The sequence below is a fragment of the Silene latifolia genome, chromosome 11 (assembly GCF_048544455.1).
Source record: "Silene latifolia isolate original U9 population chromosome 11, ASM4854445v1, whole genome shotgun sequence".
NCBI lineage: Eukaryota > Viridiplantae > Streptophyta > Magnoliopsida > Caryophyllales > Caryophyllaceae > Silene > Silene latifolia.
Genome location: NC_133536.1, coordinates 121,172,446 through 121,316,624, shown reverse-complemented (window position 1 = coordinate 121,316,624; position 144,179 = coordinate 121,172,446). Strand labels below are relative to the sequence as shown.

General features: G+C 38.4%; 5 protein-coding genes across 5 annotated transcripts; 3 read left to right on the top strand and 2 right to left on the bottom strand.

The window, feature by feature from the left end:
- Positions 1-15,738: 15,738 nt before the first annotated feature.
- On the top strand, positions 15,739-16,443 carry LOC141613893 (uncharacterized). The gene has a single exon (XM_074432635.1). It carries the CDS (start codon positions 15,739-15,741, stop codon positions 16,441-16,443), a length of 705 nt encoding a protein of 234 aa, XP_074288736.1.
- Positions 16,444-38,426: 21,983 nt separating this feature from the next.
- Positions 38,427-39,290, top strand: LOC141613892 (uncharacterized). Its single transcript, XM_074432634.1, has one exon. It carries the CDS (start codon positions 38,427-38,429, stop codon positions 39,288-39,290), a length of 864 nt encoding a protein of 287 aa, XP_074288735.1.
- A 1,277-nt stretch (positions 39,291-40,567) lies between these two features.
- Positions 40,568-91,882, bottom strand: LOC141615057 (protein MOTHER of FT and TFL1). The gene is made up of 4 exons (XM_074433633.1): positions 91,688-91,882; positions 90,731-90,792; positions 90,041-90,081; positions 40,568-40,791 (listed from the first exon to the last, which is right to left on the bottom strand). Exons 1-4 carry the CDS (start codon positions 91,880-91,882, stop codon positions 40,568-40,570), a joined length of 522 nt encoding a protein of 173 aa, XP_074289734.1.
- A 12,217-nt stretch (positions 91,883-104,099) lies between these two features.
- LOC141611883 (mRNA-decapping enzyme subunit 2) lies at positions 104,100-111,727 on the top strand. Its single transcript, XM_074430533.1, has 8 exons — positions 104,100-104,348; positions 104,695-104,846; positions 104,941-105,068; positions 105,710-105,805; positions 106,426-106,578; positions 108,468-108,571; positions 109,084-109,151; positions 111,365-111,727. Exons 1-8 carry the CDS (start codon positions 104,269-104,271, stop codon positions 111,547-111,549), a joined length of 966 nt encoding a protein of 321 aa, XP_074286634.1. The 5' UTR covers positions 104,100-104,268; the 3' UTR covers positions 111,550-111,727.
- A 30,499-nt stretch (positions 111,728-142,226) lies between these two features.
- LOC141613890 (uncharacterized) lies at positions 142,227-142,802 on the bottom strand. Its single transcript, XM_074432632.1, has one exon. It carries the CDS (start codon positions 142,800-142,802, stop codon positions 142,227-142,229), a length of 576 nt encoding a protein of 191 aa, XP_074288733.1.
- Positions 142,803-144,179: the final 1,377 nt, after the last annotated feature.

The following is a 144,179-nucleotide window of genomic DNA, read 5'->3' as shown; positions in this document are numbered from 1 at the left end:
AAATTATCCCTCACGTATTCTTAATATGAGATTTAATTATGATATTAAATCATGTGATCGCACTATTGTTGATGTGACATTTTCCAACACCCTAAACCTACCCTCTCAAAAAACCGGTCCCCTTAAGATAAAATGGACTTCCATTTTTTTTTTTTTTTTTTTTTGGGGGGGGGAAGGTTAAGTATATATTAATCAAAAAATCAGAATTTACATCAATAATGTATCACTTACAAAAAAAACATCAAGAAAAGAATAGAGCAAAACTTAAAGATAATTGAGAAGCCACGCTCTATCTCTACTCCTTAATGGCTGACTATTATGTTTCAAAAAACGTGACTTGATATCAACAACAATCCTCAGGATCACAAACTCAGGCCTCCAAATGCTACCATCCACCCTAGCTTCATTTCTGATGCGCCAAATCCAGTAAATCAGTGCAACACAGCAGGCACCTATAATCCTCCTCTGCAATTTTGTCATTCTGCTATCTGAGAACCAGGAAACCAAATGAAGGAAATTTGTCAAAATGTAATATTATAGGTCATGTGACATGTAACATATCATTAGACATTTTAATGCATATTTAAGAAATTAAATATCATTTTAAATCAAATAAATTACATTTAACAAATTAACAAGTAATTCACAATTACATGTATATAAAATGAGTCACGTTAAATCTAGTTAATATAATCTACAATCTTTTGTAATTATGATTAACTAATTGTTCTTATCTCAATTGTTTCATAAACATTAATCAATTTTAGTAATATAACATTTTAGTTACAAAATTGAATCTTATTTAATCACATTATAATAAGGTATATAATTCTCACTCACTGATAAAATTTGTTCAATTTAAGGATTTAATTAATTTGTATCAATATACAATTAATTAACTTTTTAATTAAGGGAATTGTCCTATAAGTGTGACCTTAAGAAATCAACTGATCACCACCGTCAAACGACAGTAACGTCAAACTCTACTCAGCCAATCGTAACCGATAAATGTTGATCAATTGACTATATAATTAAATCATCCCCTATATATTCCTATTATGAGATTTAATAACGTGATCGCACTATTGTTGAGGACACTTACTCCAACAATCTCCCACTTGTCCGATACAAATGTGCTCACTAATTCTCTTGTTCTATTACATCTCCCACTCAATGCAAGGTGTCTTGTAGGTCGTACTTGCATTTGATCATATCTTGAGTGGTTTCCTTGATCTGGAGAGCAACTGTTTCGACCGGAATTATCTACCGTAGATACCTTCCGAGCGTGGCCACGCATTTTCATGTCACTACTTGGTCGGGCTATTTTATCATGTGTATTGTCGTTGTCACTGCCAACCAAAACAATATTTATAACTTCACAAAATACTCTTAGTAAAGAGGTAAGTAAAGGTCGGATCCCAAGGGACGGGTATCGATTTAGGATTTCAATTGCAAGTAGCTATGTCTTAGGGTGTCACAAATTTGGTGGAGATGAGATGTAATCTAAACTAATCAACAAGATGAATGTAAATTAACGAAAACAAGGTAAAGCAATTAAAGGAGTTTGTAAACAATTGATTAAAGGCACTAGGGTGTCATGGGTTCATAGGGGATTCATGGAAATAGATCATACAAACATGTTCTCAATTAGAAGCAAGCACTTATTGTTGTGATGGGATCGAGTTAGTGTATATCTTATAATCCCTAGGAAGATTTAGGTCCCGGAGCCGAGTCGTCTAGACTGTCTAACACCTACAAGTCGACTTAGTCTCCTCCTATTCAACTCTATGCATTGTCTAACAAGGCTCGAGTTGGTTTATGTCTTACAAGCCTCATTGAAAAGATAAGAGATGGGTAAAAAATACAAGGTTTCATAGTCTAGCATTTCATCAAACATAACATGTGCATAGGTTGAAATCACAACAAGCAAGCAAATTAATTATGAGAACATATTAGATTAAGCATAGATCAATCCCCATGTTTGTTTTCCCTAATTCCCCATTAACCGTAGCTAAAGGACTACTCACTCATGATCAAGTTTAGCATGCTAATAAGGTTGTCAATCATAGTAACAAAGCAAAACATGATGAATAAATGATATGATTAACAATAATTAAACAAGGGAAAAAGAGATTATACCTACTTGAGATGATCCAAATAATAAAGCAAATAATAATAGAAGTAAATTTGATGATTGATGAAAGGTTGTCAATCCTCCAATAAACCCAAATAATCTTCTAATTACCCAACTAAACTAAGAACAATTGAGAGATTAAGAAATGATTAAGATGTCATTAATATTGAAATGTGTATTACAACTTTAATTAAGACTAAATTGAGAGAATGATTATGATAAGATGATAATTAGATTGTATAATGGGGTATTAATACTAAAATTAAGTACAAGTATTAGGGTTACTAATGGCTTAAATGACGATTAAGACCCTAAAAAAAATCTTAACAATCTTGCTAATCCCGAGGGACATGCGCGGATCATGCTGCAACTCCCACCAGAATCCACGCGTCCTCGCCTGAGGCACGGCTGGTCCTGTAAGAAGATCCGCTTGGATTGTCTAGGAGACGCTCGGATCCTTCCTATGGGATGCTTGTCCTGAGCTCAGGCCGCTCGAATCGTGGCACATGGTTCTCCTCTTGTTTGGCTCCTTAACAATCCGCGGGGACCGTGTTGGGGATGCACGAATCTTTTCATCATTGCCCATTTTACTTTATTTATTTGCTTAGGCTTCTAGTGTCGGTCTCGTCTTTGATGCTTGGTCGTTAGATGTGGTCTATTTAGCTCCATTTTGCCTCATAAATGCAAGGTTAGCGATCCTCTCCTACTAAGGACACAAAACCTCAAAGAATATGCAAAATGGGAAACTAAAGATAAGTAATGACCCTAATATATGCTACAAAGCATGGGAACGAGGTTAATTCGGGGACTAAATGTGCTCAAATATGAGTCACATCACTAGTCCTCGAGTGGCCCTGAGATTTAGTTAACCCTGACAAGGGGGTGGACAATTCCTATCTCACTATTCCCTTCGAATATATGGTAGTCATAGAGCAAAAATCAGAAAACCTATATATGGTAGTCGTAGAGCAAAAAATCAAAGTCAATAAGAAAACTGTGCCACCATGGGCGAACAGTCTCTAGTCAAAGAATCGACTAAAAAAGAATACTAGCTCTCGCCACGACCAGGCTATATAAAAATTACAAGAACTCTATAAGCGGTCACTGTCCGACAGAGTATCTCTTACAGTCTGCCTATGTGATCGACTAGTCATCCCTTATAACTCTATGTCAATTGAACTTGCTATCAATCGACTCACACTCTAGTCACTTGGAGACGTCACCTCATATAAGTAACTATGGGCCAATACTATGTTAATCCAGTTCACTTTAATAAGGTTCAAACCTGTCTCAACAACCTATTTGGATATAACAAAGTAATAAAAGAGTTTTAGAATAAAACTCAAACGATAAATACGATTATTACATTTGAACAATCAATACAATATTATTGCTTCATATCTCATAATCTTAAGAATATAAAATCCATGTTACTTCATGGCTGTTTGGTCAAACCTGCAATAAAAACTTGGTTAGAGGATATACTATATAATTCACTCATCCCAACTTCATAAATTGCAATTTCCTTCCTTCAATGTAATCTCTTACATGTCTAGACTTGAATCTAGGCTTGGGCTCTTTTGCTCGAAAGATGTTCCCACTGTTATCATATAACTTGTGATATGATCCTTGGTGGAGGGATCTACTTATAGCCGTTTTGAAAACCACCTTATCATTATCACAATGTACTCATATTCCGTTTGTAGAATTTGTAATGGTTGACTTTTCAATGATTTTCTAGCTATTTGCACAAGATCAGCCTGAGATTTCAAATCATCTATATAAGCTTGAAAACCCGAGTTTTGTAACCTTCAACACAACTCGTTGTCTCATCCAATCATAAGAAATAATCCTTAGTCCTTCTTGAGAACTCAAGGACGTACTGAGCGGCTATCCAATGACCCTCACTTGGATTGACACGTTATTGACCTGTCATGCTCAAGGCGCACAAGTCATAGGGGGTGTGCAAATCATGACATATAGAGTCGATCCAATGGCGGAAACATTGGGAATCGAATTTTAAGCATTTCAACATCTTCGGGCTCAGTGGGTGACTGCGACTTACTCAAAGTAATCCCACTACCCACTGGAATGAATCCCCTCTTGGATTTATCCATGCTGAAACGGTGTCTTGACTTATTGCCAATATCCTTTTGGATCTATCTCTATAGATACGTATACCAAGGATGCACTGTGCCTCTCCTAAGTCTTTCATCTGAAAATGTTTTCCCAACCACCCCTTTATAGAGGTGAGCATCGGTACATCATTCCCAATGAGTAGTATGTCATCTACATACATGACAAGCAAGACAACATTGCTCCCACTAAACTTCATGTATAAACATGGTTCCTCGATAATTCAAGTAAAACCATTCTCATATTATCACATGAATAGGAAAATATCTTTATTACAATCCTTTGATGCTTGCTTAAGACCACACATGGATCTCTTAAGTACGCTTGCATGCCATGTTAGGATTCTTAGATCTATATCTTAGGTTTGTGTCACATACATATCCTTCTCTAAATACCCATTTAGAAAAATGATTTAATATCATTTACCATGCTTCATCAAAATGAAACGCGGCAACTACTAACATGTTTTGGCTTGGATAATATCATCATGTTCATCCATGCATTTCTTGTACCTTAAGGCTCTTATTTACTTTGAAGTGACCATCACCTAAAAGCATAGATTCAAAATTGGATTTTAATGCTTTAGGCTTCTTTGCAAAAATGTCGATTTGGGATTACATGTAATGACCACTTAATAGGTAATAGTTACATCATTACATTCTAAAAGTAACATATTAACTATAAGATGTGGATGACTTTTAGAAAATTTCCTCGTGTCACCTTATAACATGTGATTTTGTAGCGATTTACTCCGACTCTATCTTTTAGAAATACGTCTATCTCTATATAAATGATAGCCATATGAGATACAAACACTTTGTTGTTATTAATCGTGGAGTAATAAAATGCACATGTAATCTTCAAGTGACCTATAAGACAAGTTTGTTTAGACTTGAGTGTTAGCTTATTAATAGACTTGCTCTTTAAATAAGCTAAGCAAATAGGAGTAGAATCCATGTCATTGACAAACTAGGGACTTTTCCCTTCCATAATTCAAATGGAGTCTTAAAAGTGGTTTTAGTATGGGCTTTCCAAATGTGAGTTCGCTAACTCGATTCGACTCATAATAGATTGATCTTATAAATGTAGTGGCTTAGAGTCACAATCCTTAAGTGTGAATCAAATTCACAACTTAGACATACACCATATTGAACAAATCATTATATTTCAATGTTTTTGAGTCGATTTGCTTTATGTTTTAGATATTATAATAAAGAAAGAACGTCTTAGAACTTGAAATGCCATAAACCAAAATGACTTGGGTTGAAAACCAAGCCATTTAAAACAAAGTACAATATTTGTTCGGAAAGCAAATAAAGAAATTTCCACGTCTAACATGGAAACAAAATAAAGTTCTTACACAATGTCTAAACATAAGACTATTATGAAGACAAATTTAAAAGAAAATGCCAAGCTAATTCCATAGGTCTCCTACTATGTGGCGGCTACTCTAGCTCCCAAGTTGAAGATCCTCTTCAAGGTTGCTTAGCTTCTTCATTCTTCTCATGCCCTAAATTTAATAAGAAAGGTGAGAACCATAACTCGTATCATAATACACAGTTGAGGTGGAAAACAAATAATATAAATAACATAAACTTTGGAAGAATTATTACCTACTGGAGTCACACGTCCAGCTTTGATGTCTCCCAAGTATTTGGGGCAATTGCGCTTCTAATGGCCCGTACCATTAAAATAATGGCACTTATCCTCGGAAGTGGCTCCCTTATTGGGTTTGGGTGATCTATTCTCAATAGCTTTCCTTTTGCCATTGTAGGGAGTTGGCTTCTTGCCTTTATTGGCACCCTTTTTAAACTTTCCCTTACTCTTAGTGTTGATGTTGAGCACATCCTTTCTAGTACTCACATTGAGACCCATATCTCTCTCGGCTTCCACAAGTATTTTGTGAAACTCATGGAGATCGGTTTTCAAGTTTTGCATGTTATAGTTTACCCTAAACTGAACATAGCCTTTGATATGGCTCAAGGAATGGAGTACTCGGTCAATAACTAGTTGTTCGAGGATCTATACCCCTTGCAACTTGAGAGTCTCAACATGCTCAATCATTTTGAGCACATGAGTGCTCACCTTTTGTCCTTCTTTGATGTTGAGCTTAAAGAATTGAGAGCCGCTTCATATTGCAAGATTCTAGGTGCTTGTGAAAACATGGTCACAAGCTTAGTATAGATCTCATAGGCGGTGCTCATCTTTATGGCACTCCTTTGAAGATCGGCTTCCATGTAGAAGATCAATACATTATTGATCGCGGCCTATTCCTTTTGTTAGGCCTTATAGACCTCCCTCGCGGCATTTGATGACCTAGCTTAGGAGTAGGGGGAGAAGGTTCGGTAAGGAAATGAAGTTTGTCATCACCATCCGCGGCTAAGCGAAGTTGCCCATCCCAATCGGCAAAATTAGAACCATTCTTTTCGAGTTTGCATCGATCTGTGAAGGACCGAAGCCATGAAACGGTAGTGAGAGGTGGTGCGGATGAGCTAGAAGTTGCCATTGAAATAAATCAAATTGACTACAAAATATGAGATGAAGGAAAAAGTTAACATTTATCGTAAATAAGCCTTGTAAACATTTTAGTCAAGTTTAGCATTTATATAATGACCTTCACCCAATTATATAAACGATTCCAAGACCCAAATTCATATTAACCCGATTGTGAGCCTACGGGCTCTTTACATCCTTACTAATATAATTTGGTGGGTTAACTCATTTAACCGATTCTACACTTAGAACTCTCGGTCGATGAAATTACACTAAGTTCATGTTTAGCCCGGACCTATTGAGACAACGGTACCGCTAATACTTCCGTTGAGATCAACCAAATTTCGAAATGTAATAACATTTTATTAACCCACCTACCCAACGTAAAAAGAAAGCACCCCGGTATAGTAAAATACTGTAATACCCACCCTTTTAAAGACCCGTTGACCAGCGTTGACTGACCTTGGGAGCGGGAATAGTTCTTAGAAGTGCGTGCCAAAGCCATCTTGGGTTACGAGTTATGAGTGGTACTCGATCGAGTAGCGTGGTTACTCGATCGAGTAGGGGGTCACTCGATCGAGTATGTGGGGTACTCGATCGAGTATCGAGTTTTCAGCGAGGGTTTTTAATCGCGTTTTGTTAAATCCGCAAACCATTTCCGCCTCATTCCTCCTAGCCTTCAGTCGCCTCTTTCCCTTCCCTTCACCATAAAACCTCCATGGAAGCCTTTTGAAGGTCCTTGTGCCTTAGGAGAGCATAGTTTGAGTCGGGTAGCGGTCTTTTGCCGGATTTCTCTTTATAGGTATGTCGTCATCATCATCCTTGTCTTTGTCTTTACGATTAGGGTTTGCTTGGTAGTAATAGATGTTGTATTGTGGTTATAGGCTTTGCTTGGTTGCTGGATATGTTGTATGTTGGCATGGATTGGTTGCGGTTGCTTAAAGGTAGGTTCGCCTACTCAGTTTCTGTAGATGGTCTAGTGTGTCGGTTGTTGTGGTTGTATTGTGGTTGTTGTGTGTTGTTGATTCATTCAGACGGTTGTTGTTGTTGTATTGTAATTGTGACGGTTTGTCTCTGGTTCTCGAGATGCGTTCTCGGCTGAGTGGAGTCACTTGCGGGAGTGGCTTCACGCCCTAGTTTCGCCCTTCGTGGAACCCGCCACGGAAGGGGATGTGCACATTAATGGGACAGGGTTATCGCTCGGTATGATGAGCGGGGATTTGGTGGGTATGGCTGCGGTCCCCCACTGGCAGGGCTGGTCTAGTGGACAGTCGGTGACGGAGATTGATCGGTGTGGGTTGCTTGTGTGTGGCTGGTTGTGTTACATTGTATTGTTAGTTGTTGTTGGCTTTGCTGTGTTTTATCTCAGTACTGACCTTGTGTGGTTGTCTTCTTGTTTTATGTGTCTGCCGTGATCCCTTATGGTGAGCAGTCTGTCTTAGCAGGGGTTGATGTCGTTGATAGCTGGAGTCCGGGCAGGGATGAGTCTTCACGAGATTTGACTGTTTTAGCAAGTAGTCTTTGAGTTGTATCTTTTATATCATCAGTTGGTTTAAAACACGTGTAATATAACATAATAGTTCTTTTATCGACGTTTGATTATTGTTGTCCTCGGGTAACCGAGATGGTAATACCCTTATATGCTAAGGAAGGCCTAGTTAAGGCTCCTCTGGATATGGGGGTGTTACAAAGTGGTATCAGAGCGACGATTTTGGAACCTGTAACAAATGAACTTAATGAACGTAGTGAGTGTAATAAAATGAACCCGGTGTATGCATCATGGGAGCCCCGCTGATGCTAGATTTTGGGTGAGTAGGCGCCCTCATTTCAAAATCTTGGCCCCATGATACTTAAGCCAGTCACATGGTATGGGAATGTGGAGTCCATGTGTATATGTATGATGTGTATGTTAATAGTGTCGGAGTTATCTGAGGTCGAGTCTTTGCTAACATAGAGATGGGTATAATGGTTGCGTTTGGATGCCGCTTAGTGAAGTTTTGGCTTGATTAACGAGCTTGTATGATGAGTCCGGGATACGTGACAAAGGTTTATTTGATAGAAATGCGTGAAATGTAAAACTGTATGCCGTAATATAAAAGTGATTATGTTGGAGTTTGCTTCTAGTGGTTGGTAATGGTAATACTATGCGAGTTTATAAGTCCTACGGTAGCCATAGTGTAATAGTTATAAGAATTGTTGAGTTATATTATGAAATATGGCATGTAGTAATGCGTATATGCCTTGTTTATTGGTTGAAATTTTTCCGCTGCGTGACAAACGATTTATGTAAGATGATTTGCTTATGACTGAATTTGGAACATGATAGATTAATCTGTTATGAAGGAGTATGTATTTATATGATATGTGAAAGAATGAATTAATGATAATTATATGTTTCAAGTTGAAGTGAACACGAGTTTGGTAGTAATGTTGTAAAATTAGTTTAAGTGTAGTATGATGACGCGATTATGTTTAGGAATGACTCGGTAGCAGGTAAACCGAGTTGGGTAATTTATGTAGCGTAATGTGACATACACCTTGTTCGTAGAGACGATACGTTATGCTAGAGTAATAATGGTAATGCGTAAACAAGCATGATAACTAGTGACGAATCCGAACTTAGTTTGGAATCGACATGTGATATTGTTTTTGCAGGAATCTTCAAGTTACTTCGTATTTCGGACCGAGTACTTAGCTATACTTGACCGAGTGCGAGTGCTTACTAGACCGAGTAAACCTCACTCGATCTCGTTAGGAACCTATGACGTCGGGATGTGGAAAATTCCTACAGATACTCGACGAAATAGCTCCTACTCGATCGAGTAGGGTGGTACTCGATCGAGTACCCTAGGCACTCGATCGAGTAGGCTATAGTACAGAGCCACTTACGGGTTTCTTAAAACCCCTATTCTTTCCCTTATTCCTCTCATTCCTCCTTCCTATTTAGAACCCTAATCCTAAATTTCCTCTCAAAAGCTTCCTCATCTCGTGTGTTAGTGGTGATTCTTGGGGTTGTTTTCTTTGTTCAATTTCGTTCCTTTACTTTACTACTCAATCAAGGTATGATTTCTTCCTTATTTGCATGTTCTTATGCCTTAAATATGTTGAGGATGAGTGTATAACCTGAAAATTTCGGTTCATATGATCAATTTGTTGCTTTTAATTGTTGTAATATGATTCACATGCCTTCTTTCCTTGATTGTTGGTGATTAATTGCTGTAAAATAGACTAGAAATTGCCAAATTGAAACCGAAATTTCTAGGGTTTACAAAAATCGAAATTGAATTTTGATTGTTTTACAATGATTAGATGATAGAATTGAGTACTATATATTGTTTATATCATGTTGAAGAGTGAATTTTGATGATTATCACCTTAAAAAGTTGCCTTAAAACTCCGTCTTAAAAGTGCCCCAAGTGGAAATTCGTTTGTTATATCTGAAAATTGGGGTTGTATATGACTGTTTAAGTAAAGGTTGAACTTCAATATGATTGTAGTGGTGTTAATTCATGAAGAATATGACAAAATAATTACAGCTGTAGAGACCGTCTGACAAGTTTAACTGAGTTATTCGTTTCTAATATTGAAGGTGATGATAATATGTCCTAAGTTACTTTTCCATGAACTTGTACAAATGCCTCACATGTTATTAGGAGTGTGTATGGAGTGACCTTAGAATCATGCTAGGATGTTGGAATTTGTTGGGCATGTGTATTCATCATGATAAACTTTTCACAACTAGTAAACATGAGTAGCTATAAACCGAATGTGCTTATCAAATTGGGAAATTACTGGTGAAAATGTGTACTTAGTTTTGCATCCAAGTTCAATTGAGTGAATTGTATGCTTTACATGTTTATACAAGTTTGTTTAAATCATATGCCGAAAAAGATGTCGAGACCGAACGTAGGGACCCGTCAGAGTAAACGGGGGAGGGTGACACAGCCTGAGATTGGGGAGGGGAGTTGACCCGTGGTACCCGCGGTTCCGGAATACCCTTCTGTTGTGTTTGTAGATTTCAAACAGAGAGAGCGTTTTGTAGTTTTGCAAAAACGCAAAATGAGGCCGACGAGGTGTATAGATACTACACTTTTGGAGGAGTTGGGAATAGAGACGGATGTCTGTCACATATTCAAGACTTTGGGTTTTACGGGGTTGTATAGGCTGAGGAAACACTCCTACCCTTTTCTCACCTTGGAGTTTATTAGCTCTTTTATCTATGACCCAGCTGCCCAGACCGTTGAGTTTCGGTTGATGAACACCAGTTTCTTGCTTTCTATGGACCAATTTGCTTCTCACCTTGGGTTGGCCAAGCCTCCCAAGGACTCCATCACTGATATCCCTGCTGAGTGCGGTATCTGCCGCCTAATGCCTTGTCTGACCGGAAAACCAGCTCCCACCTCAAGTAACATGCTGATTAATGATGTTCAGCATGTCACATTGAGGATCTTTCTTCGTTCCCTCTCGAACCTCCTTTATGATCGACCGGATATCAGTAAACTGAACAACCATGAGGTGTTAATTCTGATGTCTTACTTGAACCCGGAGCGGGCCAGGAAAGTGGTCTTTAATGCTCCTTCCATCGTCTGTGCTGGCCTTGACTTGATGGCTACTGCCTCTTCCTGGTACTTGAGTTGTGGCGCTATCGCCAATCGGTCAGCTGAAAAGCTAACCTCCTTTGAGGCTTCTCCGGAGTAGGTGCCTCTGGCTACCCCAGTGCCTGTGGACCGTGACTACTGTCTCGACCTGAAGTGGTTGAGAACTTTGGCTGACGGTAGCCTAGCTTGGAGGATATGGGGCGTGAGTTGGATGGGGATTCCGGCTCCTGAGCACCTTCCACCTACCGAGCCGTTAGAGCCGGTGGTGACAGCTGTTGACTCCGACGAGGAGGAGGAGGAGGATGACGTGCCCCGTCAGTTGCAGACCTACCTCATCGATGACGCAATCCTAGAGGTGATGCCCGAGCCAAAGAAGGGGGAGAACACGGCGGTCAGGGAGAAGAGACCCAGGTTAGGGAGAGGACCCCGCCGAGTGAGGGAGAGGACCTCAGAGTCTAGGCCACGGCCGGTAGCGCCACAGCAGCTGCAGCAGCATCCTTTCCCGTGCTACCCTTACCTCGACACCCCGGAGACACGATCTAGCTACTTGGCAGAGAGAGTGTCATCTACTTTGACACTCAGGAATATGTATGAGATGGCGTACACTCAGGGGATAGGGACCGAGGAACCGCATCCGGTTTGGTGCAGTGGTGTTGGGGACTATAGTGGGGTCTTCCACTCTTACGGAGTGGATCAGTCAGCTTGGGGGACGCCTCAGTCCTTTCCCTACGGTGGTTTGACCCCATGGCATGTAGGCCCGGGAGTGGGAGCGGGAGTGGAGGCAGGCATCGGGTCATCCGGAGCGGGCACCTCGGGAGGTGATGGTGGAGGAGATGAGTTAATGGTTGAGCAGCAGCAGCAGGAGCAGTGATGCTCCTAGTTCTATCTTTGTTTATGGTCGTTGGTATTAGATGTTGGTAGTGTTGTTAGATATTGGTAGTTGTTTTTGTTGAAACTTTGATCATGGACTTGTATTGTTGGCCATAAGGCCGGATTTGTTAGTTAACATTGTTGCAGGATTGATTTTGGGGGTCGGGAAGTCATCCCGACTCACTTTTATGCGATGATTATGTATATACTTGGGTTTATGCCAAGTTTTCCAAAGGCATTTGACCTGTAGGTACTCGACAGAGTACCCCCATACTCGATCGAGTAGCTACAAGTATGGCAGAGTTGATGCATTCTGATCTCGGGCTACTCGATCGAGTAGCCAAGACACTCTATCGAGTAGCATGGCACTCGATCGAGTACCCTTACATACTCGATCGAGTAGCACTGTTACAGGAAATTTTCGAAAATTAAAAGTGTTTAATTGTTTTATACTTACATGTTTGATGTTTAGCATGGTTCGTAATGCTTAGTAACACCTTTGAACCGTTAATTTCATATGTTAGAAGTCGTGCTTGAGTTTTATATACATTTTCGTCACAAATAGTGAAGTGGTGATGGTTTCTTGTTGCTTTGATATTAAACCCGCCATATTACGATCTATTCATCGGAGTTACATCTTTTCATACGCTTGTGCATACGATATTAACGTGCTTTATCGACGGCGGCTAGTTATTCCGGTGGTTTGTATATGATTTCTAATTTAACGAGTATAGGTTAGTGAGTAATGTCCATAATAAATAATATGGTTATAATTTATGTTATGATACAAGTAATAGGTAATATGTGTGGTAATTTTGGTGGTGAACTTCGGGGACGAAGTTCCTTTTAGAGGGGAAGAGTAATGTCGCAAAATAAAAAGGCTAATTTTGACGTTATGTTGTTATTCATTTATAATGTTTTGTTGTTTAATTACAAAATTTTCTAGTACTTTGATCACATTGCTTATATGAAGTGTAAGTGGTTACTTTAGTTCATTGAAGTGAATGTGATAGTATGTCATAAATAGATAGTTGTGGTGCAATGTGTCGTAATAGAATCGCGTTGTTGAGTAACATGGTGGTATTAGTTATGAGATATGTTTCGGGTCGATAGTTGTTACCATATGATGGGTGATCGTCGTTTGTGCTGGTTCGTATTGCGAGATTGATGTTTTATATATGATAGTTTGTAAGGGTGGATGTATACATATAGAGCGACAATTGATAATGATGATGTCTATGTGATAGCTGTAAGAGTCGATATGAACAGAGCGTTAGATAATGATGATTTGATGACATGGGGGATGGCGTTTCAGGGAAGTAGGTAATTTGTGTCGAAAGAATAGTGATGTCGTGTCTTCTCGTGTCTTGTGCGTTGAGTTAGGTGAGTTGAACTTCGAGGATGAAGTTCTTTTTAAGGGGGGAAGACTGTAATACCCGCCCTTTTAGAGACCCGTTGACCAGCGTTGACTGACCTTGGGAGCGGGAATAGTTCTTAGAAGTGCATGCCAAAGCCATCTTGGGTTACGAGTTATGAGTGGTACTCGATAGAGTAGAGGCTACTCGATCGAGTAGCGTGGTCACTCGATCGAGTAGGGGGTCACTCGATCGAGTATGTGGGGTACTCGATCGAGTATCGAGTTTTCAGCGAGGGTTTTTAATCGCGTTTTGTTAAATCCGCAAACCATTTCCGCCTCATTCCTCCTAGCCTTCAGTCGCCTCTTTCCCTTCCCTTCACCATAAAACCTCCATGGAAGCCTTTTGAAGGTCCTTGTGCCTTAGGAGAGCATAGTTTGAGTCGGGTAGCAGTCTTTTGCAGGATTTCTCTTTATAGGTATGTCGTCATCATCATCCTTGTCTTTGTCTTTACGATTAGGGTTTGCTTGGTAGTAATAGATGTTGTATTGTGGTTATAGGCTTTGCTTGGTTGCTGGATATGTCGTATGTTGGCATGGATTGGTTGCGGTTGCTTAAAGGTAGGTTCGCCTACTCAGTTTCTGTAGATGGTCTAGTGTGTCGGTTGTTGTGTGTTTTTGATTCATTCAGACGGTTGTTGTTGTATTGTGATTGTGACTGTTTGTCTCTGGTTCTCGAGATGCGTTCTCGGGTGAGTGGAGTCACTTGCGGGAGTGGCTTCACGCCCTAGTTTCGCCCTTCGTGAAACCCGCCACGGAAGGGGATGTGCACATTAATGGGACAGGGTTATCGCTCGGTATGATGAGCGGGGATTTGGTGGGTATGGCTGCGGTCCCCCACTGGCAGGGCTGGTCCAGTGGACAGTCGGTGACGGAGATTGATCGGTGTGGGTTGCTTGTGTGTAGCTGGTTGTGTTACATTGTATTGCTAGTTGTTGTTGGCTTTGCTGTGTTTTATCTCAGTACTGACCGTGTGTGGTTGTCTTCTTGTTTTATGTGTCTGCCGTGATCCCTTATGGTGAGCAGTCTGTCTTAGCAGGTGTTGATGTCGTTGATAGCTGGAGTCCGGGCAGGGATGAGTCTTCACGAGATTTGATAGTTTTAGCAAGTAGTCTTTGAGTTGTATCTTTTATATCATCAGTTGGTTTAAAACACGTGTAATATAAAATAATAGTTCTTTTATCGACGTTTGATTATTGCTGTTCTCGGGTAACCGAGATGGTAATGCCCTTATATGCTAAGGAAGGCCTAGTTAAGGCTCCTCTGGATATGGGGGTGTTACAAATACCGTATTGCACCCCTAATGAAATTGGGATTCATGGGTTCCTACTATTTGGTAAGGCTAAGTCTCAATATTATAAAATGTGAGAGGTTTTGTCAATTTATTATCTATCTCTTTTAAGTGAACTAAATTATGTGATCTATCGATAATTATAATTGACAAGGTCGAGAACTCGATATAAAAGGATATGCATGTGATGTTATGGCGATTTGGCAAGCATGCAAACATATAAAAAATAAAACATGCAAAATAAAACAAATTCCTAGTATGGCATTTCGTAGAATAGAAAATCTAATAATCTATTATAATTAGGAAACCAACTCCTTTGGTCCCTTGAACTTTATGTGACACGCCTCCCAAGGAAACACCGTCTTGATCGGAACTCGGCTCCGTCATTAGGAAACTCCGAAATTCCAAATATAATAATAAAATACATTGCATTTCCTATTATACATTTGTAATAAAAATTTAAATCTATTAAATTACAAAACGGTGATGCGAGATCACATAAAATTACAACCGTATCGATATTCCCTTACATTACGGGAAATACCAATTAAACTAAGGCCATACTAAGATAAATTACATGATTCAAAATTACATAAATTAAAATGACATTCATCTATAAAAATATGCAACAATATAAATATATGTATTCAACATGCAAAATGAATGTGTCAAATCGCCCTACTATATGGTATCGAACATTCCTCAGTTTTATGGAAATGCGTGACTTTTAACTTATTAAAATCACAAAATAATTACTTGCAGTGCTGGGACTGTTTGGACTAAATGGATGCATTCATATATCATGCATTCATATATCATTAGGGATGCAGACATCTGGACTATTCAGCCCCTTGTGACTTCTTCCTCAATCTGGAAGCGTTTAACTAAGCTTCGTGACCAGCTCATCCAACTTATGGGCGTGCATCAGGCTAAGCTTATGCATGATAATGGCTCTCCTCCTGCCAGATTGAGGACTGTCTATCAAATTTTCAGAGGTATCACTCCTAAGCTATACTGGACTAAAGCCATCATGGATCCTGTCAATGTGCCAAGGCATAGGGTTATTATCCTCCTTGCCATGCAAAATTGCCTCTCAACAACTGATAACCTCTGTAAAAGAGGTTTTCACATAGTCAGTCATTGTGTTTTATGCTTCAAGGCTGAGGAAAGTACACAACACCTCTTCTTTGCTTGTGAGTACTCTTCTTGTGTTCTTCAGGCTTTGTTTACTTGGCAAGGGTTCACAAGACGCCATTTGAGTCTAAATCATGAGCTTAGAAGATTGGCTCAGGTCACTGGGAAAAATTTACGCAAGAAATGGGCCAAATGTACTTTGGCTGCGGTGGTTTACAATTTATGGGCTGAGCGAAATGCACGAATTTTTCAGGATACTTCTCGTTCTTCTGATCAATTTATTTATATGATTAAAAATGTAATCCGAGTTCGTGTCTTAGCGTATATGAATGACCTCACTAATGAGGCTGCTAGTATTAGTCTTGCCTTGTAAATTCGCCTTAATAGAGGGGTCCTGTCCTCTAGTGGGTGTTTCTTTGTAAGTCCTATTTCTTTCTATTAATGAAAGATCTCACTTCTTGCAAAAAAAAAATCACAAAATAATACTTAAATCAAATTTAAGTCCAAGTTAATTACCCTAACTGTTTTTAGGACTCAAAATTAGTCTACACTAATAAGTTGACAATAATTCAACTTGTTTTTATATTATTGCTCATATTTAACCCTAATTATCATAACTTTTATGAAATAATTCCAAATTTAATTACAATAATCTATAAATTTGAAATTTAAATTTTTGAACATTCTGAAATATTCCCATGACCTTCATAATGTCAAAAATTTTGGTTAAAAATTTGAATTAATTTAGAGAAAAATATAGTTGTGATTTATCGGTTTTATCGAATAAAATACCTAAAGCATACGAAAATTAATCTAATCAAGTTTCCAACTTCATATCGGATATGTAGGGTATAAATGTAACTTAAAATAATTTTCTCATGTCATGAAATTCATTTTAGCTATTTTTAGCTTATGTAATCTCGATTTATTCCATTTTAACCATTAAAATCATAAATCATGCAAAATTAATCACATTAACTTTAAATTTTACATACAATAATTAAAATATGCATGTGAGATCATATTAAAATTTTGTGGCCAGTTTCAAAGTCTAACTAATTTTAGTTAATAAACAACCATTTTACTCATTAAAATGTTATTATTATTCAATAAATTATAAAAGTGAGCAATAAAATTCCATAAATCATCTAAAATAACCTAAAACATTTTAGGAATAGAATTTATACATGCATTTAAAAATTTGTGTATATACTATATTGACACAAATTTTACGGTTTTTATTTTAGTCATCTAATAACTCGTAAAAACCTATAAAATGATTTGCATGCATCAACAAAGCTCTGATACCACTTGTTAGGTTCTTTAACCTTTAATTAGACTCTTTTAATTATTCTCTAAATTACTTGTTAATTTAGACCCACAAGATCTAGTGCATGCAATAAAAAAATAAATAGAAATAAGGAGAAAATGGATATATCCTAACATTATGGTAAACGGTTTTAGGGCACAAGGAAGGACTCCTTCCTATCCTTGTTCTTGAGCTTAAAAAATAGGATGATTTCCAAACTTCAAGTACATAAGTTGCTCCTTTTGATTGCACCCAAGACAATACCCTTAATACTAATAATATTATTAACTAGATAATATTATTAGGAACCTTAAAATTAGATCTAATATTAATCTATTTTACTACACTAGTAAGGATTATAAATATTAGATTATAAAACTATTTTGCACACTATTTTTTTGTGAAAGAGAGAGGGAGAAGGTTTGTGCATGAGCATAAGTCAAATAATAAGAGAACTTATTCTCTTATTAAAGGGGAGGGGGGTGGTCGGTTAGGATGGCATGGGGAAGGGAATTGTTTTTCCTTCTTGTCTTACCAAAAACCATAGGCTAGGTTTAGTGGAGATAGGTGTAATGATTATGTTTAACCATTAAAATAATCAACTACACAACCCTAAACCTACCCTCTCAAAAAACCGGTCCCCTTAAGATAAAATGGACTTCCATTTTATTTTTGTAATTTGTCAAAATGTAATATTGTAGGTCATGTGACATGTAAAATGTCATTAGACATTTTAATGCATATTTAACAAATTAAATATAATTTTAAATCAAATAAATTGCATTTAACAAATTAACAAGTAATTCACAGTTACATGTATATAAAATGGGCCACATTAAGTCTAGTTAATATAATCTACAACCTTTTGTAATTATGATTAACTTATTGTTCTTATCTCAATTGTTTCATAAACATTAAACAATTTTAGTAATATAACCTTTTAATTACTAAATTGAATCTTATTTAATCACATTACAATAAGATATATAATTCTCACTCACTGATAAAATTTGTTCAATTTAAGGATTTAATTAATCTGTATCAATATACATATAATTAACTTTTCAATTAAGGGAATTGTCCTATAGGTGTGACCTTAAGGGATCAACTGATCACCACCGTCAAATAACAGTAACGTCAAACTCTAGTCAGCCAATCGTTACCGATAAATGTTGATCAAGTGACTATATAATTAAATCATCCCTTATGTATTCGTATTATGAGATTTAGTAATGTGATCGCACTTTTGTTGAGGACACTTACTCCAACATATATTATTATGCAAAGCTAGGTTGATTAGGGGACGAAATGTGTGTAATCATGAGCCACATCAAATATCCCCAAACCGAACCTTTACTCATCCCGAGTAAAGAGGTGACTAGAACTAGATCATTATTTAAACTACCCTAATAATAATATAACAGATGTGAGATAATTAGCGGGTCTCACTCCGCCCCTTCAACTCACAACAAGACATCCATGAGGTAAGATGCCTTCTTGCAAGGCAAGGTGGGGCTTGCCAAAATGGCGATGCATCAATGCATTAAGCATACAAAAACAAGTCAAAGGATGCATCTACAAAAGAATAGCCACTTTCCTCATCTAAGTGGCGGAAATCATCTACAAGGGAAGCAATTTAAGCGTACACACTCCATGATAGATATTAGTTCTCCTAGTTACTAAGTCCAAGAGGATATAAACATGTCACCTCCAAGTTGTGTTAAACTAGGCTACTTTCGTCCACAATCGCTAAATGCTTTTGCCAAGAGCAAATTCCTTATGGTGTTAGATAACAATATAGGATCACGGAATTCCCCCTTTTGCCTAGACAAGAAGAAGGGTCGTCCCCTCTTCACCATGAAACAAAAGTAGGATTATCAATGGATAAAGTGATTAAGATGGTTTTGAGTTTCTCGATGGTAGTTTGCTTGTGGGTTATGCCCCCCCCCCCATTTTTGTAACATTTGACATTGGAGAATATTTCTTGTCATATTTATGGTTGGCGTTTTGATGCATGGCAATTTCAATTTTGCATTTTTAAACATTTTTCAATGTAACCCCATTTGTAGCAAGGGTACTTCTATTAAAGCATAGGAGTCTATTTTTTTTTTTTTTGCTCCTCTTTTAATTGACGCAATTTGCAAACATTTGATTTTGATTTGGTACTTGAACTCAATTTGATATTTTGTGCCCATTCCCTTTTTGTTGACAAAATGATGATAGAAGTGCAAGGACGGTTGCATGGCATCAAGGGTCACCTTAGAATAAACGATAGCCAAGGAGTTATCACAACACAAGGCACTCTTGACTAGGCCTTAGACCATGGGACAAAAGATACTAGTATGACACATCCTAGGGTTTCTTGAGAGTATTCTAGCAAACAAAGTCTCAAGGAGAAAAATTATCTACAAGGACCTTATATACACTTGTCAAGCTTCCCAAATAGGCATTTTCACAAATTTTTCTACCATGCAAACTACATGCCATGATGCAACTAACATATATACAACTCCAATGCATATGTTTCTATAAACTAAAATGCCATATAATCTAGATGCAACTCCTAACAACACATAGATACACAAACCGCAACAACAAAATACGCCACATCCTCCTTGACATGTAAGCCAATCCTCCTCATATGAATAATGAAAAGAAATGGAAGGGAAATAGGTATTATAGCGATCATACCAAGCGGTCTTCACATTCCCTTGCTAATGTCTTAAATGAAGTGTCATATCTATGTGAGAAGAGAACAAAAACATAGGTATATACAATTCTACACTACTAAATTAAAGAACATGTTTTTGGTTTTTGAAATTTTCAAATTTTTATGGATTTTGATTTTATGAAATTAAAGAACATATTTTTGAGTTTTTTTTTTCCAAAATTTTTCAAATTTTTATGTATTTTGGAATATAAATTTCCATCGCCCACTTTATTTTGGACATTGTCTTCAATGTACAGGTAGGAGTAGGAATGAAAAAGAAATACATGTTTTTAGATTTTTAAAGTTTTATGGAAATTGAAGTACAAATGCAGTGATATGATATGAATGAATGCATGCTCTAAGTAAATGAAATTTTATATGACATATATATCAAATGAATGCAATCTAAACTACACTATATGATGCATGTTTTCTATTAAGTTAGAAGCTAATTTTAATTAGCTTAGGTCACCTATGATCAAACCTCCCTAAATCGATTTACGTACTATTTCTAGTGTAGAAAGAAATAGGTTTGGTCATTAGTGATTATGCATGAATGCAAGTCTATATGCAACTAACTACATGAATCATGTGAGATATATTATAATGCAAACTAATATAATCATATGATATATATTACATGCAGGCTAATCTAAAATGCAATGCAACTATACATGAGAGATAGGGAAATAAAGGGTTCTTACAATCACGATCTCAATCAAAGCCTCCTTCATCGAGGCTATCATCATCTCCACTCTCTTCTTCTTCTTCTTCTCCTCCTCTTTGATCATCTTCATTCATGCCTTAGTTTGGGAACACAAGGTGTGGTTGCACCCAAGATGGCCTAGGACCATTAGGATCAATGAACCCTTGTTGAGCTGTGTGGTAATATTGAGGGTAAAGGGCCAAATAAATCTTCTTGCCCACGGTGGATCCTAAAATCCATGACTCTCATCATACCCATCAAGATATCAATGCTCGATGGCGGGGTGTTGGAAGAAGGAGAATGTAGGGTCGGCAGACATGAGGATATGGGGTTATCTCCGCATAAGAGGGCCGAACACCATGACGGAATGGAGGAAAGCCAAGGGTTGGACCTTGGGATGGTGATGGTGCATGGGAAGGAGCAGGAGGCGCCTCCTCACGTCTACACTAGTACAAATATAGCATACGACCACGGTAAAAAATTACATAAAGCTACGGTTGTATAATCGTAATAAATCAGGGGGTAGCCTTAAGTGCTGAAGAAAAGGCTACTGTTGTAAACCTTAGCCGCAGCAGGAGCTGGATCAGGGGCTCCCATCCCTAACTCAGCCAGTCAAGAGGTTCACCAGGTCCAGCTTTTAGCTGCCTATTTGGCCAGCTCGAGTAGGCCTCAACTAAGCCAATCAAGAGTCTCATACATCCATGATCAGCCAAGGAAAATCAGAGGAAAAACAGCACGGAAAAAAAAAGCAAGGAATCAGTCACATGTTGCGGACAAGAGCTGATAAAGCATAAAGCAAACTTTCCATTTTTGGTGAGGCAATTGTGGGACTGTCTTGGAAAGACCACTGCTCCTTTTCTCCTCAAAAGCCTGCCGTGGAAAGGATATAAAAGGCCTTGACTTTTCTAGCAGCCAATGCAACAGTAACCTGTGCACAAGGAAACAACTGACAAGGACAGCATCCCATGCTTTATTCAGTCTGGTTTTACCCATTGTTGTTTTAATTTTCACCTAGTAATTTTATCTCCAGCTTGTAATATATTTAAGACAGTTTGTACTCATCTTAGATTGAATCTTAGCCCTTGGATTGTTAGGTTTCGAGCTGTAACTCAAGGACAAGGCCTATATAAGGACATGTGTCTCAGCTGATGATAGCAGATTATTTTTGAATGAATGTTTTTTTGGTTAAATGTGAGGGGTTATATAAATAATAGAAAACCGGACCAAACATTTATACACATCTACTGGTACAAGGACCAGTTACTCTACTCTCACTATCTAAAACTATCTAAGACAACAAACCTGATAATTCTAGATACCATCGAAACAACACCTTAATAGCAAACACTCCCAACTCACTTAATCATTCTCTCCCACCAATCATTATCTTTATCATCTAAAGGGAGATTGGATTTCCTATCGATCCGCTGGCACACCGTCTCTTTGATTTGTTGAAACAATCGCACTGGCCTGATTAAGATTCCTTCAATCTTGCATTTGTTTCGTTGATTCCATATAAAGTACCAACACGCATTGAGGATAACCATCATTACCTTACTCTTCACACTTAATCCCTTCATCTTCCCAACTTTCTGAATCGCATTTGCAGCAGGTATACGAATCCCACACCAATCTTCTATCAATTTCATTATTTGCTTACTATACACACATGAAAAGAAAAGATAGTCTTGAGTTTCGGTGCCATTTTCACAAATACAGCACAAATCGTTGGTGCTGCATCCGATTTTGAATAGCTTTACTCGAGTATTAAGTCCATTGTGCATTCCCATCCAGGTAACCATAGAGTGTTTAGGGACCACCCAATTATGCCAGATCTGTATATGCTACTGCACTTTGGGGTTGTGATATGTAAGCCACTCGTATCCTTGCTTTATGCTATACCCTTTATCATAGGCTAACCAATTACCATTACAATATCCACTTTTCATTTTCTCCTTTATTTTGCAGATGTTTCTCCACGTCCAACTGACATCATCTGGAGGAGTATAATCATTCCAGTCCTGCCCCTTCAAATGCACCTGATGCACCCACTGGACCCATAGCCGATCAGCCTTTCCATAAATCCAGTCCACAAGTTTGGCCACAACAGCTAAGTTCCAGATCATGTTACGAGTCACAAAACACATCTATTCACACTATTTCTCAATATCATATTCAATGCCTATTCAAGCACATTAAATCAATAACACATATACATTCATATTACAATTCACATCACGATTCCCATACTCCTAACTACCTCCGTAGTGTCCAACTTAGACGATAGGCACTAGCTTTGGCATGAGGGCGCCTACCCATCCAAAACCGATCTCCTATTGTACTCACGTCAGGTTCATTTTACTTAGACTCTCCTAAATTCATTTTTGGTTCATTGGTTTTAGGTTCCAAAATTATCGCTCTGATACCACTTTGTAACACCCCAACTATCCGGTCGAGATAATTTGAGCGTTACCATCTCGATTTTCCAAGGTAGTGTTTCAAAACTCCAATCAAGAACATTTTATTAAAGTAATGTTTAATGAATTACATAAACGTAAACAAATGAATAAATAGAATACAACTCGTGACATCTATACTCTTCTAGCCAACTAGACTCGTCTCGTTATATCATCAAGCTCGTCTCGTCTCCCGCGTACTATCCGAACAACCTGAACATAACCTGCTCCCCATATGACCAAAGGATATCATATGAATCGACACAGGCCACCCCAAAAGATAGGTGACAATGCACAGACACACAAATGTCAGTTCCATTAAATATATAAAGTGTGACACGACTCGACTGTGAACATGCAATATGACTGTGATATGAATTAACCATCATCAACAACCACCACCACAGTACCGGGACACGCCCAGACATACCGACAACCAGACTGGTACCGGGACACGCCCAGATATACCGATCATCACACTGGTACCGGGACACGCCCAGACATACCGATAACCACAAACAGGTACCGGGACACGCCCAGACCTACCGGGTCCGGAAGACAATCGGATCCTCTGCCATACGTCGAGTCTCAACCACACGAGTCCCTCCGTAACTCAAGCCATTAATGTGCACATCCCTTTTGGAGTGCGAAGCTCCAAGAGGCGACTTAAGCGCATGATGGTCTCCCAACCGTCTTACGTCTCCATAACAAGTAACCAATCAAACCACTAAGTCCTCCGATAAACAAGACAAGACAAAAAATACGATATACCATATAACATGCCAGTTACCGACTCACTCAATGTAAATGAATGATGAAAGACTCATTTAATAAATAAATGCAACAATGAAACTGAGTAGGATAAACCTACCTCACAGCAAATGCACATAAGCAAACCGTCACACAAGCTAGGCCCGTCTCGTAAAACCGTCTCAGAAAACACATTTCCTAAAATACGATAATAATACATATAAGTATAAATATACTCATCTAATAATACAAATACGTATACAAATACATATAAATATACTAATCCAATACATATTCAAATACATATATTTATACGAATCCAAGTATACCAATACTTATAATTATACGAATTAATACATATACGACTAATTATATACTAATTAAAATAAATAAAACTCGTCTTAATTATTCACTCAAAAACTCGACTCAAACCAAGCCCCCACTGCACCACCTCCGCTACCACCATGGACAACCACCACCGTCCATGGTGGTCCACGGCCAACCCACAACCACGGCAGGAACACACGACAATAACCACGGCAACAACACACGGCAACATACCCGACACCAAAAGAACTTTTACCACCCAAACCACCAACCTTGGCCACCACCAGCCACGGCCGCCCTCGCCAACACCCCTACCTTGACCCCCAAACTTAGTCTGCACCAACCCTCCATGACAACCACCAGGAACGACACGACACTAGCCATAACAACAACAATAATGACGACATAAACAGTCTGTACACCCGTCCTTTAGAATCGATTTCCGACCACCACAGCTACCCTACCCGCCACCCAAGACCACCACTATACTCTCCTCACTACCCTCGATATAACCAACCTAAAACCAACCCAAGACAACCACGAAAGGTGGGTCGAAAATCCGTCTTACGACGGTTGCACAAAACAGCAATAAGCCTATAAATGGCTCGGTCAAACAACCATTTGGGCGGTCAACGGTGGGTACAAGTCGCGGGTGAGTCAACGGTATAAAAATATAACATAAAGGCTAGTATAAGACGATTTACCTTACGATCTCGAGGCGGAGGGACAAAATACAATCTCCCTTTTTCTTCTCTTTTTCTCTCTTCTTTCCTCTCTCTAATTTGATGAAGGATTTTGTGGATTACAAATGGATAGGATTGGTTGGATAGGGTAGTACGTATATATGTATGGTGATAGAATAATACATGTATATACATATAACTTGTTATTATTATTATTATTATTATTATTTGTTATTATAATCATTATTATTCCGTCACAACATAACTCGTGTAATTAAAATATTATTATTTTATAATTATTAAATACGGAGTATTACATAAAGTGAGTACTTAATTCAAAACATCCATATGAATCATCTGAGAGCTATAGTAAAGGAAATTAATATGAAACAAATTTGGTTTCCAAAGCACCCAAACTCTACCTCCTTTATGTCATCTAGTATTAGTAGAAATAGACCAATCAGCATACATACTATTAGAGATTCTATTTAGAAAAGAAGGCTTTACCTTCGTCTCAAGGAGACAAAAATGACCAATCTGATTATGATGTAAGAACCATTTCATATGTTTTTTCTTAGATTGGCTATTAGTCCCCTAATATTTCAGACGTCGGTGTTATGCATTATCCCAGAGGGAGGTAATGCATTACCACATGTACCCACTCCCACCTTAGGGGTTGTATTGTTTAATGCTTCAAGGAAAGTAGGGTTACCAAATTTTGCTAAACATTTGCCTGCCTCAACAAGTTCATGCCTACTGAGTCTTATAACAGGCCTTGCCGGGGTAGCAATTTGTTTATAAGTACCATCCCTACTCCATACCACCTGCATCTTATGAGGAATTTAACAGGAGCAACCACTTTCACTACAAGGGGATTTGTAGCAGTTGTGGTTGTTGGACCAGTGGCTGGAATCCAAACTTTGGCAGGCTGCTTAACTTTAGGAACCCATTTCTTTTGCACAACAGGAGGTTTGGATTTAGCTTTCTTACATTTAAGCCCTTCTTGATCAACCGCACCACACATAGTACAAGTAATGGATTTCCATTCCCAATCCAGCCTAATCTAAGCAATCTCACCTGCCTCATCAATGAATTTCACACAACCAGGCAATTATTTCCCAAAATGAACCTCAATCAATACCCTACCAACCCCAGTCTGGTTTTGTCATCTATGGCCAAATCACAACTTATGAAATATCCTAAGAGATGAGCAATTTTTGGTATACCTTTGCCCCAAAATTTCTCTAACACCCCTAATTTCCGCAATATAATTCTTTAATTTTATTTTCCCATACATCATATTTTATGTTTCCGGGAAAATGTCCGTCTCTTGTCTTTTGGGCTCGTTGGGTTCGAAACAGTGAAGACCTGTTCTTTTCTTCGGTTTCACGTGTGATTTTGAGTATATGGGTGAGTTTTGGGCCTATGTTTGATATAAACCCATGAGCTTTTCTATATATAATAAGGGAAACAAAACCCTTGATTTTCTTTTCTTATATTTCTCACAAAACCCTAAACCTAAATTATCTCCTCTCTTTCTCCCTCGTGCCGCGCGAAATCTTGCCTAGGGTTTCGTGCCGCCCTTTCTTTTCCTTCGTTCTTCATTGTTCTTCGTGCCTAGATCGGTCCTACTTTTTGGATCTATCTATCTTCTTCGCGTGGAAGTTACTCTTGGAGAGGACGTTTATATCGTTGAAGACGATCTTTAGGATTATTTGCATAATAAGATAACTAGGTGTTTCTCTTTTAATTGTATTTATGGCAATTGATGCAATTAATGTGATTTAATGATTGATTTGTATGATTAGTACATGTTTGATTGCTTATTATCATGTTAATTATGTTTTCGCACGCTTGTATATGTTTTAATGCATTAATTATATATCATATGTTAGTTATGCATTAATTATGAGTGTCATAAGCGTATTTAGGGTTTACGAATTAACCCTAATGGTGGCATGATAGGCGGCCAAGAGTGCTCTCCAAAGTTATTGTTAAAGCTAGTATAACCTTGATGATGATTCGAGTGTTATAGCTGAAGTTTGTACAACTTTGGGTTGCTACTCTAGTTATGGTTGTTTGATGTATAACCTTGGAAATATGAGCCAAGGTTACAGCTGAAGCTACTATAACTTTGGATACGAGTTAAAGTTATAGCTGAAACAAATGTAACCCTGAGATTATGGCTGAACTTTTGCCTACCTCAACAAGTTCATGTCTATTGAGTCTTATAACAGGCCTTGCTGGGGGTGCAATTTGTTTATAAGTACCATCTCTACTCCATACCACCTGCATATTATGAGGAATTTCAACAGGAGTAACCACTTCCACTACAAGGGGATTTGTAGCAGTTGTGGTGGTTGGACCAGTGGGTGGAATCCAAACTTTGGCAGGCTGCTTAACTTTAGGAACCCATTTCTTTTGCACAGCAGGAGGTTTGGGTTTAACATTCTTACATTTAAGCCCTTCTTGACCAACCCCACCACACACAGTATAAGCAATGAATTTCCATTCCCTATCCAGCTTAATCTAAATAATCTGACCTGTCTCATCAAGGAGTTTCACACAACCAGACAATTGTTTCCCAAAATGAACCTCAATCAATTCCCTTGCAACCCAGTCTGGTTTTGTCATTTGTGGCCAAATCACAACGTATGAAATTTCCTAAGAGATGAGCAATTTTTGGTATACCTTTGCCCCATAATTTCTGTAACACCCCTAATTTCCGTAATATAATTCTTTAATTTTATTTTCCCATATATCAAATTTTATTTTTCTGGGAAAATATACGTCTCTTGTCTTTTGGGGTCGTTGGGTTCGAAACAGTGAAGACCCGTTCTTTTCTTAGGTTTCACGTGTGATTTGAAGTATATGGGTGAGTTTTCGGCCTAAGTTTGATATAAACCCATGAGCTCTTCTATAAATAAGAAGGGAAACCGAACCCTTGCTTTATTTTCTTATATTTCTCACAAAGCCCTAAACCTGAATTCTCTTCTCTCTTCCTCCCTTGTGCCACGCGAAATCTCGCCTAGGGTTTCGTGCCGCTCTTTCTTTTCCTTCGTTCTTCATCGTTTTTTGTGCCTAGATCGGTCCTACTTTTTGGATCTATCTATATTTTTCTCGTGGAAGTTGATCCTGGAGAGGACGTTTATATCGTTGAAGACGATCTTTAGGATTAGTTCCATAATAAGGTAACTAGGTGTTTCTCTTTTAGTTGTGTTTATGCCAATTGATGTAATTAATGTGATTTAATGATTGATTTGTATGATTAGTACAGGTTTGATTGTTTATTATCATGTTAATTATGTTTTCGCATGCTTGTATATGTTTTAATGCATTAATTATATATCATATGTTGCTTATGTATTAATTACGGGTGTCATAAGCGTATTTAGGTTTACGAATGAACCCTAATGGCGGCATGATAGGCGGCCAAGAGTGCTCTCTAATGTTATAGCTAAAGCTAGTATAACCTTGGTGATGATTCGAGTGTTAAGCTGAAGTTAGTACAACTTTGGGTTGTTACTCTAGTTATGGTTGTTTGAGGTATAAACTTGGAAATATGATTCAAGGTTATAGCTGAAGCTACTCTCACTTTGGATACGAGTTAAAGTTATAGCTAAAATTAATGTAACCCTGAGACTATGGCTGAACTTTTGCCTGCCTCAACAAGTTCCTGCCTGCTGAGTCTTTTAACAGGCCTTACTGGGGGAGCAATTTGTTTAGAAGTACCATCTCTACTCCATACCACCTACATATTATGAGGAATTTCAACTGGAGTAACCACTTCCACTACAAGGGGATTTGTAGCAGTTGTGGTGGTTGGACCAGTGGCTTGAATCCAAACTTTGGCAGGCTGCTTAACTTTAAGAACCCATTTCTTTTGCACAACAGGAGGTTTGGGTTTATCTTTCTTAAATTTAAGCCCTTCTTGCCCAACCCCACCAAACACAGTACAAGTAATAGATTTCCATTCCCAATCCAGCTTAATCTGAACAATCTGACCTCCCTCATCAAGGAGTTTCACACAACTAGACAATTGTTTCCCAAAATAAACCTCAATCAATTCCCTTGCACCGTTTTTCAAAAACAATTTTGAAACAATTCAAGTCGTGTAATAAAAACTCAGCATCTGAATGTTATAGTAGAAGAGTTATAACATTAAGCTCTTTTACTAGTAATGTTATAGCTACAAAGCTATAACTTTACCAATACAAGAAATTCACTCTTAGTTACCATTACGAGATAATCACCTATACTATTCTAATCTTCATAGGAGATTTTCAAGCATAGGCTACTTCATCATCCAAGCTTGATTAATATTTAGACGGACTTCGTCTTCTCATAATACTTGAATGAATCTCAAGTAACTTTGATCTTCAATTGAGGATTGATCACGATATACTTCCATCACAATTCTTCTTTTATTACTTGTAATAAATAAGTTTAATCTAAAAGACTTAAACAAACGATTACGCGCAACGAGTATATAAAATATAAAGCACCTTAACATCATCAAAACATAAACATATATACTATATGGTTTAACATGGGGTATAGTGAGGTTTCTATTGCCAGACATGAAATAGGTAAGAAAATTGACACGGAGTTTCAGGTCCTCTACAACTTGGAATGGAACATCATTTAAGTGCACTCACATCGACTGACATGTGTTGTTCATTTTAAAATGCCTTAAATCAATTCTTGTTGTCATAGGAAAAGGGTAAAGGAAGAGATGTGGATAGAATATGTGGATTGAAAAGTGTACTTTTATTGAAATGAATAATGAATGTATAGACTCGAGAACACACGTGACTCGTGGGATAGCCCCCAGGTTGTCACTAGGAATGGAAATGGACACGAAGAAAGACGTTATGACAAAATTATGGGATAGAAAGCCTAAGACTCGGACTCGGACTCGGACTTTGCCGCGATCTTAGATCGAGACTCGTAATCATCATTGTTATCTTCGGGGAATCTTCTTTCAGCAACTGGTAGCTTGAACGTCCGATCTTGATCGCTGAACGATTTGAGCACCTTGTCCTCGTTGTTTGGGGTACTAGAAGGGTAAAGGCCCAAGAGACCTTTCTGTCTTTGAAGAGTAAGACACCCATGAGGGTCATTCTTTTATCTTAAAAGACCGAGGGTCGATAACGATATCTTGCCGCGATTGAGCATATAGTGGATGGTATATTTGAGTTTGGAACATACTTCAGTGTCATGTCCATTACCCCTATGGAATAGGCAATATTGAGAGTCGTCCCAGAAGCGACCTCTGCTCTCGTACTTAGGGTCTGGGGTTGGACCAATCGGTTGGACTAGTCCTTTAGCAAAGAGTCTTTCAAAGGCAATCGTATAAGGCATGCCTAAATTGTAGAATGACCTTGGAGGCTGAGTTCCTCTTTCTGGTGAAGGTTCTATAAACTTTACGTCAGTCATGCGGATTGTTTGATTATTGGGTATTTGAGAGTCTGTTTTCCTTCTTTTCACCAAATGATTGGTGGGTCGTTCATCTTTTTGATTATCCGCGATGTTGAACTACCTATAAGGTCGCTTAGTTTCTATACCCGAACAAGTTAGGAGCGAGACAGAAATCCTACCATCCCCAACCTCATCTTGTATGACATGCTTGAGTTTATAGCAATCTTCGGTATCATGCCTCCTACCCCCATGGTATTTACAATACGAATTGTCATCCCAAAATTTAGATTTCTTTTCTGGGTCTGGGCTAGGTCCTATTGGTTGAAGAAGACCTAGAGAGAATAATTTGTTTAAGGCTAGGGCATAAGTTATGCCTAGACTTGTGAATGACCTGGGAGAGCTGTTAGATTTCTTTGACGAAGGCTCCATGAGGTTGCCTTTATTAATTTTGATTCCTGGATGAGAAGAACTAGGAATATATTGCTCGCTTATTGCTTTCTTCTTAGGACTGTCAGGTTGAGGGTTTGTCTGGACACTTTTCATCTTGAGAGGTTGGGCATCAAGCTTCTTACCCATTTCAGCAAACTGGTTCTCCATGTTGGAAAGTTGAGAGTTTAGGCTATCAATAGCTCCCTCTATTTTGGAAAATTTATTGTTGAAGGCAATGGAAAGCATGAGCATTCCAATTTGGATATCGTCGTCTTCGAGGACATTGATTTCTTCATCGTCACGAGCATCGAGGAGATGAGAACAGTCTAGGAATGATTCATGGTCATGTTTAGTGATATTAGACCCAAGAGGGTCGATCTTCTTGGATCGCTTGACGGAAGGTGGCACAGGAAGTTTGCCATCCTCGATCATATCCTGAATAATATTCTTTAGACAAAAGCATTCCTCCGTATCGTGTTCCCTACCTCGATGGTACTGACAATTTAAATTGCCTTTCCACCTAGGAAATATCTTCTCAGGGTCTGGGGTTGGACCAATTGAATGAAGCTTTTCCCGGGAAACCAGTCTTTGTAGAGGTACTTCATATGTGGTTCCGAGATCAATGAGTTCCCTTTGAGCTCGTCCCGGCCTTCTGGGTGGCGTTTCCAAGAGGTTGACTCCCTTGTCTTCATTGGCCTTCATAGATGGGTGGGTTGTGTTGAAGCTATGACCTGGCCTTGAGATACGAGAAGATGGTAAAGGTTTCATCATTTCTATCTTGTTTTCCATATTGATGACACGAGCGCTCAAGTCTTCGACGGTGGCCTGAAGCTTAATGACTCTAGTACTTAGTTCTTCGACGGCAACAGATAAACGTTCTTGACCATTTTCATTGGAAATCGCAAAATTCCTACCGGGAAGAAAATGGCGTGCGTTACAACTTGATTTGACATGGGATCATGCATACTAAGGCGACACACAAGGGATATACGAAGGAAAATATATGAGGACGAGACAAGATAACTGGACTCTTGACTTGTGAAATCGCGAAATGTCGTGAGTGACTTCTCGTGTTTGGACTCATGGTGTTTGACTTTGACCTTAGACTCGAGTATTGACTTTGACGGAGTGATATTTACATGGTTGACCTTATTGACGGGATTGATGACACATGTTGATTCTAAGTCGTGTATTTTAAGATAGACTTGACTCGAGGTTCGGGTATGTGTGTCCTGAACGTGTCATTAGAAGAATTCGAGTGACGGATTTTGGAACGACTCGACGTGTTAGCCTCGAGTGTGTGAGTCGAGGTGTGGAAATGTTTAGATCCTAACTGAATTGGGGTAGGGGGTCCAAAATGACGGTGTGACGCCTTAGGACTTGACTTGAATTTGAAAAGACCCAAAATGTAAAGGAAGACGGGCTTAAGACTCGACAGAGTTCCGACTAGGACATAGTCGGTTTGAATTTTGACTCTAACTTAGCCCAATTAAATTTACATATTTACATTTACATGGTTTGAAAATATTTTGGATTAAAATATTTTTTTTTGTTTTTTTTTGGACTTTTTTTTTTTATTATTATTATTTTGATTTTTTTTTAGAATTTACAAAGGATTTTATTTATAGAGAACTTAAAATTAACTTGAACTTTGGAAATGCAATTTTACAGAAAGTGATTTTTGAAAGGAAATGGATTTTACTTTTACAGCAAATTGGACATTATTTAATTTACAAAATGGATTTTTGAAGAGGTTTTTTTTTTTTTTTTTGTTAGAAAATTGAAATTCGGAAATCGGAAAATTCGGCATTATCTGGTTTACCAATGTGATATTTGAAAAGGTTTGAAAATGAATTTTATTTATATTGACATTATTTTGTTTGTAAATGAGGAAAATAGACACGTGACTGATTTGGAAAACACACACATACAAACAGGCATTATAATAGTATGTTAAGTGCATTTAAAGGGTTTTGGCTTAAAAGGTGGGTTGTCATACTAAGCAATCAAACCCTGGTCTGTGGAGAGGTCCGTGCCAAACATGAGTAAGGTCGGTTCCTAGTCCATTCCCTAGAGTAATGAAGGCCCTTGATACAAACATGAGTATGTACCACGGTATGGTTGACGTCAATCGCTATCTATCCTTAGGCCCAGATAATAATTTGGACCGTCCAGACGGGACGATTGGTCGAATGGGTTGGGTTAAGCCTAGGAAGGCCGAATGAAACGACCTAAGAAGGTCGAGTAATGAAAATCGACAACTGTCTCGTATAAACTGTTCCCTAACCTTGTTTAAGTTTCACCCTAGGTAACACATAAGTGTATCATCCCCAGCGGAGTCGCCAAACTGTGGACATGGGCCTACGTCAAAACAAGAAGAGTTCAGAGGCAGAAGCCAACTCAGAACAGGCGCAGCATAAACTGCGTCCTCTGGAAGAGGCGCGTCAGTTTATGCGACTATTCTCGAGTTGGATTCTGACTGTGTAAGTTAGACCCGCAGGTTGTTAATGTTCTTTAGTTATTTAATGTCGATTATTGGTATATAATTCGAGTAGAGAAGTGATTTAACATGTTTATGTACAAAAGACGAATTTTAAAGACTCAATATGAAGAATCGAACCTATAAAATCCGGGTTTGAATAAGATGACGAAAACCCGCGAATATCGAATTATAAGGGATTTAATTCGAAATTTATTGAAAAGGATTTTCTAAAACAAATTAAGAAACTGGAAAAGGTGAAAACTTGAGGAAAATAAGAAATAAGAAGAGAAAAGACCTTTAAACGAAGCAACGAAAAAACACGAGGAAGAAGAAGAGCAACAGCGGCTAAGCAGCCTCTGGAATAGGCGCAGTAAGTGTTGCGACTGTTCCAGAAGGCGCAACAGCTGTTGCGTTTCTTCTCGAAAGTGTCTCTCTGCTGTTTCGTCGAAAAGGGTTTTAAAACATGGTTATGAAAACGGTTTTGAGCATGCTTATGACATAAACTTGTACATTAATTACAATAAAATACATTAAATAAAATTGGGATTTTACACCCTAAGACTTACATGTTAGCGTCACGAGATTTAACTAAATCGGTTTTTAGTGGTAACTCGACTCGATCTATGCAAATATGAAAGTGCCCTTGAAAAAGGATTTAAAATATTGATTAATTGATTGTATAGTGGTCAAATTGGTCGGTCATGCAAACGTGACTGGTACTCAGAATGATCTGAGCTTACGTGGTCGATTGATCAAGCACGTAGGCGTCGAAAGTTTAGACCAAGGTCTAGAATTTAAAGAGAGAATAGAAGGGCGGACACTCGCGTGAAAAATATGAGAGAAGGAAAAGAAAAGCTCATACAAGTCATGGTGGGTGCCTCTTTCCCGTTCCACCAAGCTAAAGAACTTCTTCATTTATCGTCATCCTCTCCTCCAAGATAATCATCTCAATGTGCTCTAGACTCATCACTTCCATAGGAATCCATGAACTCATCTCCTTCACTATTAACCTCCATGGTGTCACCATTGCTTGACCCTTCTCCTTCCCCATTATCGTTGCCATTACCGCTAGCTCCACCATTTCCATGAGTCGAGTTTCGGAAAAGTATATTGGTTTGAGCCCAACAAAGAAGCATTCCCTCTTCATTTATGCGCCCTTGACGGGCCATGTAATGGAAATTGGGGTAAAGAGCATAGTAGGTGTCGACCTTGTCATTATATTGTTGGTGGTGCAAGGCTTGAAGAAGGACCGTAGTGAAATCATCCCTTGGAAGAATGAATGGATTGGGATAATTGTAGGGTTGGTACTGTAATACCCGTCCTTTTAGAGACCCGTTGACCATCGTTGACTGACCTTGGACACCTATCTAGACCTTCGGAAACCTTACGAGTTAATCTTGTGACATTGAGAGCCTTTGAGTTCGTGTTACTCGATCTGGCGGAGGCTACTCGATCGAGTAACTTAGTCACTCGATCGAGTAGAGGCCACTCGATCGAGTAAGTTGTTTACTGGATCGAGTAATGGGAGTTCAGCGGAGAATTATAAATCGTGTTATCGTGAAACCCAAATCATTTCTTTCTCTTTTCTCCTAAACCTAGATGTCGTCATATCATTTCTCTTTCACCTTGAGTCACCCTTGGAGCCTTTGAGGGTGGAGACATCATGGGGATGGGACGCTTGCGTCGTCGCGGTCTTGTCGCCGGAATGCTATGTATAGGTATGTTGTCATCATCATCAACGTCTCCCTTGGTTTCAGTTGTGATTATGATAGTAGTAATAGATGGTTATGCTGGTTGTTATAGGTGTTCATGGTGATTGTTTGTTGTCTTATGGTCGTGCGCGGAATCGCTGCGGTTTGCTAAAGGTAGGTTTTCCTACTCAGTGCTGATGGTTGTCTAGTGTGTCGTTTGTAATAAATAGTTTGTTTTAGTATTGTTGGTGGTGCGGATTGGATATTGTTGTTCATTGTTGTTTGTTTCTCACTGGTTCGCGAGGTGCGCCTTCGGCTGAGTGGAGTCACTTGCGGGAGTAGCTTCACGCCCTTGATTCGCCCTCTGTGGAACCCACCATAGAAGCGGTTGTGCACATTAAAGAACATGGATTATCACTCGGATTGGATGAGTGGGGCTTAGGTGGGAACGGCTGCGGTCCCCCACTGGCGGTGTGGATTACTGGTTGCGATTGGTAATCTGGCAAGACTGGACCTTCGGGCAGTCAGAGGTGTGTGGGTTATTGGAGGAGGTGGTGTATGCGTGTTATTGCATTTATTGTGGCTGCTGCCTTTGTATTGTTCCTTCAGTTACTGACCTTGTGTGGTGTTGTGGTGTTGTCTTCATGTGTTGTGTCTGCCGTGATCCACTATGGTGATCAGTTGGTCTTAGCAGGTTGATGTCGGGATCATAGTTGGATGCTTGGAGGGACGAGTCTACCACGAGTCATGGCAGAGATAGTTTCTCCTAGTTGATAGTTGTACCTTTTATTTTGTTTATATCACTTTTAATTTCATATAACTGTTCTTTTATCGACATTTGATTATTACTGTCCTCGGGCAACCGAGATGGTAACGTCCTTATCTGCTAGGGAAGGTCTTATTAAGGTTTCTTGGTAGATGGGAGTGTTAAAAAGTGGTATCAGAGCGACGATTTTGGAATATGTAACTAATGAGCCCAATGAACGTAGTGAGTCAAATAAAAATAAACCTGGTGTATGTATGTTGGGAGCCCCGGCTGATGCTTGATTTTGGGTGAGAAGGCGCCCTCATTTCAAAATCATGGCCCCAATATGCTTAAGCAAGCCACCGAGTATGGGGATATCGAGTCGGGAATTGTGAACATAGATGTGTATGATGAATAGGTTAGAAATAGTTGAGATGGAGTCTATTGTAATGTCTAATGCGTGCAAGTAGTAACGATGAACTGTGAAGGGTTGTGAATCGTTCGAAGTGTGTGTGTGGACGTGGTAAAGATGGTGAATGTACTAGGAGTTGCATACGAGTATTGGATAATGTTATGGTGATAATGAGTTGTGAGTCTTTACATGCGTTCTAATTAGTATAAGTTGTCATGTAATGCAGTGGAATGTAATGAATGAATGTTGTTGCGTACTCTTGTGACATGGCATAGTTATATTAGATATCTGATTGATGTATTGTTGTGACATGTTCGTAATTTTGAGCATACTTGAGTAGTAAATGATAGCTAATTGCTAGATGGATGCTTAATGTAGTGTAATCATATGTCGGATAACTGAATTTGCATATACGTAAGTAAACGTAGAATAATATGTTGATTGTACATAAGAATAAATTGATGTTATAGTTGAATTGTCTTGCTTAATGTATGATATGGGACGGAAGGATATGTGTAATGTTTGGATGAGATATGTGTGTTACATTTAAGTTAGTATTAATGTATCGTAGTTGGATGGAATAATCAGTGACGAGTTCCAAATATACTTTGGAATCAACACGAGTCGTTGTTTTGCAGGAATCGTTAACCGAACTCGTAACTTTTGAACTCGTTCCAAACCTTACTTGACCGAGTACGAGTGCCTACACGACCGAGTAGACCTTACTCGATCTAGTTGTGGAGTTATTAGATTGAAAACGTTGGAACTGCACTTATTGTTCAAGAGATGGAGGTAAATAGTAGGGTTAGGTTCCTGGAGTCAGCTTGCTCTGAGTTTCTGTTGCAAAAATCCAAGGCCATCTGGGTTGACAAAGGTGATGACAACACGAAGTATTTTTATAGTGTTATTAAGGGAAGGCAGATCAGGAATAAGGTTATTAAGATAGAGGATACTCAAGGGGTTCAGTGTGATGATCCTCGGCAAATTCAGGAAGCTTTCTTGAGGTTTTATATTAATTTGTTGGGTACCTCTGAGAAGGTTCTGAATATTAGTCACAGGGTGGTCAAGATGGGGAAGGTTTGCTCTGCTGGGCATAAACAGTTGCTTTTGAGCCCTGTCACTAATGAAGAAATTAAGAAGGCTATGTTTTCTATTCCTAATCATAAGGCTGCAGGTCCTGATGGTTATTCTAGTGCTTTCTTCAAAGATGCTTGGGATGTTGTGGGGGATTCAGTTTGTCTTGCTATTAAGGATTTTTTCCAGACGGGTAAACTTCTTAAATAATAAAACCATACCCTCATTTCCCTCATTCCTAAGTGTGCAATGCCTCAAAATGTTACTCAATTTCGTCCAATTTCTTGTTGCAATGTTGTTTACAAGTGTATTTCTAAGCTTCTGTGCAATAGATTGTCTGGGGTGTTGCCTGAGTTGATCAGTGATAGTCAAGGAGGCTTTATTAAGGGTAGGAGCATTGTTGAAAACATTCTTATTTGCCAGGACATAGTCAGGTTATACAATAGGAAGCCAGTCTCTTCTAGGTTCTTGATGAAAGTTGATCTGAAGAAAGCATATGATTCAGTCAGCTGGGAATTTTCAGAGGAGATGATGGTTTCTCTAGAGTTCCCTACCCATTTTATCTCCTTGATAATGGAGTGTGTAAGAACTGCAAGTTACTCTTTGGTCCTGAATGGAGATATATTTGGCTTTTTTAATGGTAAGAAAGGGTTAAGACAAGGAGATCCATTGTCTCCCCTCTTGTTTACTATCTCTATGGAGTACTTGAGTAGAGTTTTGGGATATGTTACTGAAAATCTGGGATTCAAATATCACCCTATGTGTGGCAAAATCAAATTGTCACATCTAATGTTTGCAGATGACTTATTTTTATTCAGCAAAGGTGATGTGGGTTCTATCATGGTGCTGCTTAGAGCTTTTGCTACTTTCTCCAGGGCTTCTGGTTTACATATGAGCCCTCCCAAGACTAATGCTTATTTTAATGGGGTGCATGTGGGAGTTAAGGAGGACATATTGATTGCCACTGGAATTCAAGAAGATCAACTCCCATTTAATTACCTAGGAGTGTCTATTACTGCTAGCAGGTTAACTAAAGCTCAAGGCCAAATCCTAGTTGAGAAGATTACTGTAAGAATAGCAAGTTTTTGATCCAGACACCTATCTTATTCTGGGAGGTTGGTACTTGTTAATTCAGTATTGACTTCTTTATATACCTATTGGATGAGCATCTTTGTTATACCTAAGGGTGTGCTGCATAGGTTGAACTCCATCTGTCGAAATTATTTGTGGGATGGTAGTGTTGATCACCTTAGAGTACCTCCTGTCAGTTGGGCAAAGATTTGTTCCCCAAAAAAGGAGGGTGGTCTGGGACTAAGAGATAGCTTTGTGTGGAATGTAGCTGTTATGGGCAAGTTAGTTTGGTGGGTCTTTTTTAATCCTGATAAGCTATGGGTAAAGTGGATCAGCCAGATTTACTTAAAAGGCAGGACTTGGACTGAGTATGTACCCAGTGGTGATGTTAGCTGGGGATGGAGAACAGTTTGTAGAGTTCGTGATAAGCTCAGTTCTGGTTACAGTCATGGACAGTGGTTACTAGATGTTAAGGGTTACACGGTGAAGAGTGGTTATGAGATGCTGAGAGTGAAGTATCAGGCTGTTGATTGGCATAGTATTGTGTGGAAGAAGTGGGCAGTGCCTAAGCATAAATTCATCTGCTGGTTAATTGCCAGAGAAGTGTTGCAGGTAAAAGCTAAGCTCTTTGGTTTGGGTACTGCTGCTGATGAAGATTGTCTGTTATGTGGGTGTGCTGCAGAGACACATATACATTTATTCCAGTGGTGTCCTTATAGCAGAGTCATCCTTTTAGAGATGGCTAGTGTTTGCCATGTAGCTCTTCCATCTAATGATATTCTCAGGTGGATTTGGCTGCAGAAGTGGTCTAAGAATCGAAGGGGTATACTGCTATGTGCATTCATGGCTTGCTTCTATTTTATTTGGTTGCAGAGGAATAGAGCAAGGGTGGAGCATTGTCTGGTCAGGCCTGAAGTTGTTTTTAGGATGGCTAGGAATGTTACTAAAATGTGAATTGGTGCTTTTCAGAACCAACTTGAGATTCATGATAGGCATGGTTAGAAAGTATTGATGTATGTAAATAGAGATATGTCTCTATCAAATGGGTTTGTTTGTAAAACTGTTAGGTTGTAATACCTAAGTTTGTGCTTAATGAAATTTTACATTTCACCAAAAAAAAATTTATCATTGTTGTCCTAATATTGTACAATGGTTTAGATTGTGTTCAATATTGAGATGTGTCATTGTGCATTTGATTTAATGCTAATCATAAGGTGGATTGATAGTTCACTATTTATAATGTACATGTCTTATGTTGATTTTAAAAATGTTGAGTTGTTTTTCTTACTATTGGTTTGCTAAATTTATTATTGCAGATTCAACAATGTTCATTGACGAGATAAAAGATGTTAAAGAGGTGTGGGCTATCAAAAGTTTAGAGAACATGTAATGTTGATTAGTTTATTAACTAAGACGTGTATGTGATTATTTGTACATTTGATGTATATTTTGTTTTAACATCAGCAATACTAAAATTTGTTAGGTCGGATGATACACAAGTTTGTTGGTTGTCATTCGCTTGTATGTGATGTTTGTTCTTTTTGCTATTTGGATTATCAAAAATCTCTACGATATTCCTACCAAAATTTTGGTAGCAATTTTTTTTTTAAATAACTACCTATGGTGGCGGTTCTTCAGCAAACAACCGACGTTATAATTACCTTTAATGGCGGTTCTGTACCAACAACTGCGGTTATAATTACCTTTAATGGCGGCTATGTCAAAACCACCGTCGTTATAAAGAACGTGTTATGGTGCAATGATATTATTGAAATACCTATGGTGGCGGATTTCAAACAATAACCGCCACTATAGATGAGTTATAGTGGTTGTTCTTGTCCAACAACCGTCGTTTTAGATAAGCATATAATGGCGGTTTGGTTTAAAAACTGTCACCGTAGGTAAGCTATAGTGGTGGTTGTACAACCGCCGCAAAGTATAAACAACCCCGTGATATAAGGCGCACCCAAAATCTTTAAAAACCGCCACAAAAAGGTCATTTATGACCGCCGCTATAGGGGGTTTTTCTACTAGTGACGTGCCTTCTTATATTGCGGCTCTGGCCAAGCTCGATTTGTCAGTAATGGTTTAAACCCTTTTTGGTTCTTCCAAAAAAAATATAATAATAATTCAAGCCTTATTCCAATCGTAATACATTATTATTGGTATGTATAGGTTATATATTATACTAAATAAAATCATATCAACTTATGTAATGAAACAAAAGAGGTTTAGCGTTTCTTGTTGGCGGGCTCCTTTTGGGCGTTAAAATAAACGGTGGCAACAGGAAGGCCCAAGCCATGCCTGTTAGCAAACAGACGGGTATTGAAGTTGGCCCGGCTACTTGGCACTTCCATCAAGGATCCTAACAATTGTTTTTGCTCGAACAAAACCAGTATATACCGGTGTATGCCGACCGGTGGCCTTGGCCCTGTATATGCAACCACTTCTTTTCCTGCATGCTCACACACAATGGTTATATATTGTACGATCGGGAACAAAGCAAGGGACGTGATAAACATGAATATTATTTTGCAAGTGTTACACAATCAAGAAAATTATATTATATGGGAATTTCGTTAATCAAGGGACATAATAATATTACAAAATTGGGAAATCCAAATAAAGCTGTGAAAATAATATTTTAATTAATATTTACTACTCTATCTTCATTTTGTTGACAAACAAAAAAAGAATTTTCGGTAGTCGGGATTGGACATAATATTTCCTAGGAATTCTAACATTCCTATAAAATGAAAAGGTATTCGGATTTAGTCGAAATTCTCACATACTAAGGACCTCTTCTACTAGAATTTATTTCAGTTCCTAAGAAGTATTCTTTTAACAATGAGTTTTTACGTCTTTCATGTTGTACCCCTACCTTTTTTTTATTGTACGATGTATCCTTGAACCCTTTACTTTGTCTATATGATTGACCTTTTTCAGCTCTCCCTTCACTCATTATATCTCCAATAACGACCGGTCTTTAACATCAAATCTCACTCATTAACATCATATTATGTTCTTTTATAATAATCATCAGAAACTAACTTTAACCAACCACAAATTAGCTTTAATACTTTTTTCAAAGAAGCATAAAACGATAATGAATGAATTGTGCATTTTTGAAAATGTTAAGTGATTATTAAGCAAGTTGGTGAATAATTAAGCTATTTAATAAGTAGGTGGAGGTGTTAGTGAGTGATTGGTGGCCGAATGAGTGAATTAATCAATCAACTAATGAATTAAGTTAACGAATATGTTATATTATAGATTATACTATAGAGTTCAGGGCTACAACATATAAATTCAAAAAAGAAGGGTACAACTTAAAAAAACTAAAAAAACGCACGAGTACGACATCGAATATCACTTTGTTTTTGCGTTGAAAAAAATGAAGTGAAATAAATAAAATCTTGTTGTTCCTTTATCTCATTCATGTAAATGGAAGTAAAGGGTCCTTCTGCACCAATAATTGTATAAGACAATTTTATACAAATGCTATTTATTAAACGAACAATCACAGAGCTGAGTTGTCGCTCGGTTGAAAGTTGACTTTTCAAAGAGCCCCATTTTTTGTGTGCCCACATTTTGGCAGCATTTTAATTTGCTTGACAAATGAACATTTCCTTACTTCAATATAAAACGCAATTTATACGGAGTAATATACAGAGTTTATAAGTATCATTTATTAAATTAGAAAATTTGAAAATTTGTCTGCTATGAAAGATTACAGCCAAAAATTATCTTTATAAATTAAACTGATACTTAAATAACAAATCAGATTTAGTTATAAGGTAATCATTTAAAAATAATAGTTTTAATTTTAATTGAAAAATATAAATTAAATTACAAATTACTTATTTCAAGTTGAAACGAAAATTATATTAGATCTGTTTATGCGGAAAAAAATAGAAATATGAAAAGAAAAAAAACTCACTTATATTTTTTTCGAGTAAATAAATAGAGAAAACGTATCCATATAAAATAGTACGAGTTAAAGTATTGTCCAATACATCAACCAATTAATACTAGTACTAATAATAATTTTTTTTCCTTGAATAACTAATAATGAATAATAAAAATAAATTGAAAATGAATAAATATTAAGTAAAAAAATTGTAAAAACAGGTTGTATTAGAAAAAAAGTTGAAGAAATTATTAGGATAAAAAAAGTGGCAAGAATAAAAAACTAATTGAAATAAAAGCTTAGTTATTTCATATTAAAAACATAATCGATAATTGAAACTTTGATTTTTCTATTTGAAAATAAAAATAGGTAGAACTCAAACCGTCGAACATTCATGGTCTTTTCGATGGCTTCATCAGATCTGAATTTGAGAAGAGTGAGGTATAAAGTGAAATGGAGCTAAGTCTAGAATAAATTGGGGAATGGCAAGTGTTGGAGTGGAGGACGAAGGCCAAAAGGGAAGTGAATGAGAGGACCGGAGGAGGTTGGATAAAATGAAATTAAGGTAAAATGGGGAATGGCAGGGGTAGATATTTGATAAGACCTTAAAATTATAAGAGGGTAAACTCTTTTTTTTTCCTATTATATCTCCCACTAAATTAGTGAGAGACGATCTCTCATGAGACCTACTGGAAAAAGTTTGGGGTTAATTAAACTGAGCCAATTGTTTCACAAAGTAAGGGTATTAGTTTAAGATTAGGATATAACGCTAAGTTTGAACCGAATTTTATTTATTTGAAATACCGAAACAGCATAAATTATAGATAAATATAATTGTAATGGTATAATTTTAACATTTTTTGAGTAAATATATTTAGTTTGGACTGAAATTAATTTTCATAAGAAATTTAATGATATCATAATTTTAATACTTTTTGAGAAAATATATTTTTGTAAATATTAGACTCAAAGCTTTACCTTGAAAAAGGAAACGTCACATAAAAAACGGGGGGAGTATATAAATATTCATATTTTAATAATTTTTGCACCTTCAATGTTTTATATTCGCATTTAATATAAACTTATCTTTAACACATTGGGTCAAACAAGTTAGGTTGGGTTTCAACCCAAAATTAGTGGGTCGTTTCGAGATTGGCTTAAATGGGTCACGGGTCAAGACTTTCAAATCATAACTTTGGCGGGATAAAACAGGTCATCTCGAGATGAATTTATAACTCCGGTGATATTTTGATAAATAGCTAAGATGTTTTCCGCTTAACTGACATATTATCTGATTATTTATTATCAAATGTGTAAGTATTACCTAACATCCCACGTAACATTATTGATTAATAGTTTTCGCTGTATGTTTTTAAAAGATTATTTATATATATATAGTAACATATAGTAGATGACACATGTCATGTTTGGTAAACAGTGGATTAATATTAGAAGAAGCAGATTTGACTAGCATAATGATTTAGTAGGTTTGACTACCAGATTTATTTAGCAGAATTGTTTTAGAGATGTTTGGTAATTGATAGTTTCAGATTAGCGGATTGTTTAAATCCTTTGTAAAATGACAAATAAGGATATGAATAAATTATTTATTAAATATATAAAAGGAAGGTTAGTAAGAGTATTTTTTTAAGGGGTAAATAAGACAATTTTTTTTCTTTCTATCCGCTAACCCAATATGCTGGTAGAAGCAGCATATTGCAAAATAGCATATTGGATCCTAATATGCTATTTCAATATGTCATTAAACAAACGCTCTAAATAACATATTTGTAAGTCAGACATGCTGAATCTCTCCAATATGCTTAAATTTGGTCATTATGTCATTTACCAGAGCCGTAATTTACCTCTTTATTATATATGTATAAAATAATCAATTAAAGCAATTGTTTTTTGAAAAAACTCAATAATACACATGTAATACTAGGTAGCATCGACACTTCACCTAATCAGTCGTCCCGTGTCCGACACCGACACTTCTCGGACACACGCCGAAACGTGTCGGACACCTATAAAGCCGTGTCTAACTTTCTACATTTATTCAGGCACGTGTCCGACGCGTGTCCATGGTATTTGGGTCGTGTCCGACGCGTGTCCATGACATTTGGACATCATTGAGGGTGAATGATGTTCTTTAAACGAAAAACGAGTTGTCGAAAGAGATTGATTAGAAGAAGCGTTTGGATGGTAAATAAAAATGAGTTATAATCAAGGGCAAATTTTACCTTCATTTATTTAAATTTAACATCAAATAATTTTATAAAAATAAAATCGAATGTTTATAATTATAAAATATATATTTTATTAAATTTAAATAGCGTGTCATGTGTCCTAAATTTTATGGGATGCCGTGTCATGTGTCCGTGTCCGTGTCCGTGTCCGTTTTGGTGCTACATAGATGTAATATCATTCTTTTTTTTTCAAGATGATATGAAATTTTTAAAAGACATATCCATGCAATTTGTTTAAGATTAAAATGGATAAATAGATCTGTTTATGCGAAAAAAATAGAAATATGAAAAGAAAAAAAAAATCACTTATATTTTTTTCGAGTAAATAAATAGAGAAAACGTATCCATATAAAATAGTATGAGTTAAAGTATTGTCCAATACATCAATCAATTAATACTACTACTAATAATAATAATTTTTTTTTTAATAACTAATAATAAATAATAAAAATAAATTGAAAATGAATAAATATTAAGTAAAAAAATTGTAAAAACAGCTTGTATTAAAAAAAAACGTTGAAGAAATTATTAGGATAAAAAAAGTGGCAAGAATAAAAAACTAATTGAAATAAAAGCTTAGTTATTTCATATTAAAAACATAATCGATAATTGAAACTTTGATTTTTCTATTTGGAAATAATAAAAATAGGTAGAACTCAAACCGTCGAACATTCATGGTCTTTTCGATGGCTTCATCAGATATGAATTTGAGAAGAGTGAGGTATAAATTGAAATGGAGCTAAGTCTAGAATAAATTGGGGAATGGCAAGTGTTGGGGTGGAGGACGAAGGCCAAAAGGGAAGTGAATGGGAGGACCGGAGGAGGTTGGATAAAATGAAATTAAGGTAAAATGGGGAATGGCAGGGGTAGATATTTGATAAGACCTTATAATTATAAGAGGGTAAAGTCTAGAATAATTTTTTTTGTTCCTATTATATCTCCCACTAAATTAGTGAGAGACGATCTCTCATGAGACCTACTGGGAAAAGTTTGGGGTTAATTAAATTGAGCCAATTGTTTCACAAAGTGAGGGTATTAGTTTAAGATTAGGGTATAATGCTAAGTTTGAACCGAATTTTATTTATTTGAAATACCTAAATAGTATAAATTATAGATAAATATAATTCTAATGGTATAATTTTAATATTTTTTGAGTAAATATATTTAGTTTGGACTGAAATTATTTTTCATAAGAAATTTAATGATATCATAATTTTAATACTTTTTGAGAAAATATATTTTTATAGAAATTAAAGTCAAAGCTTTACCTTGAAAAAGGAAACGTCACATAAAAAACGCGGTGAGTATATAAATATTCATATTTTAATAATTTTTGTACCTTCAATGTTTTATATTCGCATTTAATATAAACTTATCTTTAACACATTGGCTCGTTTCGAGATTGGCTTAAATGGGTCACGGGTCAAGACTTTAAATCATGACTTTGGCGGGATAAAACAGGTCATCTCGAGATGAATTTATAACTCCGGTGATATTTTGATAGATAGCTAAGATGTTTTCCGTTAACTGACATATTATCTGATTATTTATTATCAAATGTGTAATTATTACCTAACATCCCACGTCACATTATGGATTAATAGTTTTCACTGTATGTTTTTAAAAGATTATTTATATATATAGTAACATATAGTAGATGATATATGCCATTTTTGGTAAACAGTGGATTAATATTAGAAGAAGCATATTTGACTATCATAATGATTTAGTAGGTTTGACTACCAGATTTATTTAGCAGGATTGTTTTAGAGATGTTTGGTAATTGACAGTTCCAGATTAGCAGATTGTTTAAATCCTTTGTAAAATGACAAATAAGTATATGAATAAATTATTTATTAAATATATAAAAGGAAGGTTAGTATGAGTATTTTTTTAAGGGGGTAAATAAGACAATTTTTTTTCTTTCTAATCCGCTAACCCAATATGCAGGTAGGAGCAGCATATTGCAAAATAGCATATTGGATCCTAATATGCTATTTCAATATGTCATTAACCAAACGCTCTAAATAACATATTTGTAAGTCAGACATGCTAAATCTCTCCAATATACTTAAATTTGGCCAATATGCCATTTACAAACCAGAGCCGTAGTTTACCTCTTTATTATATATGTATAAAATAATCAATTAAAACAATTGTTATTTGAAAAAACTCAATAATACACATGTAATACTAGGTAGCATGGACACTTCACCTAATCAGTCGTCCCGTGTCCGACAACGACACTCCTCGGACACACGCCGAAATGTGTCGGACACCTATAAAGACCTGTCTAACTTTCTACATTTATTCAGGCACGTGTCTGACACGTGTCCATGGTATTTGGGCCGTGTCCGACACGTGTAGATGACATTTGGACATCTTTTGGGGTGAATGATGTTCTTTAAACGAAAAACGAGCTGTCGAAAGAGATTGATTAGAAGATGCGTTTGGATGGTAAATAAAAATGAGTTATAATCAAGGGCAAATTTTACCTTCATTTATTTAAATTTAATATCAAATAATTTTATAAAAATAAAATCGAATGTTTATAATTATAAAATATATATTTTATTAAATTTAAATAACGTGTCCTGTGTCCTAAATTTTATGGGATGCCGTGTCATGTGTCCGTGTCGTGTCGTGTCCGTGTCCGTGTCCGTTTTGGTGCTACCTAGATGTAATATCATTCTTTTTTTTTTCAAGATGATATGTAATTTTTAAAAGACATATTCGTGCAATTTGTTTAAGATTAAAATGGATAAATAGATCTGTTTATGCGGAAAAAAATAGAAATATGAAAAGAAAAAAAATCACTTATATTTTTTTCGAGTAAATAAATAGAGTAAATGTATCCATACAAAATAGTACGAGTTAAAGTATTGTCCAATACATCAATCAATTAATTCTACTACTACTAATAATAATTTTTTTCTTGAATAACTAATAATGAATAATAAAAATAAATTGAAAATGAATAAATATTAAGTAAAAAAATTGTAAAAACAGCTTGTATTAAAAAAAAAGTTGAAGAAATTATTAGGATAAAAAAAGTGGCAAGAATAAAAAAAACTAATTGAAATAAAAGCTTAGTTATTTCATATTAAAAACATAATCGATAATTGAAACTTTGATTTTTCTATTTGGAAATAAAAAAATAGGTAGAACTCAAACCGTCGAACATTCATGGTCTTTTCGATGGCTTCATCAGATATGAATTTGAGAAGAGTGAGGTATAAAGTGAAATGGAGCTAAGTCTAGAATAAATTGGGGAATGGCAAGTGTTGGGGTGGAGGACGAAGGCCAAAAGGGAAGTGAATGGGAGGACCGGAGGAGGTTGGATAAAATGAAATTAAGGTAAAATGGGGAATGGTAGGTGTAGATATTTGATAAGACCTTATAATTATAAGAGGGTAAAGTCTAGAATTATTTTTTTTTTCCTATTATATCTCCCACTAAATTAGTGAGAGACGATCTCTCATGAGACCTACTGGGAAAAGTTTAGGGTTAATTAAATTGAACCAATTATTTCACAAAATGAGGGTATTAGTTTAAGATTAGGGTATAATGCTAAATTTGAACTGAATTTTATTTATTTGAAATACCGAAACAGTATAAATTATACATAAATATAATTCTAATGGTATAATTTTAATATTTTCAGAGTAAATATATTTAGTTTGGACTGAAATTATTTTTCATAAGAAATTTAATGATATCATAATTTTAATACTTTTTGAGAAAATATATTTTTATAAATATTGAAGTCAAAGCTTTACCTTGAAAAAGGAAACGTCACATAAAAAACGGGGGGAGTATATAAATATTCATATTTTAATAATTTTTGTACCTTCAATGTTTTATATTCGCATTTAATATAAACTTATTTTTAACACATTGGGTCAAACAAGTTAGGTTGGGTTTCAACCCAAAATTAGTGGGTCGTTTCGAGATTGGCTTAAATGGGTCACGGGCCAAGACTTTCAAATCATGACTTTGGCGGGATAAAACAGGTCATCTCGAGATGAATTTATAACTCCGGTGATATTTTGATAGATAGCTAAGATGTTTTCCGCTTAACTGACATATTATCTGATTATTTATTATCAAATGTGTAAGTATTACCTAACATCCCACGTCACATTATTAATTAATAGTTTTCGCTGTATGTTTTTAAAAGATTATTTATATATATAGTAACATATAGTAGATGATATATGCCATGTTTGGTAAACAGTGGATTAAAATTAGAAGAAACAGATTTGACTATTACAATGATTTAGTAGGTTTGACTACCAGATTTATTTAGCAGAATTGTTTTAGAGATGTTTGGTAATTGACAGTTTCAGATTAGCAGATTGTTTAAATCCTTTGTAAAATGACAAATAAGTATATAAATAAATTATTTATTAAATATATAAAAGGAAGGTTAGTATGAGTATTTTTTTAAGGGGCTAAATAAGACAATTTTTTTTCTTTCTAATCCGCTAACCCAATATGCTGGTAGGAGCAGCATATTGCAAAATAGCATATTGGATCCTAATATGCTATTTCAATATGTCATTAACCAAACGCTCTAAATAACATATTTGTAAGTCAGACATGATAAATCTCTCCAATATGCTTAAATTTGGCCAATATGTTATTACCAGATCCGTAGTTTACCTCTTTATTATATATGTATAAAATAATCAATTAAAACAATTGTTTTTTGAAAAAACTCAATAATACACATATAATACTAGGTAGCATGGACACTTCACCTAATCAGTCGTCCAGTGTCCGACACCGTGTCCGACACCGACACTCCTCGGACACACGCCGAAACGTGTCGGACGCCTATAAAGCCGTGTCTAACTTTCTACATTTATCCAGGCACGTGTCCGACGCGTGTCCATGGTATTTGGGCCGTGTCCGACTCGTGTCCATGACATTTGGACATCATTTAGGGTGAATGATGTTCTTTAAACGAAAAACGAGCTGTCGAAATAGATTGATTAGAAGATGCGTTTGGATGATAAATAAAAATGAGTTATACCCCATTTTACCTTAATTTCATTTTATCCAACCTCCTCCGGTCCTCCCATTCACTTCCCTTTTGGCCTTCGCCCTCCACCCCAACACTTGCCATTCCCCAATTTATTCTAGACTTAGCTCCATTTCACTTTATACCTCACTCTTCTCAAATTCAGATCTGATGAAGCCATCGAAAAGACCATGAATGTTCTTTTTTTTTTGGGAAAATGTAAGTTGTCATTAAGAATAAAATCCAAACATACAATTAGAAGGCATAGTTATTAACTAACTTCCTTCATTACCTTACAAATTACTCATCCAAGTCTTAGTTGTACTATCCTTACAATTTTCCATAAACTTTCTAATTCGAAATCTAATATCTTTCTGAAGAACCCTCAGCAGCTGCTCAGGTCTTATCATCAGGCAGTCCATCCTAGCAACATTCCGAGCATGCCATATATGGTATATCAAACCAGCTATAACACACCCCATAGCCTTCTTCCTGCATAGAGAATGATACCTCTTCCTACACCACCAGAGAATACAGTCCTCCTCAGGTATCACATCCTTACACCATGTAGAAACCAGCTGACAACATTTCCTGCTATACTCACATTTAAAAAAAATATGGGCATGTGATTCAGCCTGTGCAGCACAGAGATAACAGCTGTTTGCAGTGATAATCTGCATCCTCTCCAGACGATCTTGAGTTAACAGTTTCCCATGTCCAGCAACCCAACAAATAAACCCATGTTTGGGAGTCATCCAAGAATTGAGTGCCCACTGATACCAATCAATCAATTTTAGCACCATCAGGTCTCAGCCAAACATAACCAGACCTAATACTGTACTGTACATTGTTCTGTCTTAACAACTCCTTAAAAATACTTTTGATTTGGCAAATTTTCCGCCAAGCCCAGCTGGAATTGGTAGTAGGTTCATAATCAATCCATGGCTTATCTTTAATGTACACAGAATGCACCCACTTAACCCACAGATGGTCAGCCTTATGTTCAATCCACCAAACGTATTTAGCAACAGCTGCCATATTCCAAGAAAGCAAGTGTTTAAGCCCTAATCCCCCTTGTTGCTTAGGTCTACAAATGATATCCCACGCAACCAAGGAAGGATCACAGCTGGTTGAACTCCCTTTCCAGAGGAATGCTCTACAGATGGACTCTATCATTTGAATAACAGCTTTGGGAAGGATAAAAATCCTAGCCCAATAATTATGAAGGGTGCTAAAGACAGCTTTCACAAGAACAAGTCTGCATGCATATGACAGCTGCCTAGCCCCCACCTCTTAATTCTCTCCACCACTTTATCAACAAGACAACTACAGTCCAAGACTGAAAGCCTCTTAGGTGCCACACTCACACCCAAGTATTTAAAAGGAACAGAACCCTTCTTCATACCTGTGGCTCTTGCAATCTCAGAGACCAACCAATCCTCCATACCATTACAGTAAAAATTAGACTTGACTTTGTTAAGCACCAGGCCTGAAGCTTTAGAGAAATAATTAAAAGAATTTATCATCAATTCCACAGAAGCCTTATCTCCCTTGCAAAATAAGTTCAAGTCATCAGCAAAACAGAGGTGAGATAGTCCAATTCTTTTACATAAAGAATGAAATCTAAATCTGGGGAGCTGCTGTGTCACTGCCAATATCCTACTGAAATATTCAAGGCAAAGTGTAAACAGTAAAGGGGAAAGAGGGTCCCCTTGTCTCAACCCCCGCTTACCCTTAAAGAAGCCAAAAGTTTCCCCATTCAGAGCAATGGAAAAAGAAGGAGTAGATATGCATTGCATAATCAGTTTGATCCAAAGCTCAAGAAAACCCAAATAGGTCACCATCTCCTCCATAAAAGACCACTCAATGGAGTCATACGCTTTTTTAAGGTCAAGTTTCATCAACATCCTTGGGGAACAAGTCTTTCTTTTATATAACCTTATGAGGTCTTGACAAATAAGTATGTTCCCTACAATATCCTGGCCCTGAATGAAGGCACTCTGAGACTGACATACAATATCTGGTAAAACCTTGCTCAATCTGGTACATAACACTTTGGACAGGCACTTATAAATGGTATTGCAGCACGCTATAGGTCTGAACTGCTTGACATTATCAGGTAATTCCACCTTAGGCACAAGTGTAATCACAGTGTTATTACATTGTTTTAGGAGCTCACCAGTGTGGAAGACATTCTTAATGGCACTACAAACCTCCTGACCTACTAAGTGCCTACAGTCTTTAAAGAACCGATCTTTGTACCCATCGAGTCCGGGGGCTTTAGTGCCAGGAATAGAGAACATAGCCCTTTTTATCTCCTCAGAAGTAATAGGGGACATAAGCACATTACAATGTTGACTATTTAAGCAACTACCAGCTTGCACTACCCTCTTATTCACCTTAGTGACCTGCTTAGAAGTCCCAAGAAGAGAGATATAGTACTCCTCAAATGCATTTTTAATCTCATCAAACTTAGAACAAAGTTTATCATTCATATCCCTCACCTGATAAACCTTATTTTTGGACCTTCTCTTCCTAATACTAGCATGAAAATATGCTGTATTGTCATCCCCATCTAAAGCCCACTGAATTTTGGCCTTTTCCTGCAAGTATTCATCTCTTACCTGATGCATCCAGACAACTTCCTTAGCACAGGTCTTCTCAGCTTTACACAAGCCATCATTCAGAGGATCCTCACGAAGAAGAGTTTGAAAATGGAGTAAAGCAAGTTTAGTGACATTAGTGAGCTTCTCAATATCACTAAACTGCTCTTTGTGAAGAACTTTCAAACCCCCCCTTAAGGCTTTTTAGCTTAGTAACAATCTGGAACATAGGGGTACCATGCACCTTAGGCTTCCAGTTGCTAGCAACAATCTCTTCAAAATTATGAGCCTTGAACCACATGTTGAAATACTTGAAAGCAGGTTTCCTAATCACAGGAATTTCTTCAAAACTGATTAAACATGGGCAATGGTAAAAAATGCCTTCAGGTAGGAAGTGGGCAAAACTACCAGGGAACTCTGCAAACCACTCATCATTAGAGAAGACCCTATCAATTCTACTATACACCTTGGTACCAACCTCATGCTTATTGGTCCAGGTGAAGACCATGAATGTTCGACGGTTTGAGTTCTACCTATTTTTATTTTCAAATAGAAAAATCAAAGTTTCAATTATCGACTATGTTTTTAATATGAAATAACTAAGCTTTTATTTCAATTAGTTTTTTATTCTTGCCACTTTTTTTATCCTAATAATTTCTTCAACTTTTTTTTAATACAAGCTGTTTTTAAAATTTTTTTACTTAATATTTATTCATTTTCAATTTATTTTTATTATTCATTATTAGTTATTCAAGGAAAAAAAATTATTATTAGTAGTAGTATTAATTGATTGATGTATTGGACAATACTTTAACTCGTACTATTTTATATGGATATGTTTTCTCTATTTATTTACTCGAAAAAAAATATAAGTGATTTTTTTTCTTTTCATATTTCTATTTTTTTCCGCATAAACAGATCTATTTATCCATTTTAATCTTAAACAAATTGCACGGATATGTCTTTTAAAAATTACATATCATCTTGAAAAAAAAAGAATGATATTACATCTAGGTAGCACCAAAACGGACACGGACACGACACGAACACATGACACGTCATCCCATAAAATTTAGGACATAGGACACGTTACTTAAATTTAATAAAATATATATTTTATAATTATAAAAATTCGATTTTATTTTTATAAAATTATTTGATGTTAAATTTAAATAAATGAAGGTAAAATTTGCCCTTGATTATAATTATAAGAGGGTAAAGTCTAGAATAATTTTTTTTTTTGCTATTATATCTCCCACTAAATTAGTGAGAGACGATCTCTCATGAGACCTTTTGGGAAAAGTTTGGGGTTAATTAAATTGAGCCAATTGTTTCACAAAGTGAGTGTATAAGTTTAAGATTAGGGTATAATGCTAAGTTTGAACCGAATTTTATTTATTTGAAATACCGAAACAGTATAAATTATAGATAAATATAATTCTAATGGTATAAATTTAATATTTTCTGAGTAAATATATTTAGTTTGGACTGAAATTAATTTTCGTAAGAAATTTATTGATATCATAATTTTAATACTTTTTGAGAAAATATATTTTTGTAAATATTAAAGTCAAAGCTTTACCTTGAAAAAGGAAACGTCACATAAAAAACGGGGGGAGTATGTAACACCCGTGAATTTCCCATTTTGACATTTAAAATTTATTTAGCCGTTCAATTACCTTAATTTATATTTTTAAATCAATTAATTTAATTAATTCATTTCAAGCACGGTTTTAATGAAAAGAATATTTTAAAGTACGTATTATTAAATTATATCTTTAAGGCATGACTTATATAATAATATATGTATACGTATTTTTGGTCGGATAATAATAATGATAACAATAATAATTTCCCTCTCAATTTCCATCTAGCTATAGACCGTCACATTTCACTTTGTACATGCTTTAATCCGGACCAACCAGAATTTGACAACACGCTCACCTACCCCTTACACCCTACCTCTAAATATCTCCTTACATATAATATTATAATTCATTTATTATTATTATTGTTCCGGGTGTAATCTCGGAGCAGTTTTTGTGACCACGTAAGCTTGTTGAATGACGTCTTTGCTTGACTCTTCCTTTCGCTCTTTTCTGTTTAAGATGAACAAACTGAGGGCTCGGCTTGGTACCGAGCGTACTCACTCCGACGCTCAAGTCAGTAAACTTAAAGAGATTAAGTTGTGTGTTACTTGGCAAAGTATATTGTAGAGAGATAAGGGAGTTTATACCAGATTAATAGTGAGTTTTATGGATGAATTGTGGATTATCCGATCGTTTTCTCAATGAGGATTGAGGAGTATTTATAGACTTTCACCTTTTGTCACGTAGTGGCCAAGTGGCGAGAGCGGTGGAAAGATCTGTTCTACCCTCGGCCGAGGGACCCAGGCCGGGCCGGCAGGCCTGGTTGACTCCATGCCGAGGGGACTTGGATGTGAGTACGCGGATATGCCTCCCGGGCGGCTAGTTGCCTAGCCGAGACCCAAGTGACAGCCGACAGTGCGTTGGTTAGGTCCGTCTAATACGTTGACTTGTCTCTTTTGACTTTGACCTTGCTCAATATGTTGACTCGGTCGTGGGTGCGAAATATGCCCCATCAATTTGCCCCCAGCGTAGTCTCTGCCGTGGTATGGACCTTCGATGAGTGTTGAGCGTATTCTCGCGCAAGTTGAACTTCTTCCCGCTTCTTCTTCCTCGGCTTGGTTCTTCTTAGGCCGTACCATATCCCCCCTCCACATGGATGCGTAATGGACATCCTATGTGGAAAAGAAAGTGGCGCCGCCGAGACCAAGGTTGAGAGTGCCGCTTGTACTTTTGATTGCCCCGGCGTCTTTTCTTTGCTTTGTTGATTAGCTGGCCGTTAGCAAGTAATACCAAGGAGCGTGTTGAAGAAGATTTGTAACTGTATGTCGATTGACATTCCATGGCTGCATGCTTGACACGTGGCTCGGCATTGATTGGTCGATGTTTCATGGGCTTTGCTCTGATTGGTCCGCTTCATAGGCTTTGCTCTATAAATAGAGCAGTGTGCCCCGTTTTTTGGCCATCAAACTTCATTTTCTCAAAAAAAATTTCCCTCTCTTAGTTTTTCGAAGAAACTTCTCTCTAGTCTTCAAAGCGTTACTCGGCGTAGCACTTTTCCAAGGTAAACAAACAAATTTTTCCAACTTTTAATTGTCAAGTTTTTGTTGTCATTATGTCTTCTGCGAATGCTCAACCCGATACCTCTACGCCGGGGGGCGAACCGTCGCATCCTGATGAGCAGGAGCCACTGGCCGTCACCCCGATAGGGTTTGGGGGTCCCAAGTCTCCTTCTCCTGAAATTGATGAGAGATTTTTGGAGGGTATTGATGATGATGATGATGAGGCGACCCCTTCTGTCGTAAAGAGGCCGCTTATTTCGTGGCACGGTGATGCTCGCTCGATCGATCCCGACCGTGCACGACGAACAAGTTCGCCGATTGTTCCGTTCTTCAACTTTTTGAGGATCATTACTCCTTCGGCGAGGGGTATAAAATTGTTATCCCTGAGGAGGGTCAGGCCGTCTGTTGCCCTCCCGAGGGTTGTATCGGCGTATACATCAGACACCTGGAGTATGGGCTCCGGTTTCCTCTGAATGAATACGTTGCTGCCATAATTAAAGCCATGAATGTCGTCGTGGCCCAACTGCATCCGTTGGCTATTAGGACGATTGTTGGTTTTGTATGGTTGTGTCTTTTCAAAGGGGAGGCCCCAACGGTGAACCTCTTTCGCCGGCTTCACCACCTTCGACAGACTGTCCTAGGTGGCACGGGGTGGTATAGCATACTGATCGAGCCGGGTTATATCACCGTATCTAAGCTTACTTCTTGCAAGGACCGGAAGGGGCGGTGGGTATACGTTGAGGTTCCGGAGGACTACTCGCGCCCGGTCCTTTCGAGCCGCGTCATTTGCGGTGTGAGAACCAAGGGGAGCATAACAAATATGTCTCCCGAGTAAGCTTAAGATGGACGCCAAATGCAGGTCTATCTTAATGAGGACGAAACGCAGTAATGAGGCTGTTTGAGGCTGAGAAGGATGGCACGCCGAAGGGATGGATGCCCCGACGCAGATCGTTCTTCGAGGATGAGTCGCTCTGCCACGTCGGCCTCATACCGCCCTCGAACGGGTGAGTAGGGTCGGTGTGAGGCCCACCCTTGCTTTTTATGTTTCGTGTTTGAACCTTGTTTTATTTCTTTTGCTTGACTCTGCTTCGTTTCTTTTGCACCGATTTGGCCCGAATCGCCGCCTCCGTCCTCCGAGGGTTGGGACTTGACGAGAACGGGAGAGTTGTTGAGATTCATCCTAAGGCCGCGCCACGTGATCGCAGACCGGCCCCTCACGAACTTATGGAGCAACAGTTGAAGGCACTGGATGTGGCGGCGGCTCAAGCGCAGATTGCCGGTAACGTGCCGCGCCGGAAACCGGAGGCAACGTCTACGGCGGCAATGGCGTCAGCTTCAGCTCAACCTTCAATCCCCGTGACCCAAAAGGAGCAGGTGGTCATCGTTGATGTTGAAGAGGAGGTCACCGTTGCGGAGGGTCCTCCTCCTTCAAACAAGAGAAAAGAGGCAACGCCTTTCGCCGCCGTTTCACCGATGCTTGGGAAAGAAAAGGGGTCAGTCGGCCCTCCAACCAAGAAGGCCAAGGCTGGTACGGATCTAATCTACGGCTCGGATTTAGCGGGCTCTTTAGGCATTCCTGATGACAGGCTCTCTGAAATGTCAATGAATGTTGACATGGATGCTTTGTCTGAATTTTTTGTAGATAAACCGCCGCCGGCTGCCGGCCCCACTGAACGGCAATTGGAGAAGCGGCCCGTGCAGACGGGCAATCAAAATGTCACCGTCGACTCCTCATCCCTGAAGGTTTCCCCGCTCGGTTGCGGCGGAGGGTGCAAGGTTGTCCAAGAGGTCCGGCGAAGTGGACTGAAATAGCCGGTGCTCACATTATGGAGCAAGAAAAGCTCATGGCTGAGGCAGCTCCTGCGCTCGAACGGCTTAGGCTTGAGCTTGCTGCTTCTAAGGAAGAGGCCGAGAAGGCGAAGAAGGACTTCGTCGCCACCATGGAGAACCTCCTCACTCAGCGAAAGCTTAAGGAGGAAGCTGAGAAGCGGGTCCTAGCCGAGAGAGCCAAGGTTGAGGCTGCGTTGGCTGACGCCGCTAAGCTGCGGGAGGAGAGAGAGAAGCTTCAAGGCGGTTACGATGCTATGGTTGAGCAGAGGGAAAAATGGAAGTCCCTGCATCTAACCGAGGCGAAGGAGCACAGGAACACAAAGGTCATCCTTGCTCAGAGGGAGAAGGACATTGAGACGCTCCAAACTGTCATCATCCCTGACATGTGTGCCCAGTACCGGGACCAGGCTGAAGATGCTACCAGGGATGTAATTAAAGAGCTCTTTCCTGAAGGCCCCTTCCCGTGGAAAGATTTTGACCGGCTTCTTGATGAGAAGGCGGTTGCTGCGGAGGCAAAGGCGGCGGAGAAGGCAAAGGCGGCGAAGGCCGCTGAGGAGGCTGAGGCCAAGGCGGCCCATGCTGAAAAGGTGAAGGCGGCCAGGGAGGAAGCTGAGAGGGCAAAGGCAGGTGAAGCTGCCAAGTCGGCTTCTGGGTCGCCCACTGATGGTGATGCAGCTACTGATGCCGGTGGTGAGCAGAAACAGGCATAGGGAGACGGGCGGTCGTCACCAGATTCACCCGGCCCTTCAGACAGCTTCAGCTGTTCGGGGGCCAACTATTGAGCCTTTCCTCCCTGCCATCCTTTTGGCGCTTCAAGTATTATGTCTGTAACCTTTTGTTGTACTTTTTATTTTTGTTAAACTTTTGGTAGGTTGTGTTTAGGCTATCCCTATGGGGACGGCCGTCGACTTTGTTTTGCCTCATCCTGTAAACATTTTTAATAAAGTTTGTTTATTTTGCCTCCATTAAGTTGTCTTCTTACGTTTCAACATATTGAGTGCTTTTTCGTTTTTACTTCCGGCTTGGCCGAGGCAGTTAGAAGGCGCATCTCAATTGTACTTAAACGTTTAAACATGTTGGCATGTCGGTCGCTTCCTCCACCACCCCCGGTCTTAGCCAAGGTGGTTAGATTTGCGCTTCCCAACCACCGTTGTGAACATGTTAGCGTATCGGTCGTTGTGTCCCCGTCACTCCCGGTTTTGGCCGAGGCAATCGAGGTTACGGCTTCGACAGCGTTCGTATCTGTAGACATATTGATCGCTTCCTCTGCCGGGCCTTCGGTTGGCCGAGGTGGCTAGAATTGCGTCTCAACTGTACTTATACGTTCCTAAGCATGTTGGTCGCTTTCGCGAGTATCAACTGCATTTGGCGTGACTGCCCGGCTTTGGCCGTGGCGTCTTATTCTGGCATGACTATGGAGGGGACAAGTATTTTGATGGAAAACTTGGATTATTCTTCATAAGGTGTAATCATGCGTTGGGGTGTCCACAACGGTCTCGGACACCTCCGCCGTTATATAAAATATTTCCTTAAGTTGTCCGTGTTCCAGTGGCTCATCAAAGGAACACCCTCCATGTCCGTCAGCCGGTATGTCCCCGGCCTCATTTCTTCAACCACCTTGTAGGGTCCTTCCCAGTTGGCCGTCATTTTTCCGTGGACGTTTCCTTTGTTTGTGGCGGCCGACTTTCTTAGGACTAGATTTCCTACTCTTAAGTCCCTTTTGTGGACCCTACGGTTGTAGGCTCTTCTCATCCGGTTTTGATACACTGCCAAGTTGAGCCGTACCGTGTCTCGACTTTCTTCGACCAGGTCTAGGGAGGCTCTCAGGCCTTCCTCATTTTCGACTGGGTCAAAAGTTTGCGTTCGAATGTCGGCACCACCGCTTCAATTGGCAGGACGGCCTCAGACCCATAGACAAGGTGGAATGGACTGTACCCTGTTGCTTCTTTCTCCGTGGTTCTAAGGGACCACAGGACGTCGGGTAGTTCATCGGCCCACCTTCCCTTTAGATCTTCAACCTTCTTTTTCAGCCCGTTTAGGATTGTTTTATTAGCTGCTTCCGCCTGCCCGTTGCTCTGAGGGTGGCAGACGGAGGAATATGCAAATTTGATACCGAGCTCCTCCAACCAGTTCATTACCATGTCGCTCCAAAACTCTCGGCCGTGGTCAAATACCATGACTTAGGGCAACCCAAATCGAGTTATGACGTTCTCCTAAATCACCTTTCTTACGGCCGCCGTGGTCTTGACAGGTACCGCGACAGCCTCGACCCATTTGGTGAAGTAGTCAACGGCGACGATTAGGTACTTCCTTCCTCCGGAGGCCGTCGGAAATGGCCCTAATAAATCCATCCCCCACTGTGCAAATGGTAGGGGGCTAAGTACTGGTTGCAAGTCTCGGGAAGGTGCGTGTATCACCGGAGCATGCATCTGACAATTCTTGCACTTCTTGGTCTTAGCTCGGAATCCTCAAGCATGGTAGGCCGAGAGTAGCCGGCTCGGAGAGCTTTGTGGGCTAGCGTTCTTGCCCCCATGTGATGTCCACAGATGCCTTCGTGAATCTCTGTCAAGATGAGCTCCGCGTCGGGCCGGGCCGACACATTTCAAAAGTGGTCTTATCACGGACCTTCCGTACGCTTCTCCTTCGAACACCAAGTACCTTGCGGCGATCCTCTTTATCTTCTGAGAGAGACTGCGGTCCTCCGGTAACTCTTTTGTTAGTTTGTATTTCATTATCGGAGTCATCTACGTCGTCTCGGCTTCGATGTCGCCCACCATGCCGACGATCTCGGTGATGCTTTTAGCATTCTCGATATCCACCAAAGACGGTTCGACCGACATTCTTGATGCTTGAACCGGCAAGTTTTGAGAGAGCGTCGGCTCGGTTGTTCTCGGACCTGGGGACACATTGTATTTGGAAAGATTTCAATTTCGCAGTGTCAGCTTTGACCCTTTCCAGGTATCTCACCATCCCGTCGTCTCGAGCCTCATACTCTCCTCTGATTTGATTGGTCACTAGGAGTGAATCTGTCTTCAACATAATATGCTCCGCCCCGGCAGCTCTAGCTAACTCGACTCCAGTTATCACCGCCTCATATTCGGATTCGTTGTTTGAGGCCGAGAAGGTAAACTTCAAGGCGTACTCAAACTCGTCCCCGTTAGGGTTGGTGATAAGGATGCCGGCTCCTGAGCTGTTTGCCGTGGAGGACCCGTCGGTGTATACTTCCCACACACCGGAATGTGATTCTTCTTGATAAGTGCACTTGGCCAGGAAGTCTGCAAGTGCTTGCCCCTTTATCGAAGGTCTTGGTTTGTACTGAATGCCGAAGCCGGATAGCTCCACTGCCCATTTGATAAGTCTGCCTGATTTTTCGAATTTTTCTAAGGCTTTCTCTAATGGCTGGTCGGTTAAGACCGTCACGGGATGTGCGTCGAAGTAGGGTTTTAACTTCCTTGCGGCAACGACGACGGCGAAGGCCGCTTTTTGAATCAGTGGGTAATTCCTTTCGGCGGGCGGAGCGGTGTATGGGCGATAAAGTAGATTGGGTGTTGCTTTGCTTGTTTTCTTCTCTCGGCGATTACGGCACTCGACCGTGGCCGAGGTAACTCGCTAAGTATAGGTATAGCGTCTCCCCCGCGTCGGCACAGGGACGGGGTCGGGAGAGTTAGTAGGTGGGCTTTCAGTTGTTTGAAAGCCGCACTCTGTTCCTCCCCCCAGCAAAAGTCTTTATTCCCCTTCAACACTTTGAAGAATGGGGTGCTCTTGTCGGCCGACCGAGAGATGAAGCGGGCGAGAGCCGCCATCCTCCCGGTCAGCATCATAACCTCTTTTCGATTCCTCGGCTCCGGCAGGTCTAGTATTGCTTGGACTTTCTCTGGATTGGCATCAATTCCCCTGGCGCTGACAAGCACGCCGAGGAACTTGCCGGCCCGGACACCGAAGTTGCATTTCATTGGGTTAAGCTTCATCTTATATTTCCTTAGTGAACAAAATGTTTCGCTCAAGTCGGCCTAGTGCTCATTTGTCGGACTTGCTTTTTACAATAGCATCGTCGACGTAAGCCTCGATGTTTCGCCCTTTTTTATCTTGAAACACTTTGTCCACCAGCCTAGTGTAAGTTGCGCCAGCGTTTTTCAAACCGAACGGCATCATTTTATACATGTATGTGCCGTGTATGGTGATGAATGCGCACTTAGGCATGTCTTCCTTGGCCATGAATACCGATGGTATCCCGAGAAGGCGTCTAGCGGCTCGGATAGTGTAGCTTCTTTGTTGCGTCAATTAAACTATCTATTCAAGGCAAGGGATAGCAATCTTTGGGGCATGCTTTATTAAGATTTGTAAAATCAACACACATCCTCTACCCCCCTGATGACTTCTTTACCATTACAACATTTGTTAGCCACTCAGGGTAAGTACAAGGCATGATAAAGCCCGCCTCTAATAGTTTGTCCACCTCGGCCTTGATGGCCTCGTCCTTTTCGGCCGAGGAGTTCCTCATCTTCTGCTTGACAGGGCGAGCGGTGGAGAGTACGTTCAGCTTGTGAACGATCACCTCCCGGCTCACGCCTGGCATCTCGGCGGCTGAGTACGCGAAGACGTCTTTGTTCTTCCTCGGCCAGTCTAGGAGATCGGCTCGAATTTTGGCTCCAGGCCGACACCGACAGTTACGGTGCGCCCTGGGTCAATTTCCACTTCCTCGGTCTGGGCTCCTTCAACCATGCCGACGTTGTTGGTGTTCATCGGATCACCCTCCTGTTGTAAGGATGGGCTCTTCCCTTTCTCTGACTTCTTCGCCACTTTGAGGGATTGCATGTTGCACCCTATGGCAGATATTTGGACATTGACAATTTCGTCTCTTTCGTCCTTTGAGACGAGCTTTTGCGCTTCCCTCCGGTCCGAGACATACATCAATGTCAGGGCCTGGATGGACATCACTGCATCGGTCTCGCTCAAAGTGACTCGGCCTATGAGAACATTGTAGGCAGACGAACCATCAATGACCACGAACTCGGATAAAACATTCTTGGCCGCATCGGCTTGGCCAAACATCATCGGCGATCGATTGACTCCGGGGTACCAGGCCGGCCCGGAGAAGTCAGTATAGCGGGTTGGTGCGGGGCTCAGGTCTTCAATCTTCAGACCGAGATTGAGAAAGCACTCCCTGAACATGATGTTTGTGTAGGCGCCTCTGTCAATCAGGCACCTTTTGACCAAGTGGTTGGCTATGTCTAAGTGGACTACGAGTGGGTCGTTGTGCGGAGCGATGACTCCTTCGTAGTCCTTCTTTCCGATGGTTATATCGGGGACGGTGGAAGCGGGGATCGCTGTTTTGGGCACAAAGTTGATGGCTTGGTATAGCTCGTTCAGGTGCCGTTTGTGCCCATTAGCTGACCTACCGTTCTCGTTTCCTCCGGTTACAACCTGGATCACTCCCATCCTCTGGAATACTGATTCTATTCGCCCCGTCGGAGCTTGTTTCTGGGCCTCCAGCTACATACTTGCTGAGGGCCCCCTTTCGGATCAGCTCCTCGATGGCGTTCCTCAGATGCCGGCAGTTGTCGGTCTTATGGCCGGGTTGGCCGTGGTAGTCGCAGAACTGGCTAAGGTCGCCGTCCCCCCTCGCCTTGGGGGGCCTTGCCCATTTCTGCCCTTCGTTCTTGCTTAGGGCGAAGACTTCGGCCGGTGATTTAACCAGGGGGGTGAGACCGATGTACCGCTTCGGGGTATATGGTCCCGAACTCCCCCCGGCGCCCGCCGAGTTCTGTTTCCTATTAAATCTCTCAGGCCGTGACCTATTCATATCACGGCGTCCTTCGTCTACGTTGTCCCGGCGGCCCCTCCTTTCTGGGTGCCCAGCTTCACTGTGGCCTACCCAGGTCTTGTGATAGTCCTCTACCTTTATGGCTCGGTCGGCCATCTTTCTGGCGGAGTCTAGGTTGAGGTCCTCGCACTTGATGAGCTCATTTTTGAACTCGCCTTTCGGCAGGCCTTTCATCAGTGCGAAGGCCGCCAGTTCGGTGTTCAGCTCACGAATCTGCTGAACCTTAGCGTCGAATCTCTTGACGTAGCTCCGGAGGGACTCGTCCTCCCCGTGTCGGATAGTCAGGAGATCTGATGTCTCCACGGCCATTCGCTTGTTGCAAGCGTATTGGGCTATGAAATTGTCCCTTAGGTCGGCATAACAGTACACCGAGCCATTAGGTAGCCCCTTATACCAACTCTGAGACATGACATGGAGGGTCGTCGGGAAGACTCGGCACCACACCTCATCAGGCTGCTCCCATACCGACATGTACGACTCGAAAGCCTCGGCGTGGTCGGTTGGGTGGCTATCCCCTTTGTATGATAGGGGCGGCAGCTTCAGTTTGGTCGGCACCGGGACTTCGAGGACAAAGGCATTGAGGGGCTGTCTGACCACGTGCCGAATGACACGCGGCGATCGGCTCCTCGCAATCCTAGTCCGGCTTCTCTCCCCGTGGCGGGAAGGGCTTCTTGTTGTCCGACTTTGGAGAGTCGGAATTCTTTCTTCATTTCTTCGGGGGTGGCCTCGTTGTTGCCGCGGCGACGCTGTCCTCCCACGAGTGGGGGAAGGACTTTGGTCTGCCACTGGCAACACGGGCTCCGCCGGCGTCCTTGCATGCCCAGCTCCTTGTATTACTCCGGTCAAGTTGTTCGGAGTTACTTTGTGGGCCCTGGTCACCAGTGGAGGCGCTGTCGTCACCGTCGTCGTGACAGGGGTGACCGGCGTACGCCCATCGTCCAGGAATAGCTTCGGTTTGGTGAATCGACCACATGTCCCATGACAAAGACCCGGCCGGTGGGCGCGGTGTTCCGCTCTCTTGGCATCCCGTACTTTATCGGCTCAGTGATTCGGCCGGTGGGGGACTGCCCGATCTCAGAATTAGGGAACGTGTCGTCCTGGTAGAATTCAGTTTCTACACTCACAAGCTCTGGCTGTTTTAACATTTTCTTAGCTCTTTGAATGGTTTGTTTTGGTTTTGTTTTTATTTTTTTAAGGTAGGTGACCAGCTTTTGGTATGGCTCCCCACAGACGGCGCCAATTGTTCCGGGTGTAATCTCGGAGTAGTTTTTGTGACCACGTAAGCTTGTTGAATGACGTCTTTGCTTGACTCTTCCTTTCGCTCTTTTCTGTTTAAGATGAACAAACTGAGGGCTCGGCTTGGTACCGAACGTACTCACTCCGACGCTCAAGTCAGTAAACTTAAAGAGATTAAGTTGTGTGTTACTTGGCAAAGTATATTGTAGAGAGATAAGGGAGTTTATACCAGATTAATAGTGAGTTTTATGGATGAATTGTGGATTATCCTATCGTTTTCTCAATGAGGATTGAGGAGTATTTATAGACTTTCACCTTTTGTCACGTAGTGGCCAAGTGGCAGAGCAGGTGGAAAGACTGTTCTACCCTCGGCCGAGGGACCCATGGCAGGCCGGCTGGCCTGGTTGACTCCATGCCGAGGGGACTTGGATGTGAGTACGCGGATATGCCTCCCGGCTGGCTAGTTGCCTAGCCGAGACCCAAGTGACAGGCCGACAGGATGCGTCGATTAGGCTGTCTAATACGTTGACTTGCTGTCTTTTGACTTTGACCTTGCTCAATATGTTGACTCGGTCAACGGGTGCAGAATATGCCCCATCAATTATTATTATTATTATTATTATTATTATTATTATTATTATTATTATTATTATTATTATTATTATTATTATATATATTATTATATATGATTATTATTATAAAATGTGTGTGTGTGTGGTTATTATTGTCGTCGTTTTGTTTAAGCGTCCCTACCCCTCCTTTCATTCTTTCTTTCTTCTTCCTGAAAACAAGCACAACAACAGCAGCGAACAACAGAGCTCCGTACCGCCATTTTTACACACCTTCAACCATAGATCCCTCCTTCATTCCTCAACCAAATTCCATGAATTTTGCACTAATAGCTTCCCCATCTCGTTCCCCTTCTTTATATGCAAGAAAGAACCCAACTTTCGTCCAGTTTCATTGCGGCCGTCTTTCAAGGATGCGGTTTTTGGAGCTAATCTCTTCCCTTTTGGGTTTAGAATCACCCTTGGACGGTTCCTTGGACGTTTAAGAGGTCATAACAGGTAACGGTGATAGGTTACTCGACAATAGTCGAAATTTCCGTCTTATGTGTCCTTTTAAACGTTCTTGTTTATTAAAGTTTAAACCTTTATATTGTTTGGCGTTTATATGACGTTTCTCGTCTTGAATGGTGTCTTAACCGGGTAAGGTTTCGGCTTATTTGTGTTCTGTTTTCGTCTTAAAACGGTTCGAATTCGGGGCGACCTTAGGCGTGGGACAGGGCGCACTTGTGCCGTCATTGAGGTGGAAATTAAGGCGGGGTGATTGGTGGTCGGGTAAGGGCTTCTCGTGGCCACTTCAGGCTGTTTGAGTGGTATATGGGAGGTCGTAATGGCCTGGTTCGGGTCAGTAAAACGGAGTACTTTTGGGTAGAAATTGGGTCACTTGTACATATGGGATTATCGTCTTAATTTACGTTTCATTCATACATATAAAACCCGTCTTAAACTTGTCTTGACTTGGTGGAGGTTGCTCGGTTTTGGTGGTTGTTTGGGTAGTCCTTGGGGCTGCCCTGTTTAATATTTATAGGAGCGGTGTTGGAGTTGGAGCGAGCGTGACCACGGCCTGGTTGCTCGGGTTAGACTTTGGGCAGGGAGCATGCTCACAAGTCGTACCTCTACTTTCTTTTCCTCCTTCCCTTTTTGTTTTTATGATTGAATGTACAAGTTGTTTATGTTTGATGCCACCAACCCGTAAAGGGTTATGACTTGTCAAATTGGGCAGGGTTGTTCCTTTAGATTTTGGCCCAGTTTATGAGATGGTGCGGACTTACGATGGTTCTGTTTGCGGTTATTTATATTTTTACTCGTGTTTATATAACACAACTCGTTAATATTTCGTTTACATATTATTCCAATTTGGTTTATTTGACTTTAAAAGTGGGCTCATTATATTCTAGTTATTGGGCTTATCCTAGTCCATTCATTGGATTTCACGTGATTTAATTATTGGGCTCATAAATGGGTCACTTGGACTTGGTCACCTTTTTTCCCGTATATTTCATATAACGTAAATTATTCATTATCACTTATTATACTTTATTTAACCGGCATGTTGATTTATAAAATGAAATATTTAATATAAGACAAGTATAAGTTATCTTTTTTTTTAGGTAAAATGTGAGTATATTAATTATATCAAAAACCAGCCATAATTACAGTAACAAAGTTCGAATCCCAGCTAAGACATTTTAACATATGAATCCTATACTTGCCTGCCAATCAGTGGCTCCATTACTTCCTAGATTACACATTTTGCTACGAATTCTCCTCTAAATTAACTGCTTCAGTTGTTGTGCTACAATGTCAGGTCTCTGAACACACAGCTGTTGTCTCGCATTGTTTCTCTGAAACCAAATGGTATACTAGAATGCTGCTTGAACACACGCAAATGCTTTCCATTGCAGTCTGTTTCTATTTGCAGATATTAATGCAGTAGGATCAGGCATTGGTTTACCAATCCAGTCTACAATTCTATCCTTAACCTTACTAGTGAACCTGCACTCTGCAAAGAGGTGGTCCTTTGTCTCAGGCTGCTCCCCACATAATATGCAGTCATCATTAGGGCACAAACCAATAGCATACAGCTTGGTTCTAAGATTCAGTCCATCTTGCATAATCATCCAAGTATAAGTTATCTTTATTAAATAGTTATTTGTGAAGAGTCATATTCTTGATAAGGCCTTGTATTGTTCTGTTGTGAGAGTCTTGGTCCTATCGGATACTAGGGGTGAGCTATAAGCCCTCTAGTTGCGATATGATCGTCGGGATTGATGTTCCCATCCGTACTCATGGTGAGATGCAAGCCATGTGTATGAATGTGACATTAATGGTCCCGTGTCATATGATGTTTGCATGATCATTCTTACTCCTATTGTGACTCAAGTGTGACGTTTTACATTGTGTGACTACTTGACATTCCTTATTTATCCATTTCGAACCTTTGGTTACGAGTGTGTGCCATGTTTCCGGATTGGGTTATCTTTCCTCTTTCGGACCTTTGGTTACGGGTGTGTGCCATATTTCCGAATTAGGATATCCTTCCGCCTTTCTTCGGACCTTTGGTTACGGGTGTGTGCCATGTTTCCGATTAGTGGTTACTCGACCTTTGGTTACGAGTGTGTGCCATGTTTTGAGTCTTGGATACGATTGGTATATCGTTTGTCGAATCGGGTGACGTCAATCCCGAGAGTCTGGATCCAGGTTTAGACTAGGACCGTATTATGATCGTCGTCCTACCAAGAGGTTGGAGTCTAGATGGTTTGTCTTTTGAGTTCATACTAAGTATATGTCTTACACTTATTGAGTCGGTCAATGTGGGTTGGTCGACTTGGTTATTCAATTTCCTTGATTGCATATTCATTCTCATATATCATGCCTATTCTATTAAGAAAGTATTATGCCTATCTCATCATGATTGTCTATTACAGTCTCTTGTTCTTTATTGTTCATATATGATGCATGATTAACATGTTTGATTAAGTGTTTGTTACTTGCATTTCGACATATTGTGGCTGGGAGAACCTTGAGTTACTCCCCACTGACTGTGGTGTTCATGTTTACATGAATGACAGGTTGTGAAGATGCTTACGTGGGGAAGACGTGTGGGCTAGCGAGAACTAAACCCTTGGACCATAGTTTCTAGTTTAGAAACCCTTTATTGTTTATTCGTGGGATATCTTTTCCCCGCTTTCTAGACTTGGGTTGTAATAACCTAAGTCTGTCTATGATTGTATTTGTTTCCTTTCGTTTTTGGCACCCGCGTGTTATTTTTTTTTACTAGTAATTTAAAAGTTTTTAAACATCTCAATTTTCCGTTGTAACTTAATAGTTATATTTTCCGCTTTATCGCTGGGTGTCACAGTTGGTATCAGAGCCTTTGTTGCTCCCGACGCACACACGTGTACCCCAAACTTAGTTTGAACTTGACCTTGAATAATGAATGAGAGATGGGTAGACTTAAGGACCTAAGGTGGTAGTCTGTATTATGATTGCTCTTTGATAGGTTCTAACATGTTTGTTGATTGTCATTTAATAATTGTTGTGCCCTTGGATCAATGAATGTAAATTTACCATTGTGGTGATCAAGAGTTGGTGTCTATTACTGAGGATTGAAGATTTGTTCAACCTTTGAAGAACGCTTCTACTTCCATGAAGATGTATCTCATTCTTTGTGCACCTTGTCATGTTCTTCACTTCTTAATGCTTATTCCTTCTTCTAAATCCTCTTTTCCTTTTCCTTGTAAGTCACTCTTGTATTCTCTAACTTATCCTTTGTTCCTTGCTTATCCTTCCTTAACGCCTTTTGATGGTACTCTTTCTTTTGAGGAATGTTGACCTTGGTTGGAAAATTTTGACTTTTGAGGAAATTGTTTGTGTTTGACCCTTAAACCTGGTTTTGAGAGGATTTGATGTTGGAAAGACTTAGGTAGCGTCATGAGACATACTTGATGGTTCTTATACCTAGATCCCTGATAAAGTAAGTATTTTTGATTGGTGGATTCTGTGTGTTATGTGTGTTAGGTGTGAGTTGCATTTGTTATTAGGGTTATGAAACTTGGCTTTGTTGTTCATGTTTGAGATACTAGTGCTTAGTACTTGACCTAAGGTGGATGAAATTGAATAGTGGATTTGAGGATATAGAATTGACTAAGTAAGTCGAGTTTTGATTGGCTTCCATAATCACTTTGGACATGAAAGTTTGATAATGTGTATAACCATATGAGAAAATCTAATGGCGGGATTATTAGTTGGCTCTTGAGAGTTTTTGGAGTTGAGGGAGACTTGGTATTGAGAAGTCCTTGTTAACCCTATGGTTTTAGAACCTTTGAGGTTGTGTTTAGTTCTTGAGATGATGGGATGATGTTGTAGATAAGTGGTATGAGGAAATTCTTGGGAACGTGTGATTATAAGTTTTGTTGTTAAGGAAGCTTTCAGAACCGCTTAGAATGATGTTGTCGTTTGAGGTTTGAGTACTTGGTGTTTCCTGGTTGTCTAGTTCCCTTCTTCTGTGATCGTCAGCGTTACCGTTCATACCTCCCTTCCTCGCTTCATCTTGCTCCTCCCTTAAGTTGGATGCTAGTGACCTATAAAAACTCTACCCTTGACATTCTTATTGTTTTGATTTCAATTCTTACCCTATGAAATTCATCATAGCTCTTTTGATTAGTTAAGTTTGGACTCTCTTAGCGTACCTGGTATTTATGTTGTCTAAATCGCTTTTCATTTCATACAACTTCTAAACTTTCATGCTATCATTTTTGATTCGTTGCTAAAAGTTGATGTTACTTTGGCAAAACCTTGCCTATTTTAAAATTTTTGAAAGTGAAAATTTGATTCAATTCCTTACTTGTCCTTGGAATATAAACTTATTTATCATGAATTCAATTGCTAAACCCGAGATTTCTTTAGGTTTTATCCAATTTATGTTAACTTTGATCTATTTATGATAATTTTTGTCAAAGTTTGATGTTATCCTTTCACAACTTGACTCCTTTTTGAGTTTAAAAGTGAAACTTTTATTTCTATTCGAGCTTTTGGCAAAAGAAAATTTGAGTGAATTACCTTTCTCTTTTGATTTTGACGTTGATCGGATGATAGAACTCGTTATTAGAGACGTTTAATAACCTGTTCTACGCTTGTCGGTGAATGATTTTGTTTTGAATTTGTCTTTGTCTTTGACTTGGAAGGTTAGCGTTCTTGTGTGCACGACAAGAGCAATTTCATTCCATGATTGAGACTTATACTTTTGAAAACTCTTCATTAATGTTTTTGAAAGTATTTTGATTTTTGATTTATTCAAATGAATTGCCTTTTGACCTTATCTTTGATTTGGAATGTGATGTCCTTGAATACGTAACGAGAACACTTCCGTTCCTCTGATGAGAATCTGGTTCGTCGGAAAACTTATTTGAAGTTTTGAAAGAAATTTTAATTCTTACGATAAGTGACCTTTTAATGTTTTGGGTTACCGATTTTAAAAGTTCGATTTTATTTTTATAACCTTTCTTTTCTACCTTCAAGTTTCGAGGACGAAACTTTTTAAAAGATGGGGTGATTGTAACACCCGCGAATTTCCCATTTTGACATTTAAAATTTATTTAGCCGTTCAATTACCTAAATTTATATTTTTAAATCATTTAATTTAATTAATTCATTTCAAGTACGATTTTAATGAAAAGAATATTTTAAAGTACGTATTATTAAATTATATCTTTAAGGCATAATTTATATAATAATATATGTATACGTATTTTTGGTCGGATAATAATAATGATAACAATAATAATTTCCGTCTCAATTTCCATCTAGCTATAGACCGTCACATTTCACTTTGTACATGCTTTAATCCGGACCAACCAGAATTTGACAACACGCTCACCTATCCCTTACACCCTACCTCTAAATATCTCCTTACATATAATATTATAATTCATTTATTATTATTATTATTATATATATTATTATATATGATTATTATTATAAAGTGTGTGTGTGGTTATTATTGTCGTCGTTTTGTTTAAGCGTCCCTACCCCTCCTTTCATTCTTTCTTTCTTCTTCCTGAAAACAAGCACAACAACAGCAGCGAACAACAGAGTTCCGTACCGCCATTTTTACGCACCTTCAACCATAGATCCCTCCTTCATTCCTCAACCAAATTCCATGAATTTTGCACTAATAGCTTCCCCATCTCGTTCTCCTTCTTTATATGCAAGAAAGAACCCAACTTTCATCCGGTTTCATTGTGGCCGTCTTTCAAGGATGCGGTTTTTGGAGCTAATCTCTTCCATTTTGGGTTTAGAATCACCCTTGGACGGTTCCTTGGACGTTTAAGAGGTCATAACAGGTAACGGTGATAGGTTACTCGACAATAGTCAAAATTTCCGTCTTATGTGTCCTTTTAAACGTTCTTGTTTATTAAAGTTTAAACCTTTATATTGTTTCGCGTTTGTATGACGTCTCTCGTCTTGAATGGTGTCTTAACCGGGTAAGGTTTCGGCTTATTTGTGTTCTGTTTTCGTCTTAAAACGGTTCGAATTCGGGGCGACCTTAGGCGTGGGACAGGGCGCACTTGTGCCGTCATTGAGGTGGAAGTTAAGGCGGGGTGAATGGTGGTCGGGTAAGGGCTTCTCGTGGCCACTTCAGGCCGTTTGAGTGGTATATGGGAGGTCGTAATGGCCTGGTTTGGGTCAGTAAAACGGAGTACTTTTGGGTAGAAATTGGGTCACTTGTACATATGGGATTATCGTCTTAATTTACGTTTCATTCATACATATAAAACCCGTCTTAAACTTGTCTTCACTTGGTGGAGGTTGCTCGGTTTTGGTGGTTGTTTGGGTGGTCCTTGGGGCTGCCCTGTTTAATATTTATAGGAGCGGTGTTGGAGTTGGAGCGAGCGTGACCACGGCCTGGTTGCTCGGGTTAGACTCGGGGCAGGGAGCATGCTCACAAGTCGTACCTCTACTTTCTTTTCCTCCTTCCCTTTTTGTTTTTATGATTGAATGTACAGGTTGTTTATGTTTGATGCCACCAACCCGTAAAGGGTTATGACTTGTCAAATTGGGCTGGGTTGTTCCTTTAGATTTTGGCCCAGTTTATGAGATGGTGCGGACTTGCGATGGTTCTGTTTGCGGTTATTTATATTTTTACTCGTGTTTATATAACACAACTCGTTAATATTTCGTTTACATATTATTCCAATTTGGTTTATTTGACTTTAAAAGTGGGCTCATTATATTCTAGTTATTGGGCTTATCCTAGTCCATTCATTGGATTTCACGTGATTTAATTATTGGGCTCATAAATGGGTCACTTGGACTTGGTCACCTTTTTTCCCGTATATTTCATATAACGTAAATTATTCATTATCGCTTATTATATTTTATTTAACCGGCATGTTGATTTATAAAATGAAATATTTAATATAAGACAAGTATAAGTTATCTTTATTAAATAGTTATTTGTGAAGAGTCGTATTCTTGATAAGGCCTTGTATTGTTCTGTTGTGAGAGTCTTGGTCCTATCGGATACTAGGGGTGAGCTATAAGCCCTCTAGTTGCGATATGATCGTCGGGATTGATGTTCCCATCCGTACTCATGGTGAGATGCAAGCCATGAGTATGAATGTGACATTAATGGTCCCGTGTCATATGATGTTTGCATGATCATTCTTACTCCTATTGTGACTCAAGTGTGACGTTTTACATTGTGTGACTACTTGACATTCCTTATTTACCCCTTTCGGACCTTTGGTTACGAGTGTGTGCCATGTTTCCGGATTGGGTTATCTTTCCTCTTTCGGACCTTTGGTTACGGGTGTGTGCCATGTTTCCGAATTAGGATATCCTTCCGCCTTTCTTCGGATCTTTGGTTACGGGTGTGTGCCATGTTTCCGATTAGAGGTTACTCGACCTTTGGTTACGAGTGTGTGCCATGTTTCGAGTCTTGGATACGATTGGTATATCGTTTGTCGAATCGGGTGACGTCCATCCCGAGAGTCTGGATCCAGGTTTAGACTAGGACCGTATTATGATCGTCGTCCTACCAAGAGGTTGGAGTCTAGATGGTTTGTCTTGTGAGTTCATACTAAGTATATGTCTTACACTTGTTGAGTCGGTCAATGTGGGTTGGTCGACTTGGTTATTCAATTTCCTTGATTGCATATTCATTCTCATATATCATGCATATTCTATTAAGAAAGTATTATGCCCATCTCATCATGATTGTCTATTACAGTCTCTTGTTCTTTATTGTTCATATATGATGCATGATTAACATGTTTGATTAAGTGTTTGTTACTTGCATTTCGACATATTGTGGCTGGGAGAACCTTGAGTTACTCCCCACTGACTGTGGCGTTCATGTTTTTTTTTGGTGTAATGTGAGTATATTATATATCAAAAATTAAGACAATAGTTACAAGAGAGGCAGGGATCGAATCCCATTACAAGCAATCAATTCATTCCCATATTTTGCAGCCAACCACAACCTGGTTGATCAGCAACACTTCCACACTTCACCTTAACCCTTCTCTTGACTTCTTCCTCTATTCGTGGCGTTCATGTTTACATGAATGACAAGTTGTGAAGATGCTTACGTGGGGAAGACGTGTGGGCTAGCGAGAACTAAACCCTTGGACCATAGTTTCTAGTTTAGAAACCCTTTATTGTTTATTCGTGGGATATCTTTTCCCCACTTTCTAGACTTGGGTTTTAATAACCTAAGGAGTCGTTTGGTTACATACGGGAACTTACAATGCCTAGGAAGTGTCATATCACATGAATTTAGAATTCATGTGAATTAGAAAATGTTGTTTGGTTACATGTAGGCATTGTAATTCATGTAGGCATTCCCACTTACCTAGGGGGATCTAGGTAAGCAACTTCCTCCATTATGGAGGAATTGGAATTCATGGGAAGTTCCAATTCATGTGAATTGGGGTAACCAAACAACCTACCCATTTTGCAATTCACATGAATTAAAGTTCCTGTGTAATTTAGTGGGCAACCAAACGACCCCTAAGTCTGTCTATGATTGTATTTGTTTCCTTTCGTTTTTGGCACCCGCGTGTTATTTTTTTTTTTACTAGTAATTTAAAAGTTTTTAAACATCTCAATTTTCCGCTGTAACTTAGTAGTTATATTTTCCGCTTTATCGCTGGGTGTCACAGAGTATATAAATATTCATATTTTAATAATTTTTGTACCTTCAATGTTTTATATTCGCATTTAATATAAACTTACCTTTAACACATTGGGTCAAATAAGTTAGGTTGGGTTTCAACTCAAAATTAGTGGGTCATTTCGAGATTGGCTTAAATGGGTCACGGGTCAAGACTTTCAAATCATGAGTTTGGCGGGATAAAACAGGTCATCTCGAGATGAATTTATAACTCCGGTGATATTTTGATAGATAGCTAAGATGTTTTCCACTTAACTGACATATTATCTTATTATTTATTATCAAATGTGTAAGTATTACCTAACATCCTACGTAACATTATTGATTAATAGTTTTCGCTATATGTTTTTAAAAGATTATTTATATATATAGTAACATATAGTAGATGATATATGCCATGTTTGGTAAACAATGGATTAATATTAGAAGAAGCAGATTTGACTAGCATAATGATTTAGTAGGTTTTACTACCAGATTTATTTAGCAGAATTGTTTTAGAGATGTTTGGTAATTGACAGTTTCAGATTAGCAGATTGTTTAAGTTCTTTGTAAAATGACAAATACGGATATGAATAAATTATTTATTAAATATATAAAAGGAAGGTTAGTATGAGTATTTTTTTAAGGGGGTAAATAAGACAATTTTTTTTCTTTCTAATCCGTTAACCCAATATGCTGGTAGGAGCAGCATATTGCAAAATAGCATATTGGATCCTAATATGCTATTTCAATATGTCATTAACCAAACGCTCTAAATAACATATTTGTAAGTCAAACATGCTAAATCTCTCCAATATGCTTAAATTTGGCCAATATGTCATTTACCAACCAGAGCCGTAGTTTACCTCTTTATTATATATGTATAAAATAATCAATTAAAACAATTGTTATTTGAAAAAACTCAATAATACACATGTAATACTAGGTAGCATGGACACTTCACCTAATCAGCCGTCCCGTGTCCGACACCGACACTCCTCGGACACACGCCGAAACGTGTCGGACACCTATAAAGCCGTGTCTAACTTTCTACATTTATTCAGGCACGTGTCCGACGCGTGTCCATGGTATTTGGGTCGTGTCCGACGTGTGTCCATGACATTTGGACATCATTTGGGGTGAATGATGTTCTTTAAACGAAAAACGAGTTGTCGAAAGAGATTGATTAGAAGATGCGTTTGGATGGTAAATAAAAATGAGTTATAATCAAGGGCAAATTTTACCTTCATTTATTTAAATTTAATATCATATAATTTTATAAAAATAAAATCGAATGTTTATAATTATAAAATATATATTTTATTAAATTTAAATAACGTGTCCTGTGTCCTAAATTTTATGGGATGCCGTGTCATGTGTCCGTGTCGTGTCCGTTTTGGTGCTACCTAGATGTAATATCATTCTTTTTTTTTTCTTTTTTTTTTTCAAGATGATATGTAATTTTTAAAAGACATACCCGTGCAATTGTTTAAGATTAAAATGGATAAATATAATGCAAAAACCAAACCGCCGAATAAGCCCATTTATTTGGCTATTCGTCTTTTAAGACGGATATGTTTGTTTAAGATTAAAATGGATAAATTTAAGACAGAAGAATTGGGGCTTATTTGGACGGGTTAAATTTACCCAGACATTTTAGTTTTGTCCCATGTAACGTAGTTCACCCGTCTTAAATTTAAGGCGGAAGAGTTTGTGCTTATTTGGATAAGTATCATGTATGTATATGTTTAATTGGATTAATATTTTTTTGGATACACTTTAATTGCACTAATATAGTGAGTTTGGCTTTTAGTTCTCCTATGTTTGTAGACGGTAGTGTTTGTGAAATAGGCTACTACGACTCCGTGTTTCTTATGAGCCAAACCAGTTCGTAGTGTTTGTACGAAAAATTAGTAATGTGTCGAGCACAAATTCAAGTTCACTGGTGCCCGTAAAATAAAATCCCAATGGTGCAACAAGGATCGAAAATCCTACTCAACTGATTACGATTAAGTTAATATTTGTCGTGGTGCAGTATATATACCTATGATATATAGTCTCTATCACATTTGTTTTGTCGTAACAAATCAATAAAGTCAGTATCAAAAAGCTTTACATGAAGCTTTATCAAATCATTTTAAACGGGCACGGGTCAAAAGTTTCATTTAACCCATTTCACTTATTAATAATTAATAATATGTACTAAATAAAAAGGGAGTCAACAATTTCTTTTTAACATGAAAAATGGGTCAAAATTTTCGTTTTAAAGAGCACGGGTTTCACTAAATGAAGAAATGGGCTCAACAATTTGCAACGGTCTGACACTATTCATACCCATGTAGTTTCACTAGCTTTTTGTTGATTTTCATCCGAATAATTTTAAATCATTGTATATAAGCTGAGGATTTTTAAGCCGCCTAAGTAACAAGGCAAAGTTGAGACGTAAATTTAGCTAATAAGAGGGCATATTGTACTACAACAATTACTCAACAAATAAACACTAATGTATTTATGTATCATTTATGCTAATTACAAATGAAATTATAAGCCAGACTTAAAATCTTATTATCATCTTATAACTCAATTTAAATTATTAATAAAACTTGATCTCGAATATTCGTATTTTTTTTTATCATAACAAGTTTTAAAAATCATAAATAACGTAGTGTATAAAGAAGTTTTCGAGAAGTTATAGTACAATTTACTTATGATTATTGTTTTTTCTTTCTTTCAAATTTGTCTACTTTTGCTATGCTTTGAAATTTTCGAGAAGTTATTGTTGTATTTTTATTATTGCCATATTTTAGATACTCTCGATAGATACAACTTTATTATTGTCATATTTCAAATACTCCCGATAGATACTTTAGTTAAGAGCAACCACTATAAACACACCTTGCTACAACCAACTAAACAACAAACCCGTGCAATTTGCACGGGTTTAAGACTAGTTTATCATAAAACGAGATCTCTTAGTAACCATTTTTACCCACAAAAAGATTATTTTTGAATCTGTTTTACAATTATATTAGCGTAAAACCACTTTACAGAGGATTAATACTTTCTTATAAAGAGGAAATGAGAAGATCATAACTTTGTTCTTACAAATTTACAGTTCCCTAAATACTAAATATATGTTGAGACCCAATTTAATCAGTTAATGTTGATGATGCCTTAAGACAAATTAATCTCATGGTTTATTTAATCGTGTGCTTCTTAAGTTTTAATCTTGTAGCTCAAGATCTCTAAACGTCAATGATGATTACATGATCAAAGATGAAGAATGTCATAGGTTGGGTCATGGTATTATAAGACATCATTAAACTCGGTTTATTGTCTAAGTGCAAAAACAACAATGCGGTCCACAATAACTTATGAAGGCTAGTCTTTGAAAGAAACATTTCGAAAATGTTTGAACTCTTGTAAATAGCTTTCCAAACTTTCAACAAACCTTTTGAATTCCAGAAAATCTGGTTTGATCTTTTAAGTTGAGAAGAAAGCTATTGAAGTCTTGGGAACAATGTTGCTTGCACAAAAAGACATTTACCAAAAATTGGTTGTTTACTTTTATATATTTGGCAAAATTTATGATTCCAATAACACCACCAAATAAGCTCTTTCTTGAACAAAAACTTAACCCATATTTGTTAGTGTGTAGGCAGCAAGTTAGCTTTGACTAAGTATGCAAGATTACTTAAACAAGAAACCCATTTCTTGCTTAAGGGTCTCGGTTTGCTTGTTCAAGAAACCGTCTTATTTTCAAGTATTGCCCAAACTTCAATTGTTTAAATTATTTCTACACTTGGACTATAATTTTGTGAGATGTTTTAATGTGTGAAGTATACACTACTTGGACATTATAAATACCTTGCTTAATTCATTTTAAAAAGTGTACAACAATGAGTTTAAAACCAAAAAAAAAGACTTAAGCTTTTAATCAAGTAAATTAACTTTGCAAAATCGTTTATCATTTAACAATTATTGAGTCACATTTTGCAAGTTTGTTTTATCTTTCGAGTCTTTTAAACGAGTACGTTGTGTTGCACTTAGTCATTCAAATCTTGTTCGATGATCTCGTGTTAAGAACTTAATCGTTATCTCCACGTCCATATTATGAACAACATTGAGATTCGTGTGTCTTGTAATAACCAGGTAGAACCAAAACAAAGTCTTAGGATAGAGTTATCTTAAGAAAGAAGTCTTATAGCGGAGTAGCTTAAAGCACGAAGTCTTCAAAGCGGAGTAGCTTTTGAGCATGGAGTCTTTCGGCGAAGTAGCCCAAAGCAAAAGTCCTATTGGGGAGTAGCTTTAAGCAATAGCAACGAGAGTAGGTTGGGGAGTTGTTTTATTATTCGGGGTGTCTTAGTTTGTATGATTTTACTTCTAAGACGTTTAATAAAATAGCGATGGACGTAGGTCGCTGAGTAGTGACCGAACCAGTTTTAAAAACATCGTTTGTTTTGTCTATTTACATTTTTATTCCGCTCCACTTTAACTCTTGATATTATTTCAGAATCCACTGTGAATTACACTGTGACTTATACTTGCTGAATTGTCGTCGTATATTTCTAACTCTATAGCTCTAAGTATCAACTTCTCCTTTCATCTAAGTGTAGTCTAAAGTGTCTAAAGAGTTTTAAAATAAGCTTTCATTAACCGAGAAGGAAGAATAAAATATTGAAAAGGAGATGAGTGAAAAATCAAGTGAAAAGAATGAAAAAGATGTGAGCGAAAAGAATGAAAAAAATTGAGTGAAAACAATGAAAAATTAAAGAGTGAGGAGAAAGAAAAGAGAGAAAAATCAAAAGAAATTGAGAGTGGAAAAGAAAGTAAGGAAGAAAAAGAAAAAGAGAGTGATGAAGAGGTGTTGAGTATATTGGTCCGAAATCAAAGACGAGGAAGGAAGGGAAAAGGAAAGTTGAATGCCATCTTTAATGATGATGAGCTCTTCAAAGAGGAAGGAGAACCCGTATCTACAAAGAAATTCCAAACATGAAGGTTACAAACTCGATCAAGCTTGAGGAAACGAAAAATAGAGGAAGTTGAACATGTTGAAATCGACAAGGATGAAACTAAAATCGATGATGAATTCGCTGAAATTGAAGGATTAAATCTGAAATCCAAAGGTGTCTTGATGGTCATTGATCAACAGTTGAACGAAAACAAGAGCAGGACACTTGATATTCTTCAACAACAAGGTTTTTCTCAAGTTGTATATGATTGTTGCAAGCATGTGATCCGAGGTAGCTTTCAATCCGGTAGGCGCTACCAGCGCTATGATCTCGATTGGTATGACTCTTCTCCCGCCTTTAAGTTTTTCAAATATGCGATGTTTGCACAAAAATGGCAACATCATCTTAATTACTATGGGAAGGTCTATATACCCGAGTTGGTTCAATTCTATACCACGGTGAAGGTTAATGTTGATTCCGGCTCACTCACGACCGTGATTAACAAAAAGCCTTTGTGTCTTAGTGTTGAAAGTGTTGGTAGGATGTTTCAAGTACCAACAACCGGTTTGTCAAAGTTTTCGAAGGGTGCTTGGCCTACTATTGACGGGATTAATTCCTTAAACGTGACCATGTTTTTAAGTCCAAGTGCTAATTCATGCAATATTTTCTCGGCTAGGGAACTTAAAATCAATCATAGGTTCTTCTTTAATTTCATTTATCGAACCTTGATTCCTTGCAATGGAAGCCGTGGAAAATGCTCTGTATTGGACATGTGATTTATTTATCACATAGCAAACCATTTGTCAATCAACTTACCCGCTTTAATGTTCTTTCACATTGATCATATTGTTAAGATTATTGAGAAGCGTAAAGTTGGTAGTGCTACGGTTTTAGCTTATGGAATGTGGTTGTCTATGATATTTGAGAAGATGGAAATTGTTGACTCGATAAGCTTTGGGGTTAATAACCTTTGTGATTCAATGACTTTGGGTATGCTCTCGAGAATGCTCGTGAAAATCAAGAATGATAAGCTTGCTCGTAGATGGCCGGGTGGTAAGGCATCTAATGTTGGTTCTTCATAAAGTGATTTCGCTTCTATGACACATCTCATCAAAACAATGAAGGAGCTAATGGATCTCCAACGAGCTCAAACGGATGAAATTGCGGGTTTGAAATTAGAAGTGACGGGATTGCGTTAGGAGCTAGCCGAGGTAAAGGGTCAAAATGATGAACTTGTGGAAATGGTTCGTTGTTTGGTGGAACAAGGCGAGTCCGAGGAAGGTGATGACAATGCCTAAACCCATTACACAACCTAAGCCTACCCTAACCTTTTGCCAAGCCCATGCCTAGCCAAGATCAAACAATTCTTATCCTTTTGCTCACTTGGTTGTTATGTTTAATAATTATCTTTTATGCTCTAATCGGTTGTGTTGTTAATTGTTGAACAATTTATTTTATATGACTTTAATCTCTATGTACTATATTTATTGTATTATTCCTACTTGATGATGTCAAGAGGGGGAAGTTGTTAAAATTATGCATGTGTGATCTAATGACTCTTAAGCTTGCGTATACCGTTATCATGTTAGATAAAATGATTAAACGTTCTACCTAGGCTAATTAAAAATTTGACCAAAGTAGAATGATTATGTATATCCATCTTATTTTGATCATGTTTTGACTTGTGAACTTTGACCATGGATTAAGGGGAAAACACACTTAATTTCATTTGTCTTGTTAACATCAAAGGGGGAAATTGTTGAGGCCCAATTTGATTAGTTAATGTTGATGATACTTTAAGACAAATTAATCTCGTTGTTTATTTAATCGTGTGCCTCTTAAGTTTTAATCTTATAACTCAAGATCTCTAATCGTCAATGAAGATTTCATAAGGATGATCAAAGATGAAGAATGTCATAGGTTGGGTCATGGTATTGAAAGATATCATTAAACTCAGTTTATTGTCTAAGTGCAAAAACAACAATGCAGTCTACAGTAACTTATGAAGGCTCGTCTTTAAAGGAAACATTTTGAAAATGTTTGAACTCTTGTAAATGGCTTTCCAAACTTTCAACAAACCATTTGAACTTCAGAAAATCTGGTTTGATATTTTAAATTGAGAAGAAAGCTATTGAAGTCTTGGAAACGAAGTTGCTTGCACAAAAAGACACTTACCAAAAATGGGTTGTTTACTTTTTACATATTTGGCAAAATTTATGGTTCCAATACACCACCAAATAAACTCTTTCTTGAACAAAAACTTAACCCATATTTGTTAGTGTGTAGGCAGCAAGTTTTCTTTGACTAAGTATGCTAGATTACTTAAGCAAGAAACCCGTTTCTTGCATAAGGGTCTTGGTTTGCTTGCTCAAGAAATCGCCTTATTTTCAAGTGTTGCCCAAGTTCCAATTGTTTACATTATTTCTACATTTGAGCTATAATTTTGTGAGATGTTTTAATGTGTGAAGTATACACTACTTGGACATTATAAATACCTTGCTTAATTCATTTTAACAAGTGTGCAACAACGAGTTTAAAACCGAAAAATGACTTAAGCTTTTAATCAAGTAAATTAACTTTGCAAAATCGTTCAAGTTTGTTTTATCTTTTGCGTCTTTTTAAGTACTCGTTGTGTTGCACTTAATCATTCAAATCTTGTTCGATGACTTCGTGTTAAGAACTTAAACGTTATCTCCACGTTCATATTGTGAACAACATTGAGATTCGTGTGTCTTGTAACAACCTAGTAGAACCAAACCAAAGTCGTAGGATAGAGTTATCTTAAGCAAGATGTCTTATAGCGGAGTAGCTTTAAGCAGGAAGTCTTCAAAGTGGAGTAGCTTTAAGCACGAAGTCTTCGAAGCGGAGTAACTTTTGAGCATAGAGTCTTTCAGCGGAGCAGCCCAAAGGAAAAGTCTTATTGCGGAATAGCTTTAAGCAAGAGTCTTGGAAGCGGAGTAGCTTTTAAGCAATAGCAACCAGAGTAGTTGGGGAGTTGTTTTATTATTTGGGGTGGTCTTAGTTTGTATGAGTTTACTTCTAAGACGTTTAATAAAATAGCACTGGACGTAGGTCGCGGAGTAGTGACCTAACCAGTTTTAAAACATCGTTTATTTTGTCTATTTACATTTTGATTTTACTGCACTTTAACTCTCGATATTATTTCAGAATCCACTGTGGATTACACTGTGACTTATACTTGCTTAATTGTAGTTGCATACTTCTAACACTATTGTTCTAAGTATCAACCTCTCCTTTCATCTAAGTGTAGTTTAAAGTGTTTAAAGAGTTTTAAAAGAAACTTTCATTAAGCTTAAATTTTTAAATACACACCTAATTCACCCTTGCCTCCTCTTAGATGCTCCCGTGCTTGACTGTTCAATATAAACCTTAAATTACGCGGGAGGTAATATTATACTCTTTCTTGAGGGACAGTTGTTTACCTGTTCTACTATAAGGTGGTTTAATTCATTTATTTGTCTTTCTATATTGAGAAAGTTTTGTATGCGTAATTTAATTATCCACATACATTATTGTCCACTCCTCATCCAATAAAATACCCACAAATGATATCTCCTACTTTCACATTGGTCTTTGTGCCAAAAACCAAAGGTAAACAAATAACCAAAACGGAGGACGGAGGGAGTACAGAGTTCGATACAGACATATCGACATTGAAATATTTTATTAGTATACTTAGAATAGATCCCGCGTATTCCACAGTACATATAGACTTGATGCAGGAGCATTAAGAGATAATGATTTATTGATAAGTCGAAATATTTCAAAAATGATTAAAGGATTTAAGATTGATTCAAGACAAGCAACCGTAGTAATTTAGGAAGAAATCAGTCAGAACCGAAGACATATCAATGAACACACATGAGGAATGTTCAATACGCTGCAGCATTGTTCACGTGTTTTCTTGACGCCCAAGGAAGATACGTCGAGACTTCTTACCAAAAGGAGTCATATCCTAGTTTAATTATATTTAGGTAATAAGTATTTTGTGTTCAAATAGGATTATCTTCTTTCCCTAAATAGAGTTGGTGTAATACATTCCTAATTTATTTAGGAAAGTTTAGTTTCCTAATTCTAGATAGGGTAGTTGTTATTTCCTAATTAGTTTAGGAAATTTCTTATTTTTTTTAGGAGTCTCTATGTCGGTCTATATTAGTATAAATAGGAGTCTTTGTATTCAGTTTTAATCAATCGGGTTTGAGAATTAATACAAGAGTTTCTTGTTGTGTGTTTATTGCTTGCGAGTTATAAGTTCTTTATTTCTTCCTTACGAGATTGAGATTTTAGTGTGATTCGATCCTTACGAGGTGAGAACCACCGTTCGTGTATATCTTCGAATTTCTTGCGAGGAAGGAGAGTTTATTCACGTCATATCCTAGTTTTAGTTGGGGCATCTTGCGAGATTTTCACAACTAATTCATATCCCTTTATTTTTCGTGCATATTTCATACAAAAAACACCAAAAGAACTTTAATTCCGCTACATATTTTATTATTCAAAAATAAAACATCAAAATTCGAGTAGTTTTACATCAAATTGGTAAAACTCGTAGTTATTTTACATCAAATTGGTTACCAGAGCCAGGTTATTAATTTGTTTCTTAACAAGTTAATCTTGGGAAGTGAAGATGCCAGGAGATGCCGATTCAAGCAAGGGTACTGGTGACGTTACAAGCACACTTCAAATGCAAACAGATGAGATGAGGGAAGCTATCGCCGAGCTAAAATATATGATGAAAAACCTTCTTGTTGGACAAGGTAGAGAACGAAGTCCAAGTCGAAGTAGGTCTCGTGGCTCAGATTCAGATGATGCTATTTCCAGATCTAGGAAGGAATGCATGAACGATGATGATCGAGGTTTAAAGCTTGATATACCTGATTTCAATGGTGATTTGGATCCCGAGAAGTTCTTGGATTGGATTAGGCAAGCTGAACGAGGTTTTGAATACAAGGAGTATGATGAGCATAAACAATTCAAGGTAGCTATTCTAAAACTTACTAAATATGCATCATTGTGGTATGAAAACTTGAAAAAGCAAAGAAAGCGAGATAAGAAAGGCAAGATTGATACTTGGGAGAAACAAAAGAAGCATCTTATGAGGAGATTCTTACCAAGAGACTATGATCAAGAGAATTATCTAAAGTTGCAAGCTTTGTCACAAGATAATCTGTCCGTGGCCGAGTATATCAAAGAATTCGAAAGGATGACGATTGTTTGTGATCTTGAAGAGAAGGAAGATCTTAGAGTTGCAAGATTCATCAAAGGTCTTACGCCATCAATTGCTAATAGAGTTGAAGTTCAGATTTATAATGGTTTTGATGATGTGTGTCGTTTGGCCTTAAAGTTTGAGAACTTGAGAAGCATGATAAAGCAAGGAAATCCTATGCATATTCAATAAAATCAAATTCAAATTCGAGTTCTTATTCGGAGCCAGAATCTAACAAGCCTAAGGAAGTTCAAATAGAAGATGAGAAAGACAAAGGCGAGAGAGTAGACGCGGAGCCTACTAAGGGGGAAGTTCTATGAGGCGATGTTTCAAGTGTCAAGGCTATGGACACATAGCTAATGAGTGTCCTCAAAAATGAGCTCTAACCATGTAAGAGCTTTGCAAGATTATCCCTAATTTTGTCACCCTAGAAAAAGAGAGTCCACGTCACGAGAAAGGCGACAAGGAAAAAAGAATGATCTATGATGTTGAGCCATTAAGTGATGATGATCAATAAGAAGAAGTGGTTCGCTATTTACATCTCCAAACTAGTCCGATCAAGGAAGAAAATATTGAGTTTGTTGCTATTCATGAGGAAGAAGAAGAGCATATCGAAAACAAGCTTCAAGAAGAGCAAGTTGAGTCGTTCAAAGACGTTCATGAAGAAGAAGCAAAAAAGCATGCACATATTAGTACAAGTGACTGTGGAGATGCCTTATCTCGCCCAAATAGACAATTCAGAGGTCTTTTTGATTAAGAGGCCAATTAAGAGTGATGAATTAAAAAGGGAAGACGAGATTGACATAAATATTTTTGAACCATTAGATGAAGATGATAACGAAGAAATTCCAAATATGTTCAATGGTAAGTCCGACGATTCTTGTTTATTATCAATCTTATGCAAGGAGGTACTACAAGATAATACCTGTTTGGATTTTCAATTCAAAGAACTGTATAAGTCGCCACTTGATATATTCATTGGCAAGAAACTATATGGTGGGAATTATCAATGTTACTTCGTGATTTCGATTCATATGGAAGTTCAAGGTGATCTTATTATTCCAAACAAGTCTCTTTTTGACTTTGCTACACCTGTGCAAGGAGGGAGGTGGGTTGGAAGGCACAAGAAAGGATGGCTCGAAGGATATTGTCTTAATAACAAAGGGAATGGTTCTAGATGCTACAAGAGGATTGCTAAATTAGTGAAATTCGAACAAATTCATAGGATCATAACTATTATCATGGGTAAGATTGTGAGGTTCTTTTTTTATCCAGGTGGCCTACTGATACGAAAATTGCGCGGAAGCGGTTTCAAAGAATAGCGAACAATAATGGAAAAGGGATATTTGCTTCGAAATCTGTCTTGAAATCGAAACAATGGGATATTTGCGCGATCTAGACCTATAGATCGAACAATGGTGACCGATGTAGCAAAGCGCGTGCTAGTCGATCTAGTTTAAGTCTGAAAACGCGTCCGACAGAAACCGTTTTGGAACGAAACGCGTCGATCCTATGTTTACAGAACTTGCAAACACAAACAAAGCAACAGCTTTAATTTTTATTCAATTTCAATCGATCTGAAAATTAACATACAACGACTTCTATTTATACTAGAAAATAAACGACCTAGTACTGGCTTGCTTCACAAGTTAATATTTTCCTAAAACCCGACTTATACAATTACCTTATTCTATTATTCTGAAACTAGGAAATAAATAAACTAGTAATAATCTAATTAGGAAATAAAGTAGTTCTATGGTTTTTAGGAAACCTTTATTAAACTCCTAATTAAAATATCAGCAATAAAAATTATAGTATTCCTCCTAAATCGAGCTAACCATTTTCGGATCATCCCCTCCCCCTTTGAAAGGAATTGTCCTCAATTCATGTAACTTAATCCGCCAGGATCAAAAACGAACACACCTTCGACGCCAAGCCTCATCTCGTTCATTCCTCTTAATTTCAGCATCCTCTTGTGCCATAACTGCATGTGCCTACCACCCCTCCTCCCTCCATGCACAAGTCTTGAAAATTCCCTATCAGCCTTATTGTTATGAATCGTTTTGATAACAGATTCAACTTGAAAGAACAACTTCTCCACACTTCTATCATGCTCCTCTATTTGAGAATCAACCATCCTAAAATTCAATGATTCCTTAATCTCAATAAAGTACCACGCCTCCTCATGATCATATTCATCAAAGATAGGAGGTGATGTCGGATCAAACTTAACATTCTCCTCGTAGGTGCTTTGACTTGAGAATACTCCTGACATGTCTTCTTCTTTTTGCCCTTTTTTTCAGTTTTTGTTTTCGCGGATGAACAGTACCGCGTCGTGAACAGTATTTTTTTTTTATTTTTTTATTTTTTTTTTTTGCAACCGTCACACCTTGAGTAGCAAGTTACTAGAACCGTGCTCATTGGATCAAAACCGATTAACCCTCAAACTACCTGCTTGAGTTTAACCCTTGAACTCCAATCGCAATCAGAAATTCAACTAACAACTTGGTTTTGACACGCCTAGGACCGTCTAGATTTGAGGAAATCAAGAGCCGAAGCTCTGATACCACTTATGATACGAAAATTGCGCGGAAGCGGTTTCAAAGAATAGCGAACAATAATGGAAAAGGGATATTTGCTTCGAAATCTGTCTTGAAATCGAAACAATGGGATATTTGCGCGATCTAGACCTATAGATCGAACAATGGTGACCGATGTAGCAAAGCGCGTGCTAGTCGATCTAGTTTAAGTCTGAAAACGCGTCCGACAGAAACCGTTTTGGAACGAAACGCGTCGATCCTATGTTTACAGAACTTGCAAACACAAACAAAGCAACAGCTTTAATTTTTATTCAATTTCAATCGATCTGAAAATTAACATACAACGACTTCTATTTATACTAGAAAATAAACGACCTAGTACTGGCTTGCTTCACAAGTTAATATTTTCCTAAAACCCGACTTATACAATTACCTTATTCTATTATTCTGAAACTAGGAAATAAATAAACTAGTAATAATCTAATTAGGAAATAAAGTAGTTCTATGGTTTTTAGGAAACCTTTATTAAACTCCTAATTAAAATATCAGCAATAAAAATTATAGTATTCCTCCTAAATCGAGCTAACCATTTTCGGATCACCTACATATCTTCAAAATTTGAGGGCGATTTTTTTCAAAGAAAGGGAGAATGATGCAGGAGCATTAGGAGATAATGATTTATTGATAAGTCGAAATACTTCAAAAATGATTAGAGGATTTAAGATTGATTCAAGACAAGCAACCGTGATAATTTGGGAAGAAATCAGTCAGAACCGAAGACATATCACTGAACACACACGCGGAATGTTCAATACACTGCAGCATTGTTCACGTGTTTACTTGACGCCCAAGGAAGAGACGTCGAGACTTCTTACCAAAAGGAGTCATATCCTAGTTTAATTATATTTAGGTAATAAGTATTTTGTGTTCAAATAGGATTATCTTATTTTCCTAAGTCGAGTTGGTGTAATACTTTCCTAATTTATTTAGGAAAGTTTAGTTTCCTAATTCTAGATAGAGTAGTTGTTATTTCCTAATTAGTTTAGGTTTATTATTTTTTTTAGGAGTCTCTGTGTCGGTCTATATTAGTATAAATAGGAGTTTTTGTATTCAGTTTTAATCAATCGGGTTTGAGAATTAACACAAGAGTTTCATGTTGTGTGCTTATTGCTTGCGAGTTATAAGTTCTTTATTTCTTCCTTGCGAGGTTGAGATTTTAGTGTGATTCGATTCTTGTGAGAGCCACCATTCGTGTATATCTTCGAATTTCTTGCGAGGAAGGAGAGTTTATTCACGCCATATCCTAGTTTTAGTTGGGGGGTCTTGCGATATTTTCACAACTAATTCATATCCCTTTATTTTTCGTGCATATTTCATATAAAAAACACCAAAAACACTTTAATTCCGCTGCGTATTTTATTATTCAAAAATCAAACAACACAATTCGAGTAGTTTTACATCAAATTGGTAAAACTCGTAGTTATTTTACATCAAGATTTTTACTTTTTACAATATTACTTATAAATTTTAGATTCATATCTCATTAATTTTTATATTTCTACTCATTGAATTGTATTTTGATTTGAGAAAAAAAGTTAAATTAATCTAAAAATTAATTAAGATATTTGAATAATTTCATGAAGTTTATTTTTAACAAAATATTTTAATTACTTCAAATTTAGTGATTTCATTTTTATAAATTTTCTCAAATTCTTTTCATAAATTATTTTTTCGTCACAAAATTAAATAACAGTTTATGGTTATGTAAAGTTATAGTTTTATTTATACCAATTTTATTTCATTTTAGTTAAAAGTTTAAATTTTAATTTTTAATGATGAAAATATTATAGGTTGATGTTAAGATTGTTATTTTTTAAATGAAAGATTAGTTAGTTTATTAATTAAAGAAAATCTATTTTATTTCTATATTTAAATTGGAGCATTTTAGAGGGATTAATTTTTGAGGATCTTTATTCTCCTAGTAGATAGGGGGTTGCATTTGTGTAAAAAAATAAGAAAATAGTTATTTATGGTATAGAATAATCGGAATGTAAATATTGTGAAATAAAGTAGTTGACATATTTTTTTTTTTTTTTTTGAAACCCAACTGGGTACATGCATTAATTCGAATTAATAAGCCGATCAACAAGCTCAGGTAGCTTATCGACCCAAACAATTCTACCAGACCCTACCGGCGCTACATGTGCTAACTCATGAGCCACCGCATTGTTCCGCCTACTCGTAAAAGACCAAGAAACAGAAATGAAAGAAATACACAAACGTAAAATATCGTTAATAATAAAAGTAAACAAACTACGGCCCTTCTTGCGTTGTCTCAAAGCTTCGATCACTTGCGAGCAGTCACTTTCCACCACGATCCGGTCATGACCCTTCTCCACCGCGAGCTCTAGTCCTTCCAAGATTGCAACAGCTTCCGCCACATGTACCTCCCACACTTCCCTCCGACTATGCGCCATGCCCCAAAGCACCTTCCCTTCACTGTCACGGCATACAGCTCCAAGTAGTTGACATATTGGGTATTCATTATTTATAGCAAGTGGATTTATTTTAGTATGTAAAATACTTGGGTGGGAAAACTGAGCGCTATTATTTGGAGAAGTGTTATTCTGTTAGTATATAGGGAATTGTTATATAAGTAAAATATTCCACGTGAGTTTGTTGCTATGTATTGAAACTCGACACCATTCAATGTGTTTTTTTTTTGTGTTGATCAGGAGTATACCTTACCGACCGACAATTGGGACAATCTCCTTCGAGGTACTAAAGATAATTAAATGGGTTGATCTCTTCAAGTTTAACTTTTTTATTCGCAAGAGTCATGAATCAAACCCCTGATATGAATCAAACCCCTGATGTGTTGTACTATAGCAGCTTACCTACTTTTCTCATAGCAAATTATTGTATGTGAAATTTCACCACTAGGCATGGTCCAAATTCATAAGAAAGAAGAAAATCCATTTATAATCCAAAAACTAATTCGCAATATTCGGATTAACTCTTCAGTTATATACATAAAATAAGATGGCACCCTTATCACCTGGTAACGTCCTAGCAATCTAGCATGAATGATGGACCCCGTATATGGTGACGTGAGTGGGTGGTAATGAGACTCGATATCATCCGGTCAACCTCATCATTACCACCTGGTCACAACCTGATAACGTCCTAGCATTGTGATCAACTCCTTCAGAAGTCTCTCCCATATGATAAAACATTTGTGACTTGCATTTATATAAATTGTAACCGTTTCCCTTAATGTTAATTAAGTCATTCAGTTAATTTTATCGTATTACATGCATACAATTTCCCTCTTCGGGAAGGAACATCTTCACAAATTTACACAGGATTATGGTAAATACGAAGAACATAAGCTATAGGTAGCATAAGAGTGAGGGAGATGAGATAGAGAAAATACCGCGTGAAGGGGTTGTCCCACCAGGTATATCAGTCACAATCCTGAACGTCAAATTACCCAAATTGATGAAGATATAAAAAGAACTAATGAGAAATTTATATACTTCTTATATTTGACGGTTTATCAGAAATGTATATAATTGACTCACTAACAATAGAGTTTAGAAGATCGTAAGTGAATTCATCGTTATACTTTAGTGAGCTTGCCACAGGCGGTTAAGATCAAATACTTAATGGTAGGGTTATCATGGTGTTGAACTTTGTCCCGCTATCAGTGTAAAACCTTAACGTGACAATTTTTGAATATTTCACAAAAATATGAGTGAACTAGGTACACCAAAACTGTCATCAAGTCCTTCAATTTCAAAATATAATTATTGATTGATATAAGCTTTTCAATGTGTTGTAAAGAAAATCGTCTTGAATTACGATCATCTTGTATAGGTTAACTCTCTAGACTCTATAGCAAGTAACAAATAATCCAAAAGGGAATTATCTCAGAAATATATATTTTCGAGTTGCCATTATTTAAAAAAAACAAGTGTTGTAGAATGGCACAAGGCACCAAATACTTTTAAACTTTGTTACCAATTCAACTTCAGATGGACAAGATTATCGAGTTTATATAATTATACTCCATATAGAATTCTATTGGTATATATGCCGTATACATCTAGATCACTAAACTTACCAATGGATCCACTCTCGCATGGAGGGCTCGCTTGGGCTCGGAGCATCCGGATCGGTCATGACCTGCATGCAACTAGATCTGAGTCACTCTTTAAACAAACACCTTCGATAATCTATTTATTTCTACTATTATATCAAACACTTGTTCTACCATCTAATAGAATTCTATTTATCCAACTATAACATTACAAAATAAGTGGTAGGGGGGAACTAAGGGCTAGCAGAGGCAGTTGTTGCACTATGCAAAATACTCCGTATAAATCAGAAACTTTAGTCAAACTTTTTTTTTTTATATGTTTGTCGTCCAAAATATTTTAAATCCCGTTCCATTGGGGTAACCTTTTTTTTGTTTAATTCATCATAGGGTAAATTAAAATAACTCTCTTTTAAAATCCTCTTGTATAATTTTTTCCTAAAATTGCTCCTTTAAAATGCAATTTTATCAAAAATTGTTTCAAACTCCAACTTAGGTGTCTTATTACATATGTTTATGAACTTATCCCGTTTGTCTCCTAGCTAATTAATACTTTGAAAGGTACAATGATGGAGAATAAGATCAAAAGAATTTTTGAAGCAATTTTTGATAAAAGTATATCTTAAGGGAGTGATTTTAAGAAAAAGTTATATAAGGGAGTAATTTTAAAAAACTGGATTTAAAATAGAGCTTTTTTTAATTTACTCTTCATTATATTCAAGAGAGAATTTAATTTTGTGTAAAGAAACTAAAGTCCAAACTTAGAATTCTTACATATTTTTGTTAACATACACCGAAATTTTATTTATAGGTCCACTCCTGATTATTTCAAACACAAATCATAGATATGAGTCGTCGTCTAATAGAGTAATAGTGTTACCAGCTATGATGGTTAACATCAAATGTTCTAAGTCTAAGACCAAGAAATGCAATGACATGCATAAATAAAAAAGAAAAGGAAGAGCTATAATGAAGTAGATGGACCAAAGTGAAGAAGACGTCAGGATGACCACCGATGACGACGCGAGGAGGATCGAGGGCAACAGAAGGCTTAATAGTGCAACCATTAGTGACATGTTTAGGTCCGAAGTATATTGACATGTTTACACTGGGCATAAACATGTCTACAACGTCTCCAATGACTCTTCCTACAACCAGCGGATCGGCAGAAGCAGCCATAGTAATAACGTACGGAGTATATATTTTTGAGTGAGGTTAACAAGTACAAGTACTCAGTAGTTTGTTTATATATGGACTTAGCTTAGCTTAGGTTGTGTTGTATTCCTATTATAAGAGGAAAAAACAGGAAATGCATGCAAGAGGAGCATGAAAGACATAAATTTGTAGGAGGGTGATTTGAGCAGCATGCAACACGTGTGAGGCAAATCCGTAAGGTAAACCTTTTTTTGTTCCGTCTGCTGCTATATTGTTTATTTGTTTACACCCAAAAACACTACCTCTACTTAGGCCGGATATAATTTGGGGTTATTTTATAGGAATAATCTGAACTATTAGCTGTCTTCTCGTAATAATCCGAACTTTAAATTAACTTAGAATACACCATACTATCGCCTCCCTTCTCTTTTATCAAACCCGATAACCGGCTACCTATTTAGCAAGTTACCTTCCCTAATTCCTTTAACCATATCAGTTAGCGCCGAGATTGGGCGCCACACGGTGGCGTTAACTCATTTTCTCATTTTCCTCTCAGTTATCACCCCAAACTCACCCACCTACCAAACTCTAATTCCTTACCATTATCACAAACACCATAACCGCCTCAATCCAACCGTTGCCAACGCCACAACCAGTCAACCACCACCATCCAAGTGCCGCCAACACCACAACCATCAAAATCCACTATAGCGACACCACCACCATGAGCACTCCCACCATTCTCGGTCTCTTTAAACCATCATCTCAACTCCAAAATTACAAGCTTTCTACAATTTTGCACAAAACCAAACTCAAATGCTCAAAAATTTTAGTCTCCCTCATAATGTACAACCTCCAATGTTTCCTTATAGGTCTAGCATAGTGATGAGATATGTGGTATCATGGTATGTCTCTGAGCATACTTTAAATCTCTCCACATATTTAATTTAAAAATGCACGAATACGTGAGCAGCTACCTAACTCTGATTTCGATTCCAACGGGGTTGATTGTGAGCTTGGCGCCTTGGCAATGCTGATGCGAATCTGGGTTGAGGATCAGCTTAATGGCGATGGTAGTCCTATCACCTGTCCGTGCGAGACTGCGAAGGTGGTGAAAGGGTTGATTCTGGCACGGTGAAGAGCAAGAGAGATACGAGCATTCGGGGTGAGTTGTTGCTGTTTGGGTTCGATGGTAATTGAATCGAGGTTGACCATGGTGTTCGATTCGGTGGTGAATGATGCAGCAAGAATGCGAAAGAGGTATTGAAGATGGATTACAGTTCCGGACACGAGATCGGTGGTGAATGGAGGTTGTAGAAGGAGATGTGGGCTAATTCCGTGGTTCAAGGTGTTAATGGTGGTTGGAATAATGGTGGTTGATGATGAAGGTGTTAATGGTGGAGGATAAAGGAGACTTAATACTAATAACCGGTTTTCTAAAGATTTAAATGTTTTCCTTGGGAAAAAAAGTAAAAGTAATTGTATATTACAATTTCCCATAAAGACATCATTAAATTCTTTTTTTTTTTGGCTATCTAGGTTAGAAAAACCCTAATAATAATAATACTCTTAATAAAAATAATCCCAAGGATCACCGGATGGTAGACTTGTTTTTACATGTCATTTTTTGCCTAAGTTCAATATGAGAAGATAATGACAATACTAAGGTTTATTCTGAGTTAAATTGAAGTTCGGATTATTATGAGAAGATAGCTAATAGTTTGTATTATTCTTATAAAATAACCCTATAATTTGGGTAAATTAATCATATGCTAGTATGACGATTCTCCGTTGGAACAATAGAGGTATTGCTAGGTCTTTTTTTTTTGACATTTTCTTCAACTTAATCGTATCTACTGTTTGGGCCAAAATTATACTCCGTATTATATAGCTTGGGCTACGTGGCACGAGACAAAAGGGTAATCGAATAAGCAAATGAACCCATAACATACATGGGGGAGTTACGGTTTTAATCATTTTGAAAGCGTTTTCAATCAAGTTTTTTTTATCAAAGATCAAAATTTTGTTGTCCAAAGATTCCAAAACATCTTTCGGATTGAAAATCCGTTAATAATTGAAATCGTAGTGTTCGTTTGAAATCTGCTGCTCGAGTACCTCGTACGCGCGAGAGATTGAGTTCGTCAATTTAATTTCAAAACTGTTTTAAAGTTTGTTGATTTGAAAGTCGTCGACGACGTACCCAAAAGCCTGCTTCCCGACATTCTAGGAGCATCGTCAGAGATACATGTAATTTTTTTTTTTTTTTTGACAGCTGTGAAGAAAGAGTCTTACATTATAGTGGTACGGCTCACTAGACCATACCTATAAACTACAACATAAAACACCAGGGTACTACTAATAACATAAACTAAAACAAGGTAATAATTGCATCCTTCTTTCTCCCTTTTAATTATTTATTTATTTAATTATCGCTTTCCATTTTATTGTATTAATTATGTTTTTTGCGGTAATTTTTATTGTTGATAATTATGGAGGACGATGGGATTTTTGTGTATAACATGGTCGATGGATTAACCTTGTGATTGGTGATTTGTATTCTGTTAGGATATTAGACAATTGTTTTTGTCATATGCATCGTATTCGCATGTTTATTAATAATTATGCCAGATCTATGTTCATGTGCCCTAGATCTACGTTTAATATGATGCTAATGTCCTAGATCTAAAATTATTAACATGTTTGTATGTTTATTAGCATGTTTAATGATTAAAGTTTGGATCTTTAGCATGATTATAATGTTTGACTGTCAATTTGTGCTAATTTTGATTAAATAATGAAATTGTATAATTTTAAGTCATATTTTTGACATGGATCTCGAGATATGTACATGAATTTGATTTTTTGTAAAGTTTGATTTAAATTATGCATGTCTGTATGGTTGAATCTGATTGTGGTTTCGCATGTTTAAGTTCAATGGCTCTAATTATGAAATAATTAGATTTGTTTTAGCATGTTAATCAATTTCTCCAATATGTCAATATGTCACATTTGCATGATTAAATTAGGGTTAGAATAATCCTTTGTATGTCATTCACATGTTGATTTGTATTAATTATGAAATAATTGTATGATTTACATGTTTTGGATAAACCACTTGATTGGAATTACATGTTTTGATTGTTTTCAATTGCCTATGTTTGATATCGATTCATGTTACTTGTTTGAAACCCGACTTGATCTAGAATAGGCCATGTATGTACCCCTTGAGGCCATGTTGGCTGTGTGTGAATGTCCTGGTCCCGGCCCGGTGGCTTTTGTTTGTGTGTTTGTGCTTTGATTATGCTTGCTTGTTTACGTTTTTATTGCAATTGTTATTGTATGCTAACTCGTAACCGTTTGCTAATCTTTGTCTCGCTTGAGTGAGAATTTTTCTTCTCTTCCTTTGTTTGTTTATTTATGCTAGAATAATAAATGAATTGGTATGTTTAAATCACTTGACGAAGTTATGTGCATTTAAACCACGTAGAATTGTTTTCACATGTTTAGAGTTAACATGAATGGTTGTATTCCGACGAATACGAGTTTAATTAATTGACCATTGTTTGATCTAGAAGAGGCTGTTGTTTACAACGGGTGGGGTTGGGTGTTTTATTAATGAACTTCCCAACATGAACTTTCACACGGACCATTTTCTCAAAAGGTTCCTAAGTTTCCCAAAAACTTTGTGGCGACTCCAAAGTTTTTGAAAACCCCCTTGAATACAAATTCCCACATCCACAATAGCGAAAATGAAGTGCTCATTAGTCAAAATGTAACTCAAATTAAAGAAGGATTCATTCGAGTTATATGACGATGCTGAAGTAAGAATGCAACGAAGCTGAGTTGTAGCCTTCATTGGCACGTTACAATCACAACAATAATATTCTTTTTCTGTTTGCGAACCATCTTAAATTAAGCTTGCGAGTTTAGTTACAATTCATCCTTATGAGGCTGGATCGAATGTTGGAGATCGACCCTTGCGAGGCTAGAGCGAAAACACAAATCTATACCTTTTAATTCGGTTCTGTTTTCATGATTTAACAATAACAATTACCAACAATTTGCGCTTGAAACTTAAGACTCTAAATTCACACTTTAAATCATACTAGCTCTACATCAAATTAGTTATCAGAGCAAGGTTTTGATTTATTTTCTAATAATTTTGTCTTGGGAAGATCGTTAGGTAATAAATCTGCTTTTGGAATTTCCTTAGAGCTACCAATAAGATACATAGTTATAACTAGACCTGGCAAACAGGTAGCGTTGTGTCGGGTTCGTGTCACATATAAATTGGTCATCTACTCCTCAACCCTAACCCAACCCATTTACTTAAGCGGGTCATACACCTCAACCCTAACCTAACCTATTTAACTTTCTTATAACTCAACCTGGCTTGTTTAACCCATTTATCTTTAAACAACTCAATTTTATCTTACTCAACCCATTTATGTAATACTACGGATTTTATTAAGCTGTATACTCGACCGAGTAGAGCCTACTCGGCCGAGTAGTGTCTATTGTGGAGTCTGTTTGGTTCTGTCGAGGAATACTCGGCCTCTGTCGAGGAATACTCGGCCGAGTATGGAGAATACTCGACCGAGTAGAGGATACTCGGCCGAGTATAGCTTTACTCGACCGAGTATCCTACTGGCGAGTGTTATTTATTTTACCGGTTTGATTAGGGAATGTTTAGGGTTATTTTATATGCAACGTCAGTTTCCAAAACATCATTTTCAACCCTAATCATCTTACGATCACTCTAATCACTCCCTAATCATCCCCTAATCTCGTTGTGTGTACAATCGTCGTGGTCCTTGCGTATAATCTCTTATTCCTCCGTCGGTAAGTCTTTATCCCCATGTTTGTTGATGATAATTCTAGGGTTTGTTTTTGATTATGAATTTGGGGGAGATGGGGTTTTGCATATAGTGTTTGCGTTATGTGATTGTTGATTATCATTGATGTAGGTGACGATGTGGTAATTGTTATGCATATTGCATGATTGACTGCAACATAGTGGATTGCGAAAAGGTAGGGTTTTCCTACTCGGTTTCTATTAATTGATTTAAGACTGTGCTTGTGTTGTAATTGTTGTTACCCGCTGATCATCGGAGTATGGCTGTTGTGTTGTGACGGTTGTGGAGTTGGGATAGCTGTGATGCTGTGTGTGTTGTGATTGTGGTGGAGTCACTTGCGGGAGTGGCTTCACACCCTAGTTCGCCCTCCGTGGAACCCGTCACGGGAGGGGATGTGCACATTAAGGGACAGGGATTTTCAGTCGCTCGTTGATGAGCTGGACTTGGTGGGATGGGCTGCGGTCACCCACTGGCGGCGTGGATTACCTGTTGCGATGGGTAATCTGGCAGGGCTACACACTTCGGTGTGTAGTCGGTTACTATGTGAGATCGGGAGACCGGAGAGTGTGGATGATCAGCCGGTTGCATCGTTTGTTTGTCTTACATTGATTGAACAATACTGACCCCTTTGTTGTTGTTTTATAAAACCTGCGGTGATCCATTCGGGGATGGTGAGCAGATTGTGACAGGTAATGCAGATGTTTAGCTATGGGACAGTTATGGGGGTCATCACTCGAGTCTAGCTTCCGTCGTCAAGGGACTTAGCTTGCATTATTTGTAATTAATAGATATTTCATCGTTATGCTTTGGTTTGGTTTTGGAGATAAGTAATCGCTAATTATTTATACTTTAATAAAGGTTGTTTGGAATTGGTAACTTTGATATACTAACCTCGGGAAACCGAGATGGTAACAGCTTTTCATGCTAGGGTAGTCCTTGGTAAGGAACCTTGGTATGAGGGAGTGTTACAAAGTGGTATCAGAGCCGATGATTCTGGCACCTAAAACTAATGAACCCAATGAACTTAGGGAGTCTAAATAAAATGAACCCGGGGAGAGTTGTTTGGAGCTACCGCAAAGACTTGGGAGACGTCCCGGAGTCGCACTATGGCCCTCACAATCTCAAGCCGGTCACCAGGGGGAATTTGTTGTGAGTCTATTCGATGCGTGTGTGTGGTATGTGGAACTTGAATGGTTGAATCATGTGAAAGGAAGTGAGATGTGTGGAAACATGTGTAAGACATGGTGAAACTTGTTGAAACAAATTTGGTATGAAACATGTTGGCATGTTAAGTGTTTATTATGTGGCTTTCAAACGGGTAGTGGAACATGCGTACATAATCATGATGATGTTAAGGTTTGGTTGTTGGTAGTAGCGTGTGATTAAGGTCATGTGTCTATGCATATGAATGTCGTGTTTAATTTCCATGTGGATATGATAAAATTTCACCCATGTACTGGTTTTTATAGGTATTGGGTCGTTATTGTTTGTTTTATGCATGTTTAAGTTGTTTTGTTAAGAAATTTTGATTTGTATACAAACCGATTTTGGAAGGGTTGTCTTAAAACTGTCATAAGTCGAGTTCTGGAAATGATATTGCTGTGATTCCAAGTTGAGGTGGTAGCTTGTTCTCTTAAGATTCTAACGATAGGTCACACGCCCAAAATGGCCAAGTAACGAGTGAGATATGACTGTTTTACGAAAACTGGACGATGCTGAGAACTGTGTTGGTACTCGACCGAGTAAAGTAATACTCGACCGAGTAAGGTCTACTCGGCCGAGTATTCCCAATACTCGACCGAGTAATCCTTCTGCGACAATTGAGTTTGCTTCTGGAGTCGAAAACTCGACCGAGTAATATAGTTACTCGACCGAGTACCTTGTACTCGGCCTACTATGTTATGTACTCGACCGAGTACGTCATTGGGCGGCCACTTCGAGTCGGTGGCTATGTCCTTACTTTTGTTTTGAGTCGGTGGCTAGGTTCTTACATTGTTTTGAGTCGTAGGGTATGTACACATGTATGCTTTGAGTCCTAACGCATTCTTTTATATGTGTGACGGTCTGGATACGTAAGTTACCAAAGGCTATGACAAGGAGAATTCCGGCTTGGGAAGGACATGTGTTGGGTAAGCAAGATATGTGCTAATGTGGTTGTGAAGGATAGTGGAAAAAAAATGATGAGCTATTCGAGGTAAAGAGCATGTTTTGTGAGATACGATGAGTGATATAGTCGTGTGTTGAGTAGTATAAAAGTAAGTGTATATGGGTAAGGGTGATGTATGTGTAAAGAAGCATGATAATGAAAGATTGAGAAAAGGGATACGAATAGTGGCATATTTGGATGTGTAAGGATTTGTGGAGGGAGACAGCTAGGATAGAGTTGCTTAAGGATATATGTAATGGAAGATTGTTGTAAGAAGATAGGGAAGAGAGGTATATAGTGAACTTAGAGGAAGTTATGTCGCGATGTGGATTTGTAGATAGTGACTGAGTTTGGGAATTTGGAATATCAGGGGAGCCTAGTGTGTAATTCTTTGGACAGTTAACGGTATGAAGTGAATTTTTGGTTTCCTAGAGATACGACTAATGGAAGAGTAACCATTAGTGTGTAGACTTGATGGTGACAAGGGTGAGTGAAAAGCAAGATGAGATAGGATAAATGATAAGAAAGAATGATAAGATATTGATATGAATTAATGGAATTAGAGTTGCGGAGCTACGAGAAAATAAACAAATTACTAAAGAGTTAGGTAGAAAGAGGAAGGAGATGAATTATTAATTGGTATTATTGCGTGAAAAGGGGGGAAAGAGGGATGGACGTAAGTAGGAAATTACGGAAATTTACGATAGCCTCATTGGAGGGTGTGAGTTAATGGTTATATAGGAGAACAGGACGACGAGTTAGCCGTGAGTTTCGAGGTATTAAGGGAATAAGAAGCTTGTAAAGTGTTTGCATGATCTGTGATTTTGGTGGAGAGTTAGGTAACGATATGATAAAGGATAGAATTGGAAATAATGTTGAGGTAGATTCTGTTGATGGATTAGATGTTCGTTATTTGGGATGATAACCAAAGAGAGGAAACGGATTGTTATATTAAGAAGTGATAGTGAGAGGGTAGTCACATGAAGGACGTTGTTGTCATAGTATTGTCACTAGTGGTTGAGGGTGATGTTACTTTAGGGAAGTTAGTTGTTCTAATGAGGTTGATTTTGTGGAAGTGATTAGTATGTGTGGTTGTGAGGGAGTATAAGATGTGGATATATGAGGTGTTCGCTGGTAGTTGGTTACCAATGACATGTTACGTTCGCCGGATGGTGATAATTGTGTGTATGAGAGGATATGTTATGAAGGACACCTGAGTTAAGTCCGGATGAGAAGTATTCATTGTCAAATGGTAACTTACGTGATCAAGATTGACTAGTTATATTCGATTATGGGTCCTTGAGGTGTGTAAAAATTTGTGTGAGGTCCTGGCCTCACGAGTAATGGTGTGGCGTGATAGTTACGGGTCGTTATATGTGTGTTCTGCGTCATATGTTATACTTATATGTGTATGTATGATATCTGTAAGTAATGGTGTGAGGTTCCAGCCTCAAGAGTCATGGTATGGATAATATTCATAAGGTTGGTATTTGAGATCCCGTCTAATATGCTGCGTCGTGATCTGGTAGAGCAGTTTTAAGAAAGTCTTATGGTCAAGGAAGTTATGCTGAGTCAGTGTAATGAGATTGTAAAAGTTGTGACAGCTATCGATGTGGTTTTTGTGCACTGTGCACGGTAATTCGTGTGGTGATACGAGTATTTTCATGTTGTCATAGATTGTTGCTTGTTTACTGTTGTTCCCTGTCAGTGTCGGTCGGGGCATATATACCGTTGTTTTGGTTCCCGATGTGTCTTACCAGTGTCGGTATGGGTATGGTTCTGTTGGTTTTCATAGAATATGACATGAAAAAGAGAGTTGGGTATGGTTCTGTTGAGGTCATGGTATAGTAGTAATCTGTTCGTGAGACACAGCTATGGGAGGTTGTTAGAATACTTTTGATCTGGTTTAGATGAGGCATTGGTGGACATAGTTGTGGCAAGAGAATTGTGGAGCATGTGTGGTATTGAACTGGAACTACATGAGGTTTAACACCTTTTCTTGGGACAGCGAGTACGGAGTTTTGGGACTTAGTGTGATGTTCAGTCAAGGGTGAGTTTGTGGTAATAAAGGAGAGGAACTTGAGAAGCTAATGTAAGTATGGGTAACACTTGAGAATTGTGAGATAAAATTTTGGAGATTAGTGTATATGTATATAGAAGTATGTCATTTTGTGGTAATGTAGAAGAGATGGAGTAGTGATTATACCGAGGATTTTATGATATATGTTATGGGAGTACCGAATAACTGAAGCACAAGAACTGTTAAAGGAAGAGAGTCCTGGTCATAGGAATGGTTGTAGGTGTTGAGGTAATAGTGGCTTATCGCTGTCATGCGGTAGTAATGAGGATTATGGGAGATATAGCAAAGGACCTATTATTAGTGAGTTACGAGGACGTAACATTTATCTTAAGAGGAGTAGAATGCGACATGAGAGTTTGATGGTCATACAGGTTACAATTGGAAGTGTGAGTGTTGGTACAGAATAAGGATGGATTTATGTGCTGGTCGATTTTATTACAGGTAGTGGTAATGCTCGTAGTAGTATGATGTTTAGGAGTCTGAGTAACGGATTGTGTGAGGATGTTTATGTGTGTGAGTAACTTCGAGGACGAAGTTCGTTTTAAGGATGGTAGAAGGTAACATTTCGTTTTGATGGTTGATCTTATTTTGTGGATTGTATTGGCATTAAGTTGCTAGTGAGTGTTATGGAAGTGAGACAAGGTTGACAATATTATTAGGTGGTTAGCCGATAATATTATGGAGTTTATATCGAGAGGATATGTTATTTAGTAAGCGTGGTTAGTGGAGTTGGTGTTAGGTGTCCATGTTTTATAGGTTGGGTTGGAACTTCGGGGACGAAGTTCTTTTTAAGGGGGGAAGACTGTAATACTACGGATTTTATTAAGCTGTATACTCGACCGAGTAGAGCCTACTCGGCCGAGTAGTGTCTATTGTGGAGTCTGTTTTGGTTCTGTCGAGGAATAGTCGGCCTCTGTCGAGGAATACTCGGCCGAGTATGGAGAATACTCGACCGAGTAGAGGATACTCGGCCGAGTATAGCTTTACTCGACCGAGTATCCGGCCTGGCGAGTGTTATTTTACCGGTTTGATTAGGGAATGTTTAGGGTTATTTTATATGCAACGTCAGTTTCCAAAACATCATTTTCAACCCTAATCATCTTACGATCACTCTAATCACTCCCTAATCATCCCCTAATCTCGTTGTGTGTACAATCGTCGTGGTCCTTGCGTATAATCTCTTATTCCTCCGTCGGTAAGTCTTTATCCCCATGTTTGTTGATGATAATTCTAGGGTTTGTCTTTGATTATGAATTTGGGGGAGATGGGGTTTTGCATATAGTGTTTGCGTTATGTGATTGTTGATTATCATTGATGTAGGTGACGATGTGGTAATTGTTATGCATATTGTATGATTGACTGCAGCATAGTGGATTGCGAAAAGGTAGGGTTTTCCTACTCGGTTTCTATTAATTGATTTAAGACTATGCTTGTGTTGTAATTGTTGTTACCCCCGATCATCGGAGTATGGCCGCATTTGTGTTGTGACGGTTGTGGAGTTGGGACAATTTTTGTGATCTTGTGTGTGTTGTGATTGTGGTGGAGTCACTTGCGGGAGTGGCTTCACACCCTAGTTCGCCCTCCGTGGAACCCTTCACGGGAGGGGATGTGCACATTAAGGGACAGGGATTTTCGATCGCTCGTTGATGAGCCGGACTTGGTGGGATGGGTCTGCGGTCACCCATCGCGGCGTGGATTACCTATTGCGATGGGTAATGCGGCGGGGCTACACACTTCGGTGTGTAGTCGGTTACTATGTGAGATCGGGCGGCCGGGAGAGTGTGGATGATCAGCCGGTTGCATCGTTTGTTTGTCTTACATTGATTGAACAATACGACCCCTTTGTTGTTGTTTTATAAAACTGCGGTGATCCATTCGGGGATGGTGAGCGGTTGTGACAGTAATGCGGATGTTTAGCTATGGGACGATTATGGGGTCATCACTCGAGTCTAGCTTCCGCCGTCAAGGGACTTAGCTTGCATTATTTGTAATTAATAGATATTTCATCGTTATGCTTTGGTTTGGTTTTGGAGATATGTAATCGCTAATTATTTATACTTTAATAAAGGTTGTTTGGAATTGGTAACTTTGATATACTAACCTCGGGAAACCGAGATGGTAACAGCTTTTCATGCTAGGGTAGTCCTTGGTAAGGAACCTTGGTATGAGGAGGTGTTACAATTTAACCATGACTTGTTTAATCCAAAACAAACTAGTTAACCCGAATGACATGTTCAAATCCTTTCACATCTAAGATGACTCTTAATCAAAGTGTGAAAAACAAAACTAACACTTTCTCGTTTTAAACTTTATACGGTAGCCTAGTAGAATGTAAGATTTGAGATATAATGTCATATGGGTTAAATAAGTTAACAGGTTAATTCAACTTCATGAACAACCCACTTAGATTAAATGGGTTATTCGTGTCGAGTTTGTGTCGTAAAACCCAATCCTAACTTGTCCCAGTTAACTTTCGTGTGGTGTTCGTGTTCACCCAATTACTTAAATAGGTCAAAATATGTCAACCAAAAATCCACTAATCCCCTATATACTAAATGAATAGGTGATTTCTACCATTTTCCCGCCAAAAAGCATATTCTCAAAAAAGGAAACTAAAGATATTATGTGCATTCACTAAATAAGGAAGCTAACAATTACAATTAATTCATCTATTATACTTTCATTAAAATTAATCTTTTCATCAAATTATATTATTTTCACTAAACTCTAAATTATGATATTTTAATTAAAACAAAATAAAATTGATATAAAATTATAAATTGCTAAATCTTTTATTAATCCTATTATTAGATGATGAGTTGACTCATATACTGTATAAAATAAAAACTAGAAATCGTTGTTATTACTTTCATAAGAAAAAAAATTGAAAAAAAAAATATAAATTGAAACTCATTAACTTTATACTATAAAAATATTTTCGTTAAAATATATTTCAACTAATTATTTAATTCTCTTAACTAATTTTCAGTTCTGCCTTTTATTTATCAAAGCAAAATAAAATAATAAGAAATGTAAATAACTATAAGATACCAATATTATATAAATAATTTTATAAAAATATTAAACTATAAGTACAGTGCATTATATGCACGGGGTCTAAACTAGTTTTGTATTAAGTTCGTGTGGTGTTACGAGGTTGGGGTTATCTATTTACCTGCTCTAGCTAATCTATAACCATAAGTGGTCATAAGGGAGGGTTGTGACGTGAGTGACGCCCCAAGTTGGAAACTTAGTCGTCTATCTGCTTGCTCATCAACCCTGAGACGAGAGAAAGGGCGAGGCCAACAACTAATCTCAAGTGTTTGCCATGTCAGGGCTTCACAGATCATCAAGTGTTACTCCCAAAAACGCACTTCCTCCTCAAGAACTTCTTGATGATCTTTGCAGGTTCTTTCTCCTCTCTCTTTATTGCAGTATTTTAATGTTCGGAGTATCTGATTTAATTTATGAGTTTCCCCATCATTCCGAGTAGTTCAGTAGGTTGTGATCGAGTTAATTGATGCTTTTGATCTCGTCCTGGCGTTTCTCAACTTGATTAATTAAACAAATTGTTATTAGTTTTCTTAGAGCAACATGCCCAAAAGTAATTTAGTAATTTAGGTATTGGTGTTAATGCTAGACTGTGTGTGTAGATGTCACTGTGGATATGTTTGCGATCTTAGAATGCTCATCGGCTAATCCTTTGGCCTCAAACAAATATGCTTACTCTTTTTAATCTTCATTTCTTCTACAGTCGTTTTGTCTTGAACGTCCCAAAGGAAGATCAACAGTCATTCGAGAGGATTTTGTTTCTTGTTGAATACGCACATTGGTTTTATGAAGATAATACAGTCGAGAACAATCCTTCATTGAAGTCATTTACTCTCAAAGAATTCACATCTCTCAGTATCCTTTCTTAAGCACAATGGCAAAACATTTATTGTCGCAATTTACATGACGTGCTTTGTTCAAACTTGTTTTTTTCTTCAACTACTTGTAGTGTTCAATAGCTGTGAGGTTTTGAAGCCCTATGTTCCACACATTGATGACATATTCAAGGACTTCACTTCCTACAAGGTCCGGGTACCTGTCACCGGAGCAATCATTCTAGATCAAACATTTGAAAGGGTAATGTTTATAACTTGTCGTTTGATTTATTATGAGGTGGAACCAAGTAGCTACACTATACTTATTATGCCTAAGGGAATATATACTTTTTTCTCACCTTTTATCGTCAACTAAGGCCTATTGGTCTTCTTGTGTGACGTCTATGCACAGACTCCCAACAGTTTTCATTGCTTAAATGGCCTTACTGATGTGTTAATGAAGTGAGTAAAGCCTGCCACTCACTTTAATAGGCGGTGTGAACAGTTTTTGGTAAAAAGAGAGTAGTTGTTTTTAGAAGATAAGACCTGGATGATACGTATTGGCCATGTTTGACATTTTGCGACTAATCCACGTTAATTTTGTTGTTGGTATCAATTGTGTGCAGCGTTCCATCTTCAGATCCTCCTTGTGGCCACTTAATTATGCACTTCTTTATCCTAACGGAACTCCTCTCTTCTGATTTCCAAATGTCACAAAATTTTTATTTTTTACTTCGGTATGGAGGGTCAGATGTTTAGTTTATCTGGCTCTTGTATGACGCTAAATTTACATAGTGGCCAAGTTCATTCAACATGTAAACGCTTGCATTCAGCTTGATATAACAAAGCATAATTAGAAACTCTCTCTGTCATACTTTAACAATGTTTGAAATTCTAGTGCAGTGCTTATTGGTTAAAGGGTGGAAAGGAACCAGCTGGAGTTTTCCTCGGGGCAAAAAGAACAAAGATGAAGAAGATCATGCGTGTGCCGTCAGAGAAGTATACTGTCTCTCATGTTACAATTATCTCACTGTTATAGTTCTTTTTTTTATTATGGAAGATATTTTACGATTTGGATAGATTCTGCTTACTGCATCTATTGTGTTTTTTTTTTTTTTTTTTTTTTTTTTTAATACAATGTCCTGGGCCTCCTGGCGATTATTGCTTGTGAGTTGGCTGAATTTTGTTAAAGTCTTACTGGAATATCATAACTGGTGCATACATGATAGTGCTACCAAAAAGACATTGCATCTCAGAGATTTTGCATAGTAAATATCTGATATTTTAAAGGCCAAAGTGAAGGGAGCAGGAAGAGCTAGTGTGAGATTTTTCTTTGTTGTCTTTTGAAAAATATATCTATCAAGTAACAAGATTTGTACCTGTAAGATCCTCTGCATTTATCAGCCAAACATAACATATTTGCTCGAGTAAAGAGTCCAAGTTGCATCATCAACATCTATACTATATGAACAAATCGCTTTGCTGACCTTAGATGCACTCTGTGATTGTTTTAAATCAGTTTGGTGCTGAATTTACAGTTTCCTGTGCGCTTGCAACACTTCCTCATTCAAAATTCTGCCGTTCGTGATTTCTTTGCTGTGTTTCTGTCATGGGTACAGGTTTTGGAGGAAACTGGTTTTGATGTCTCTGAACTTCTTAATAAAGACGAGTTCATTGAAGTGATATTTGGACAGCAGCGTGTACGCCTTTACATTATTGCCGGTGTTGGTGAGGACACTTCGTTTGCACCACTTACAAAAAAGGAAATCAGTGTAAGTTCTTTCCTCTTTCCTCTTCATTCACCCATGATGCCCCTTTCTCTCCAGCCCGCATCTCACAGTTCTCGTTGATGTGTTAAAATATGTCTCATTGTTGCTCCTTGATTTCTCCTTCTATCATCACCATTTTCCACCGTGTACTATTTTGCTGGAAAAAAAATTGTAGTGGAGTATTATGCTCATGTATATTGTGGACCTCTGGTTCTGTTTTGCAACTTTTTTTTTTTATTGTTGTGAACTCTGAAGTATATATTAAATACTTCTGCTGTCTAATATATTGTTCTTTTTCCATTACTAAAGGAGCAAAATACATTATGTTGTCAGGCTCTCGATTATGATAAAGTAAAGCAAAGTGGCTCACTAGTTTCGCTTCTTGTAACGTGAAATATGAGCCACTCGATACATTTTTTAGCACTTTCCGCTATAGGTCATTTGGAAGCGTCTCTTTGTGTTTTAATGGGTGAGACTGTGTGCGTCCAGACCCTTCTGACCCTGCCATTGGCGGGTTCCTTGAAGCAAGGGTATGATATTGTTTGTTAGATTTAGCCTTTTTTGTTTCGACATTTTAACAAAATGGTTTAGGAACAGCAAGCATCAACCCCTTAATAAGTTTTTGGTCTGATTCTGATTACCATGTATTCATTTCCTAAAAGCTTATTTGAGAATCAATCCACATTCAATTTGTGAATCAAGAAACTATGCCTCATTAAGGTAGATCATGTAAGTCCTGGTATTGAAGCCATGTACATTGACTGTGATACCAGTGTTTAGGCAACTTGTATTAGTATAAAAGATCTTTGTTTTCCACTATTTTTGTGATTGTATTATCTCCTTGTTGTGTAATCTGTTGAAGTGTTTTGTGGTTGTTGAAGTGGTGATTGTTTTGGTAGCATGTCATGATTAGATGTTTGCTGTTATGTGATCTCAGCATTACACATATTAGGAAAGACATTAGCTCCTTTGAGAGTTCTGGCCACCTGACGGCCATTAGAACAATTAAAGTTGAGAAATTGCCATCTAACTATCGCTTATGATAGCTTTGTCTCCTTCGTATTTGACCTTAATCTATGTTATCCAGCACTTCACTTTGGCAGTGTGTCGCGAGTCCAACACTCAGGAATTCCGGCATGCACGACCAGACACTTCATTGTCAACCAAAAAAAGTTTTTTTTTTCAACAATTAATGATGTCTGACACTCAAACCTGTGATGTGTCCGACACTTGCAACTGGGTCCACGTAACGTAGACCTAAACAGTTTGTTTGGGATGCTAAATTCGGAGAGAAAATTAGTGCTGGCATAAATTATGGATTGCAGAGGGATGGGAGGAGTGGAGAAAGCTATTTAGGAGATGGGAGGGTTGGGAGAAAGGGTTATTTTCCAACTCATTGAAACCTTCCGAGAATTTAGTTTATTAAGGATAATAAAGGTAAATAGCTCCCTCATTCTTACCGTTCCTTCCCCTCCTCAAATAATATTTAAAGAAAAGTATGCCTGGAGTTTGAATTGTATCCCTTCCTTTCCATTTCCTTTTTTTACCCTATCCAAACAAAGGGTTAAAGACGTGTAGTCTTCATATGCTTACTTAGGTGTAATGCCCAATATGGCAGTAGTTAAGGAGCTACACAGAAGCCTAACAACCGCATGTGTTCATATCTACTCTGAGAAAATTTCAGACATTAAATGGCCTTTCTTAAACAGATGAATCTTCAAGAGTCTCTGTAAGTTTAAGGTTTTCTTAATACAGAATGATGTGTTTATTAGTAGTCCTCTTCCCCTGTCTCTAAGGATACCTTGTTCTCTTTTTTTATCTTTCTTTTACAATATAATGTGTTTTCTCAACAGAAAATAGTAGCTGAGTTTGTGTTTCTGTTAAACATTCAGGAAATTGCATGGCAGCGATTAGACGATCTCCAGCCTGCTGGTGATGAAGTAATATCACGCAGTGTTGCAGGGCTTAAGCTTTACATGGTTTCTCCATTCTTAATGTGAGTCTAGTTTACACGTGTTACTCGGGCTCATGTATAGGTGTGGACACGGGTACATATCCAAATTTCGTACCCTTGAAGAGTCAAGTTATGAGACACGGAAATCGTGTCTTAAACAAGGACTCATGTATAGGTGTGGACATGGGGTCACATCTTCAAAACAGAAAATTAATTAAACACGAGTATTTAGTTTCTAAAGTGAATGAAGTAGTTTCTAAAGTGAATGAAGATATGTTCGAGAGACCTAGCGTCATAATTGTCAAAAATCATACTATATGCTTCGTATAGCCTTCCCTTCCTCTACTTTCGTCATGTAAATTGTCTTTAAGGAGTATTGTTGGATAAGTAAGTGTTCCCATATCGGGTAAGGATCCTATACCCATATTCTTGAGTGTGGTTTTGGACATAGGTATGGCTCCAAAACTGAAGAGTCAAATTAACTTAGAATTTACATAATCTTTACATTACACTTTCGTTTATTCTTAATTTCTTCTGTTCAAGCAACTTTTCAGGTCACTCAAGGCATGGATTTTGAAACATCCACCAGCAAATTCGTTGAAATCTGATGTTTACCTTAGAGGTTTTTCTTTATCTGACGCCTTCCATGAAGTTCTTTTAATGTTTACGAGGAGATATGAATCGAAGTGGTTGTTTAATAGACTCAGTAAATATAACATTACAAGTTTATCATAGCCTCAATAATAATTTTTTGCAAGATTCTATTTTCAATTGCGACTTTAAATCCTTCTGTAGTAAAACTGGTTAGAGAGAAGAGAGTGTGAGTTGCAATGAATTAAAAGGGAGTAGCACCCTCTAGGCAACATGGTGGTGATGGGGATAGGCGAAGGGAAGAACAGCTACGACTAGGAAGGAAGGAGTAGAGTGAGAATGAGAATGAGAATGTAAGGAGGGGACGATGATGATGTTGGTTGGAACTAGTGGGATGATGCGGTTGTCTATTTTGTGAATAGCAGTTTTAGTACGTATAATGTTGGCGTTAGGACTATATAGCTAAGTGACTTGCCAAAAAAAACTGGATTGAAAGCCTTAATCTCTGACATGACAAAAAGATTAGAAAATACAATAGATGCAAAATCCCATAATTTAATCTTAAAGCTTTACAAGTTAAATTTGAAAACATTGCTAGTTTGACCTTAACTTTGGTCCAGTAGGTTATACTTTTTTCTTCTATTTAAAACTTTTTTTGTTTAGGTGAAATTTTAGAAGCTTTCCTCGTAACTTTGAAATTTTAGAAGTTTTCCCCAAAACTGATGTTGGGTTTATCTTCTTTTACACCAAAGTCGATTGTTATATGCAGTATGTTCTTTCATATCCTAGTCACTACTAGGTCTTGAGTCCCCTATATTGATAGAAACTTTTTCCCTTCCAACTTTCTATTCGTCATACACATGTCATGTACTCATGACAGCCAAGGCATAAGCAGCCTTACTCTTGAACGCAAGGAGACTTTTCCCAAATGATCCACGAACATAAAATTGAGAAATCGTCTTTTGCTCTATTCGAAAACTAAAAAATGGGAAGTCTTTGGCTCATTGTAGATGGAAACAAGGCCAGGGCTATCGCTATTGTATAGCAGTAGAGATTCAACATTTTCATGCTTATTGGATTAGTTTAAGTGCTTGACTGGTGCCCCTAGGACCGTGTCTCAATCTTTTTAATCTTAGATATTGGAGACAAGAGCTTGTGAGTGTCGAATAGATATGCAGAGTAATTAATTACTCCCTCCGTTCCGGTCAATTGTTGTCCTTTGGTTTTGGCACAAAGACCAAGGAAAGATGAGGGAGCCAATTACTAAATGACAAGTGGAACAAATTGAGTGTAAATGATTAAATTGCTCATCAAGTTCATTCTCAAAATAGAAAGGACAACAATTGACTAAGACACCCCAAAATAGAAAAGGACAACAAATGACCGGGACAGAGGGAGTATATGATTGGGGAAGTTGTCAGACAATATTCCAGATTTCCAGTGACTTTCAAAGGCTATTATTATTGCACTAGTCTCTTATAAGACTTTAGGGCCTCCACAGTCCACGTTATCTTGACTGTACTGATGGGCAATTGCACTTACCTGTTTCATGCAATGACAACTCTTTGTATGTATGAAATTCAGAGAGACGAGAGAGATGCTTGAAAGGAAGGGTAATGGAGTAAAAAAAAAAAGGATATTACTGATCTACCAGTAAAACAACATAATAAGCTTCTAAAGAAGGCTATAATTTCCTGGGTGAACTGAGTTTAAAATCTTTGCTTCAGATCATTGGGAGTATTGCCTTGGGGGTTTGTTTAGACACTATGCCAGGAGGGAAGGGAAGAGCCCGAAAGGGGATGGAAGGAGGGAACGAAATATTGGAGCTAGATGTTTATCTTCCAAAATTTCCTATGTTAGATGGATTTAAATTTGGTTTTTACTAGGGAAAATGGGTGTTCTATTTCCCTCCCCTTCATTTCCCTCCAACCCACTTTATTAACCAAACCAGAGAAAATGTCGTTCTTATCCGTTCTACTTCTCTTCAAAATTTGTGCATCCCAAACAATGGGTTGCTCTTTACTCCGCGGTCTGTTTTCCTTAATTATTTTCAACTTCGCCATTGTCCGATGTTGGAGCAAGGGAGCACAAGGAACTGAGTTTTCAGTGATGGGAACTTTGCTTACGTTGGTTTAATTAAATTCTCTAGTCGAAGACATAAATTTGAAGCATATTTGTGAATGCTTTATTTCATGTTAATCTGTCATTGAATTTAGACAATGTGACACCATTCACGCTACTCAGGTTTTAGCGTCTGGAAGGCCAAGACCAGTTCATCAGGAAGTAGCTCAGCATTAGTGGAGAGCCAGTACATAAAGCCTGCACCTGATACTCACATTGCTGAGATGGGCCCTGGCAAGAGCTTTCGGAACTTCAAATTTGATAGACAATCCCTCGTACGAACCATGGAATCAGCATTTTCTGCATAAAACCTCTACATGATGGTGAATGTTATAGTCTGACAGTAATTTGTCCATCTTTGTGACTAGATTTAGCTTATGTACTTCTTTTGTACATGGTGGTGTAAGTAATTTAGACACTTCCAAGGTAATTTTTCTGTCTAATGTTCACTACTGAAATTTGTTTTAGTTATCTTTTATTTGTTTACTACTTGGCTTCGTTACTGGTTTGTAACGGTGAACGAGAAAAGTGTGCATGATTAATCGAGAGCTGGGGTATCTCCTAAATAAGACGAGTGAGCAACATGAATACCAGACTTGGGAAAGGAGATATACATGCAAAAGGGAATCTCCATGGCCTGCTTCATGCCACTAGGGTAAATGGGTCAATTGATGTAGGCCGAGTCATTTTTTGTATGCTTGTTTTTCGGTTTGGGTTGGGTAGTTTCTGGCTCAACTACGTGCTGCATCCGGTTGATGAGTGACTTCATTTAGGGGCAAAATATGTGCAGGGGAGTATAATGCAAAGACTATGCAAATGACCATTCGTGCAAGGAAGAATAAACGGGTACAAAATAATAATATAACCTTTGATTTTTAGTACACACTTTTGTTTCAGACAGCCTTAAGTAAAACGTAGACACAACCGATTTAAATAATGTTAGAATGAAAAGGAGATTGTGATAGATCGGTCTTTAACGATTTAAATAATGTTAGAATGAAACAAGTCTATCTTAAGCAAGTCCTATTGTTTTTAGTATGATCACCAGACTCACCACTTATAATAAAAGGAGCATTGGTTAAGAAATAACTCTCACAAGGTCGATCTAGAGGACTTGAACCTGAGGCCTGAACTTTTATTCAAATTTTAACTACTAGTTTTCACCCTTGTGTGGCAATTAAGATCGTCATTAATCCTGCTAAAAGAGAGATAAATATACATATGTTGTGACAATGTATGATGGTAATTTTGCACGCAACTTCCATTTAGCCTTGACCGAAAGTTTGTGAGACTGTGAAATGTACATCACTTAGAACATTATCTGAGAAAAAGAGTTCGCTCAAGTGATAAGAGCTTTATTATCCCAACTATGAAGTTGGGAGTTCGATTTTCATCTGCGATATAGTGCACTAATCTGAACCAAAACAAAAACTTAGAACATCATCTTGAGTGTTATACCTTATGAGGGCATTATTGGATAACATGGTAGGAAAGTAGCAGAAAAGTGAGAGGAACAAACGTTCATAACTTCGTTGGAAATGAATATACGAAAATTTAACATTTCAGGAGATTATGAGAGGAAAAGGCAGAGGAGCATTATTTTGTCTTTTTAAATTCATCTTATTTTAAAAGATCTTTAAGTTGGCTTTTTGAAAGTGGATGCTGGATGGAATACGTCATTAAAGTCTGCTGCTAGGTGGGTGGCGTATGATCCTAGGTTCTATCATCTTTGAAGGCGGCATGAGTTTTTGGTCTGAATCTGCTTTACAGGTTGAGGTAAAGGTATCCGAGAAGCATTAAGATGGGCTAGCGCTTATGGGATTCTTCATTTCAATGTGTTTTCCGATTGCCTACAGATCACAGGAGTGGAGAACGGACACAATTTGACGCAAGGAATCCTACTCGATATTGAAGCTAATTTACCTTTCTTTCACTGTATTAGTTTTAGTTTTATTCCTAGAAACTTGAATTTTGTGGCTCATCGACTAGCGAAACGAGCCATGAGATTGTAAGAAAGGTTTCTTTTACGGCTGTCAAAAAAAAAAGGAAAATGATTTTCTTTGATATATGATTGTGAAGCAAGCTAACCGTCGTCTTTTACATCGCTTGTCCTCCTTTTGATTATAGTGATTTACTTGCTTGAGGACATGGTTTAGTTTGTGGATATTTGATATGTCCATTTTAATGAACTTGTTATATCAATTGACATGTGTTTTACATTTATCATGCGCTCTCAAGAGTCATTTTTCATACCATTTCCCCATGTTTGCCACTTTGAGTGTTGTACTCGATTTTATAGGAATTGCCGCTCAAGCATGCATTTACAAGCCGAACCTAGCACGTGATGAGAATGGAAGATGCTTATCCGAGTTTCACCTACTAAAGGAGCTCGGGTACTGCCTACAAAGTCTGAGAGATGGTAGAATTGCTACGACCATCCTAGTGATTGAGTCGATTGACCGGCAAAGGGAGTCGATTGACTTGGTCCGTTTTAACACGGGCTAAGCTTGTTTAGAGGTCGTGACTTGGCGAAGTCTTGATATATTACAAACATTATGTATGATTATTATTATTATTCATTTTTTTTAGGATTCTAATAATATTATCTAGAGCTTTTCATTTTTCACTTTGTATCTGATTTTGTGAGCATTATTATCGAGATGAATCTAGTATGATGGGTCAAGAAATACAATATAAATATTGAGTAAATAAGCCGAGTCAAAGTCAAACATGACCATGAATGCATAATCAATTAACCACATCCTTTTTTTAAAAAAAAAAAAAAAAAAAAAAAAAATTAATTAACCAACCATATCCCAAATTGAACTCAATTGCATTCCTTTGTTTTCCCTGACCTTCGACATTCACCATTCTACCTCTTCAATCACCAATTCAATTCACCATCATTCCAGCAGCCATCTTCGACCTCCACACCAAATCACCATCTCAGACTACCACTCGTGCAACTGCTCTTCTGTCCACGGCAGCAACAACAAAACCAGACCACTCGTTCTCTCCGCATACTCACCTCCTACACCATCAGCACCACCGTGCTCCTCTGACCTGCATCAACCCAGAACCACTCGATTTAGCCACCTCCGTCTCCCATTAAATCGACAACCCACAGCAACTCGGCGCCACAGGTCCACGCCTCAACTGAGTCCACTATCTCGGCAACCAAGTCAAGCATGAGTATCGAAACCCGACAGTAGCTCTCTCGAGCTTCCTCCATCGACGACCACAACTCACCACCGCAGAGCAGCAGCCACCACGATTGTCTCATCACCGAGCTTGACATCCATTATCGCCATCGACTTGATCTCCTTCACTCCGCATCTCCTCTGATCTGTTTTCATCATCACCACCGTGGCACCTTGATAGAGAAATACCGGTTGTCGTTATTACTAGAATTAACTATCAAATTAACAATTTATAAACCTAATTAGACTCTACTAACTATTAACAATAAAGTAGTAATATGGTAAGCTAGGGTTGAACACAAGGAAGAACCCTTTAACTAAGACTTGAATTGTAAACTAATTAAGACACTAATAAAAATTTAGACTCAACAATTTAGACTAATCACAAATAATGGATATTCACAATGTTCCAACTTATAATAGGAAACATAGATGGAAAAAGCATTTGACATTTGGTTGGAAACAAACATAACAAAACTAAAGATGTGAACTTTTCTAAGAGATAAATTAACAAACACTTGATATGCAAAGATTCAATATTAGGGAAAACTTAGTGTAACTTGGTCAAACACTACTCCTTAAGCCACAAAGACACCCATTTTCTTTCTTAAATAACTACCTAGTACTACTTTCATAAGATATTTCCCAAATGAAAACCACACAAAGGATAACACATAAGAGCATTAAGAACAAAGCCAAATGAAAGAGCTAGGATTAACTTGTGAGAGTTTACAACAACTAACCCAAGACTAACTTTCAAACCTTAATCATAAAGTCACAAACTTTACAACAAATTCATAACAAAACAAGTTTGCTTCATATATTTCTAGAGATGTAAACACAAGACTAGAAATTGCAATAGTTAGATGAATAACATGCAAGGTTAATTACTCCCAACACATAAACATCAAACATAAACAAGTAAACAAAAGGAAATGCAATAATTATTAAAGAAAGATTAAGTAGTTCTTACAAAACTTAAAGGAAGTAGAGAATTCCAAATTACACCAAGCAAAAGGTCTAGCCTTCCATAACCATAGATGAGTCCAAGGTTAATGGAAAGATTGACATCCAAATTAAACCAAAGATTATAACTTTCTCCAAAATACTAAGTTTTTCCTTCATACAAGTTTTTGAGATTATTTAATAATTGAAGAGCTTGATCTAGGTCTTCAAACCATGAACTATATATGTGGTTGAACTCTCTTCTAGGTTAAACATGATTTTGGCTTCCACGAAATGGTTTAAGACGGATTATCAATACTCAAAGGCTGAGGAGAACGCAGGCTGCGTCACCCACCGTAGGCTTACGTCAAACGGCGCAGGCTGCGTCAACAGATGCAGGCTGCATCATGGGATGATCTCCGCTCCAAAATAGCTTCTTTTAACGCTCCTTTCACCATTTGGCCTCCATGCTTGTTCACCAAGGGATGACAACTCTATTGCTAGCTCGTGGAGAAACCGTCTTCACTTGATTGCTTGCTTAGAGGGTGTGGTTAGAGGCACTTGCTCGGGATTCTGAGCGCTCTTCCAAAACCATGCTCCAACCATGCATTAAAACACGTTAATCATAACAACCAATGGGACGGGAATACTAGTTCATTACTCCGACAAAAAAACCCTTAAATTAAACCAAACTAGGCCTAAGAAGGCCTTATTGACTCGACACTTTTGACTCTATCAAACTCCCCCACACTTAGACTTTTGCTCGTCCCGATTAAAACTCAAGGACGACACTTGGGCAAGTCTAAAGGCGAGTATAGGGGTGAATGATCACTCTTCCCTTTCCACATCCAACTTATGTCTCCCTCATACACAATCCACCAATCAAATGAAAATCTAGACTCAAAGTTTTTGACACTCGCTCTTCCCTCACTTCCCCCTCCTTATATCTCCCTCATACAAAGACACAACACACCTCCAACTCCGACTCATTCCATCTCCACCCTTCTTATATCACCAAGCAAGAGATGGCCACTCTCACCTTATCCCAAGGTGATAACAAATTGGCCTAGACAACTCCTAAATCATCACATTACTCCACTTATATCACCCCCTTATCACTCCAAGCAAAGTATGATCATGCTACTTGGTTGGCCACACACCTACAAGAATCAACAACACAAGTACGCAATGCAAAAACCACCAATTTAGAATAAGTTTTCGTGACTCAAAAATAAATTAAATCCTAATCTAGCCTCCTCCCAAGACCCTCCTTATCACTTCCTTCTTATCCCTCCATTTTTTTGGTGTTGCATTTTCTCAATTTTTCGATTTTTTTGTTGAAAATCCCTCATTTTGCCTAAGGTGCCCTTTCGGGTTTTCACCTTAGCTTTTTCCTTACCCCTCATGGTGGCTCGTAAAACGTTTCTTCATTTTGCCCGGAATTCCCTTTCGGGTTTTCATTCCGTCCTCGGCCACCTTCCCAATCTTGCCTTAGGCGCCCACCCTTGTGGGTTTTCATCTAGCCGGGATTTTAGGTATTTTTTTTTCAATGCATCAAAGACTAAGTATGTACATATATTACAACCATCTCACTCCCCCACACTTAGACCACACATTGTCCTCAATGTGGAGGAGTATCATCACCTTCTCAATCTTAATTGTTGAAGGGACCAGAGCCACCTCCTTGCTCATATGTCCCTTGGTTCCTTCTCCTCCTCTCCCTTGCTTCTCTTACCCTTCTTGCTCTAGCATAGCCTTCATCAACTTGTTGCTCATTAATGGTGGGTTGGTAGTTGGGATCATTTTGGTGGAGTGTCATGCCAAAAAGGCCTCGGATGAGGCCAAAGGAATCTTCTTGTGTTTGAGCATCTTGGTAGGAGTCCTAAATGTATTGGTGGTGCCTTTCGTTTTGGACTCCTAATTGTTGGCTCACTTGCTCTCTCCATTAATTTTGAGCTTTCCACAAGGCTTGATTAGCTTCCCATTGCTTGGCTTGTTGTTGTTGCCAAGCAAAGGATTCCTCTTGTCTTTTTGCAATTCCTTCAAGCATTCTCATTTGAGCCGACTCGGCTTCATCTCCCAACCGTTTATGATCATCAAAAGCATTTTTCCATTGTTCTAAGCTCTCCAATCTTGGCCATGTTGTTGTTGCCAAGTGTGTGAGCTCTCAACCCTCCCACTAATAGCTTGTAAAGTTCTCCGGGTGTCCTCAAAATACTTGTACATTTGATGTTGCCAAGGTTCCAAAGGTGGAGTGGTGGAACCCCCGACTTCATGCATAGGAGTATCTTCCATAAAAGTGGAGTACACACCCGGTTGTTGGAAATTTGGCTCCTCAATCCTTTCTATTTCCCTTTCTTCCTCTTCTCTCTCACTCTCCCTCCTTAGCCTCACTTCACTCTCCCTCCTTGGCCTCACTTCACTCCTTCTCGACACACTCCTCCTTGGCTCTTCTTGTTGCTCACTAGCAATATTTGGATCTTGGTGGCAATAGAAATGGCGATCAGAAGGTCCTCTAGGGAGAGGCATTTGAGGAGGCAACCGAAGATAAGGCAACCCCGTATTTCCTAACCAATAACCCTAAAGTGTCACCGTTGGAAGAATTCGAAACATGTTGCATTCTTGGAGGGCAAATTCGTTGTAATAACAAATTCCTCTAGCTTCGTTGGCGGCTTGACTTTCGGGGATTTGGCCATGGAAATGCCGGACAAAGAAGGTCACAAGCCCACCATTATGAATATTCCCACCCGATTGCTTCAATTTGTGATGCAATCATGCATCCATGAACAACTTAGCCCAATCCGAAATGCCCACTCCCTCGGGGAGCATTGTCCACAAATAAAGTTTCACCGCTTCACTAACCTTAGTAGGTTCTCCAACGGCCGTGAAAAGGGTGATAAGGAGACGGGCTAAAATCCGGAGGGGAGGGTTTGCGAGGGCGGAGATTTTATCATCTTTGGTGGTAGAGGTTTTATCCGTGAGTGCATTCCAAAAGTCCTCGGCGGTGCGTTTTTGTGACATGATGGGCTCGGGGCTTTTGGTTATTTTTAAAATCTACCTTACTTGTGAAAGGGTGCACTCATACCATTTCTTGTGAATTCTAAACTTATATGCTTGCTCTGCATCGTCATCCACATCAAGTTCGGTCAAGGTTGTGAGGAACCCGTAGGTGTAGGATCGGTAGGTGGTGTCCCACGTATCTTCATGAAGGTAGGCCTCTAGTCCCACCTTAGCAAGTAAGGAGAAGGTAGTGTCATAGAGGCCGAGCTTTTTCATCGTGGCCGGGCATAAGAATTTGGTGGTGACAACATTTTGTGGTTTTGGGGAAAAGAATTTGTTCCATATTTTAAATTGAGCGGCGGTCATGCCCTCATGTCCCATAAACACTTCTTCAACATCCGAATCGGATGCCTCAACCACTCTCTTCTTTGACTTACCCTTCCCACTAAACAATTTTGTGATCTTGGGAGCCATCCCACGCTTTCTTCAAAGACAAAAACAAAGCAAATACCTCTCAAAATAGTTTTGCACTCTATGATGCAAATCAACAAACAATTGGTGTGCACTTCTTAGTAACAACTCAAAAACTTGTGTTTGATAATTTCCTCTACCTCACCCAGAAAAAACTTTGCCACAACAATGATATAATCTCAACAACAAGAGTAAAAACGATACAAGGAGTCCGGAAACTCTTAATTTCGATTCAAACAAGTATGTAAAAACTAAGAGAGGAGAGTATGGTTATACCTTCCCGTTTCCACACAAAACTTGCTACTAGTTGTTGAATAATCCTTGCAAAACCCGTCTAGAACCTTAAAATCCCTGTTGAAGCCTTGAATTTGACGATTCTTGAGTTAGGGCTCTTGATTAAATTGGGCAAAATCTGTCAAAATGGTTGTATGAGAGGTATTTGGTGGTGGTAATCACAAAATTGAGGAATTTGTGCAAAGGGAGGGTGATTAAAGGTGATGATTTGTGGAGATTTGATGAGAGTTAGAGTGTTTGGAGATGGGGGTTTTGATGGAGTTGATGATGAAATCCGGAATATGAAGGATAAGGGTGGGTTTTTGGTGTTTAAAGATTTACGAAGGGCACTATTCAGCCTGCAACGCAAGCTGCGTTGATGGACGCAGGCCTGCGTCGTATGACGCAGGTTGCGTTGATGGACGCAGGCTGCGTTTTGGACTGCCGGGGAGCTCTAATCTTCATTTTTGATGCTTGTTTTCTTTGAGTTAAATGAGCCCCCCACTCTTGAGTCGTCCTTCATACTTCACAAATCCCGTATTGCCTCTTTTCATCACGTTTTCCCATGCAAAACTCGTCTATTAAACCTCCTCAAAGAGCATTAGTAACTTCAAAGAATTTGATTGAATTAATTGTCAACAAGGAATGAAATGACATGAATTTAAATGACATTAATATAATATCTAGCTATGAAAGCGGTAAATTTTAAGCTAAAGAGAGTGTATTTACAAAGGCTGCCGTATTTTTAATGTCGATGGCTCGACATAGTTCTTCATTTTATCAGGCTTGATAAATGGGGTCTTCCAAAGTGACTTCTTCCACCATTTGTGGTTTCATTCCCTCATGATAAGCTTTGAGACGTTGTCCATTCACTTTTATCATCTTCCCCATACTTGGGTTTTCAACCTCAACCGCTCCATGAGAATGGACATTCCTCACAATGTATGGTCCGAACCATTTTTTTTTTGGAAAGGTTAAGTATATTAATATCAACAAAAGAATACATCATCCATATAGAGTTTTTACAAAATAATACTAGCACCCACACCAATCTAGCGCAAAACCAAGAAAAACGGATACATCATCTATGTAGAATGAATACTTTTAAGCCAAATATCTTCCTCCCTAGTGATATGAGCTTTGTTACGAGCCTAGAATCTGGTAATAACAGCATGTATGGACTGCTGGACAAGTATTCTAGGATGAGTGACAGTGAACAAAACTCGAGCTCTGTTACGAGCCTGCCAAATCAAGTATACAAGCATTACATAGCACGCACACACAATCCTTCTGCGCAAAATGCTGTATCTCCTCCCTCTTTTGTTCCAACCAACCAGGTCTCGTGGGTTCAAACAAGTATGAAGCTGCTGCTACATAAGCTCAGAGCATCTTCTGCTATAATCACAATAAAAAAAAGATGCTCATGGGTTTCATCTGCAACATTACATAAGTAGCATTCCATATAAAGAGAACCACCCATTCTAGCCAATCTATCTCGAGTAAGTAACTGCCTTAGCATGACTGCCCAATAAATAAAGGAGGTCTTGGGTACATTCATAGAATTCCAACAGATTTCCACCAACTAACAGAGACCACATGAGTTCTAATACAGTCATAACCTGCTTTGATAGTATATCCATCAGATTTCCCCAGCCACTGATCATCAGTATATACAGGCTTAAAAAATAGCATGATGTGGGATATTTTTTTCCAAGACCAACTACAGTCAGAAGGAGGAGAGTAGTTGGTTGGTCTAATGTCCACCTCTGAGATACACATGATTGATCCATCACACCCAGAGATGATCATTCTTAGCAGCCACCCACCAGACATACTTCCCCAAAAGTGCTTTATTCCAATTCTTCGCATTTTTAATGCCCAACCCACCTTCAGCTTTTGGCTTACAACAGTGATCCCATCCTACAACAGGGGCACGAAGGTAAGAATCTTTCCCACTCCAGAGAAAGTTCCTGCAAATTCTATCAATGTTGTTCATAATGCCAGAAGGAATGAGGAAGATGGATGCCCAATAAGAATGCAGGGTATGCAAGATAAAGGTAACCAAGGTTAATCTACCAGCATAAGATAAGTGTTTGGCCCCCAAGCTCGAATATTTGCAGTAATCTTGTCAGTCAATTTCCTCCTATCATTCTTAGAGAGCTTCTTAGAGGAAATTGGAACCCCAAGGTACTTAAAAGGTAGTTCCTCTTTCTTAAAACTAGAGATTTGAAGCACCTCAATCACAGTATCATGCCTTACCCCATTAAGTAAATCTTAGTTTTATCTTTATTGAGGCAGAGGCCAGAAGCAGAAGAAAAAGTGGCAAAAGTCCTAAGTATCCACATGATAGACACAACATTACCTTTGGAGAACATAAGTAGGTCATCTGCAAAAAGATGATGATTCAATTTTAGGTGCCCACAAAGGGGATGAAACCTAAAATTGTCTTGTTGACCCACTACAGCCAGTATCCTTGACAAGTAGTCCATACAAAGGGTAAACAAGAGAGGGGACAAGGTATCACCTTGTCTAAGACCTCTCTTGCCTTTGAAAAAACCAAAGGACCTACCATTCAGGGATAAAGAATAAGAAGGAGAAGAAACACATTTCATAATCCAATTAATAAATTGCCCAGGAAATTTTAAATATGTCATTATCTGCTGCAAGAATTCCCACTCCACACTGTCATAAGCTTTCTTAAGATCAATTTTTACCAAACATCTAGGAGAGGCATCTTGTCTATTGTAGAGTCTGACAATGTCTTGACAGATGAGAACATTCTCTACAATGTTTCTCCCTTTGACAAAACCACCTTGAGTAATACTCACAATATCAGGTAAGACTTCCCCCAGTCTGTTGCATAAAAGTTTAGCAATGCACTTATACAAAGTGTTACAGCATGCAATAGGGCAAAATTCCAGCACAGTTTTTGGATTGCTACCTTTAGGAATCAGAGTAATGTTAGTGGTGTTGAGCTGCTTCAAAAGATGACCAGTGTGGAAGAAATCTTTCACAGCAGCACACACATCCTGTCCCACTATATCCCAAGAATCTCTGTAAAATTGGCTTGTATATCCATCAGGACCAGGGCTTTTATCAGCTGGAATGGAGAAAATACTCTGTCTAATTTCATTATCAGTTACTGGTCTAAGCAGGATTTGAACATGTTGATCATTAATGAGACTACCAGTTCTCACAGTAGGTTTGTGCACCTTAGTAGTTGGTTTGCTTAATCCCAGCAACTCAGTGTAATAGGATAAAAATGCATTCTCAATAGCCATAGGATCCTGATGGCTAACACCATCAGCATCAATGATTTGAGACACCTTATTATGGATTTGCCTGGCTTTAATCCTACTGTGATAAAAATTAGTGTTCTCATCTCCATTTATTAACCATTCCACCTTTGCTTTCTGTTGTAAATAGCTAGTTCTTGCCTTGTTTAAAGATTTATATTCCTCTGCAACTTCCTGTTTAGCAGCTAAAAGTTATTGATCCTGAGGGTTAAGATGCATTGCAGTTTGCAATCTATCCAACAGAGCTCTAGCAACTTCAGCACTCTTCTCAATATCAGAGAACTTGTTCTTATTTAAATTCCTCAAAGGCTTCTTCAGATTCCTAAGCTTAGTGAAAATTTTATACATTTTGACCCCTGAAATATTCTTGTTCCATTCAGTGCCAACAACCTCTTTATAATTAGGGTCCAAGCTCCACATATTGAAATACTTAAAGGAAGTATGTCTGACAGGTGCCTCATTCCTTCTATAACAAATACATGGACAATGGTCAAAGGTACCCTCATTCATGAAATAAGCTGAACTTTCAGGATACTGATGAAGCCACTCAATGTTAATAAGACATCTATCAATTCTGGAAAAAACTCGAGTGGTAGGATCTTGCTTATTGTTCCATGTAAAAAAAGAACCATGGGCAGGAATATCAGTCATCTCACAATATTCAACACACTGCCTAAAGTCCCTAATTTCACTCCAAGTCACTTCTCTACCCAGTCTTTCATTATAATCCAAGACTGAGTTGAAATCCCCACAAATACACCAAGGTTTAAGACAATCATCCTTAAGCTGCTCCCAAAGACTAAATCTGTCACTATCAGAGTTGGACCCATAAACGACAGTGTACCAGAAAATATCCCCTGAATTAATATCAGAGACTTCTACAGTTATATGCTGGTCACTGTTAGCAATGAGATGAACATTAAATAATTGAGGAACCCAAATAATCCACACTCTACCACCAGGATGATGTATATTATTGTTGATAACCTTCCACTGAAGTCCTAAATTATTAAGCACAGAAAGAAAATCTTGCTCCTTTATTTTAGTCTCCACTAAACCAAATAAACCAATTTTATTTTGATAAAGAAAATGCTTAATATCTAATTGTTTATTTGGATTATTCATACCTCAGACATTCCAAAATCCCAAATTATCCATTATCACTATTGATATTGATGCTACTCCCCCCTTCATCTTGTACTAAAATTGTCTCAGTATTAGTAGCATTGCCCTTAGATGGAGAAACAGCTGCCCTATAAGATGTCGCAGGTCTAAGAAGTGAGACAGGAGCATGTTCTTGCCTCACTCTTTGTATAATAGGACTGGCTGGTGTAGGGAGATGAGCAGAGTTATGTATAGTTATCCCACCAAATAAAGGAGTGGACGGGTTCATCCCCTCTGGCTGGGCCTGACTGGTTGTCTGTGGAGGGGGCACAAGAGGTTTTGCCACTGGTCTCCAGACCTGAATTAGGCGAGGAGCAGCAGTTGTCTTCTTACAAACATCCTTTATGTGACCAATTCCCTTACAAGAACCACAAGCCACAGGTTTCCATTCATATTCAACACACACACATACTTCATTGCCTTTCTCATCCTTAAAATAAATTTTCTCAGGGAAATCTTGTCCTACTTGTACTTCAACCATAAGTCTTGCGTACCCTAGTCAGGTCTTCTCAAGAGTAGCACTATCTGCACGCATATACTTCCCCACTAAGGTGGCAAGCTTCTCCAAAATTTTCTCACCCCAAAATTTCAGACCTAATCCACACAAGCGAATACACACTGGAACAGCTTTGACAGGCTCTTTAGCCATGGAGGCTGCCTCAGTCCAAGGTTTGACAACAAGTGGTTTATTTTCAAACATAGGGAAGCCTTGTTTAAGGACCAGGTTTCGACACTCGATGGTAGGGAAATGAACCAGAAAAGCTTCATTGGGTAAAAATGACACCTTATCATATTTATATTTCCCCCACAGGTTATTAACAAATCCTGAAAGTCGCGCCCATGGCAGATTACCCCCTAAGACATAACAGATGACTGCTGTCGACCAATATTCAAGTTCAGGTTGTACTTCCTCAGCAGTTATCTGAATTAAATCCTTCTGTGATGCAACAGAAGAGCGAGAACGAGTCTTACCAGTAACTTGAGTCCACCCAACTTCATCTGCTACAGGATTATCCTCACCTGTTGAGTCAGCTTCAGCTTCAACTACTGGGTTATCCTCTTCTGTGGAATCAACATCATCTTCAACAACGGTATCCAGATTAATAACAGGGATCCCCACAATCTCACTAACCGGCCGGGTAGTTTTCGCATCAGCAGATTGCGGAATCGCTGGTAAATCAAAACTGGATGCCCCCATCTCTAACTCAGTAGGTTCCGATGAATCATCACTGTTATCAAGTCTCAAATTATCCATATTAGAAAAAGACAGTCGTAATTTAGCTTTTGATATAATTTTTCGTTTGTTAAGAGAAGATTTTGATTTAGGTTTCTTTGCCATTTGCAACTGAAACCCTAATTTTCTAGAGAGGATTTTCTCTCTCTAGAAGTCATTCTCTCTCTTTTTTCTCAATTTGAGCTGATTTTCAAAGACAAGGACTTTGCTACCTTCCTTGAACTCCCTACGACTTATCATCCGGTCATGCCATATTCTTGCTTTCTCCTTGTATATGGCGGCATTGTCATAGGAGTCAAGACGAATTTCCTCAATCTCTTGAAGTTGTAGCTTCTTATGGAGGCCCGCATCATCTCGGCTTTGATTGAAAGATTTGATTGCCCAATAGGCTTTATGCTCTACTTCCAAAGGGAGGTGACATGCCTTGCCATAGATGAGCTGGTACAGGGACATACCAATCGGGGTCTTGTAAGCAGTGCGATATGCCCAAAGAGCGTCGTTCAACCCTTGACTCCAATATTTTCTATCTGGGATCACCGTTTTCTCTAGGATACCCTTGATCTTCCGATTAGACACCTCCGCTTGCCCATTTGTTTGGGGGTGGTAAGCGATGGAGACTTTATGTATGACCCCGTATTTCTTGAGTAACCCCTCCATAATTCGGTTGCAAAAGTGAGTGCCTCGGTCACTTATCAATGCCCTTGGATACCCAAACCTTGAGAATATGTGGCTTTGTACAAAACTTGAAACGGTTCTTGCATCATCATTCCGGGTTGATATGGCCTCAACCCATTTCGAGACATAGTCCACCGCCAAAAGAATGTAGAGATAGCCATTTGATTTGGGGAATGGTCCCATAAATTCTATCCCCCACACATCAAAGATCTCCAAGTAGAGCATGGGTTGTTGAGGCATTTCATTCCTCCTTGATATGTTTCCAACCCGTTGGCACTTGTCACAAGTCTTTGTGAAGATGCGGGCATCCTTGAAAATGTTTGGCCAATAGAACCCGCTTTCAAGTATTTTCCTAGCCGTCCTTTGGGGTCCAAAGTGACCTCCGCATGCATATTCCTGACAATGCTTGAGAATAGGTGGTATCTCCACATCCGGCACACATCGACGGATAACTTGGTCGTGGCACATTTTCCATAGATAGGGATCATCCCATATGTAAAATCGGGCATCGGCTTTAATCTTGTTCCTTTGACTTGATGACAAAGAAGCAGGGAACTTCTTAGTCACCATGTAATTCACCAAGTTGGCATACCAAGGTTCCGTCATCCTTAATGCGTAAAGAGATTCATGAGGCAAACTTCCATCAACTACCCCCATCCTTTGCATTTATTGATCATCAAGATGTAACCGACGAAGGTGATCGGCCACAACATTTGCCAACCCCTTCTTCTCCCTTATTTCAATGTCGAATTCACTGAATAGGAGGACCCACCGCATAAGCCTCGGTTTGGTGTCTTTCTTGCCCACAAGTTGAGTGATGGCTTTGTGGTCGGTGTAGACAATCACTTTAACTCCTAATAAGTAAGACCGAAACTTCTCAAGAGCATATACCACCACCAAGAATTCCTTCTCGGTTGTAGTGTAATTCTTTTGGGCATCGTTGAGAGGGAGGAAGCATATTGAATGGCATAAGAAGCTTTGTCTTGTTTTTGGCCTAACACGACCCTAATAGCAAAATCACTTGCATCCGTCATGATTTCAAATGGCCTATCCCACCTTGGTGCTTGAATGATTGGAGCCGATACAAGGCTTTCCTTCAATAAGTCGAATGCTCTCCTACAATCATCATCAAATAAGAACTCCGCATCTTTGTGCAATAGCTTGCACAAGGGGTTAGCAATTTTTGAAAAGTTCTTTTTAAACCTTCTATAGAAGCCGGCGTTAATGACCTAACATCTTGAGTATTAGATGGATATGGTAAGCTTTTAATCACATGCACTTTTACCATATCCACCTCAATCCCTCTTTTCGATACTATGTGCCCTAGCATGATGCCGCTACTCACCATAAGATGACATTTCTCGGAATTGAGTATGAGGTGAGAGTATATACACCGTGTTAGGACCATAGCTAGGTGATTTAGACACGACTCAAAGGAGTCTCCATGGATGGTGAAGTCATCCATGAATATTTCCAATATACGCTCCACATAGTCGGAGAAAATGCTCATCATGCAACGTCGGAAAGTTCCCGGGACGTTGCACAATCCGAAGGGCATGCGACGGTAAGCATATGTTCCAAATGGGCAAGTAAAAGTTGTTTTGGATTGGTCCTCCGGATGAATAGGGATTTGAAAATATCCGGAGTACCCGTCCAAAAAAACAATAGTACTCTTTTCCACCCAACCTTTCTAGCATTTGATCTAGAAAGGGTAGGGGGAAATGGTCCTTTAAAGTGACTTGGTTGAGACACCGATAGTCAATGCATACCCGCCATCCCATTTTTAAACAGGTGGGAATCAATGCCCCTTGGGTATTCTTGACTACCGTCACCCCGCTTTTTTTTGGTACAACTTGAGTAAGACTTACCCATTGGGAATCACTAATGGGGTATATGATTCTCATTTCAATGAGATTTATGACTTCCTCTTTCACCACCTCCATCATGGATGGATTGAGTCTTTGTTGGGGTTATCGCACGGGCTTTGCCTCTTTTTCCAATCGAATCTTATGCATGCAAGTGCTTGGGCTTATTTCCTTGATATCGGTGATGCTCCACCCAAGAGTTTCTCTATGATCTTTCAACATGGTCACTAACCTTTTCTCTTGCTCCTTCTTGAGTTGGTTTGAGATAATCAATGGAAGAGTGTCGTTTTCTCCCAAGAATTTATATTTAAGGTGATTTGGGAGAGGTTTTGGTTCATGTTTTGGTGGTTTTATGGTGGAGGATAATGGTCTCTCAAGATTGGCTTCTAGGGGGAGGAAGGGTGTAGGGAATTTATGCTCTTGATATGCCAACATTTCAGCTGAGACCCGAGGAGCACGCAGGCTGCGTGAGGGGGCGCAGGCTGTGTTGTATGACGCAGGCCGCATCCCAGGTTGGATCATGCACCTTCATTTTTTTCTTTTATTAGTTCATCCCCATATTCAAGACTTTCTTCCTTGTCTAAGTTTTCGGCATACCCTTGCACATCATGAGACAACACTACATGCAAACCTTCTTGGTCCAAATTGTTAATGAGCACAACCTCAAGAGGGTCCCTTTGACACAAATTATACACTTGGGAGACAATTGGCTCAATGATGTTCAAGAAATAGCATGAATATGAGTCGTTAGGTTGTCTCATAGCATCATAGATGTTGTATGTGAGTTTCTTTCCGTCAAATTCCATAGTGAGGTTTCCATTAGACACATCAATCTTTGTCTTAGATATTTCATGAAAGGCCTTCCTAAAAGGATTGGAGTGGCCCTCGAGTCGACTTCCATGTCAAGGACATAGAAGTCGGCTGGGAAAGTTAAATGGTCCACCTCTACCAACACATCCTCCATCATCCCTTTTGGGTAAAGATTTGAGCGATCTGCAAGTTGGATCACTACGTCGGTTTTGTTCAAAAGTGGAAGTATCAAGGTCTCATAAAGTGTATAGGGTATGACATTGATTGATGCACCTAGATCTAACATAGCATGGGTGAAACTCTTCTCCCCAATTGAGCATGGTATAGTGAACATCCCCGGATCGCCACACTTTTTGGGAAGTGATTTTTTAAATATGGCGGAGACATGTTCACTTACCCTTACTCTTTGGGTTCTCTTTCTTGTGTTTATCCTAGGCGTACAAAGTTCTTTGAGAAATTTTGCATACCTCGGAACACCTTTTAAAAGATTGAGTAGGGGAATGTTTACTTCATACTTCCTAAAGGTTTCATAGAGATCCTCATCCCTTTCAAACCTTTTAGAATATGTGAGAGCGTGAGGAAAAGGTACCTCAACGATATGTTCTCTCACGATCTCTTCAATTTGATCATTGGTGTTGTTGCTTTCTTTCTCTCCTTTGTCCATGCTCAACAGACTCTTCAATTCTTCACTACTAACTTTGGATGGTGACTCTTTCTCTTTATAAACCACAATTTCTTCTTCCTCTTGTATCTCAATGTCAATAATCCTCTCATTTGACTTTGCCTTTCTCTTCTTCTTTGGGGGAGATTCTAAGGTTCTCCCTTTTCTCAAGGTCATGGCACTTGCATTCTCTCTTGGAGGGAATGTGGTAGAAGGGATTGAAGTAGAGTTCTTTTGGTTGCTCTTGGCAATTTCTTGAGAAATTTGGCCAAGTTGGATTTCAAGATTCTTCACCCTTGCATCACTTGAGAGTTTATCGGCATCAATTTTGTCAAACCTCTTCGTTGTTTCGGCATGCCCTTTAACAAGAATTTTAAACATTTCTTTAGTTGACAAGTCATCTTCTCCTTGAGATGAGGGACCTCCTCCTTGTTGAAAATTTTTGTGGTTACCTTGAGGACCTTGGTTCACTTGATTCCCAAATTGGAAGGATCGTCCTTTTCCTTGTTGAAAATTTTGGTTTCTTTGGTAATTCGGGTTTGGACCTTGTGAATTTTGGTTCCTCAAATGGTTGAATTGTCCATTTTCGAAACTCTTTGAAGTATCCCCTCCCCAACTAAGGTTTGGATTGTCCCTTGAGCCGATGTTGTAAATGTTTCCACTTGGATCGTATTTGTAGTACCCACCCCCGGTAGGATTTCTAGAATTATAGTTACCATGCCCCATGGCAGTCACATTCTCATTTCTTATCCCTTGTTCTTGCATGATGGGACAAGACTCCACCGGGTGTGGACCTTGAAAAAAATTGCACTCCGCATTGGATCTTTGTGCTCCACCTACACCTTGATTGTTCCCCATCAAGTGAGCTACCATTTTGGTGAGCTCATCCACGGTCTTCTCAAGTTTTTGGTAGAAAGGAGAGGGTGTTTTGCAGTAAAACACTCAAGACTCGAGTTTTGGTTGAATATGACTCGATTTGGACAGTGACTTAGACTGTTTAATTGTGATAAAAACGACTAAAAACTAGACATAAACTCTGAGGACTGCAATAGAACAGTCGACAGGTCTGTCTGGAACCACGGTTTTACCCTGAACTCTACGATAGAATAGAGTTGCAAGCGTGATTAAATTGGGATATGACTTAATCCAAGCACGAAGCCACTAGATTAAGCCTAAGGGAAAATTTTAAGCACTAAGCAAAGAAATGACCCGACTCTAAGCACTAAGCAATAGAGGGTTTTCCAGCACTAAGCAAAGAAGATTAGTAGAAAGCAAAGTTTCTAACTTGTGTTTTTTATTCAACAAAATCTGAATTTTTCATGAGGAAAAGCCTTGATTTTATAGACCAAGCTAAGAAATCCTCACCATCCATCCATCCTAGCATCTAACGGCTCAAAAGCCCTAGGAAAATCAGTACAAAAGTGGCCCAAGGCCTTACACGGTGATAATCATAGAGAAAAGCAATCCGTCTAAGAACATAGGGCTTTTTTCGGCCTAGAAATCTTCCATGAGGAGTTTAGAGTATTTTTGTCTAAGAGCTTATGTCTTGGGAAGGTGATAATCATAGAGAAAAGCAAGGAACAAAACCGGTGGCCCTAGCTTACACGGTTTGCAAGAGGAAGGTACAAGGTCACTTTCAAGTCCCTTTCAACCTTCCTAATTTAACCAAGACATCCACAAGGCTTCTTTTATTTCTCTACTAGACATCTACAAGGCTCCTGTTCCGGTCCGGTAGATTCTGGTCCGGATCGGTCAATTTTTCCGGTCCGGACTGGATTTTGCCTACCCCTAGTTACCATGACCACGATTGCAACCGATACCGATATTGAAAACATGGCGTAACCCGAATTTTGAATGACCCAATATTAACCCGATCCAACATCACATTCATGAATCGTAATTGATTGATTCAAAGTGATTCAAAATGACCCAAATTGCAAGTATTAAGTCATTAATATTATAATCCATTAAAATAACGTGTTCATTAATTGTAACGCTCCATAATAATAATTAATTTTGAATGTTTATTAGTCATCCATAGTACGAAGTAAATTGTTTAAACATTAACCCGAAAATGACGAGTTCAAAACGACTCATACCCGATAATATAATAACCCGATTTTAAGACCAAACCTAAAATGACCCTAACAACTTGATATTCGAAACTAAACCGAAATTAACTAACCTGACCGATACAAAATTGCGCCAGACATGAAATGACGCGATCTAAATTGATCCAACCCAAACCTGGCTCGATTGACTATTTTGCCACCTCTACTAATACATGGACTTGGAAACAGGTCAATCATGTCGTGTTAGGGTTAGTAATTTCGCGTTTGCAAAAATTAGGGCTATATCGATCACTTTTGGGTCTGTTATATCAAGTTATTTAGGGATAACGATAAGTTTGAAACAATTAACATTCTGGCCTGTCAGATCGGACTACTAGCTATGGCCAAGACACGGTTTTGGTGTTAAGCCAGGTTATTCAGAACATGTAATTAGGGTCGTTGACTGTTCTACTTATCCCAAGGGAGATTTAAGGCACTGATAATGGAGTTTGGATCCTCTCGATTTCCTAAAAAATATGGAGGGTTCATTTCCTCTCACATTGCAATATAATATTACGTCTCTCTTTGTACTGCATTTTTTCTTTATATGTTGATCGAAAACCTGGACTATTAGATCGCCGTGAAATAAAATTTTGACCGTTTATTGGAAAAAAACCCTCTATTTCTGTTGAGAAATCGAGAAGATCCTAATTCCTAATTGGTGATAATATCCCAAGAAATAATAGTGTCACATAAGTGTTTCCAGGATCGCGTTATGTATACCACGTTTAAGCTACTATATAGGTAGCACACATTCTCCTCATAATCAACGTATTCGTGTGCGACACTGTTATTTGTGGGACACGCGCCAAAACATGTTAGATACCTAAAGCCCCTAAATGCTGTGTGATTTTCTTCATTTATTTAGACACGTATCCATGGTATTTGGACACCTCTCGGACATGTGTCCATGGTATTTGGATACATTTTGGACACCTTCAAATAGAATCAAGTTGAATTTCAGGTGAATGGGGTGTGTTGTTTTATGGGGAACTTGGCGGGGAAATGAGTTAAATTGAGGATAAATGATCTTTAGACGAGGGAGAAGTCGAAATTAAAGAGATTGATTAGAAAAATGAGTTTGGGTGGAAAATGAGAATGAGTTATAGTCAAAGTCAAAATTTTACTTCACTTATTTAAATTTAATATCAAATCAAATAAAGTTACAAAAAAAATTGCTCATTAACTGTAAAATATATATTTTACTAAATTTAAATAATGTATCTCGTGTCTTAAATTGTATGGGATGTTGTATCACGTGTTCATTTTCTGTCCGTAATCTGTTTCTGTGTTACCTATACTGCCATTTGTCTTGCGTTATAAGAGCATCTCCAATGGTTCATCTAAAGGACCTGCTTGCAATATTTGCAAAATAAGGAGCATGTAGCTTCCCATTGGAGATTGGAAAAATTGGTGTGGCTTTCAAGGCATGTAGCTCTACCAAGCTACAACCTGTAGATACCTCATTTCTGCACCTCCTGCAAGCCACCCGGTGATGATTGGGCCGCATGTTTGGTACACGGAACGATTTATGATAATTTGTAAGTTTATCGTCTAGTGATAGCTCAAATACTTGTGTCTACCCCTTGTTCGTCATCTACGCGCCGTTACGGTCGTTTTGACAGTAATTAAAGTTCATTTGAAGTCCTGGTCAAAAACCGTCTTCATTTTCTAATAAACCATTTTAAGATGCCGAGTCGGAATGTTCTGGAATATTCCGTGTAGGGAAATATCCGTATAAAACCCTTAAAATTAAGGACTATAACGCAATTTTAACATGTGAATATTGTCATAAACGAAAAATACAAGAGAAACGATAAAGGTATAAGAATCAACCTCGGGTCCTTTGTGAATACGACCTAAGAACAGAAATCAATATAGATTTCCTCCTAATCGTTGCACCCAAGACCGTCTGAGACTATGCCCCTTGTGCTAGAAAGTACTCTCTAATTGCCTTGCAATATTGAGAGAGTTTTTGTGAGTTTTCGATGTGAGATCTAGGTTTCAGAGAAAATGCCTCCAAAAACCTAATTTTTGTGCAAATGAATATGCTTAGGTCAAAAGGAGAGAAGCCCTCTCCTTTTGTTAATCTCGTCCAAACCGTGAGCAAGGGGAGGGAGTGGGCTTTCATTTTCTCCTTATTTTAACTCGTGGTCCGACTCGATTCGCTAAATGTATATGACGGGTTTTTAATTATAAATCGTCACTCGTTATCGGATAATAAAACATCGACTAGTAACATGAATTAGTCGATATATTAATACATGTCCGATAATGACAATATTGTATAATTAATTAAATTCAATATACATTAATTAAATATAATCGTTTATATTCAATTTACGAATTAATCGCTTAATTCACTTTAGCCATTATTATTTAATCCGTATTAAATAATTATCTCAACATCGCGTTTGACTAATTATTAGTCAATAACTCCGACTAACTCGCTTAGTCATATTAGGCATCAACATGATCAGTATTTTCATCTTCACATCTCTCAAACGTATCCTATAGGTGTGACTTTTAGGGACCAGTTGATCACCGCCATCTGTATGACAATAACATCAAACTTATATAGCAAGCCAACCGTTATTGATAAACGTGGACCAACTGATAATAATACAAAAGTATACCCTTTGATCCTTTTAGAGATTTATATGTCATTGCACTAACTGTAGAGGACACCAGCCCCAACAAGCTCCCACTTGTCCGTACAAGTGTACGTGCAATAACGTTATCCGCACTAACTGGAGGACACCGGCTCCAACAAAGTCCCACTTGTCCGTACAAGTGTATGTGCGATAACCGATTCTCATATCCATTTAAAATTTCTCCCACTCAATGTAAAACAATTTGCAGATCCTGATCCGCAAAGGTCGTATTTTACAATCGATCTGTATCAAGAGTGGTTTCCCCGACTAGAGAGTAACTTAACTGATAAAACGAATTCGTATTCGAGCATGGCCATGCATTTCAGTTACAGCTCCTCGAGTGGCCCTGAGAAATATCGAGTACCTGATAAAGGCTGAATATTTCCTTCAACTCAACTCCTGCCGATCTAAGCACAATATGAAATGACCCAGAAACAATCTACTTGGCCCCCTGTTACGGATGACCGTGAGAAAGAAACCAAAGTCACCCAAAATCTGCCTTAGTCTCAAGAGACAGTCGATAGTCAAAAGAATCGACTCTTAGGATCACCATGGAGGTCCTATCCACGACCTGGCACCGAATGTTATAAAACATTTAGGACTCCACGTCGTTGTCACAATTGTGTCCTACGAGATATCCGTATAAATCGCCTCTGTGATTGGTCAGTCAACCGTTTGACTTATGGCTCGTTGAACCCACCATCAACCAACGTCACAAAATAATTGCCAGAGTTATCAGCTCACGTGGGCAATTAATTACCAAAAATATAATGTTTGTTCAGTTCACTTTGTGGTGTTCAAAATTGTCGTACAAATCCACATGAAAAACAAAATATATAAATATCAAAACGATGATGTCGTATAGAGTACAAAAGAGAATGAATCTAATCCATAAAAGAGTACTACAACTCAGGAACACGTTTAATTCCCATGGAATTAACATGCCCTTCATGCTTTTCTTGTCGTAATGGTTTAGTGAGAGGATCTGCTATATTATCATCTGTAGCAATCTTTTCTATCACTACCTCCTTTTGCTCCACGTAATCTCGGATTAGATGAGCTTTCCGTTGTACATGTGTAGACTTGTTGCTAGACTTAGGCTCCTTAGCTTGGAAGATGGCACCTCTATTGTCGCAATAGATGGTGATCGGGTCATTCGAACTAGGCACTACAGATAGTCCTTGTAAGAACTGACGCATCCATATCGCTTCCTTTGCGCCTTCGGACGCGGCATAGTACTCGGACTCGATCGTAGAATCTGCTTTGTAACACTTTGTTTGGAACTCTTCCACCGATCTGCAGCGCCATTAAGAGTAAAAACGAATCCAGACTTAGATTTCGAGTCATCTCGATCCGTTTGGAAGCTAGCATCTGCGTAACCGGTTGCGCATAGCTTTTGATCACCTCCATAAGTCAATGCCCAATCTTTAGTCCTCCGTAGGTACTTAAGGATGTTCTTGACAGCCATCCAATGTGATTCACCTGGATGCTGTTGGAATCGACTTGTCATACTCAATGCATATGCCACGTCCGGACGTGTGCATATCATGGCATACATGATTGATCCTATAGCCGAGGCATAAGGAATCCGTGTCATGCGCTCTTTCTCTTCTGGTGTCTCTGGTGCCTGAGACTTGCTCAAATGCACCCCTGGAGCCATAGGAAGAAACCCCTTTTTGGAGTTAGTCATGCGAATCTCTCTAGTATCTTGTCTATATAAGACTCCCGACGAGAGATAACATCCGACGTGATCTATCTCGATAGATACGGATGCCCAAAATTCTTTGTGCCTCACCCAGATCTTTCATCTGGAAATGGTTCTTCAACCATACTTTTACCGAAGTTAAGAGAGGTATGTCATTTCCAATCAGGAGTATGTCATCGACATACAATATTAGGAAGACAATCTTGCTCCCACTCGACTTGATATATAGACATGGTTCCTCGACCGATCGAGTAAATCCATTTTCTTTTATCACTTGGTCGAAACGATGATTCCAACTCCGAGAAGCTTGCTTAAGTCCATAAATGGAACGCTTAAGCTTGCACACTTTCTTAGGATGTTCAGGATCGATGAAACCTTCGGGTTGTACCATGTACAACTCTTCCTCCAAATAACCGTTTAAGAAGGCGGTTTTCACATCCATCTGCCAAATTTCATAGTCATGAAAAGCGGCAATCGCTAAGATAATCCGAATGGAACGCAGCATGAATACGGGTGCAAAAATTTCATCGTAGTGCAAGCCTGGTACTTGGGTGAACCCTTTAGCAACTAGTCGTGTTTTATAGATATCTTGTTGACCTTCCACAGAATGCTTTATCTTGTAAAGCCATTTGCATTGAAGGGGACGAACCTTAGCAGGTAAGTCAACAAGATCCCATACGTTGTTCTCATACATGGAGTCCATCTCGGATTGCATGGCCTCAAGCCATAGCTTTGAGTCGGAACTAGTCATGGCACCTTTATTGGTTGCGGGTTCACTACTCGTTAAGAGCAGAATGTCATCTATGTCATGTTCCTCGACCATACCAATGTATCTGTCCGGAGGAATAGAGACTCTACCCGACCTCCTAGGTTCCTCGGGAATATTAACAAGAATGGGATTGAAGGAACTGGTTCCTCCAATGGTTGCTCGGTATTCTGTTCTGGAATCTCCGACAGCTCGAAGGTTCTATTACTCTTCGCATTCTCGAGAAATTCCTTCTCTAAGAATGTCGCACTAGCCGCAACAAATACACGTTGTTCGGTTGGCGAATAGAAGTAATGAGCAAGTGTTCCTTTAGGATAACCTATAAAGTATGTCTTGACCGATCGCGGGCCGAGCTTATCCTCGTGTCTCCACTTGACATAAGCCTCGCAGCCCCAAACCCGTATAAAGGACAAGTTAGGGACCGTTCCCTTCCATAGTTCATATGGAGTCTTGTCAACAACTTTAGACGGACTTCGATTAAGTATTAGAGCAAACGAAAAGAGCATAACCCCACAATGAGTCGGGCAACACGGTGTGACTCATCATGGATCGAACCATATCAAGTAGTGTTCGATTTCTCCGTTCGGACACACCATTCAACCGAGGTGTTCCAGGTGGAGTTAACTGTAAGGCAATCCCACAATCCTTAAGGTGTTGATCAAACTCGTGAGAAAGATACTCGCCACCACGGTCGATCGTAGTGTTTTAATCTTTCTACCCGATTGGTTCTGCACCCGATTCTGGTATTCTTTGAATTTCTCAAAGGATTCACTTTTGTGCTTCATTAAGTAGACATAGTCATATCTACTTAAATCGTCCGTGAAAGTGATGAAGTACCTATAGCCTTCTCGTGCGGTGATTGACATAGGTCCACACACATCCGTATGTATGAGTCCTAATAGGTCGCCAGCCAGCGCATTCCAACACCTTTGAAGGAAATTCGAGTCATCTTACCAATGAGACATGATTCACACGTGCCAAATGATTGAAAATCAAAGGCCGAGATAGCTCCATTCTGTATGAGCTGTTTAACGCGTTTCTCATTAATGTGTCCCATACGGCAGTGCCATAGATATGTTTGATCTTTGTCACCAACCTTTAACTTCTTATTCATTACGTGCAATATTTCGGTGGTCTGATCTAAAACATAAATTCCGTTCATGGAGACTGCCTTGCCATAAATCATATCGTGTAATGAGAAAATGCAACTATTATTCTCTATTACAAATGAAAAACCAAGTTTGTCAAGTGCAGAAACTGAAATAATGTTTTTAGAAAGACTGGGTACATAATAGCAGTTATATAAAAATAACTCAAATCCGCTAGGAAGCTGGATCACATATGTTCCCCTTTTGACGGCAGCCACTCGCGCTCCATTCCCGACACGCAGGTCCACCTCACCCTTTACGAGGGGTTCGATGTTTCGGAGGCCCTGCACATGATTACACAGATGAGAACCACAACCAGTATCTAGTACCCAAGTTCCGTAACTTGCGTGGTTAATCTCAATCATATGAATAAAAGAAGAAGAAGAAGAAGACATACCAACAGGATTAACGCGACCTGCTTTTATGTCCTCATGGTATACAAAACATGTACGCCTCCAATGCCCAGTCTTGTGGCAATGATGGCATTCCATGTTACCGGTCTTGCTCTTTGTCGAGCCTGATGAGGTGCTCGACTCACCAGGCCCACTCTTACCTGATCCTGACTTCTTAAACTTCAGTTTACCTACTGCTAGGTCTGCCTGAGCTTTGCCCTTACCCTTGCCCTTGTTTGACACAACGAGAACATCCTGTTTCAGGCTCCCACTAAACTTCATGTCCTTCTTTCTGCATACGAGAAGGAGTGTAGTGCATGAGGACTTTTCTTCAAATCATTCATATAGTAATTGGCTCTAAAGAGCGCAAAACCATCGTGGAGTGAATGAAGCATGCGGTCAATCACAATGTTCTCGCCGATTTTACAATCAAGCGCCTCCAATTTCTCGACATTCTCAATCATGCTGAGAATGTGTGGGCTAACCGGTTGGCCCTTCTGGAGTTTCGCCTCAAAGAAGCGACTGGTATGCTCATAGGTCACGATTCTCGGTGCTTTCGAGAATTCCTTAGTGAGCGTTGTGAAAATCTTGTTCGCACCTTGGGCTATGAAGCGTTTCTGCAAATTGGATTCCATTGCAAAAATGTGTACGTTTTTAATCGCACCCGCTTCCATGACGAAATCGCTATACGTGGCGATCTCGTTAGCTCCAGCCGTGGGGCCTGGGTTTGGCGGGATGGGCTCAGTCAGATATCTGAGCTTCCCGTCAGCAATGGCAGCATTCCGTAATGCCGTTTCCCAGTCCGCGAAGTTTGATCCATCATTCTTCAGTCAAGTGGACCGATTCATCTAATTCATGAAGATCCGAAGCCAGGACTCACGGTCCAATGTGGCACTTGGCATTGGGTCGTCAGCACGGCCAGCCATTATGTTATTAGCAGTTTAAATGATCGTGATCTACACTGAAAAAGAGAGGAAAAACAAAACGAAATAAGCAACTCATCGTGGTGATTTAAGTCTATTTAAAATTCATTTTTTAACGTGTAGACTCATTGCACTTGTATAATCGATCTACCTCAAGAATTATACAAATGATCCCAAGACTCAATTTCCGTAAATTGATAAGCCAACTGTTTAGCTAGTTCTACCGTTAGAACTCTTGGTCGATAGATTTCCGTAAATCCTATCTATAGTCCACCATGATCACAGGATCGTACGAGTGACCATAGTGTTGAGATAAAATAGGTCAATAAGTTCCAACTTACCCGACGTAGAAGGGGTCATATTATGCCTACCGACGAAGAAGGGATTCATTGGAGTTTGACCTATAAAGACTATTCTCAATTTTTGTTTATACGAGGAAGATCCCATCAACTTAGTTTTAATTCATTTTAAGTGAACGAAAAACTAGCATTGCGTGAATGAATTAATTTAGGTGATGGCTTATAAAAACGTGTGATATCTGTATATCATAGAAAACTAACGCGTCACCTCTATATGAATCAATTTTCATGCAAATATTAGGTGGTTTGGTTTTAGGCGGAATATGATGCAAACTATCGTTACGATGAAAACATAAAGGAAAGCAAAACGTAAATAAAAATTCCTAGTGTGGCCTATCCTAGTAAAAAGAACATAATACAACTTTGGAATCCACCGTTGGACCCGAGAAGCTTGTCTTGATGTTCCATCTTTGTCCATGCAGCGGGAGTGAGCATCCGATCTCCATCTTTGGTCTTCTCAAAATTACAATTTAAAATTTACAAAATATAAACCTATTTACATTCTAAATTAAAACTGTAATTACAAGGAAAAATCAAAACGGAGATGCGAGATCTCAAAATACAACCAAGACCGTGTGACAAAACCGCTTCTATCAACTTAATTTTAATTCATGATAATCCGTTACTTTAAATTGCTTTAAAATAACTAAATGGTACGTGAGTGAACCGTTTCACTATCAAGCGAGTGTACAACATCCGTATAATGTACATTTTATGGCCAAAAGAGAAAAATTTTCAGCAAAAAAAAAAAATTTCAGCCGTGGCCAAAAGGAGGAAAAACACGAATTTTTTTTTTTTTTTTTTTATATTCCAACGGTTTGCCGAGAGCAAAATTTTTTTTTTTTTTTCAGCGGCTCAATTTTCAGCGCGGCATCCAAGAACAACAATTGAACAAAAAACACCAATAGCAATTTGAACATAATCCGTATTAAACAAAATTACAATTGACAAATCTTTAACATATTGCTATGATTATCGTTTAAAATAACAATATGCAAAGAACAAATCGAAAAACAAAATCAGACGATTGAGACCGATCTGCCGTGAGCTAGCATGTCACGGTTTTAAAAAAAAACAGAAAACAGCCGAAAAAAAATAAATCGGCCGCACGGTTTTTTATGCAAAAATTTATCGATTCAATTCGTTTAATGAAAATCACAATGTAAAATTTACGTGGCCTCGCTCTGATACCACTTGTAGGAAAATATCCGTATAAAACCCTTAAAATTAAGGACTATAACGCAATTTTAACATGTGAATATTGTCATAAACGAAAAATACAAGAGAAACGATAAAGGTATAAGAATCAACCTCGGGTCCTTTGTGAATACGGCCTAAGAACAGAAATCAATATAGATTTCCTCCTAATCGTTGCACCCAAGACCGTCTGAGACTATGCCCCTTGTGCTAGAAAGTACTCTCTAATTGCCTTGCAATATTGAGAGAGTTTTTGTGAGTTTTCGATGTGAGATCTAGGTTTCAGAGAAAATGCCTCCAAAAACCTAATTTTTGTGCAAATGAATATGCTTAGGTCAAAAGAAGAGAAGCCCTCTCCTTTTGTTAATCTCGTCCAAACCGTGAGCAAGGGGAGGGAGTGGGCTTTCATTTTCTCCTTATTTTAACTCGTGGTCCGACTCGATTCGCTAAATGTATATGACGGGTTTTTAATTATAAATCGTCACTCGTTATCGGATAATAAAATATCGACTAGTAACATGAATTAGTCGATATATTAATACATGTCCGATAATGACAATATTGTATAATTAATTAAATTCAATATACATTAATTAAATATAATCGTTTATATTCAATTTGTGAATTAACTGTTTAATTCACTTTAGCCATTATTATTTAATCCGTATTAAATAATTATCTCAACATCGCGTTTGACTAATTATTAGTCAATAACTCCGACTAATTGCTTAGTCATATTAGGCATCAACATGACTGTATTTTCATACTGTCACATCTCTCAAACGTATCCTATAGGTGTGACTTTTAGGGACCAGTTGATCACCGCCATCTGTATGACAATAACGTCAAACTTATCTAGCAAGCCAACCGTTATTGATAAACGTGGACCAACTGATAATAATACAAAAGTATACCCTTTGATCCTTTTAGAGATTTATATGTCATTGCACTAATTGTAGAGGACACCAGCCCCAACATTCCGGATATTTCTATTCCATATTTTAATCTTTTAATCTTTTGGCAAAATATATCCCGAAATTATATTTTGAACAATAAGGAAGTTGCGATCTACCGCAATTCCATAACAGAAACGCGGAAAATCTTTCTTCCGCAGGAGGAAACTCCTGGGGGAAAGGACGCAGCACCTGTTGCGCCTCTTCCAAGAGCCGCAGTGGCTGCTGTGTCTCTTCCCCAGGTCTTTTCTGCGTATTTTAAGATCTTTTCGAGATTTATTTCCAAAGTTTTACCGAAATCCTAATTCCTCCGTGTGGTTAGTATAAATAGGGACCTTCGTTCCTCATATTTCTCACGCGAGTGTCCGCCATTCTCTTCTCCCTTTGCATTCTAAGACCGTGCTCTTTGCTTATTGGTGTCTACGTGCTTGAACTTTCTACCACGTAAGCTCGTATCCTTCTGAGTACCAGCCTCGTTTTGCATGACCGACCAATTTGACCAACTCCACTCAATCAACTTAATCAATTCAATTTAATTTCTCTTACCAGGGCACTTTCATCATACATTCGAGTCGAGCAATCACTAATCGTTAACTTAGTCAATCTCGTTTCGTCAAACATGTAAGTTTGAGGGTGTAAATCCCATGTTTTATTATTGTATAAACTACCGTAAGGTTTACGTCGAAAACATGTTTAAAACCGATTTATAAAACCTTTTATCAAACCTATTTTTACGGATTAACAGAAGACAGACGTCGAGAAGAAACGCAGCAACCGCTGCGCGTCTTCGAAGAGTCGCAGCATCTGCTGCGCCTCTTCCTGAGGCTGCCGCAGTTCCTACTTTTCTTCTTCTTCCCCGTCTTTCTGTTAACTCGCCTTCTTTCGTTTTTCTTTCTTATTTTCTTCTTTTTTTCATTCGTATAATAATTTTAACATATAATTCATAATTATTTTATCACCTTTAATTTCCGACTTAAATCCCAAGTAATCAATATTCGCGGGTTTTCGTCATTAAAATCAAACCCGGATTTTTTTTGGTGAAATGTGAGTATATATATATTAGATATCAAAAAAATTACATATACATGAGAGTTATGAAAGCGTTATCAAAACAAAACGAACTCCCTAACAACCAATACTTAGAACAAACTACCACCAGCTACTAGCCCACAATGCCCCATTTCTAAAACCAGGTTCTTTCTTCACTTCCTGCAGAGCCTCCAAATTTTGATCTGATCCTTCTCATAGCATCCTCCCTGATATTAGCAACCATATTTTCAAGCATGAGAAGGATTAGGTGCACCCTCGAACTGTTCCTTTGACTCCATATATGGTAGTAACAGGAAGACCAAATGAGATAATGAGTTTGCTTCTTCAGTCTTGCCCCCGCACTTCTACCATTACTAGCATAAGACCCCACTATAATTTTGAAACCACACCATTGCTCTACTAATCTCGGCACCTGCCTGCTATATAAACAGTCAAAGAAGAGGTGCTCCTGAGTTTCAGGGTCCTGGTCACAGATACAGCATCTGTTGTCAGGACAGCAGCCAAACTGAAACAGTTTGGCTTTAACATTAAGACCTTGGTTCATAACAAGCCACGAAATCAAAGCAAGATTTGGATAATTCCAGCTATTCCAGACCAGTTGAACCCAATGTTTCTTAGGCTGTTTGGTTCTAAGCCATTCATACCCATCTCTTATGGAGTATCCTTTCGAGCTAGAAGTCCATTGATCGTTCTGATAACCAGCCTTCATTATTTCCTTGACTTTGCAAATACTTCTCCAGGACCAGGCTACACCAGCTGTAGGAGTGTAAGTGTGCCAGTCCTGCTGCTTAAGATACACCTGACTTATCTATTTGATCCATAACTTATCAGCTTTGTTATAAACCCAGTCTACCAGTTTAGCCATAGCTGCAATGTTGGAAAGTTCTACTTTTTTATGCCCAAGCCACCTTCATCCTTAGGTAAAGTAACCTTGTCCCAAGCAACCAAGGGAACTCTATGGTAATCTGAACTACCATCCCACAAATAATTCCTACAGATACCTTCAATTAATTTGTATATTTTTTAGAGATTAGATTCGTCCATATCAAATCTCTGGAATTCGCCTTTTGTATAGTTTTTATCAGTTCATCACCATTAAATTGCATAAATAAAACCTAATTAATTTTTATTAGCAAACCTGATTAATTTATATTAACAAAATTCGTAATTAGTCTATAATTCGTTCTAATTAATTTAAACTTGTCCTTTATTGCTTTTATGACCAATTTACATGTAAATAACCTGTTAAATCACTTCTACCCGAGTCGAATACCAATAATCGATCATTAAATTCACCAATGAATATTAACGATATGCAGTTCCGGCTTCACAGCATGAACTCACCTCAGGAATAGACGCAGTGACCACTGCGCCTCTTCCAAGGGACACATCTATTCTGCGCCTCTTCCGGGGTGATTTCTTTCCCTGAACTCCCGTTTCTGCTTTGACCTAGTTTTTAGCTTACGTATTAATCAACTATTATTCGTAATATCATCATTTGTCTGTCCGTTTTCTACCCTTTATTACTTTCCTTTTCTTTTCTCAAATTATCCGTTTTAAATGTATTTTCGACGTAAATCATCATCAAACCATTGTAATTATTGTAATTTTAATTACTGTATTTCATTTATTGTATTTTTATTATCGTTTGTTTGCTTTCACATGTAATCAATCTAAATCTCTACTTCGACCCATTGTATGCTAAATTACGTGTTCACCGACTTAGTTTAATTCACATGCTAGGATTAATCTATTGTTTGTTGCATTGCATGCATATAATCGACAACATATCGAGTATAGATGATTTTCCCTAATCATTAGGAGAGGCCGCTGTTGAGGCGGGCGGGATTAGGTGCTCGATCAAAAGGACTTCCTAATACGTACCCTCATCCCTTAATCCAGATCTCTGTGAACATCCGTGTTCATTGGCATCCACGAGAGTCATTCTAGACATAGAATGCTAAGGGTAACGAGTTCTAGCTTAGTGTTCATGTCACTACTTTGTGTCTTGACATGGCACGAAGCATTCGAACGGTTTCCAATTTTCCACAATAAATTGGCGGCGACTCCACAAATGCAAACGCTT

Bases quoted from the DNA above. Each gene is read 5' to 3' on its own strand.
- LOC141613893 (XM_074432635.1), top strand. From the start codon at position 15,739: ATGCATTCATATATCATTAGGGATGCAGACATCTGGACTATTCAGCCC.
- LOC141613892 (XM_074432634.1), top strand. From the start codon at position 38,427: ATGAGCATCTTTGTTATACCTAAGGGTGTGCTGCATAGGTTGAACTCC.
- LOC141615057 (XM_074433633.1), bottom strand. From the start codon at position 91,882: ATGGCTGCTTCTGCCGATCCGCTGGTTGTAGGAAGAGTCATTGGAGAC. The intron at 90,793-91,687 runs GTCCATCTACTT...AGTTGCATGCAG, and splicing joins CTGACGTCTTCTTCACTTTG to GTCATGACCGATCCGGATGC. The intron at 90,082-90,730 runs GTAAGTTTAGTG...TTTGACGTTCAG, and splicing joins ATGCGAGAGTGGATCCATTG to GATTGTGACTGATATACCTG.
- LOC141611883 (XM_074430533.1), top strand. From the start codon at position 104,269: ATGTCAGGGCTTCACAGATCATCAAGTGTTACTCCCAAAAACGCACTT. The intron at 108,572-109,083 runs GTGAGTCTAGTT...GCAACTTTTCAG, and splicing joins ATGGTTTCTCCATTCTTAAT to GTCACTCAAGGCATGGATTT. The intron at 109,152-111,364 runs GTTTTTCTTTAT...CACGCTACTCAG, and splicing joins ATCTGATGTTTACCTTAGAG to GTTTTAGCGTCTGGAAGGCC.
- LOC141613890 (XM_074432632.1), bottom strand. From the start codon at position 142,802: ATGAAGGCTGGTTATCAGAACGATCAATGGACTTCTAGCTCGAAAGGA.